This window comes from Hyla sarda, chromosome 7 (genome assembly GCF_029499605.1).
Source record: "Hyla sarda isolate aHylSar1 chromosome 7, aHylSar1.hap1, whole genome shotgun sequence".
Classification (NCBI taxonomy): domain Eukaryota; kingdom Metazoa; phylum Chordata; class Amphibia; order Anura; family Hylidae; genus Hyla; species Hyla sarda.
The window spans coordinates 181,184,463-181,328,641 of record NC_079195.1 but is presented as its reverse complement, the minus strand read 5'-3'; the positions used below and the strand labels follow the sequence as shown (position 1 = coordinate 181,328,641).

Below are 144,179 nucleotides of genomic sequence, written 5' to 3'. Positions count from 1 at the left end.
CACATGGCATCCACGGATACATCGTCATCATCAACACCTTCACCGCTATCTGACACCTCAAGAAAGGAGGCAGCAGCGGGTACAACATCATCATCATGGACACACGTCCATGTGTGTAATGCTGCCTGACTGAGACATATCCCTGTTATCTACATCCTCTGGCAATAATGGTTGCGCATCACTCATGTCTTCAAATTGATGTGTAAATAACTCCTCTGATGGATCAAGTAAAGCTGCTGTGGTGCTAGTGTTGGTGGTGGCGGCAGGCGGGCAAGTGGTAGCATGAGAGGTGCCCGAAGCTAAGCTAGAGGAGGAGAAGGATGGTGCATCAAGGTTCCGAGCGGAAGCTTTAGTAGTTGATTGGGTGTCTTGTGATAGCCAGCCAACTAAGTCCTCAGAACTTTGGGGGTTCAGGGTACGTGGCTTCTGAACACTGGCCATTCTAGGGCCAAAGGGAGTCCCAGCACCACGACAGCCCCTGTGGGGTGGCCTTCCTCTGCCTGTCATTTTTTGGGTTAAATTTGCACAACTGTCACACCTAATGTGATTTGCACTAGGGTGACACAATTTGCCCTGCAGGCAAAAAAACTGGCAACTGTGACGTGAACTGACAGTGACGACTGATTTTATTTAACAGCCAACAACTGTCACACCAAATGTGATTTGCACTGGTGTGACAATGAGCAAAAAAGCTTGCCAGCAGAGTTTCCCTTTTAAGCAGTGGTCCCCAACCAGGGTGCCTCCAGCTGTTGCAAAATACACGGACTGATATATTTCATCCCTTTGAATACTGTAGTAGTTAGTTGCTTTAAAGAAAAAAAGCTTGCCAGCGGAGTTCCCCTTTTATGCAGTGGTCCCCAACCAGGGTGCCTCCTGCTGTTGCAAAACACACAGACTGATATATTTCAGCCCTTTGAATACTGTAGTAGTTAGATGCTTGAATGAACTTAAGTTTTATACTGGAGTACCCCTTTTAACCAGCGGTTCCCTCCCAACCAGGGTGCCTCCAGCTGTTGCTAGACATACGGACTGATATCTTTCAGCCCAAAAAAGGGCTTTTTTGGGTGCTGTCCTTAAAGCAGATGTTACAATAGTGCTTTAGAAGTAAACTGGTCCCTGAACACACCACCTAGCAGCAACCTAGCTATCGCTTTCCCTATACAGCAGGAGCAGCTTCTCTGACCCTCCACTTCCTAAGCCTGCAGCATGCTGAATGAGGGTAAAATGGTGTCCGTGAAAGAGGTAGGAGGGTCTGGAAGGGAGGGACTGCTGCTGATTAGCTGTCATGTGTCTGCTGACCAGCATGTTTTACACCAGCATGTTAGTGTAAAAATATATTTTTTTTTTACAAACTTGCTGGTGTAGACCCCAACTTTACCTTTTCATAGGGGGTAGAAGGAAAGAAAAGCCCCCCAAAATTTGTAACGCAATTTCTCCCGAGTACGGAAATACCCCATATGTGGCCCTGAACTGTTTCCTTGAAATACGACAGGGCTCCGAAGTGAGAGAGCACCATGCGCATTTGAGGACTAAATTGGGGATTTGAATCCGCCACAAAAATACCCTATGGCAGTGTTTCCCAAAAAGGGTGTGTGGTGTCCCTGTACAGTATTGCATACAGTACCTAGTGTAAAGGTCCCTAAAGTCAGAGTAACTACATTCAGGTAGGGTTCCTCAGGTTGGACAGCCCCTAGTCGCCTCTCCTAAAGTCTATCTCTAGTGTTAATGTGGTGTCCCGGCACCGTATTTCATACTGTTCCTTGGTAATTAGTCCCCAAAGTTAGAGTCCCTAGGACTGTCGGGGTTCGCTTTCCTCATTTAACCCCTGGTCACCCCTTAGTCACTTGATATTTGTAAATATTATCTATCTAAATAAATGTATATGGTAATACTCACTGTTTTAGCGTTGCAGGACCTGCGGGTCATGTGACCGGGTTGCAGAACTCTATGGTTTTTGCTAAAGGACCTTTGGTGGTTTTGGACATGTGATCACACACAATCCATTGTAACGGTGGGTGACAGCTGATTGGACCAATCCAAAACGGTCAGCCCCTGCCCATATAAGGGAGCTGCGCCATCTTGTCGCTCTCTTGGGTTGCCGACTCTGGACGAGGTAGGACCTCCGCAGCTTACAAGACAAATTACTAGGCCCAAAGCCTTGCGGCTTAGGCCTGCGCTAGTGACGGATAGTTCTTACAATTCCCCGCTATCTCCGCAAGATCTCCGGACCTAATCCAACCCCTAAAACCGGTGGATCTATGCAAATTCTGGCAGTGTGGCAAGGAAAGGGTGTATTTCCTTGGCTCACCCTGCAGAAGCTCTCACCTGCTTCTTAAGTAATGAGGCAGGAAGGAAGGGAAGTGTATATGAGATGGAGACTCAGTCTAGGGCTCTTCCTAGGAGACAGCATGTGGGCTGTAGGGAAGAGACAGAGGCTGCTGAGGAGTACACAGCCCGAGCTGAGTGGCTCAAAGAGAGTGACATTGTGAGTAGAAGGTTGCAGGGGGACATATGTTTAACCGGCTGAGGGAAGCTCAGCGGTTGTTAGTCAGGACAAACTGATCTGTTTAGTCAGTGACCAGACGGTCTAGGATTTTGTTTTGTTCCTGCTTTTTGTTTGTTTCTTTCCCTGCAACCTGTCTAATAAAACTGGCAAGGTGCCAGATTTGCATGATAAGCGTTTGTTTGCTGGTTTATTGAGAAGAAACGCATCCTGCGGCGTGGTCCAGGACGATCCCAGAGCTAATCCCCAAGACGGATCGTCACAAAATACAATCCTCAAAATCTAAAGGGAACTTTCCGGTCCTAAGCATCTGTCAATCACTGCTGTGCTGTTTGTAAAGACTCTGTTATCTGGACTGTTACCGTTACTGCATATACAGAAAATCTTCAGTAAAGATTCCTGTAAGTTTTAAGTTCAGCACTGCTGTGGACAATCTATTTCACACTCACCTATCGCTCTTGGGAAGGGTGGCAATAGGCCCAGCATCACTACAGAGTTTTAACCCTCACCCTGGCGTCACGAGTGACAAGGGTTAACAGCGCCCTTTATTATATAGAACCGCAACACCCCTACTGCCTTACAACCCCCAGGCGTACCACAAAGCCTTATTGGCGTCTGACGAACAGGATTCGGGTGTGTGCCTGCTGCTGTTGCCACTAGTGAAATTGTACTCCCCCAATATAACGGACTTTATTCATGTGCTGTAAACCGCATTATTGTGTACGAGAGCGGTGCGTGTGGAGAACAATACAAGGGGCCCACGTGAAAAGTAAGGGGGGGAAGCGAAAATTTATGCGCATCAAGAATGTGTAATCTGCGAAATGAATACATGCTACGATCCTCTGTTCTGGTCGGCATAGAAAGAGTTCAAAGAAGCGCGTGAAAAAGGCCTGCGCTGTATCGCAGCCGAAAGGGAACTTGGAAACAGAGGAGTCGTTTCTGGGAGGACAGGAAGTCGGGGCTGCACCGATGATGTCCTTCCTGCCAGCCGCCATTTTGGGGAAGCACCATATAAAAGACACCATGCACAGTGACCTCTTCAGTCTGCACAAGGAGCCGGAGAGTACAGGCATGGAGGAGAGCAGCGTTCCACGTGGTGAGAACAGCAAAATGGCACCGGAACAGCGGAAAGTTGTGGCAGTCGCAGCCCAACTATTGCAAGATATTGCCGACCATCTGCAGCGGTTGTCACTGGATGAAGAGGAGGCCTGCAATCTTCCCCCACTGCCCGATGACGACGATGACTGGCTGGACACACCTGCAGTGGAGAGCGCAGGGACACCTGGAGGTGCATCACCGGTGAGATTGTCCCCTCACCACAGAACTTGGGGCTCGTGGGCTGAGATCCCATCGGAGGAGTCTGCAGTGAGTACCCCGCCAGAGGTGGCCTTTTCTTCCTCCTCCAGCCCTGAAGCTGAAATACCAGCTCACCAGATTTTCCCCAGTGGATTTTTGGGGACGAGCCGGGACTCATGGAGTATATGCACGCGGTTCTACAACCTATACCTGGGAAGCCACTCCCACCAATTCCAACCGCACAAAGAGAGAGGGCCCGTCAAGAAGTCGAGCTGGCTGAGTTGATGGACAAATTAAAGGCCCGACACAGAGAACTGTACGCCCCAAAGCATGTGCATTTGCCTCCTGAGGAAAGAATTTGTCATCGTGAGAATATTAAGGAGATGGAGGCACTCTACATTCGCAAGTGGGATCACCCCCGAGAAGGGGAGGAGCCTTTAGAACGACAAAGAGCAACTGTGGCCAAGTTCGACAAGGTCAGAGGTTATGGGCCATACAGGGCAAATCATCCTCGTAAACCGGCGAGCAGTACAGAGGCCATATCTTCATAAAAAGTTCTAATCTCTGGAGGTGGGCGAGATAGTGGAGTACACCCCCGTCCAGTGCCTGCATGGAGAATGGGCTGCAGCGGTCACAAGACCAACGGCTCCAACACAGCTTCCCTTCAAATACTTTCCGTCTACAGATTGGGAATCGGATCCCTTCAACCTGAGGCCGAAATTGTCTGCTCCTGATGCCTCCACCACCGTACTCAAGTAGGAGGAGCCTCTACAGTCATCTTTTTTATACAGAAAAGACCTGCTCAAGACCAAGAAAGTTGGCCCAAATTGCGGGCACCAAAGACCGTACCTAGGCCCTCTCGGAGCAATGAGAGTTTGCCTCCTGCACAGGTACCAACATATGTACCAAGGTCCTCTTCTGACGTGGAGAGTTTGCCTGCTTCCAGGGTACCAAACGAAAGTGCTCTGACCCTCTCCTGGCATGGAGATGGGGCTAAAACCTTATGCACCAACCTTGATCCCGGCCAGTAAACCTCTGGTCAGGTCACTTTGAATCCTACTGTTACCCATTCTACTCTCACCAATGTGGTGTGGGAGAGTTACATTAACTCCTCGCCTGCTCCAGATGTTGGAAGGTATAGAGAAACTACAAAAGGCACAAGAAGAGTTCGGAGGAATATTTTCTGAAGGACTGTAAAGTAATGTCTATTGTTTGTCTGTGCTAACCACTTTTGTTTTTCAGTAACCAAGTTTAACCCCTTAAGGACCAGGCCATTTTACACCTTAGGACCAGAGCGTTTTTTGCACATCTGACCACTGTCACTTTAAACATTAATAACTCTGGAATGCTTTTAGTTATCATTCTGATTCCGAGATTGTTTTTTCGTGACATATTCTACTTTAACATAGTGGTAAAATTTTGTGGTAACTTGCATCCTTTCTTGGTGAAAAATCCCAAAATTTGATGAAAAATTTTAAAATTTTGCCTTTTTCTAACTTTGAAGCTCTCTGCTTGTAAGGAAAATGGATATTCCAAATATTTTTTTTTTATTCACATATACAATATGTCTACTTTATATTTGCATCATAAAATTGACGTGTTTTTACTTTTGGAAGACACCAGAGGGCTTCAAAGTTCAGCAGCAATTTTCCAATTTTTCACAAAATTTTGAACCTCGCTTTTTTTCAGGGACCAGTTCAGGTTTGAAGTGGATTTGAAGGGTCTTCATATTAGAAATACCCCATAAATGACCCCATTATAAAAACTACACCCCCCAAAGTATTCAAAATGACAATCAGTAAGTGTTTTAACCCTTTAGGTGTTTCACAGGAATAGCAGCAAAGTGAAGGAGAAAATTCACAATCTTCATTTTTTACACTCGCATGTTCTTGTAAACCCAATTTTTTTATTTTTACAAGGGGTAAAAGGAGAAAATGTATACTCAATTTCTCTCGAGTAAGGACATACCTCATATGTCTATGTAAATTGTTCGGCAGGCGCAGTAGAGGGCTCAGAAGCGAAGGAGCGACAAGGGGATTTTGGAGAGTACGTTTTTCGGAAATGGTTTTTGGGGGGCATGTTGCATTTAGGAAGCCCCTATGGTGCCAGAACAGCAAAAAAAAAAAACACATGGCATACCATTTTGGAAACTAGACCCCTTGGGGAACGTAACAAGGAATAAAGTGGGCCTTAATACCCCACAGGTGTTTCATGACTTTTGCATATGTAAAAAAAATATATATATTTTTTTCAATAAAATGTGTGTTTCCCCCAAATTTCACATTTTTTTGCAAGGGTTAATAGCAGAAAATACCCCCATCATTTGTAACCCCATCTCTTCTGAGTATGGAGGCACCCCATAAGTTGGCCTGAAGTGCACTACGGGCGAACTACAATGCTCAGAAGAGAAGGAGTGATATTTGGCTTTTTGAGAGCAAATTTTGCTCCGGGGGCATGTTGCATTTAGGAAGCCCCTATGGTGCCAGAACAGCAAAAAAAAAAAACATGGCATACCATTTTGGAAATTAGACCCCTTGAGGAATGTAACAAGGAATAAAGTGAGCCTTAATACCCAACACGGGTTTCACGACATTTGCATATGTTAAAAAAATATATATATATTTTTTTCACTAAAATGTGTGTTTCCCCCCAAATGTCAAATTTTTGCAAGGGTTAATAGCAGAAAATACCCCCCAAAATTTGTAACCCCATCTCTTATGAGTATGGATGTACCCCATAAGTGGACCTGAAGTGCACTACGGGCGAACTACAATGCTCAGAAGAGGAGGAGCACCATTGAGCTTTTGGAAAGAGAATTCGTTTGGAATGGTAGTCAGGGGCCATGTGCATTTACAAAGCCCCCCGTGGTGCCAGAACAGTGGACCCCCCCCCCCACATGTGACCCTATTTTGGAAACTACACCCCTCACAGAATTTAATAAGTGGTGCAGTGAGCATTTACACCCCACTGGCGTTTGACAGATCTTTGGAACAGTGGGCTGTGCAAATGGAAAATTAAAATTTTCATTTTCACGGATCACTGTGGGGCGTAAATGCCCACTGTACCCCTTATTACAATACATGAGGGTTGTAGTTTCCAAAATGGGGTCACATATGGGGGGGGGGGTCCATTGTTCTGGTACCATGGGGGCTTTGTAAACACAAGTGGCCTTCAATTCCGGATACATTTTCTCTTCAAAATCCCAATGGCGCTCCTTCTCTTCTGAGCATTGTAGTGCACCCATAGAGCACTTTACATCCACATATGGGGTATGCTCTTACTCAGAAGAAATTGGGTTACAAATTTTTTTTTTTTCCCTTGTGAAAATGAAAAATTTAGGGTGACACCAGCATTTTAGTGAAAACATTTTTTTTTTTTCATTTTCCCATCCAACTTTAATGAAAATTTGTCAAACACCTGTGGGGTGTTCAGGCTCACTATACCCCTTGTTACGTTCCATGAGGGGTGTCGTTTCCAAAATGAGGTCACATGTGGGTATTTATTTTTTTGGGTTTATGTCAGAACCGCTGTAAAATCAGCCACCCCTGTGCAAATCACCAATTTAGGCCTCAAATGTACATGGTGCGCTCTCCCTCCTGAGCCTTGTTGTGCGTCCGCGGAGCATTTTACGCCCACATATGGGGTATTTCTGTACTCTGGAGAAATTGCGTTACAAATTTTGGGGGTCTTTTTTTCCTTTTACCTCCCGTGAAAATAAAAAGTAAAGGACAACACCAGCATGTTAGTGTAAAAAAAATTTTTTTTTTACACTAACAGGCTTGTGTAGACCCCAACTTTTCTTTTTCATAAGGGGTAAAAGGAAAAAAAGCCCCCAAAATTAGTAGTGCAATTTCTCCCGAGTACGGAGATACCCCATATGTGGCCCTAAACTGTTTCCTTGAAATACGACAGGGCTCTGAAGTGAGAGAGCGTCATGCGCATTTGAGGACTAAATTAGAGATTGCATAGGGGTGGACATAGGGGTATTCTCTGCCAGTGATTCCCAAACAGGGTGCCTCCAGCTGTTGCTAAACTCCCAGCATGCCTGGACAGTCAGTGGCTGTCCAGAAATGCTGTGAGTTGTTGTTTTGCAACAGCTGGAGGCTCTGTTTTGGAAACACTGCCGTATAATACATATTTTATTTTTATTGGGGGGACAGTGTAAGGGGGTGTAAATGTAGTGTTTTACCCTTCATTATGTGCAAGTTTAGTGTAGTGTAGTGTTTTTAGGGTACGTTCACACTGGCGGAGGTTTACAGTGAATTTACCGCTAGGAGTTTGTGCTGCGGCGAAAAATTTGCCGCAGCTCATACTTGAAGCAGAAAAACTTACTGTAAACCCGCCAGTGTGAATGTACCCTGTACGTTCACATGGGGGGGCAAACCTCCAGCTGTTTCAAAACTACAACTCCCAGCATGTACTGACAGACCGTGCATGCTGGGAGTTGTACTTTTGCAACAGCTGGAGGCACACTGGTTGGAAAACCTTCAGTTAGGTTCTGTTACCTAACTCAGTATTTTCCAACCAGTGTGCCTACAGCTGTTGCAAAACTTCAACTCCCAGCATGTACTGATCTCCGAAAGGCATGCTGGGAGATGTAGTTATGCAACAGCTGGAGGGATCGCAACTACAACTCCCAGCATGCAGAGACAGCTGTTTGCTGTTTAGGCATGCTGGGAGTTGCAGTTTTACAACATCTGGAGAGCTATAGTTTAGAGACCACTGCACAGATGTTGCAAAACTACAACTCCGAGAATGCCCAAACAGCAAACTGCTGTGTGGGCATGTTGGGAGTTGTAGTTTTGCAAGATCTGGAAATGCACAGTATAGAGATCACTTTGCAGTGGTCTCAGACTGTAGACCTCCAGCTGTTGCAAAACTGCAACTCCCAGCAAGCCTAAACAGCTCTCTGGGCATTCTGGGAGTTGTAGTTTTGAAACATCTGGAGGGTTACAGTTTAGAGACCACTATAGTGGTCTCAGACTGTAGCCCTCCAGATGTTGCTAAATAACTCACCGGCTTCCGTTGGATCCAGGAAGCTGCGTCGCGGTCCTCTTCTTCCGCCGATCGTCACCCGCTGCCGCCGCTGATCGTCGCCCGCTGCCGTCGCCGATGGGTAAGTGGATCTTCGGCGCCGGTCCCTGTCGGTTTCCCCGTCCTGCCCCACCTATTGTGGGTGGGCAGAACGGGGAAACCGAAAGTAAACCCCTCCGCCCCCGATCTGCTATTGGTGGTCGCGTCTAGACCACCAATAGCAGAGATAGGAGGGGTGGCACCTCTGCCACCTCACTCCTATCGCTACAGGGGGATCGTGGGTGTCTAGGATACCCGCGATCCACAATCACTGATATATAGATCAATATTAGCTAACTTTAAACTACCAAATCAGGAATACCAATAGCTAAATTTTAAACCCTTCATTACAAAAATTTCTTATTACAGAATAACGTACACAAATCCCCATAAAAAACAGTAGATATCAATTATTTCACAAAGTGCAATAGTAATAGGGACAATCCCCCGTAATACATGCCTCACCCACCCGACGCGTTTCCCCGTAATTCAATGAAAGAACATACGGTTCATCAGGGGTATACAAGCAATTAAAGTAGTCGCTTTAGGACAAAAATGTACATACACATAATAAGTACATATAGAACATATACATATTAATACACAGAAAGAGCTTGGCTCTGCTTATTGTCGATGAAAACTGCCGTGATGTGTTTTCAGACCTAAAAAAGGAAACAAAGAAACAAACAGCAAAAAGCAAGCAACAAACAAAGCACATAAATATAGCTACATACAAAACGCATAGCAAATATACATGACATACAAAGCATAAGGGCAGAGGAAATATAGATCAAAGATTCAGAGAATACAGTGTGTATAATAGATAATGAAAAATGTGAACCCATAATCACAACATCCCATGTACATACTCTAGATACCTTCATTATTGTTCCAAAATATTCATGAACAAGTATGTCCCTTTAGATAGCCGACCTCACAGATATATGGAGGGTAAACTATACAACATAAAAAAGTAGGAAGGGGAGAAAACTTAGTGATAGATGAAATCATCATAAATCACTGTATCAAATTGTATAGATGTACAAGTATATATAAGAAGTTGCCTTCCAGTTAGAAGCATACCTCAAAACAATATGTTCTCCAGAGATGTCGCTGTTGTAGTATGATTATACATAGATATGGGTAGAGCTATCCAGTTAAGAGCCAAAACTAGGGAGCAGGACTATCACTGTGAAGTAATGATAAAGATACCATATAATACCCCACAACCAAACAGCCAGTGAAATGATGTTATAATGGATTGGCTCTTACTTAGTTGTACAAAAATGCCCAAGAAGCAAAAGACAATTCAAATACTCTATCACTCCTCCTTGATTAAAAGTTCCACCATCTAGGCCTTATATCCAGAAGTCAAAGATAATCCTCTACGCAAGAAAATATATATATATATGATATAAGGGACAATAGATATTGTGTCATATACAGGCAGATAGTGAAACTTACTTAGCGTAAACAGATAGCCGCAAACAGATAGCCGCAAACAGTCCCAACCAACTGCACTCTAAGGACACTCTCCTCCACAACAGGTCCCACTGTTGGTCATCACATAAACAAAAAATCAAAAAACCAAATAAGAAAACCCCCCCTCTCCCCTCTAACAAAATCACATAGATTACAATCTAAAACAATAAAGCTCACCTTGTCCTAGCGACCACCAATGCACATGACCACCGCTCCTGATGATGAGGGATGTGGTGCTCGTACGGTGGCTAACCATGATATAAATAATGTCCTCCATTAGGTGCAAATTGGCACCTGCCGAGTCGGACGCCAAATGCGTCACTTCCGGCCATGTATTCCGGGAAGCTAAACAATTCTACGCCAGTGATTTCCAAACAGGGTGCCTCCAGCTGTTGCAAAACTCCCAGCCTGCCAGGATAGTCAATGGCTGTCCGGCAATACTGGGAGTTGTTGTTTTGCAACAGCTGGAGGCTCCGTTTTGGAGACAGTGCCAAACCTGATGTTTTTCATTTTTATTGGGGGGGGGGGGACTGGGGGGGGGGGGAGGGGGGACTGTGTAGGGGTATGTGTATTTGTAGTGTTTTACTTTTTATTTTGTGTACTGTAGTGTTTTTAGGGCACATTCACATGGGCAGGATCACAGCGAGTGAAAATTTTAGGGAAAATTTGCTGCATCTCAAACTTGCAGCGTGAGACTCGCTGTAAACCCGCCCATGTGAATGTACCCTGTGCAAACCTGTTGCAAAACTACAACTCCCAGCATACCCTTTGGCTGTCCGTGCATGCTGGGAGTTGTAGTTTTGCAACATCTGGAGGGCCGCAGTTTGGGGACCACTGTGCAGTGGTCTTCAATCTGTGCTATTCCAGATGTTGCAAAACTACAACACCCAGCATGCCCAGACAGTCGTGGAATGCTGGGAGTTGTAGTTTTGTAACATCTGGCCCTTAAGATGTTGCTGAACTACAACTTCCAGCATGCCTGGGCAGTCTGAGCATGCTTGGAGTTGAAGTTTTGCAACATCTGGAGGGCTACAGTTTGGACACCACTACTTAGCAGTCTCCCAACTGTTCTCCTCCAGTTGTTGCAAAACTACAACTCCCAGCATGCCCTTCAGCTGTCTGGGCATGCTGGAGTTGTAGTTTTGCAACAACTGGAAGCACACTGGTTGGGAAACATTGTTTCCTAACTCAGTGTTACCCAACCCATGTGCCTCCAGCTGTTGCAAAACTTCAACTCCAAGCATGCCCAGACTGCCCAGGCATGCTGGGAGTTGTAGTTCGGCAACATCTGAAGGGCCAGATGTTACAGAACTACAAATCTCAGCATGCCTGGACTATCTGGGCATGCTGAGAGTTGTAGTTTTGCAACATCTGGAAGAGCACAGATTGGAGACCACTGCACAGTGGTCTCCAAACTGTGGCCCTCCAGATGTTGCAAAACTACAACTCCCAGCATGCCCAGACAGCCAAACTCCCAGAAGCAGCAGTGAATATTACTTTACGGTGATCTTCACTACTGCTTCCACGTGTGCCTGCCGCCGGTCCCCGATCCTTACTGCCGCGCCGTCCCAACGGTCCCTCTGCAGGTATATGCCGCTGCCCCCCACTGCTCCGGGATCCTCTTCCTCCGCTCTGCCTAAATTCTAAGGGTGGGCAGAGAAGGGGGTTCTGAACTTTAACACCCCCAGTCAGCGATCACTGTGATCACAGTGATCGCTGACCAGGACCATCCACAGATGGTCCTGGGGGGGGCTTGCAGAAGTTGTCCCCCACTGGTGACAGCAGGACTTCTGCCAGTTAATCCGTGCGATGCTGCGCATCACCGGGTTATCTGCATGACATATATAAATGTCATGATGCGCGAACTACCTGCACATCATGACATTTATATATGTCATTCTGCGGGAACGGGCTAATTAGACAAATTAGGCGGCCGCGAGGCCCTTTTTAGCGCGAGGCCTTAGGTGGCCGCCTAAATCGCCTAATTAGAGAGCCGCCCCAGGGGAAGTGCTTTTATGCTGTCTTGTGGCAGGACTCATGTCTCATCAGAATACACCTGTAATTTTTACATATTTTCCTGAGACATAACTGCATGCCAGGTTTTGCAGCAATCTGACATTTTGGTCCTTCTGGCTCTAGGTGAGGTAGGCGCTGGCCTAAAGTGTCCATCTGATAAGGGCTACACTCACTCTACACCCCCATATCACCCTCCATCTGTCTACCCATCCATATTACCCTGCATCTGTCTGCACCCCATATAATCCTCTGCCATCTATTTGTACCCTCATATCTCCCTCCCCTGTCTGAACATCCATATCACCCTCCATTTGTCTGCACCCCCATATCACCCCCCAGTCTGCACCCTCATATCACCTTCCCCTGTCTGCACCCTCATATCACCTTCCCCTGTCTGCACCCTCATATCACCTTCCCCTGTCTGCACCCTCATATCACCTTCCCCTGTCTGCACCCTCATATCACCCCCCAGTCTGCACCCTCATATCACCCTCCCCTGTCTGCACCCTCATGTCACCCTCCCCTGTCTGCACCCTCAAATCACCCTATAATTGTCTGCACCCTCATATCACCCTCCATTTGTCTGCACCCCCATATCACCCCCTGTCTGCACCCTCATATCACCTTCCCCTGTCTGCACCCTCGAATCACCCTATAATTGTCTACACCCCCATATCACCCCCCAGTCTGCACCCTCATATCACCCTCCCCTGTCTGCACCCTTGAATCACCCTATAATTGTCTGCACCCCCATATAACCCTCCATCTGTCTGCACCTCCAAATCACCCTCCATTTGTCTGAGCCCCCATATAACCTGTTAGTAAGGTTTGCTGTGTGTCAGTAAGATCCTTCACCTGTCAGTAAGCCCACCTGTGAGTCAGTGTGATCCTCTGCCTGTCAGTAAGGCCCTTTCTATGTCAGTAAGATCCTCTGCCTGTCAGTATGTCCCTCTGTGTGTCAGTAAAATCCTCCACCTGTCAGTAAGACTTTCTTTGTGTCAGTAAGATCCTCTCCCTGACAGAAGCCTTCTCTGTGTCAGTAAGATCCTTCACCTGTCAGTAGTGTTGCTCACGAATATTCGCAATTCGAATATTATTCGCGAATATCGCGAATTCGCGAATTTCGCGAATATAGCGCTATATATTCGTAATTACGAATATTCGTTTTTTTTTTTTTCCACAGTACACATCACAGTGATCATCCCTCTCTGCTTCCAGCTTGTGTGGTGTAAAGAAGGCTCTAATACTACTGTGTGAGACTGGCGTGCGAAAATTCGCATATGCGAACATTAGCATATGCGAAAATTAGCACATGCGAATTTTCGCATATACGAACTTTCGCGTATGTTAATTTTGTATATGCTAATGTGCACATATGATAGTTTTCGCATACGCGTATTTTCGCATATGCGAAAATAAAACGGGAATATAACGAATATGCGAATATTCGCGAATATATGACGAATATTCGTCCATATATTCGCGAATATTCGCGAATTCGAATATGGCCTATGCCGCTCAACACTACCTGTCAGTAAGACTTTCTCTGTGTCAGTAAGATCCTCCACCTGTCAGTAAGACTTTCTCTGTGTCAGTAAGATCCTCCACCTGTCAGTAAGACTTTCTCTGTGTCAGTAAGATCCTCTCCCTGTCAGAAAAGCCTTCTCTGTGTCAGTAAGATCCTTCACCTGTCAGTAAGACTTTCTCTGTGTCAGTAAGATCCTTCACCTGTCAGTAAGACTTTCTCTGTGTCAGTAAGATCCTTCACCTGTCAGTAAGACTTTCTCTGTGTCAGTAAGATCCTCTCCCTGTCAGAAAAGCCTTCTCTGTGTCAGTAAGATCCTTCACCTGTCAGTAACACTTTCTCTGTGTCAGTAAGATCCTCTCCCTGTCAGTAAGACTTTCTCTGTGTCAGTAAGATCCTCCGCTGACAGTAAGATTCTCCTGTGTAAACCACATAGTAAACCTTAGATAATGTTGGAGGAACACTTTCCAAACACTAACGATTTCTCGGGGAAACATTGGTGAACCTGGGTGGTGGAGGACCTTAGAAAGGACCCATTTTTGCCCTCGCTATAATCTCTCTCTGGTTGGAATTCTGCATTCATTATATGAGACCTAGTGAAGATGATTGTTCAGCAAAGTCAATTGTAAATCTGTCTACATCTTATATAGAACATCTCATTCTCCCATAACTAAGACTGGACACCCACAAATTTCTATGATAAAAAATATTTATGGTGCTCGGCTTAAAAATAAGGTCCCAGTGGTGGTGAAGTCGTATGATGTCCTATATACTGCTTTTTGGATTTAGCAAAACCTGTGCAGAGGAAAAGTTGACCAGTTGCCCATAGCAACCAATCAGATGGCTTCTTTTACTTTTCATAGGCCATTTAAAAAAATGTAAGAAGCAATGTGATTGGTTGCTATGGGCAACTGGTCAACTTTTCCTCTGGACAGGTTTTGATAAATGCCCATAAATCTAATGTATCTGAGTGATGACACTTATTGAATGTAGCAGAACATTACAGGCCATTACAAGGCTTTATTATTTCTGCCATTAGCAGCAAGTACATGGTATGGTTTATTCCAGCCTCCTTATTCTAACCTTCCAGCAGAGTTTATGGGCACCACTGCCAACCTATACAACACATAAAAGTCACATCACCTGCCCCATCTACTAATAATAAAGCACTACAAGAAACAGCCATGAATATCTCCATTCTTCTGGACCCTAGGCTATCACCCATGATGCCTATATCACAATGTATATGGATCCACAGGTCCCTGGACCACTGGTAGCAGGTGCCACCTGATGTTTTGATGACATCACGTCACCTGGACAACGGCTGTTGTTGTTGTTTACCCACAACTGTCAGTTGGACCGAGCGGACGGACGTCTACAGGATCCCAAAGATGGCGGCTACTGGAAGAAGAGGAGATGTCGAGAAGGAGAGAGGAGAGAAGAGGGAAGAGGAGAGCGGAGGAAAGAGGAAGAGGGAAGAGGAAAGCGAGGAGGTGAAGGAGAGCGGAAAGAAGAGGAAGGAGGAAGAGGTGAGCGAGGAGGTGAAGAAGAGGAAGAGAGAAGAGGAAAGCGAGGAGGTGAAGGAGAGCAGAGAGAAGAGGAAGGAGGAAGATGTGAGCGAGGAGGTGAAGAAGAGGAAGAGAGAAGAGGAAAGTGAGGAGGTGGAGAAGACAGGAGTGAAGAGGAAGGAGGAAGATGTGAGCGAGGAGGTGAAGAAGAGGAAGAGAGAAGAGGAAAGCGAGGAGGTGGAGAAGACAGGAGAGAAGAGGAAGGAGGAAGAGGTGAGCGAGGAGGTGAAGAAGAGGAAGAGAGAAGAGGAAAGCGAGGATGTGGAGAAGAGGAGAGGAGAAGATGCCAGATTATTGGAGGATGAGGAGCCAAGACCAGGCACCAGCCAGGACCCCGGAACATCAAGCTCCTACCCCAAATTTAACATCTATCACCTCACTATCCATCAGGTATTGGGTAGGGGCAGCTTTGGAGTGGTAAGTTTATTTAATTTTTTATTTTTTTTTGTTAAATGGACAGTCAATGTGGTTTTTCCCATTGATATTCTGCAGCTAATTGTAAGTCTAGAAAATAACTAGCCCCATCTTCACTAATATATATCACATATCTGCAGCACTAGAGACCTCCAGTAATATTTATGTCCCTATTTATATCCCATTTCAGTAGATTTAGGCAGTTGTTATACACAGCTGTTTGATCCTACCCATCATGCTGCAGCTTAGTGTCAGAGTCTTGGCAATCTTCTTATAGCGTAGGCCATCTTAATGTAGAGCAACGATGTGGGGCCATGTTGAACTTCCAGTGACCAGTATTAGAGAGTGTGAGAGAAATTTAGGACATTGCTCCCCATTCACACCTGAGACATTTAACATGTAACCAGGGCTGCCATCAGAAATTTTGGGGCCCCTTATGCAGCTTAATTCCAGGCCCCCCCCCCCCCCCCAGTGTCATGCCCGCGAGTCCGCCCCAGGGCCAACCCCCAACCCATTTTTTTTCCTAATGATATATTTCCAATTACTTTATAGAAGATTGTAGTGCAGTAATACACTGTGCTGCAAAGTAATTTTACTGCGCCACACTCTGCTGTAATCTAATATACCCTATTCTGAATACTGTGAAACTTTCTGTGTACTTTCTCCAGCACAATGTCCACCTCTATATAGTTGTAGACCCCCTCTCTGCCCCCACACATATATATATATATATATATATATATATATATATATATAGTTGTACACCTCCTCTGTGCCCCCATATATAGTTGTACACCCATCTTTGCCCCATATATAGTTATAGGCCAATTTTGTGCCCCATATATAGTTGTAGGCCCCTGTGCCCCATATATAATTGTAGGTCCAACGTGCCTCCAATATACATGATAGTAGACCCCCTTTGTGCCCCTGTGTGTAATGATGGCCCACCCTTTGAGCTCCCACAGTTATAGGCCCCACCTTTCAGCTCCCACAGTTAGTTATAGGCCCCCCCTTTCAGCCCCCACAGTTAGAGGTAGTCCCCCCTTTCAGCCCCCAATGTTAGTTATAGCCCCCCCTTTCAGCCCCCACAGTTAAATATAGCCCCCCCTTTCAGCCCTCTCAATTAAATATAGCCCCCCCTTTCAGCCCCCACAGTTAAATATAGCCCCCCCTTTCAGCCCCCACAGTTAAATATAGCCCCCCTTTCAGCCCCCACAATTAAATATAGACTCCCCCCCTTTCAGCCCCCACAGTTAAATATAGACTCCCCCCCTTTCAGCCCCCACAGTTAAATATAGCCCCCCCTTTTAGCCCCCAGTTAAATATAGCCCCCCTTTTCAGCCCCCACAGTTAAATATAGGCCCCCCTTTCAGCCCCACAGTTAAATATAGGCCCCCCCTTTCATCCCCCAGTTAAATATAGCCCCCTCTTTCAGCCCCACAGCCAAATATAGGCCCCCCTTTTCAGCCCCCAGTTATAGGCCCCCCTTTCAGCCCCCAGTTAAATATAGGCCCCCCTTTCAGCCCCCACAGTTAAATATAGGCCCCCCCTTTCAGCCCCCACAGTTAAATATAGGCCCCTTCTTTCAGCCCCCACAGTTAAATATAGGCCCCCCCCCCTTCAGCCCCGAGTTAAATATAGGCCCCCACTTCAGCCCCCACAGTTAAATATAGGCCCCCCCTTTCAGCCCCCTCAGTTAAATATAGCCCCCCCCCCTTTCAGCCCCCTCAGTTAAATGTAGGCCCCCCCCTTTCAGCGCCCTCAGTTAAATATAGGCCCCCCCTTTTAGCCCCCAGTTAAATATAGACCCCCTTTTCAGCCCCCACAGTTAAATATAGGCCCCCCCTTTCAGCCCCCACAGTTAAATATAGGCCCCTTCTTTCAGCCCCCACAGTTAAATGTAGGCCCCCCCTTTCAGCCCCGAGTTAAATATAGGCCCCCACTTCAGCCCCCACAGTTAAATATAGGCCCCCCCTTTCAGCCCCCTCAGTTAAATATAGCCCCCCCCTTTCAGCCCCCTCAGTTAAATGTAGGCCCCCCCTTTCAGCCACCACAGTTAAATATAGACTCCCCCCCTTTCAGCCCCCACAGTTAAATATAGCCCCCCCCTTTTAGCCCCCAGTTAAATATAGCCCCCCTTTTCAGCCCCCACAGTTAAATATAGGCCCCCCTTTCAGCCCCACAGTTAAATATAGGCCCCCCTTTCATCCCCCAGTTAAATATAGCCCCCTCTTTCAGCCCCACAGCCAAATATAGGCCCCCCTTTTCAGCCCCCAGTTATAGGCCCCCCTTTCAGCCCCCAGTTAAATATAGGCCCCCCTTTCAGCCCCCACAGTTAAATATAGGCCCCCCCTTTCAGCCCCCACAGTTAAATATAGGCCCCTTCTTTCAGCCCCCACAGTTAAATATAGGCCCCCCCCTTTCAGCCCCGAGTTAAATATAGGCCCCCACTTCAGCCCCCACAGTTAAATATAGGCCCCCCCTTTCAGCCCCCTCAGTTAAATATAGCCCCCCCCCCTTTCAGCCCCCTCAGTTAAATGTAGGCCCCCCCTTTCAGCGCCCTCAGTTAAATATAGGCCCCCCCCTTTTAGCCCCCAGTTAAATATAGACCCCCTTTTCAGCCCCCACAGTTAAATATAGGCCCCCCCTTTCAGCCCCCACAGTTAAATATAGGCCCCTTCTTTCAGCCCCCACAGTTAAATGTAGGCCCCCCCTTTCAGCCCCGAGTTAAATATAGGCCCCCACTTCAGCCCCCACAGTTAAATATAGGCCCCCCCTTTCAGCCCCCTCAGTTAAATATAGCCCCCCCTTTCAGCCCCCTCAGTTAAATGTAGACCCCCCCTTTCAGCGCCCTCAGTTAAATATAGGCCCCCCCTTTTAGCCCCCAGTTAAATATAGACCCCCTTTTCAGCCCCCACAGTTAAATATAGGCACCCCTTTCAGCCCCACAGTTAAATATAGGCCCCCTTTCAGCCCCCAGTTAAATATAGGCACCCCTTTCAGCCCCCACAGTTATATATAGGCCCCCCCTTTCAGCCCCCTCAGTTAAATATAGGCCCCCCTTTCAGCCCCCAGTTAAATATAGGCCCCCCTTTTTAGCCCCCACAGTTAAATATAGGCCCCCCCTTTCAGCCCCCTCAGTTAAATATAGGCCCCCCCTTTCAGCGCCCTCAGTTAAATATAAGCCCCCCTTTCAGCCCTCACAGTTAAATATAGGCCCCCCTTTCAGCCCCCACAGTTGATATAGGCCCCCCTTTGTGCCCCAACAAGTAGTTATAGGCCCCATGTACCCCCACAGACATACTGCCTCCAGACATACATGGTATATGGCTGGAGGCAGTATGTCTGTGCTCTGACCACTGCTCCTCCGGTTCGGGGCCTACGGATCAGAGCAGTGGGCCCCCAGACTGGAGGAGTAGTGGTCGGAGCATTGAAGGCAGCCTGCTGTGGTTACCTTCCTGACCCGATGTCAGCCACGCGTCTTCCAGGCAGCTCCTCCGCTCCAGTTCTTCTTTGGGGCGCCGCTTTCCTCTGACTTCTGGGCTGGCTTGCCGCGTCATAGCGCACCGAACTTGCCTACGCGTGGCACGTTCGTTGCGCTAGTACCTCCCGACGGTCACTGCAGTTTTTTTTTTTTTTTAAAGTGGCAGCGGCCTACGAGGTATGTGCGGCAGGGCCGGGGCCCGGGAAAGAGGGTAACTGACTGACTGATTGTACATTGTACAGAGTACGGTCAGTCAGTCAGTGGAAAATGGCAGGCCCCCAGCGGTCAGTGAGTGACAGTCACTCACTGACTGACTAGGAGTAAAAAAAAATATATATTTTGGGCCCGGCCCCCCTCGGGACCTGGCCCCTTACGGGAGTACCGGCTGTACCCAGCTGTTGGCGGCCCTGCATCTAACACTAATGAGTCACAATTACTTATTGGGCCCAATTTGAACATTTCTACTTAGGGTTGTACTCACTTTTTTTTTTGCCAAGGTCAAGATATTAATGGCTTTATGATGAGTTATTTGGGTGGGGGGGGGGGGGGGGGACACAATATTAAACACTGTTACACTTTACATTATAGAAGAGTTTCATTTCTTCTGTGTTGTCACATGAAAAGATAAAATAAAATATTTAAAAACATGTGAAGGTTGTACTCACTTATGTCAGATACTGTAAATGTTATAACTGTAGTAATCTTTTTTAAGCCATTTATCTATTTTTTGCACTGACACTTGACTGAACATATATGTATTTCTCATGTGTTGAACATACAATGTCACCATGATGAATTGTCTTTATACATTTATGATGAATATGCACGTTATACTTGTTATACTTGATATTACTTTATTTGGTAATTACGTGTCTGGGTAAATATAGACCCTTAGTGATGTGTGTGAACATGCTTGAAAAAAGCTTCAACAAGAAGCAGAAATGTGGCAGTGATTTAACTATTATATGGAGAGCTGCAATATTTTTTTTTATATACTATATACCCATAAATACAGACACTGTGATCTGTAGTTTTTGCCGGTACCACTTGTGCATTGTATTGATTGTTTGATTACTTTTTATGTGTTGATGTGACAAAAATTGGCAATTTTTTTTTTGCATTCACATCATTGACAATGCAATATCAGGAATGTGAACCAAAGGGAAATAATTGCAGATTTTTGGTCACATCATATCTGAGAAACAATGGAATAAAAGTGATGAAAAAGTCAAATATACGCAAAAGTTATGTTACAGTGGTACTCCGTGAAAACTTTTTTTTTTTTAAATAAACTAGTGCCAGAAAGTTAAACAGATTTGTAAATTACTTCTATTAAAAAATCTTAATCCTTCAGGTACTTTTTAGGGGCTGTATACTACAGAGGAAATGGTTTTCTTTTTGGATTTCTCTGATGTCATGACTACAGTGCTCTCTGCTGACCTCTGCTGTCCATTTTAGGAACTGTCCAGAGCAGCATATGTTTGCAATGGGGATTTGTTCTCTGGACAGATCCAAAAATGGACAGCAGAGGTCAGCAGAGAGCACTTTGGTTATGACAGAAGAGAAATCCAAAAAGAAAACCATTTCCTCTGTAGTATACAGCCCCTAAAAATTACTGGAAGGATTAAGATTTTTTAATAGAAGTAATTTACAAATCTGTTTAACTTTCTGGAACCAGTGTATGGATTTAAAAAAAAAAAGTTTTCCATGGGAGTACCCCTTTATTAAAAACTACAGATAATGGTGCAAAAAATTCTCATACAGCACTGTATGCAGAAAAATAAGAAAGTAATAGGAGGTCAGAATAGGGAAATTTTAAACATACTTTGCCTTTTTTAAAAGAAGTGCAGTAATAGAAAAGAATGCAAACATGAGTATCATTTTAATTGTATTCATCCACATAATTAAAGGGGTACTCCTGTGCAAAACTTTTTTTTTTAATCAACTGGTGCCAGAAAGTTAAACAGATTTGTAAATTACTTCTATTAAAAAATCTTAATCTTTCCAGTACTTTTTAGGGTCTGTAAACTACAGAGGAAATTGTTTTCTTTTTGGAAAACAGAGCTCTCTGCTGACCTCATGACCACAGTGCTCTCTGCTGACATCTCTGTCCATTTTAGGAACTGTCCAGAGCAACACGTTTGCTATGGGGATTTTCTCCTACTCTGGACAGTTCTTAAAATGGACTGATATGTCAGTCCAGTGTTGTCATGATGTCAGCAGAGAGCTCTGTGTTCCAAAAAGGAAACCATTTCCTCTGTAGTATTCAGCAGCTAATAAGTACTGAAAGGATTAAGATTTTTTAATAGAAGTAATTTACAAATCTGTTTAACTTTCTGGCACCAGTTGATTTAAAAAAAAAAAAAAAAAAAGTTTTCCATGGGAGTACCCCTTTAAGAAAACATGTCAATTCCACTGTAAAATGCATTGCTTAAAACCAAAACCCCCAAAAATTAGCAAAATTGTGATTTTCTTTAATTTATTTTCTTTTCAATTTTAAATTCAAATTTAAGGTGTCTTTATAAAGTACATTTTGTTGTGAAAAAACAAACATATGGGTCTGTGGATGGAAAAATAAAAGAATTATGGCTCTTGAAAGGCGTAAACTAAAAAATGTGTAAACTAAAATTTGTTGTGTCCTCAAGGCCAAAATTTGCTGTGTCTCTAAAGGGGTATTCCAGAAATTATTTTTTATTTGACATTTGACTATGCTACAGAGGCTGTAAAGTTAGTGTAGTTAATAATGTAGTGTCTGTACCCGTATGTGACGGATTTCTCACAATTCTTATGTGATTTTCACCCCAATATTTGCTTTTAACATCATACAAAATTACTGTTGTCTCAGATTTTTCCCAGGTTGCAATGCGGCCGAGACCTGACTCACTAGTCAGCTGATGACAGGGAGCCTGTCTGCTTCAATGGGTGGAGCGATCGCTTGGTGGGAGAGAGATCAATCTGCAACTATTGCAACAACTGTAGGCACCCTGATTGAAAACCACAGGTCTTTTGAATGAATGCTGCTCATTTATGGGAGTGTGACTGATGTGTGGGAGGGAGGAAAATGGAATTATGGGCTTTGTAGGCAAAGAAGTAAACTCAAAAAGGAAATACTAGTTCACAAAAAGCTAGCCACAGCGTTATGGTAATCTCACACCATTTAGCCCCAAGACAAGCGCAGATCCTTCCTAAGCATGTCCATTAATGTCTGCCAGGTATGTACTAAAATCACCTTATGGTGGATAACCCTTTAAAGGGGTTAAATGACCAGCATCAAAGTGATCTCCATTGTCGGTCATTACTGGCTGGTGTTTCTGTAGGTTGAGTCAGCACCGCCAGGTATTTGGCACTAGAGAGGCAGGATTCCTCTAGTGCCTGAAGTTCGGCTATGCTGACCCTCCCAGTAAGTTAAAAAGTATGAATTGAGAGATGGCACAACCCTCCCCCCCCCTCTAGCATGGGGTGGACCACTCCCCCGCCGCCCCCCCTGCCTGAGAGTGATAGGAGTGTGATTACAGCTACCACACTCCTATCACCCTCAGCCAATGCAGATCTGGAGGTGTCTGCAGTATAAGACATATTCTAACAGCAGAAAAGTAACTGCAGCTCTGGAAGTGACAGGAGGATAAGACATGTTGTGACAGCAGAATAGTGACAGCAGCTCTTAAGGTGACTGGAGGATAAGTCAAAATGTAACAGCAGAATACTGACTGCAACTCTGGAGATGACTGGAGTATAACACATGATGTGAGAGCAGAATAGTGGCTGCAGCTCTAGAGGTGAAAGGAGCTTAAGACATGATGTAACAGCAGAATAGTGGTTGCAGCACTGGAGGCAACTTGAGGATGCGACAAGATGTAATAGTAGAAAAGTAAGTACAGCTTTGGCAGTAACAGGAGGACGAGATATGGTGTAACAGCAAAATAGTGTCTACCATGCTGTGCCTGTATTTATCTGAATAAAGCTTGAAGTTTTTTTTACCTGCTACCGTGGTGCCGGATACTTCTATTGCTGTCCATGTCTGTGGAGGGGAACGCTACCCGACAGTCCAGGCACAGGAGCGGAGGAAAGGATCAGAGCAGTCAAGCACATTTTATTAACAGCAAAAAAGTGAGTACACACACCTTGTCTCTGTCTTCTTCCTCTGTGAACGTGAATCAGGTACCTGTCATAGTGCCAAAAGAAAAAAAAGTGATATGTTGCTCAGTACCTAATCCTGATCCTGTACATATAAAATGTTATGTGTCTAGGACCTATATATCCCTAACAGATAGCATTTATATCTTGGTCACTTGCTTTGTCTTCTTGCCTTGTGGAGGGGGCATGTCCATCTCTTTCCCTCACTGAGTCTGGGAGCAGCCTGGCAGTCTGCAGATCTTTCTAAATTAGTGCAAGGATTTTAGTGATAAAAACACAGTAGTTTTTATGCATACATTTTATATCTGTTCCTAGTAAAGATGGATGCTATTCCAGCTTTACTAGGAACAGATAGAAAATGTGTGTCATTCAGCTTTAACAGACTCCTGAATGTCTGTTCAGCTTCTTTGTCATTCAGGAGTCAGAGAAAGCTTTGGCTGTTCAAGCATGCTGGGAGTTGTAGTTTTGCAATAACTTGAGCTGCAGTGTTTGTAAAGCACTGTGTTAGAACAGTGTTGCCTTTAGCTGTTGCAAAACTACAACTCCCAGCATGCCCACACATCCTTTGTCTGTAGTTGTGCAAGAGATGGAGACACACAGCTGGAGAAAACCCAGCTCTAACACAGAGTTTTACAAAGATTGTAACTCCAGCTGTTGCAAAACTACAACTCCCATCATGGTAGTTGTAGTTTAGAAATAGCTGAAGGCTGCAGTGGTGATCTCCTATACTGGATACCAACACACTTTATGGCCTGTATCCAGTATGCTGCAAAATTCAGAGTAGTCTGTCTGCATAAAGACTGATGACCCCTAGTGGTGGTTATTTTCATTTTTCCTTTTTTAGTAATTTTTTTTTTTTATAAATGTGCATTTAAAAAAGTCATCTTATCAGTAGTACTACAAAATATAAAAAGTTTTTCAACATGACAGTGTCTCTTTAAGCATGCTCCTATCGGTGAAGGGGAGGAGTTCCTGCACGGAATAAAGATATGTGGTGGCACCCTGCCTCCGTCCTACATGCCCCTAGGCCATATGTCCCCCCTTGCTATCCTCCTGCACTGGCTCTTAGAAGATCAGGGAGAATGCAAGCTGGAGCTCTCTATATAATACATACAGACCTTCAGCTTGCATGCTCCCCGAGAAGCAGCAAGACCTACGGTGGCCGGGCCCTCCGTGCCTGACCTGTCACACGCCCCTGCTACAGAGAAGCTGTCATCTGGCCAATTGTATTGCATCATAGCTGTAGTCACTTGTAAGTTCTGCAGTGATCATGGGTGAAACAACAACTCCCAGCATAACCTTATTACTGCTAAGATTTTACTGGGAGCTATAGTATCACATGGTACAAACTTATTGAGCAATTGCCCCTTACTTGGCATCACAACAGGCTAAAAAATTACTTAGGGGGGCATTATAGGGTGACACCATTTTCTACCACAACGGGTGACATTAACCTTAGCAACACCACTGGTGCTCTGTAATAGCTAGAGGCAAAGAGCTCGCTGTTACTGCGCTCCTCTGTGTGTGCCGCTGTGTCAGTCATTGGGAGGTCAGCAGAGAAAGGTGTTGGCGGCCCTCTGATACTCGGGCACATTATAAAGAATTTATTCTCTTTTGGCTATAAAACAATGAAATATACACAGAAACATATGAGTGGAATAAGCTTTTTAACCCCCATTACAAGGATGTGATAGATGCCCATTACAAGGATATGATAGATGCCCATTACAAGGATGTGATAGATGCCCATTACAAGAATGTGATAGATGCCCATTACAAGGATGTGATAGATGCCCATTACAAGGATGTGATAGATGCCCATTACAAGGATGTGATAGATGCCCATTACAAGGATGTGATAGATGCCCATTAAAAGGATGTGATAGATGCCCATTACAAGGATGTGATAGATGCCAATTACAAGGATGTGGTAGATGCCCATTACAAGGATGTGATAGATGCCCATTACAAGGATGTGATAGATGCCAATTACAAGGATGTGATAGATGCCCATTACAAGGATGTGGTAGATGCCCATTACAAGGATGTGATAGATGCCCATTACAAGGATGTGGTAGATGCCCATTACAAGGATGTGATAGATGCCCATTACAAGGATGTGATAGATGCCCATTACAAGGATGTGATAGATTCCCATTACAAGGATGTGATAGATGCCCATTACAAGGATGTGATAGATGCCCATTACAAGGATGTGATAGATGCCCTTTTTCATCCATTATGCCTGGGCTGCCAAAAAAAACAAAACTGTAACTCACATTCCGCTACTCCCCCCGTGTGCCAATATCGGTCGTCTATCTTCTGGGCCCGGTCTTTTTCCGCATCTTGGAGCTTATCGCTGGCCGCAGTGATGTCTCGCCTTACATGACACTGTGCTCAGTCTATCACCAGTCAAGGCAGGAGGGACATTGCTCTGGCCGGCTATAAGCTGAGCGCAGTGCCCCACTGAGAGACGTGATTGGCCGGCACCGCCTCTGTTCCATGCTTGGAGTACTGGTAGTACCACAATAATGACAGATATATAGTTGATATTGGATTTTGCACAGTATTTAGTAAAATTCTAATTATAAAAATACATAATGAATAAAAAGTTTTAAAAAATTAAGAAAAAAATATATTATTTTTACAATTACATGGACCCCTTATCCATTTGTAATACTGCCGGCTACATTTTCAGGTCCCTGCCCGTTCACATAAATCATTCCCTGATTGAAAAAAAATAAATAAATGTATATATATATTAAAATATCTAAAATTTGTTCCCTACAAATTTTCCCATCCATACTGCATCATTTTATCTATCTATCTATCTATCTATCTATCTATCTATCTATCCATATATATATATATATATATATATATATATATATATATATATATATTTATATATATAAAACTCAATGAAAACTCAATGTGTGTATGTGTGTATGTATGTGTTTAAGTTCCAGCATCACGTCCAAACGGCTAAAGATATTAACATGAAACTTGGCACACATGTTACTAATAGGTCAACAACAAACATAGGATTTGCCAAGGGCGGGGTTTTTGTTTAAAGTCCCATACAAGTCTATGGGAATTACTGTATATGCTACTGCATAACTTCCAAACGGCTGGAGATATTTTGATAATACTTGGTCACATGTTACTTATATGTCCACTTAAAATATAGGATAGCTAATTTAACCCTTAACTACCCCCATTTGTGAGGGTCAGGGTTTTTGTTTAAAGTCCCATGCAAATCAATGGGAAATGTATGTTCCCACATAACTTCCGTACGGCTGGACATATTTCAATAACGGGTACACATATTACGGGTCAGGATAGGAGGTCGGGATGGGAGTTCGAGATAGGAGGTCAAGATAGGAGAACAGGATATGAGGACTGGATAGGAGGATGGGATAGGAGGTCGAGATATGAGGACTGGATAGGAGGTCGGGATATGAGGAAGGGATAGGAGGACGGGATATGAGGAAGGGATAGGAGGTCGGATAGGTGGTCGAGATAGGAAGACGGGATATGAGGACAGGATAGGAGGAAGGGATAGGAGGTCGAGATAGGAGGACTGGATAGGAGGATGGGATATGAGGACGGGATAGGAGGTCGGGATAGGAGGAAGGGATAGGAGGTCAGAATAGGAGGTAAGGATAAGAGGACAGGATAGGAGGTCAGGATAGGAGGTCGGCATAGGATGTCGGGATATGAGGACGGGATAGGAGGTCGGGATAGGAGGAAGGGATAGGAGGTCGGGATAGGAGGTCGGGATAGGAGGTCAGGATAAGAGGACAGGATAGGAGGACAGGATAGGAGGTTGGGATAGGAGGTCGGCATAGGAAGTCGGGATAGGAGGTCGGCATAGGAGGTCGGGATATGAGGACGGGATAGGAGGACGGGATAGGAGGTCGGGATATGGCATCAATATATGAGGACAGGATATGAAGTCAAAAGCTTCCTCCTTTGTTTATTTTCCTCCCCAACAAGGATTAGGAAGGAAAAACCGGGCAATGCCGGGTACTCAGCTAGTATATATATATTTATTTATTTTAATAGTAAAATGGAATAACTAAAGTAACAAATAAAAATAAAACACGCCTGCAAAAACAATGTTAAAACTCACATGGCTTTTTTTGTGTTTTTTCACTCCCACACTATGGAGAAAAACACAGCGATTTTCCCAAAAAAACGCCATAGTCTCATAAGGTCGCGTCTAGGAATCACCCAATGAGCCCAAAAAAGCTGAAAAAAAATGCCAAAAGGATGAAAAAGAAACACCAATTAGAAAAACGAAAAAAGTGGATATGGCATTTTGTAGTTCCTTATTGACTTGCAGCTAACATTTGCCCACGCTGTGCAGTAGAATGGGTGTTTTTTTGGGCCTTTTTTTTTTTTTTTCAACTACATCCCTATTACATCTCATATGTACCATGGCATGGAAATAACAATGACCATCACCCCACAGTCCCTAACTGGTTGGCTCTAGCTATACCTCTAGTTATACCTAGTTATAACAAGTTGGCTCTAGTTATACCTATGGGATATTGTCAAAAGGAAATATTTCCCATAGTCTTCCACTATTTACTATTGCTCTCTTTGCTTTCTTTCAGGTGGGCCTGGCATCAGTCCCCGACCGAAACAACTACGTGGCCATCAAGGGAATCACCAAGACAGGGGACAATGCAGCGACCCTGCAGAGAGAGAGACGGATCCTCATGCTGGCCCGAGACTGCCCGTTCCTGTGTCACCTGTATGCTGCACAGCAGTCTCAGGACCATGCATTCTTCATCACCGAGTACCTGTCCGGCGGCAGCCTGGAGGCTTTACTCAGAATGTGCAGCTGTCTGAACACCGACAACGTAAGATTCTACACAGCAGAGATTGCATGCGGCCTCCAGTTCCTTCACGGACATAACATCGTCCACCGGTAAGTCTAACTTCCCCACACCTGTCTCCTTGTCATGTTGTAAATAATGCATCCAACTTTCCCAGAATCCTGAATTTTGTTAGGGTTTGTGGTGGTACAGTTCATGACCCCTTCACCATTTTCGATCTTTAAAGATTTCCTGTGATGTCCCAGCACCAAAAGCTGTCCTGTGGGCTGCGGATCTCCTTGGGCATGCATTTTTCACTGTGTATTATATAATGTATGTACTGTATCTTTAACCCCTTCCCGCATAATCACGTCTATAGACGTCATTCAGTTAACCCCGCGATGCGCAGCATCGCACGGGTTAACTGGCAGAAGTCCCGCTGTTTCAAGCAGGGGACAACTTCTGCAACACCCCCCAGGACCATCTGTGGATGGTCCTGGTCAGCGATCACTGTGATTGGTCCCTGTGGACTAATCACAGTGAATGAGCTGACTGGGGGTAAAGTTCATTTCCCCTGCTCTGCCCGCCACTAGAAGTCCGGGCAGAGCAGGGGAAGATGATGCCGAGAGCTGCGGTGCGGACCGCAGCACTTATCAAGTACCGGCGTGACAGTGGGGACCGGCGGCCTGCTCTCAACAGCTGGAGGCACACGGGTTGGCGGCGGGTAAGTGGAGGAGGCGGCGGCGGCATCTGCATCAGAGGCAGCAGTGAAGCTCTTCACTGCTGCTTCTGGTTGTTTGAAAACTACAACACCCAGCATGCCTTTTGGCTGTCTGGGCATGCTGGGTGTTGTAGTTTTGCAACATCTGGAGGGCCGCAGTTTGGATCAATCTGTGCTCTTCCAGATGTTGCAAAACTACAACTCCCAGCATGCCCAGACAGTCCAGGCATGCTGGGAGGTGTAGTTCTGTAACATCTGGCCCTTCAGATGTTGCCGAACTACAACTCCCAGCATGCCTGGGCAGTCTGGGCATGCTGAGAGTTGTAATTTTGCAACATGTGGAGGGCTACAGTTTGGACACCACTACACAGTGGTCTCCAAACTGTTCTCCTCCAGATGTTGCAAAACTACAACACCCAGCATGCCCTTTGGCTGTCCGTGCATGCTGGGAGTTGTAGTTTTGCAACAACTGGAGGCACACTGGTTGGGAAACATTGTCTGTTTCCTAACTCAGTGTTTCTCAACCTGTGTGCCTCCAGCTGTTGCAAAACTATAACTCCCAGAATGCACTGAAAAAACATACATGCTGGGAGTTGTAGTTTTGCAACAGCTGGAGGCGCATGGGTTGGGAAACACTGAGTTAAGTAACAAACTCTTAGTGTTTTGCAACCAGTGTACCTCCAGCTGTTGCATAACTACAACCCCCATGCACGGACAGCCAAAGGGTATGCTGGGAGTTGTAGTTTTGCCTTCCCCACAGGGGGATTTACAGTGAGTTTCTCGCTGCAAGTTTGAAATGCAGCTAATTTTCCACTGTAGCTCAAAACTCGCTGTAAACCCGCCCGTGCGAATGTACCCTAAAAACACTACACTACACTAACACAAAATAACACTGTCCCCCCCCCCCCTCGCCCCTCCCCAATAGAAATGAAAAACATCAGGTATGGCACTGTTTTCAAAACGGAGCCTCCAGCTGTTGCAAAGCAACAACTCCCAGTATTGCGGGACAGCCATTGACTGTCCAGGCATGCTGGGAGTTTTGCAACAGCTGTAGACACCCTGTTTGGGAAACACTGCCTTAGAATACCCCTATGTCCACCCCTATGCAAATCCTTAATTTAGGCATCACTGTCGTATTTCAAGGAAACCGTTTAGGGCCACATATGGGGTATTTCCGTAATCGGGAGAAATTGTCTAACAATTTTTCAGGGGGCTTTTTCTCCTTTTACCCCCTATGAAAAGGTAAAGTTGGGGTCTACTCCAGCGTGTTATTGTAAAAAAAAAAAAAAAAATTTACACTAACATGCTGGTGTTTCCCCATACTTTTTTATTTTCAAAAAAGGTAAAAGGAAAAAAAGACCCCAAAGTTTTTAATGCAATTTTTCCTGAGTACGGAAATACCCCATATGTGGGAGTAAAATGCTCTGCGTGCGCACAACAGGGCTCAGGAGTGAGAGCACCATGTACATTTGAGGTGATTTGCACAGGGGTGGCTGATCGTTACAGCGCTTCTGACATAAAAAAAAAAACACCTACATGTGACCCCATAGTGAGCCTTAACACCCCACACCTGTTTGAAGAATTTTCATTGAAAATGAAAAATCTGTGTTTTTTCACTAAAATGCTGGTGTTATCCCAAATTTTTCATTTTCTCAAGGTGTAATAGGAAAAAAGCCTCCCAAAATCTGTATATAAATGCCCTATAAGTGGACGTTAAGTTCTCTGCGGGCGAACTACAATGCTCAGAAGACAAGGAGCGCCATTGGGATTTTGTAGAAAGAATTTGGCTGGAATTGAAGGCCATGTGCGTTTACAAAGCCCCCATGGTGCCAGAACAGTGGACCCCCCCCCCACATGTGACCCCATTTTGAAAATTACACCCCTCACGTAATGTAATAAGGGGTGCAGTGAACATTTAAACTCCACAGGCGTTTGACCTATTTTGTGTACAGTCATCCATGAAAATGAAAAATTTGATTTTTCATTTGCACAGCCCACTGTTCCAAAAGTCTGTCAAACACCAGTGGGGTGTAAATGCTCACTGCACCCCTTATTACATTTGGTTAGGGGTTTAGTTTCCAAAATGAGGTCACATGTGGGGGGGGGGGGGTTTCTGCTGTTCTGGCACCATGGGAGCTTTGTAAACGCACATGGCACCCGACTTCCATTCCAAACAAATTCTCTCTCCAAAAGCTTTTTTTTCTGAGCATTGTAGTTCGCCTGCAGAGCACTTTACGTCCACATATGGGGTATTTCCACACGAGGTTACAAATTTTGGGGGGCATTTTTTCCTATAACCTCTTGTAAAAATATTGAATTTGGGGGGAAAAAACAGCATTTTAGTGAAAAAAATAGTTTTTTCATTTACACATCCGACTTTAACGAAAAGTCGTCAAACACCTGTGGGGTGTTAAGGCTCATTGTACCCCTTGTTACGTTCCTTGAGGGGTGTAGTTTCCAAAATGGTATGCCATGTGTTTTTTTTTTTGCTGTCCTTGCACCAAAGGGGCTTCCTAAATGGGACATGTCCCCCAAAAACCATTTCATCAAAATTTGCTTTCCGAAAGCTAAATCTGACTCCTTCTCTTCTGAGCATTGTAGTTCGCACACAGAGCGTTTGACGTCCACACATGGGGTATTACCATACTCAGAAGAGATGGGGTTACAAAATTTGAGTGTCATTTTTCCTATTACCCCTTGTAAAAATGTAAAATATGGGGGGGAAACCAGCAAATTAGTGGGAAAAAAAAATTCATTTACACATGCAACTTTAACAGAAAGTCGTCAAACACCTGTGGGGTGTTAAAGCTCACTGTACCACTTGAGGGGTGTAGATTCCAAAATAATAAGCTATGTGTTTTTTTTTTTTTTTTTTTTTTGCTGTTATGGAACCATAGGGGCTTCCTAAATGCGACACGCCCCCTAAAAACCGTTTCGGCAAAATTCACTCTCCAAAATCCCATTGTCGCTCCTTCCCTTCTGAGCCCTCTAGTGCACCTACAGAACACTTGACATACACATATGAGGTATTTCCTTACTTGAGAGAAATTGGGTTACACTTTTTGGGTGGCATTTTCTCCTTCTAGCCTTTATAAAAATGCAAATACTGGGTCTACAGGAACATGTTAGTGTAAAAAATAGAGATTTAGAATGTTCTCCTTCACTTTGCTGCTATTCCCTTGAGAAAGTCCAGGCTGACGAAACGTACGTTGGGGCGGTGGTGACAGGTCTCCATTATGGGTAAGTGAGTACCAGCTTTGTTAGTGCTTTTACTTTCATGCACTGTTAGTGTCCATTCCAGCTATCCTGAGTGGGTAGCTGGACATTATATTAGTAAAGGTTATATACCCCTTTTCTTGTCCTATTGGACATTATTATTGGACACCCATTACTGCTGCTGTAGATCTCACTGTTTATATACTTCATATGAGCTTGATTATACTAATCATACCTGTCTTACCACCTTCTTTTCGGATTGGTTATCTGTTTACAATCATTGACCTTGTATAATGTTAATATTTAGTAGTCATATTTGTGATTTTAAAGAGTATTAATAAAATTATTTTAGTTTTATCAGTAGTCATGGCTCTAATGTTTCTCTATAAGTATATAAAATTTATTTTCAGAGCTATACTGTAGCATTGGTTTATAGACCAGCAGCGAGTTTTACATATGGTTTATACACCAGTAGTTTCAATGTACATTATACTACAACGCTGCTATTTCTTGTTGCTAATTATTCCTGTGAAATACCTAAAGAGTTAACAAACCTTTTGAATGTCATTTTGAATACTTTGAGGGGTGCAGTTTTTATAATGGGGTCATTTATGGGATATTTCTAATACGAAGACCCCTCAAATACACTTCAAAACAGAACTGTTCCCTGAAAAATTCAGATTTTTAAAATTTTGTGAAAAATAGGAAAATTGCTGCTGAACTTTGAAGCCCTCTGATGTCCTCCAAAAGTAAAAACCTGTCAACTTTATGATGCAAACATAAAGTAGGCATTTTGTAAATGTGAATCAATATATAATGTATTTGGTGTGTCTATTTTCCTCACAAGCAGAGAGCTTCAAAGTTAGAAAAATGCGAAATTTGTTAATTTTTCATAAAATTTTGCAGTTTTTAACCAAGAAATGATGCAAGCATTGACAAAAATTTACAACTAAGATAAAGTAGAATATGTCATGAAAAAATAAACTCGGAATCAAATTCATAAGTAAAAGAATCCCAGAGTTATTAATGCTTAAAGTGACAGTGGCCAGATTTGCAAAAAATGCTCTGGTCCTTAAGGCCAATATGACCTCGGTCCTTAAAAGAGAGAGGAGCAGTGATAATCAGGTGACCTGCCTGCCCAGTGGGAACCCCTAAATTTTCTTGTATATGGTTTTGGGGGGGAGGAGTCGCCCCAGTCTAGCTGCAGAGCTCAAGCTGAGAACTGTGTGGAAAGGAGGAGGAAGTCGTGTGTGGAGAAATCCTGAGGGAAGCCTAAGAAAATATCTTCTAAAGTCAGCCCCACCATTCTGCAAGTGTTCCCCCATACAGCGGAAGCCCGCCATTCTGCAAGTGTTCCCCCGTACAGCGGAGTCAGCCCCGCCATTCTGCAAGGGTTCCCCTGTACAGCGGAGTCAGCCCCACCATTCTGCAAGTGTTCCCCCATACAGCGGAGTGAGCCCCGCCAATCTGCAAGGGTTCCCCGTACAGCGGAGTCAGCCCCACCATTCTGCAAGTGTTCCCCCGTACAGTGGTGAGTCAAGCTCTGGCGGTGATAGTACTTGGACCTTGTGAGAACCCTAGCCAGAGTGGGAAACCTTTCAGTCTCTAATCTCTAGTCAGTATTATTCAAGTGGATGAAAAGCACCATAAGTCCTAGCAAGGCAACAGGGCTCCCAAGGGTTACACTGCATCTCTTGTACTCTTCATACTGTGTGTTGTACCATCTACACCTGCTCAGTAAAAGACAGTTATCCGTAACCCGACGTCGGTGTGTTTCTTACTCCCATTGTCTGGCCCCGGAGAAGCTGATAAGAATTCCTTGCACCCCTGTGGCACCACATTACCATTGTCTTTTAATTATAACTCTTTTTTCTTCTTTCATTGCAGAGATATCAAGCCAGATAATATCATGCTGGATAGAGATGGACACATCCGCATCATAGACCTCGGACTTGCCCAAGATGGCGTCACCTCCTCCAACAAGATCCAAGGAGTGACGGGCACGTTACCATACATGGCCCCAGAGGTGCTCCAGAGGAAGATGTACTATGCAGCAGTTGACTGGTGGAGCCTGGGGATTGTTTTATCCCGGATGTCAGCAGGACGTTCCCCATTTTACTTTGGCTGCAACAGACAAATGGCTCACGATTCCATCACCAGAGAGAAGCCTAATATTCCATCTTGGCTCCCTGCTGACCTGAAACATCTGATCAAGAAACTGCTGCGTAAGAATCCTGAGAAGCGGCTGGGTGTGAACAGGAACATCAGAGACCATCCATTCTTCACCACCATCAACTGGGAGGAACTGGAGCAGAAGAGAGCACAGCCGCCATTTACACCATTCAAACCAGCTCTGAAGAAGGGAGACCTGCCGTGGCCAGAGGAAGAGACAGCCCTTCACCCCTTGGAAGGATTCTCTTTCATTGCTCCAAGCTGGGCCTGTTAACATCAGCCCATGGCCACGGCCCAGAGCTCTGTGCCCCCTGACCCATGCCTCTGCTGCTGTATTAGACCTCGGCTTGTCTATAACATCCTCTCTATACCATCTGAATGCTGCAGATTTCCATCAAGTTGTTACCCTGGATCTTAGCTCCACATCCTCCACAGCCTCTGAAGACCCTCTGTACCCCAGGAGCGGCCTGTGCTTGTAACACCTCAGCACAGACCTGGTAAGTATCACACATCATCACACATACATTAGGATCACACACACATACAGGTAGATAGAAATATACACACAGGTACATACATAGATAGTATAGACACATACACACAGACACACACAACAGATAGCGGTAGATATCGGCTTTGATCCTGGGACTTGTTCCGATCGCCATATTTGGGGTCAGGAAGGAATTTTTCTCCTTTGAGGACAATTGGCTCATTCTTTAAGGGGGTTTTTGCCTTCCTTGGGATCATTCCAGCCATAAATAGGTAACTTAACACAATGTACAAAAAATAAATGAATAATAATAATAATAATAATAATAATAAAAAAAAGTATTATATATGAATATATATAAAAAAAAAATACATAATAGTTTACCATACTAGATAGGTCATGTACTGGCTTTTGATCCTGGGACTTGTTCCGATTGCCATATTTGGGGTCAGGAAGGAATTTTCCCCCCTTACATAAGGATAATTGGCTCTTTCCTCAAGGGGGTTTTCGCCTTCCTTTGGATCAACACAGTATATAAAAAAGCTTTGCTTTTACATTTATACATTACACATAGCAAAATAAAACATAACACACATTTCTAAAATTTGCAGAATCCCAGTATCCCCTTCCTGTAACTATATAAACGAAATAAAATGTCCTTTTTCCCCTTTACATCATTGTGTCTGTGTCTTTATTTCCATTGTTTGATCATGTATTGTTCTAATAAATACAGTGAAACCTCTTTGAGAAGACCACCCAAATTTCTTCTGGTCTTCTATTGCAGTGGTGTCCTAAAAACAAGACCACTATGGGGGTGGTCTTTTCAAAGAGGTGGTACAAAGCTTCATTTGCACTTAATGTATTATATTGTTGCAGAATGTTCGATACATTTGCACATATTTAATGGAATTGGGTAGTGCAAACATTTGACAACTTTTTGTTGAATAGAATAAAAGTGTTTAAAAAACCATGGCACTTAAACCATGTCTCCTTTTGTTAGGCCAAACATGTATAACTGATGGTGTAAATTAGCAAAAAGAAAAAAATGGCACAATATGCTGGATAAATATGTCTACAAAGTCAAAGACAGAAAAAAATTGTGCAAAATGTGCCTAAGAACTGACACATGGTGCTTGATAAATTCTCCCCAAGGCGCCCAAAATTAAAAAAAAATTATCTTCCCCTATAAACGGGTACAGATGGAGGCAGGGGCGTACCTAGAGCATTTGGCACCCGGGACGGACCCTTTGTTTGCCCCCCTCCCCCCCACACACACACGCACCCCCCTTAATTACACCCCCTCCCTCCCCTCCCCTAGGGGCGGACTGACAACACTCGGGGCCCCTGGACCAAAAAAAAAGGCAAGGGCCCCTGCTAGGCTCTGCAGTTCGTCAATCTTCTGCCACGCTACTATTCCACCCAAAATAAATTAAAATTTATATATGTAAGAAACACTTTAACGTAGGTAAATTTCCATGACCAATAATACTGGTATACAAGGAGCAAATATATACCACCACACAATAACTGGATAATACCGCCATACTGTACTGAATAAAACCACCATATACAGACCAGTATACTATACAGGATCTGTATACAATATAAGTGATTATATACAGGACCATATGGCGGTAGATATCATCTGTACACAGAATGTGTATACCGTATAAGTGATTACAGTTACATTTTGGGACTCACAATTACGTCTTTTCTGATCAGCGGCGTCCTCTTTCCTCTTCTTCTCCGTCCGGATAAGACCGCCATGTGAATCTCTTAACATCTGCAGGAAAAACATGTCAGACTCATTTTTTCAGTGCCCTCCCCTCCTCTACACAATCTTCCCATCTATAGGCCCACAAACTGTTATAATGCCCTCCTTGGTGTCCTGCACAGTAAATGGGCAGGTAGGTAGGTAGCCAGGTAACCCCTCTTTCCCATAGGTATATGCAGAGTTACACCCCCCCATCTTTCCCATAGGTATATGCAGAGTTACACCCCCTCTCTTTCCCATAGGTATATGCAGAGCTACACTACACCCCCCTCTTTCCCATAGGTATATGCAGAGTTACACCCCCCCTCTTTCCCATAGGTATATGCAGAGATACACCCCCACCCCCTCTTTCCCATAGGTATGTGCAGAGCTACCCCCCCTCTTTCCCATAGGTATATGCAGAGTTACACCCCCCTCTTTCCCATAGGTATATGCAGGGTTACCCCCCCTCTTTCCCATAGGTATATGAAGAGCTACCCCCCCTCTTTCCCATATGTATATGTGGAGCTACACCCCCCTTCCCCATAGGTATGTGCCGAGCTACATCCCCTCTTTCCCATAGGTAAATGCAGAGCTACACCCCACCCTCTTTCCCATAGGTATATGCAGAGCTACACCCCACCCTCTTTTCCATAGGTATATGCAGAGCTACACCCCACCCTTCCCCATAGGTATATGCAGAGCTACACCCACCCCTCTCCCTCCCTTTCCCATAGGTATATGCAGAGCTGCCCCCCTCTCCCTCCCTTCCCTATAAGTATATGCAGAGAACCCCCCCTCTCCCCCATTCCCTATAAGTATATGCAGAGCACCCCCCTCTCCCCCTTCCCTATAAGTATATGCAGAGCACCCCCCTCTCCCCCCTTCCCTATAAGTATGTGCAGAGCACCCCCCCTCCCCCCTTCCCTATAAGTATATGCAGAGCACCCCCCCTCTCCCCCCCTTCCCTATAAGTAAATGCAGAGCACCCCCTCCCCCTTCCCTATAAGTATATGCAGAGCACCCCCCCTTCCCTATAAGTATATGCAGAGCACCCCCCGTTCCCTATAGGTATAGGCAGGGTTAAAAAAATAAAATAAAATAAAAGATGCTCACCTGATATACCACACAGCGATCTCCTCAGCTGCAGGGCCTGCGTCTTCTCCCCTCCACAGTACAGGCGCCGATGAGTACTCAGGCAAAAATTAACTTATCCTCTATTCACAGGATAGGGGATAAGTAGCTGATCGCAGGGTCTGACCACTGGGGCCCCACACGTTTTCCAGGACGGGACCCCGTCACTCTCAGTGAGGAGGATGTGTCGTCTACGGGTAGATGGCATGCGCTCCATTTATTTCTATGGGAGCGCCGATGATGTCTTTTTGTCGCTCCCATAAAAATGAATAGAGCGAGTGCCGGCTGCATCACGCACTCCTCACTGAGTGCCGGGTCCTGTCCTGGTGGTCGTGGGTGGGGGGCTGGACCCAGCAGTTGAACCGCCTGCGATTAGCTAATTATCCCATATCCTGTGAATAGAGGATAAGTTAAAGGGGTACTACCGTGGAAAACTTTTTTTTTTTAAATCAACTGGTGCCAGAAAGTTAAACATATTTGTAAATTACTTCTATTAAAAAATCTTAATCCTTCCAATACATTTTATTGGCTATATACTACAGAGGAAATGCTTTTCTTTTTGGATTTCTCTGATGTCACGACCACAGTGCTCTCTGCTGACATCTGCTGTCCATTTTAGGAACTGTCCAGAGCAGCATATGTTTGCTATGTGGATTTTCTCCTGCTCTGGACAGTTCCAAAAATGGACATCAGAGAAATGCACATCAGAGAAATGCAAAAAGAAAAGCATTTCCTCTGTAGTATATAGCCCCTAAAAAGTACTGGAAGAATTAAGATTTTTAAATAGAAGTAATCTATCACGGGAGTACCCCTTCAACTTTCGCCAGAAATCTCTTTTAATAGTAAAACGCTTTGTGTATGGTCATTTTTTGGCACTACGCACTGTCCCGGTGTTTAAAATGGTGCATCATCGGTCCCGGCTGCTAACCATAGCCGGGTCCCTGGGATAATGCATGCGGCACCGATCGGTGTGCCACGCGCTATTAACCCTTCAGACGCGGCGATCAAAGTTGATTGCCGCATCTGAAAACGAAAGTAAACGCTTCCCGGCAGCTCAGTCGGGCTGATCGGGACATAGCGATAAAATCACGATGTCCCGATCAGCTAGGACGCGAGCGGAGACCCCCTTACCTTGCTGGGTCACGTCCGATTGGCATTTGATTGCTCCAAGCCTGAGCTACAGGCTTGAGCAATCGAGACCCTATCTCGCTGATCCATGCAAAGCTATGGCTTTGCAGGGATCAGGGTAAGAGATCAGTGTGTGCAGTGTTATAGCTCCCTATGCGGAAATGTCCCCATGCGGAAATGTCCGAACTATAAAAATATATCATTAATTAAACCACACGGTCAAAGTCCAACATAGCGTATTTTGGGTCACTTTTTACATCATGAAAAAATTAATATAAAGCGATCAAAAAGTCTGATCAATACAAAAATGGTACCGATAAAAACTTCATACTGGCCCATACACGGAAAATGTAAAAAGTTATAGGGGTTAGAAGATGAGAATTTTTAACATATAAATTTCGTGCATGTAGTTATGATTTTTTTCCGAATTACAACAAAATCGAACCTATATAAGTAGGGTATCATTTTAACCGTATGGACCTAAAGAATAGAGATAAGGTGTTATTGTTACCAAAAAATGCACTGCGTAGAAACGGAAGCCCCCAAAATCTACAAAATTAAATTTTTTCTTCAATTTTGTCGCACAATTAATTTTTTTCCCATTTTGCCGTGGATTGTTTGGTAAATGATGAATGTCACTGCAAAGTTGAATTGGTGGCACAAAAAAAAGCCATCATATTGAATTTTATGTGCAAAATTGAAAGCGTTATGATTTTTAGAAGGTGATGAGGAAAAAATGAGAATGCAAAAACTGAAAAAACCTGCACCCTTAAAGGGGTACTCCGCCCCTAGACATCTTATCCCCTATCCAAAGGATAGGGGATAAGATGTCAGATCATCGCGGGCCCGCTGCTGGGGACCCCCGGGATCACCGCTGCGGCACCCGCTGTGATTACTGCACAGAGCAAGTTCGCTCTGTGCGTAATGACGGACGATACAGGGGACGGAGCAGTGTGACATCATGGCTCTGCCCCTCGTGACATCACGGCCCGCCCCTTAATACAAGTCTATGGCAGGGGCGTGACAACCGCCACACCCCCTCCCATAGACTCGTATTGAGGGGGGCGGGCCGTGACGTCACGAGGGGCGGGGCCATGACGTAAAGATACTCTGGCCCCTGTACTGCCCATCATCACGTACAGAGCAAACTTGCTCTGTGCAGTAATGACAGCGGTGTGCCGCAGCGTTGATCCCGGGGGTCCCCAGCAGCGGGACCACGGCGATCTGACATCTTATCCCCTATCCTTTAAATAGGGGATAAGATGTCTAGGGGCGGAGTACCCCTTTAAGGGGTTAAAACAGGTATTTTTCAAGCAAAAACTGCTGGAAAAAAGTTTTCAAAAATTTCAGCCATGTTTGCGGTAATATATGACTGGAAATAAGGCCACAAATATGGCCACAAAACAGATGTAAACATGGCCATGCTTTAGTCACTACTCTTCCAGCTTATATGTTAACCATACAGTAAGAAAATAAGCGTGAAAAATAGAAAAAAACTTATCAGTGACAGGTCTACAATACCACTATACAAGCAGCATTATAACAAATAATAGCATTATACAGTGACCATATAGATGACACCACACAGGACCTACAGAGAAGAATCACCCTGGGAGCATACAGAACTATAATAGAGGATTTATCTACTGCCCTGTCATGTCTGTTTTCCTAAATACCTGCATCCACCATGAAATAATTCAGCATATTAAATGTGAAACTATTTTACCTTGTAAACAATAAAATACGATCTCCGGCGACAGCTGCCCCCCAAGCTTTTTTACATTTTTTTTTACATTTTTTACCTTGAAGTTATGCTGAGGAAATAATTCTCGATCTTTCCTTAGAACTCTGTATTGTGCTGCCCCCTGTTATTCCTCCTGGAAATCTATGGGGGATTTAATTCCGACTGGGTACCATTCACCTCACCCCCACAAAATGGCAGAAAAAAACCACCATAATGTTCTTAGCTGTTCTTTTGAGCATAGTCTTAGACCAGTGTTTTCCGAACAGTGTGTCTCTAGATGTTGCAAAACTATAACTCCCAGTATGCAAGGCATGCTGGAATTTGTAGTTTTGCAACAGTTAGAGACACACTGTTCGGAAAACACTGGTCTAAGACTATGCTCAAAAGAACAGCTAAGAAAAGTATGGCGGTTTTTGTCTGCCATTTTGTGGGGGTGAGGTGAATGGAAAAAACAGAGTTCCAAGATACACCAGAATTCTTATCTCATGGGTAAAACAATAATTTACTATAATAGACATATCAGGAGAGCGGACAGCGAATCAATAATCTCGGGACTCACAAGTGGCATCTGATCTGATTGGAGTCATTCTCCTTCCCTTCATCTGGTCTAGATCACCATGATAATATCTCTTGAGGACTGTAGAGTTCACTGCTGAGACATCTATGGTCCCTCACTTCTGATGTCATACACTTTATAGCAAAAAAACTAAATTTGGACCCTATCCCCTGAAAAAAATCTCAGACCCCAGGCCCCTAAATAAATACATAACCAGACCCCTAGGGGCTGATTGGGACCTCCATTGGGTCCCGATCAGCTAAAATGATGGCCTTACCTGCAGGGGCGGACTGACCGGCCAGTCCATTCGGCCATTGTCCGAAGGCCCAGCTGGGAAAAGGGCCCTGCTTGTCCTCAGTGTACAGAGCCCTACTTGTCCTCTGTGTACAGAGCCCTGCTTGTTCTCAGTGTACAGAGCCCTGCTTGTGCTCAGTGTACAGAGCCCTGCTTGTCCTCAGAGTACAGAGCCCTGTTGGTCCTCAGTGTACAGAGCCCTGCTTGTCCTCAGAGTACAGAGCCCTGTTTGTCCTCAATGCGCAGAGCCCTGCTTGTCCTCAGTGTACAGAGCCCTGCTTGTGCTCAGTGTACAGAACCCTGCTTGTCTTCAGTGTGCAGAGCCCTGCTTGTCCTCATGTACAGAACCCTGCTTGCCCTCAGTGTACAGAGCCCTGCTTGTCCTCAGTGTGCAGAGCCCTGCTTGTCCTCAGAGTACAGAGCCCTGTTTGTCCTCAGTGCGCAGAGCACTGCTTGACCTCATGTACAGAACCCTGCTTGTCCTCAGTGTACAGAGCGCTGCTTGTCCTCAGTGTACAGAGCCCTGCTAGTCCTCAGGTACAGAACCCTGCTTCAGAGGCGGCTCTAGACTTTTTGAGGCCTTAGGCGAAAAAAAATCTGAGGCCCCCCCAAGCGTGATAAAAAGAAGAAAATAAAAAGTAAGCAGGCGATGTTAAAATTAACTGTATAAATTGCATATTTTAAGGCAAACTTGAATATATATCATAACCTCGCTATTCACAGCTCTTGAAATCTTATTTTTCTAATTAAATGATTCTACAAAATATCTATACACAAACATTGGGTATAGAAAAATAAATAAAATGTGTCTGACTACTCAGTTATTCTTGTTGGTGTCTCCTAAAACTGAAATAAAGTTGTCAACAGAGTATTGAAAGAACACTATAGAATCAGGAACACAAATGTGTATTCCTGACCCTATAGTGGTAAACTATTTAGCACCCCATATCCCCTTAACCCCTTAAGGACTGAGCCCTTTTTCACCTTAAGGAATGAGCCCTTTTTCTCAATTCTGACCACTGTCACTTTATGCATTAATGACTCTGGGATGCTTTTACCAATTATTCTGATTCCGTGCTGGTATTTTAGTGACATATTCTACTTTATGTTAATGGTAAATTTCCGTTGTTACTTGCATCCTTTCTTTGTGAAAAATCCCCAACTTTCATGAAAATTGTGAAAATTTAGCATTTTTCTAAATTTGAAACTCTCTGCTTGTAAGGAAAATGGATATTCCAAATAAATTATATATTGATTCACATATACAATATCTCTACTTTATATTTGCATCATAAAGTTGGCATGTTTTTACTATTGGAAGACATCAGAGGGCTTCAAAGTTCAGCATCAATTTTCCAATTTTTCACAAATTTTTCAAAATCGGAATTTTTCTGGGACGAGTTCAGTTTTGGAGTGGATTTGAGGGGTCTTCATATTAGAAATACCCCATAAATTACCCCATTAAAAAAACTGTACCCCCCCCAAGTATTCAAAATGACATTCAGAAAGTGTGTTAACCCTTTAGGTGTTTCACAGGAATAGCAGTAAGGTAAAGGAGAAAATTCATTACACTCGCATGTTCTTGTTGACCCAGTTTTTGAAATTTTACAAGGGGTAAAAATAGAAATAGCCCCCCAAAGTTTACAACCCAATTTCTCTTGAGTAAGTAAATACCACATATGTGTATGTCAAGTGCTCTGTGGGTGCACTAGAGGCCTCAGAAGGGAAGGAGCGACAATGGGATTTTGGAGAGTGAGTTTTTCTGAAATGGCTTTTTGGGGGGCATGTCCCATTTAGGAAGCCCCTATGGTGCCAGAAGAGCAAAAAAAACAACAACATGGCAGACCATTTTGGAAACTAAACCCCTCAAGGAACGTAACAAGGGGTCCGCTGAGCCTTAACACCCCACAGGTGTTTGACGACTTTTCGTTAAAGTTGGATTTGTAAGTGGATTTTTTTTTCACTAAAATGCTGGTTTTCCCCGAAATTTTACATTTTTACAAGGGGTTATAGGAGAAAATGCCCCCAAAAATTTGTAACCCCATCTCTTCTGGGTATGGAAATACCCCATGTGTGGACGACAAGTGCACTGCGGGCGCACTACAATGCTCAGAAGAGAAGAAGTCACATTTGGCTTTTGGAAAGCAAATTTTGCTGAAATGGTTTTTGGGGGGCATGTCGCATTTAGGAAGCCCCTATGGTGCCAGAACAGCAAAAAAAAACAAAAAAAAAAAACACATGGCATACTATTTTGGAAACTACAACCCTCAAGGAATGTAACAAGGGGTACAGTTAGCCTTAACACCCCACAGGTGCTTGACAAATTTACGCTAAAGTTGGACGTGAAAATGAAAAATTTGATTTTTTTCACTAAAATGCTGGTGTTACCCCAAATTTTTTATTTTCACAAGGGGTAATTGGAGAAAAATGGAGTATGGAAATACCCCATATATGGATGTAAAGTGCTCTGCTGGCGCACTACAATGCTCAGAAGAGAAGGAGCGCCATTGAGCTTCTGGTGAGAGAATTTGGTTGGAATAGAAGTGGGAGGCCATGTGCGTTTACAAAGCCCCCTGTGGTGCCAGAACAGTGGACCCCCCCTCTAGTGATGTTGCAAATATAAAATTTTTGGTTTGCGAACCACGAACGCGAACTTCCGCAAAACTTCAATGGGCAGGCGAATTTTAAAACCCACAGGGACTCTTTCTGGCCACAATAGTGATTTAAAAGTTGTTTCAAGGGGACTAACACCTGGACTGTGGCGTGCCGGAGGGGGATGCCAGAGGGCAAAACTCCCATGAAAAATTACATAGTTGATGCAGAGTCTGGTATTAATCCATAAAGGGCATAAATCACTATTATTCCTAAATGGTTTGGAATAACGTGCTTTAGCCCCCTTTAGGCATCACATAGTTAGATTCCCCCCTTTAGACAGCACATAGATTCCCCCCATATTAAGCAGCACATAGTTAGAGCCTCCCTTTAGGCAGCACATAGAGCCCCCTTTAGGCAGCACATAGTTAGATCCCCCCTTTAGGCATCACATAGATTCCCCCATATTAAGCAGCACATAGAGCCCCCTTTAGGCATCACATAGTTAGATCCCCCTTTAGGCAACACATAGATTCCCCCATGTTAGGCAGCACATAGTTAGAGCTCCCCTTTAGGCAGCACATAAGATTCCCCCATATTAGGCAGCACATAGTTAGAGCCCCCCTTTAGGCAGAACATAGTGGGATTTTAAACCAAGGCCCCAGCGCTGCAAGGCAGCAGTGCTAACCTCTGAGCCACCATGCTACCCTTAGCATACATCTAATATCCACGGTTGCTAAAATGGACAGAGATTACCAGAAAATGGACAGAGAGTACCAGAAAAATTAGGCATTGGTATTGTTGCAGCCGCTTCTGTAGCAGCAGCCAGAAAAATTGCAGCACCAGTAAAAGTGCAGCAGCAGCAGAGGCCAGAAAAATTAGGCATGTACACCTGGCTGGAAAATTTGGTATTGTCGCATCTGTAGCAGCGGCCATAAAAATTGCAGCACCATAACAAGTGCAGCAGCAGAGGCCAGAAAAATTAGGCATGTACAGATGGATGAAAAATTGGGTATTGTCGCAGCCGCAGCTGTAGCAGCAGCCAGAAAAATTGCAGCACCAGAAAAAGTGCAGCAGCAGAGGCCAGAAAAATTAGGCATGTACACCTGGCTGGAAAATTTGGTATTGTCGCAGCCGCTGCTGTAGCAGCGGCCAGAAAAATTTCAGTTTGTTTCGCCAGGGAGAAAGTGCCCTAAAACATGTAGACCCCAACTTTACCTTTTCATAGGGGGTAGAAGGAAAGAAAAGCCCCCCAAAATTTGTAACGCAATTTCTCCCGAGTACGTAGATACCCCATATGTGGCCCTGAACTGTTTCCTTGAAATACGACAGGGCTCCGAAGTGAGAGAGCACCATGCGCATTTGAGGACTAAATTGGGGATTTGAATCCGCCACAAAAAGAGTCCCTAGGACTGTCGGGGTTCGCTTTCCTCATTTAACCCCTGGTCACCCCTTAGTCACTTGATATTTGTAAATATTATCTATCTAAATAAATGTATATGGTAATACTCACTGTTTTAGCGTTGCAGGACCTGCAGGTCATGTGACCGGGTTGCAGAACTCTATGGTTTTTGCTAAAGGACCTTTGTTGGTTTTGGACATGTGATCACCCACAATCCATTGTAACGGTGAGTGACAGCTGATTGGACCAATCCAAAACGGTCAGCCCATGCCCATATAAGGGAGCTGCGCCATCTTGTCGCTCTCTTGGGTTGCCGACTCTGGACGATGTAGGACCTCCGCAGCTTACAAGACAAATTACTAGGCCCAAAGCCTTGCGGCTTAGGCCTGCGCTAGTGACGGATAGTTCTTACAATTCCCCGCTATCTCCGCAAGATCTCCGGACCTAATCCAACCCCTAAAACCGGTGGATCTATGCAAATACAATCCTCAAAATCTAAAGAGAACTTTCCGGTCCTAAGCATCTGTCAATAACTGCTGTGCTGTTTGTAAAGACTCTGTTATCTGGACTGTTACTGTTACTGCATATACAGAAAATCTTCAGTAAAGATTCCTGCAAGTTTTAAGTTCAGCACTGCTGTGGACAATCTATTTCACACTCACCTATCGCTCTTGGGAAGGGTGGCGATAGGCCCAGCATCACTACAGAGTTTTAACCCTCACCCTGTCGTCACGAGTGACAAGGGTTAACAGCGCCCTTTATTATATAGAACCGCAACACCCCTACTGCCTTACAACCCCCAGGCGTACCACAAAGCCTTATTGGCGTCTGACGAACAGGATTCGGGTGTGTGCCTGCTGCTGTTGCCACTAGTGAAATTGTACTCCCCCAATATAACAGATTTTATTCATGTGCTGTAAACCGCATTATTGTGTACGAGAGCGGTGCGTGTGGAGAACGTTACAAGGGGGCCACCTGAAAAGTAAGGGGGGAGGCGAAAATGTATGCGCATCAAGAATGTGTAAACTGCGAAATGAATACATGCTACGTTCCTCTGTTCTGGTCGGCATAGAAAGAGTTCAAAGAAGCGTGTGAAAAAGGCCTGCGCTGTATCGCAGCCGAAAGGGAACTTGGAAACAGAGGAGTCGTTTCTGGGAGGACAGGAAGTCGGGGCTGCACCGATGATGTCCTTCCTGCCATCTGCCATTTTGGGGAAGCACCATATAAAAGACACCATGCACAGTGACCACTTCAGTCTGCACAAGGAGCCGGAGAGTACAGGCATGGAGAAGAGCAGTGTTCCACGTGGTGAGAACAGCAAAATGGCGCCGGAACAGCGGAAAGTTGTGGCAGTCGCAGCCCAACTATTGCAAGATATTGCCGACCATCTGCAGCGGTTGTCACTGGATGAAGAGGGGGCCTGCAATCTTCCCCCACTGCCCGATGACGACGATGACTGGCTGGACACACCTCCAGTGGAGAGCGCAGGGACACCTGGAGGTGCATCACTGGTGAGATTGTCCCCTCACCACAGAACTTGGGGCTCGTGGGCCGAGATCCCATCGGAGGAGTCTGCAGTGAGTACCCCGCCAGAGGCGGCCTTTTCTTCCTCCTCCAGCCCTGAAGCTGAAATACCCCTATCCAGCTTGCCACGTGCACGGCCGTGCTCACCAGATTTGCCCCAGTGGATTTTTGGGGATGAGCCAGGAATCATGGAGTATATGCACGCGGTTCTACAACCTATACCTGGGAAGCCACTCCCACCAATTCCAACCGCACAAAGAGAAAGGGCCCGTCAAGAAGCCGAGCTGGCTGAGTTGATGGACAAATTAAAGGCCCGACACAGAGAACTGTACGCCCCAAAGCATGGGCATTTGCCTCCTGAGGAAAGAATTCGTCATCGGGAGAATACTAAAGAGATGGAGGCACTCTACATTCGCAAGTGGGATCACCCCCGAGAAGGGGAGGAGCCTTTAGAATGACGAAGAGCAACTGTGGCCAAGTTCGACAAGGTCAGAGGTTATGGGCCATACAGGGCAAACCATCCTCGGAAACCGGCGAGCAGTACAGAGGCCATATCTTCATAAAAAGTTCTAATCTCTGGAGGTGGGCGAGATAGTGGAGTACACCCCCGTCCAGAGCCTGCATGGAGAATGGGCTGCAGCGGTCACAAGACCAACGGCTCCAACACAGTTTCCCTTCAAATACTTTCCGTCTACAGATTGGGAATCGGATCCCTTCAACCTGAGGCCGAAATTGTCTGCTCCTGATGCCTCCACCACCGTACTCAAGTAGGAGGAGCCTCTACAGTCATCTTTTTCATACAGAAAAGTTCCAAGACCTGCTCAAGACCAAGAAAGTTGGCCCAAATTGCGGGCACCAAAGACCGTACCTAGGCCCTCTCGGAGCAATGAGAGTTTGCCTCCTGCACAGGTACCAACATATGTACCAAGGTCCTCTTCTGACGTGGAGAGTTTGCCTGCTTCCAGGGTACCAAACGAAAGTGCTCTGACCCTCTCCTGGCATGGAGATGGGGCTAAAACCTTATGCACCAACCTTGATCCCGGCCAGTAAACCTCTGCTCAGGTCACTTTGAATCCTACTGTTACCCATTCTACTCTCACCAATGTGGTGTGGGAGAGTTACATTAACTCCTCGCCTGCTCCAGATGTTGGAAGGTATAGAGAAACTACAAAAGGCACAAGAAGAGTTCGGAGGAATATTTTCTGAAGGACTGTAAAGTAATGTCTATTGTTTGTCTGTGCTAACCACTTTTGTTTTTCAGTAACCAAGTTTAACCCCTTAAGGACCAGGCCATTTTACACCTTAGGACCAGAGCGTTTTTTGCACATCTGACCACTGTCACTTTAAACATTAATAACTCTGGAATGCTTTTAGTTATCATTCTGATTCTGAGACTGTTTTTTCGTAACATATTCTACTTTAACATCGTGGTAAAATTTTGTGGTAACTTGCATCCTTTCTTGGTGAAAAATCCCAAAATTTGATGAAAAATTTGAAAATTTTGCATTTTTCTAACTTTGAAGCTCTCTGCTTGTAAGGAAAATGGATATTCCAAATATTTTTTTTAATTCACATATACAATATGTCTACTTTATATTTGCATCATAAAATTTACATGTTTTTACTTTTGGAAGACACCAGAGGGCTTCAAAGTTCAGCAGCAATTTTCCAATTTTTCACAAAATTTTGAACCTCGCTTTTTTTCAGGGACCAGTTCAGGTTTGAAGTGGATTTGAAGGGTCTTCATATTAGAAATACCCCATAAATGACCCCATTATAAAAACTACACCCCCCAAAGTATTCAAAATGACAATCAGTAAGTGTTTTAACCCTTTAGGTGTTTCACAGGAATAGCAGCAAAGGGAAGGAGAAAATTCACAATCTTCATTTTTTACACTCGCATGTTCTTGTAAACCCAATTTTTTTATTTTTACAAGGGGTAAAAGGAGAAAATGTATACCCAATTTCTCTCGAGTAAGGACATACCTCATATGTCTATGTAAATTGTTCGGCGGGCGCAGTAGAGGCCTCAGAAGCGAAGGAGCGACAAGGGGATTTTGGAGAGTACGTTTTTCAGAAATGGTTTTTGGGGGGCATGTTGCATTTAGGAAGCCCCTATGGTGACAGAACAGCAAAAAAAAAAAAAAAAAAAACACATGGCATACCATTTTGGAAACATGACCCCTTGGGGAACGTAACAAGGAATAGAGTGGGCCTTAATACCTCACAGGTGTTTCACGACTTTTGCATATGTAAAAAATGTGTGTTTCCCCCAAATTTCACATTTTTGCAAGGGTTAATAGCAGAAAATACCCCCATCATTTGTAACCCCATCTCTTCTGAGTATGGAGGCACCCCATAAGTTGGCCTGAAGTGCACTACAGGCGAACTACAATGCTCAGATGAGAAGGAGTGATATTTGGCTTTTTGAGAGCAAATTTTGCTCGGGGGGCATGTTGCATTTAGGAAGCCCCTATGGTGCCAGAACAGCAAAAAAAAAACATGGCATACCATTTTGGAAATTAGACCCCTTGAGGAATGTAACAAGGAATAAAGTGAGCCTTAATACCCCACACGGGTTTCACGTCTTTTGCATATGTAAAAAAAATATATATATTTTTTTCACTAAAATGTGTGTTTCCCCCCAAATGTCAAATTTTTGTAAGGGTTAATAGCAGAAAATACCCCCCCAAAATTTGTAACCCCATCTCTTATGAGTATGGAGGTACCCCATAAGTGGACCTGAAGTGCACTACGGGCGAACTACAATGCTCAGAAGAGGAGGAGCACCATTGAGCTTTTGGAAAGAGAATTCGTTTGGAATGGTAGTCAGGGGCCATGTGCATTTACAAAGCCCCCCGTGGTGCCAGAACAGTGGACCCCCCCCCCCACATGTGACCCTATTTTGGAAACTACACCCCTCACAGAATTTAATAAGTGGTGCAGTGAGCATTTACACCCCACTGGCGTTTGACAGATCTTTGGAACAGTGGACTGTGCAAATGGAAAATTAAAATTTTCATTTTCACGGATCACTGTGGGGCGTAAATGCTCACTGTACCCCTTATTACAATACATGAGGGTTGTAGTTTCCAAAATGGGGTCACATATGGGGGGGGGGGGGTCAATTGTTCTGGTACCATGGTGGCTTTGTAAACACAAGTGGCCTTCAATTCCGGATACATTTTCTCTTCAAAATCCCAATGGCACTCCTTCTCTTCTGAGCATTGTAGTGCACCCATAGAGCACTTTACATCCACATATGGGGTATGCTCTTACTCAGAAGAAATTGGGTTACAAATTTTGGGGGGCTTTTTTTTATTTTCCCTTGTGAAAATGAAAAATTTAGGGTGACACCAGCATTTTAGTGAAAAAAATTTTTTTTTTCATTTTCCCATCCAACTTTAATGAAAATTTGTCAAACACCTGTGGGGTGTTCAGGCTCACTATTTCCCTTGTTACGTTCCATGAGGGGTTTCGTTTCCAAAATGGGGTCACATGTGGGTATTTATTTTTTTGGGTTTATGTCGGAACCGCTGGAAAATCAGCCACCCCTGTGCAAATCACCAATTTAGGCCTCAAATGTACATGGTGCGCTCTCCCTCCTGAGCCTTGTTGTGCGTCCGCAGAGCATTTTACGCCCACATATGGGGTATTTCTGTACTCTGGAGAAATTGCGTTACAAATTTTGGGGGTCTTTTTTTCCTTTTACCTCCCGTGAAAATAAAAAGTAAAGGACAACACCAGCATGTTAGTGTAAAAAAATGTTTTTTTTTTTACACAAACAGGCTGGTGTAGACCCCAACTTTTCTTTTTCATAAGGGGTAAAAGGAAAAAAAGCCCCCAAAATTAGTAGTGCAATTTCTCCCGAGTACGGAGATACCCCATATGTGGCCCTAAACTGTTTCCTTGAAATACGACAGGGCTCTGAAGTGAGAGAGCATCATGCGCATTTGAGGACTAAATTAGAGATTGCATAGGGGTGGACATAGGGGTATTCTCCGCCAGTGATTCCCAAACAGGGTGCCTCCAGCTCTTGCTAAACTCCCAGCATGCCTGGACAGTCAGTGGCTGTCCAGAAATGCTGTGAGTTGTTGTTTTGCAACAGCTGGAGGCTCTGTTTTGGAAACACTGCCGTACAATACATATTTTATTTTTATTGGGGGGACAGTGTAAGGGGGTGTAAATGTAGTGTTTTACCCTTTATTATGTGCAAGTGTAGTGTAGTGTAGTGTTTTTAGGGTACGTTCACACTGGCGGAGGTTTACAGTGAATTTACCGCTAGGAGTTTGTGCTGCAGCGGAAAATTTGCCGCAGCTCATACTTGAAGCAGAAAAACTTACTGTAAACCCGCCAGTGTGAATGTACCCTGTACGTTCACATGGGGGGGCAAACCTCCAGCTGTTTCAAAACTACAACTCCCAGCATGTACTGACAGACTGTGCATGCTGGGAGTTGTACTTTTGCAACAGCTGGAGGCACACTGGTTGGAAAACCTTCAGTTAGGTTCTGTTACCTAACTCAGTATTTTCCAACCAGTGTGCCTCCAGCTGTTGCAAAACTTCAACTCCCAGCATGTACTGATCTCCGAAAGGCATGCTGGGAGATGTAGTTATGCAACAGCTGGAGGGATCGCAACTACAACTCCCAGCATGCAGAGACAGCTGTTTGCTGTTTAGGCATGCTGGGAGTTGCAGTTTTACAACATCTGGAGAGCTATAGTTTAGAGACCACTGCACAGATGTTGCAAAACTACAACTCCCAGAATGCCCAGACAGCAAACTGCTGTGTGGGAATGCTGGGAGTTGTAGTTTTGCAAGATCTGGAGATGCACAGTATAGAGATCACTTTGCAGTGGTCTCAGACTGTAGACCTCCAGCTGTTGCGAAACTGCAACTCCCAGCAAGCCTAAACAGCTCTCTGGGCATGCTGGGAGTTGTAGTTTTGAAACATCTGGAGGGTTACAGTTTAGAGACCACTATAGTGGTCTCAGACTGTAGCCCTCCAGATGTTGCTAAATAACTCACCGGCTTCCGTTGGATCCAGGAAGCTGCGTCGCTGTCCTCTTCTTCCGCCGATCGTCACCCGCTGCCGTCGCCGATGGGTAAGTGGATCTTCGGCGCCGATCCCTGTCGGTTTCCCCGTCCTGCCCCGCCTATTGTGGGTGGGCAGAACGGGGAAACCGAAAGTAAACCCCTCCGCCCCCGATCTGCTATTGGTGGTCGCGTCTAGACCACCAATAGCAGAGATAGGAGGGGTGGCACCTCTGTCACCTCACTCCTATCGCTACAGGGGGATCGTGGGTGTCTAGGACACCCGCGATCCCTCTTCTTTTCCGGGTCACCGGGTCACCGGGTCACCATAGACCCGTAATGACCCGGAATCGGCGCAAATCGCAAGTGTCAATTCACTTACGATTTGCGCCGATCGCCAACATGGGGGGGGTCAAATGACCCCCTGGGCATTTGCGCGGGGTGTCTGCGCACGGCGGGGACCGAAATTCCAACGGGCGTACAGGTACGCCCTTGGTCCTTAAGTACCAGGGAGCAAAGGCGTACCTGTACGCCCTTGGTCCTTAAGGGGTTAAAGGGGTACTCCGGTGAACAACTTTTTTTTTTTTTTTTTAAATCAACTGGTGCCAGAAAGTTAAACAAATTTGTAAATTACTTCTTTAAAAAAATCTTAATCCTTCCTGTACCTATTAGCTGCTGAATACTACAGCGGAAATTCTTTTATTTTTGAAACACAGAACTGTCTGCTGACATCATGAGCACAGTGCTCTCTGCTGACATCTCTGTCCATTTTATGAACTGTCCAGAACAGCATATGTTTGCTATGGGGATTTCTTTTTACCCTGGACAGTTCCTAAAAATGGACAGAGATGTCAGCAGAGAGCACTGTGCTAGTGATTCAGCAGACAGCTCTGTGTTTCAAACGGAAAAGAATTTCCACTGTAGTATTCAGCAGCTAATAAGTACAGGAAGGATTAAGATTTTTTAATAGAAGTAATTTACAAATCTGTTTAACTTCCTGGCACCAGTTGATTAAAAAAAAAAAAAAAAAAAAGTTTTTCACCGGAGTACCCCTTTAAGAAATTGTGCCTAGCAGGACTATGCTAAGACTGTTCCAGTTCCAAGTTCAGCAACGTAACCATTAAGCTTTGTGCCTGACCATCAGGTCAAGAGACTCCTAGCCAGTAGGAGATTCGTAAGTTTTGGGCCCGGCTGATTGTGGCAGTCGTGAAACATAGTGTGGTGTTCCGGTACCGTATTTCATACTGTACCTTTGTAGAGGTCCCCATAGTCAGAGTCCCTAGGAACGTCGGGGTCTCTCTTCTATAGTTATCCCATCGTCACCCCTTAGTTAGTTCATATGTATATATTCAAATGCCTACCTGTTCAGCGTAGCAGGACCTGCGGGTCATGTGATTAGGGTCAGAACTCTATGGTTTTGCTAAAGGACCTTTGGTGGTTCTCATGACGTGTTCACCCACAATGCAATGTAATGGTGAGTGACAGTTGTTATGGACCAATCCAAAACGGCCAGCCCCTGCCCATATAAGGGAGCTGCACCATCTTGATCGCTCTCTTGGGTTGCTGATTCTGGATGAGGTAGGACCTCCACAGCTTACAAGACAATTTACTAGGCCAAAGCCTTGCGGCCTCGGCCTCTAACATAGCGGATATACTAAGCAATTCCCCGCTACTCCCCGCAAGATCACTGGACCTAAACGCTCCCTTAAATCCAGCGGATCTATGCTACCAAATCTCTGAGAAGCTAAATTGAGCTTATCTGATCCCAACCAACTGTCAATCGCAACTCAGCTATATCTATAGAGACTCTGTTATCTGGACTGTTACTATTGCTGCATGTACAGAAATTCTTCAGTAAAAGTTCCTGCAAGTTTTCAGTTAACAGTGGTTGTGGACAATCCTTTATTCTACATTCACCTATTGCTTTTGGGAAGGGTGGCAATAGGCCTATCAAGATTACAGAATTTAACCGTCAACCTGGCGTCATGAGTGACAAGGGTTAACAGCGCCCTTTATTATTCTGAACAGCAACACCCTAACTACCCTACACCCCACAAGGCTTTATCCCCCAAGGTTACCACAATAGACTCCTAGTGTAGGTGGACTGCAGATCCTTACATGCCAGTTTTGTGTACATATCCCTATATTCATGAGACTTTCTAGCTAAAAATTGCACTTATCAGGTGTATGCGCCTGAACCTTGTTGGAGTGTTAATAAATATGTAAGCTTGTATAATAAAAATGTATATGGTCCTTGTACACAGAAAAGATAGCTTTGTGTCTGTGTACATAAAAAGTAGGTAAAGGTTGTACACGAAAAAAATGTCCGCTAGATGCACGTGTACACTAAAAAACAAAAAACTTAAATAATTCTTGTATACATGTACATACAAATGTATAAAAATACTAAAAAGGTGTTTTAGTAGTTACTAAATAGGTGACTCTCCCGGACCCTCCGAGAGTAGCATTCCAGTCGCCAATCGCTAGCACCTGTCTCAACAAAAATAACAGGGTAAACTACCCTTAAGATATCAAGACTAACTTTTTAGCAGTACTTGCACACATAGTACCTAAATAGCTCACTTAAATGTACTACCTCAGTCTTCTTAAGTACATACACAAAAACAAAAATATGTCTCACACTCAAGAAACGCTTAGGAATTGTAGCCTATTGATATTCAATTCCTGCCACTGTTAGGTACACTCATATTTCTCTTCTCTTTATTACGTAAGTGAGATGATCTACTTGGCCAGTAGATGCTCTTGCGAGCACGTATTTCTAAAGGTAACCTAGGTAAGGTTATACTGTTGTGTTCTAAGGGTAAGTAGCGTGTAGCTGATAGACCTTAGTAGCTAACCTTATTGGTAGAGAGCCTCAGGCAAGCCAATATACCCTTTTTGTGTACTAACAGGTGACTCATCGTGGCAAAACAAAGTAAATGTGGTGAGATTTCAAAAATGTTTTAGTCGGCTTGAAAGTAGAGGTATAGAGAGCTGTACTAATGTCTAGTTAGCCTCATAAATGTATAGAGAGCTATAAAAATGTCTAAGGAGCTAGAAACTAATGTCTAGATAGCTTCATAATGTCTAGATAGCTTCATAATGCTTAGATAGCTTCCTAATGTCTAGTAAGCTTCATAATTGCCTAGTAAAGATACTAGTCAGACTAAAAGAAAATGTCTTCAGAGTGCATATATAATTCTGTCTTTGTCCTAGTCCCTCTACCTTAGGGGACAGGCGTCAGGGTCGACTTGTTATAAGTAAGGGGGTTTGTGGTGTCCCAGCACCGTATTTCATTATGTGCCTTGTTAATTAGTCCCCAAAGTTAGAGTCCCTAGGACTGTCTGGGTTCGCTTTCCTCATTTAACCCTTAGTCACCCCTTAGTCACTTAATATTTGTAAATATTATCTATCTAAATAAATGTATATGGTAATACTCACTGTTTTAGCGTCGCAGGACCTGTGGGTCATGTGACCGGGTTGCAGAACTCTATGGATTTTGCTAAAGGACCTTTGGTGGTTTTGGACATGTGATCACCCACAATCCATTGTAACGGTGAGTGACAGCTGATTGAACAAAAAATTGGGATGTATGGTCTACCAACAATTTTATGATCTGAAAATTTAGACTAAAACTTAACATTTAATAGGTACAACTAAAACTGTCCTCAAAAACCTGGACAGAAAAACACCACATGTGCAATAATACAAATTAATGGAGATTCTGCTCCAAATACAAATATAAAGATTCAGCACATTAGCTGCACTCAGATATTTAGATATTCTTTAACCATATAGTACCAGCCTAGCTGATTCTGTCCCTTTCCCCATGATTCAGGAGGGGTCTCAGGGTGGGACAACAGGAGGGGGTTGGTAGGGAGCCTGTTATATACTATGCTACCCCTAGATAGCCTACCCCTAGGCGGGGTGGGCGTCCTAATAAGGACGGTCCCGCACAGGAACCTATTCCCTGTTGTACTATCACCACCCTACAATAAACTCACTTGCTAGCTACTCAATATAACTGACTACCTGCGGGGCCAATACCCTAATGCTGATCTATATATAATAATAATATTTATGATCAGTCAGAGCAGGGGAGTCAGGGCTGCAAGGAGATGGTCAACCTTAGTATAGTCAGAGTCAATGACAGTATCTATCCCTTTCCCCTTTAAGGCTGATATGACACAAATTTCCTACTAATATAAGGATATCATTCGTACATGTGCATAGCAGCAAGAGGATACAGCACTATCACCATTCCATATTAAACATAAGGTATACATCAGACCATTTAGCTGGAATACTTATGGTTTGTAGTCAAGAAGATGCATGGTTAATGTCTCGACGCGTTTCTTACTGTCCCGTTCATCAGGAGACCGATAGGGATATAGATAGAGGATAAGGAGCACGCCATCTATGTGCACCCTGCAGCGATGTCAGAGGGTTCTGTGCAGCTACCGATCTGGCACGCGATGTGCCCTTAAGTATCAGGTGAACCGCACGCCAGCACACCCATTGCGATTCACGGTGGAACGCACACTCGCGTCATTTCCGGTCGAGACTGGAAATGACATATGGTATTGTATGCGAGCTTACACTGGTAAGTATATTAAATATAATTTAAAACTGGTCCTAAGTTACCGGACTATTCCAATATAGGTGAGAGATATACCTCATATTAATTTTGGTGCATTATGTGAAGTAACTACGGTCGTTTAGATAGATGATGGTCCTTTAGGGGCATCATTCTGTTATCCTGCCGACCAATCAGGTTAGCTTTAGTATAGATATTAGCTATAGGTAACTAGGACCAAACCCCAGGTTTTAGTACTTTTACTCTGGGTCCTAGGTGTCTGGTATATTTTCCCTCAATAGTACCTATATATATGAAAAAAGGTGTGTCAGCACTTTTGCTGGCATCCAAATGCAAAAAGATAAATTAAAACTGGCACTATCTCGTGCCAAATGGGCAGGTTTTCTACATAGTTGGGGTAAATCTGAGATTTAGTATTCGTAGGGTATGCCTTTCGGAGATATAAACAGTAATTAGCTAGACAGTGGATTTATATAAAACATCCGAAGGATAGTGCCTCATTTAGGCACTAGCTCCTAGCTAGTATCGATGTGGAATCGTTGTACAGCTCGATTCCACACAATAAGGGTATACTAGCTGTACGGCATTTTTTAAGAACACGTGGTAATCAATTCACGGCACACAATGAATTTGTCATTTCGTTGTTACAATTTGTCCTCACCCATAATGCATTTACATTTGATCGCCGGATATATCATCAAACTAAGGGGACGGCGATGGGGAGCCCCTGCGCCCCTACATATGCAAATTTGATGTTGGGGTGGTGGGAGGATACTGCCGTATTTCCACCCGAAGATGAAATAATATGGCCATCAAAAATACATCTTTGGCTTAGATACATTGACGATTTATTCATCTTATGGGGAGGTACAAAAGCGGAATTTGAGGACTTCATAAAATTTCTAAACAATAACACATTTGGCCTATTTTTCACCTCTGAAATTAATGAAAAAAGTCTCCCCTTTTTGGATGTACTGGTCGTTAAAGATCAGGTGGGGAATCTCTCTACCACACTATACAGAAAGGCCACAGCAACGAACTCATTGTTGCATTGGTCCAGTTACCATCCGGCATCCTAAAAAAAAGGTATCCCCAAAGGGCAGTATATTAGAGTGAGACGCAATTGCTCCTCGAATGAAGAATTTTTCAAACAAGCCCACATCCTAAAGGACAGATTTAAAATGAGGGGGTACCCGGAGGACTGCCTACAGAAGGCATTTGGTCATGCTAGGAGCCTTCATCGAGAAGGTTTATTGACCCCAAATGGGCCTAGACAGGAGGATAAAAAGACACAAATCATTGCAACATATGTTGATAGATCATCTACTGTGTATGACATTCTATCTAAACACTGGGACATCCTTCGGGCTGACCCTCACATTAGTGAATTTGTTGCTGACCGTCCCCTTATCACATTTCAGAAAGGAAGGAGTTTAAAAGATAGGCTGGTTCACAGCCACTACTCCAGACCCAAATCACGAGGGACTTGGCTTCAACATACAACTGTTGGGAACTTTCCCTGTGGTACATGTTCTTTCTGTCCCCAAATGAAACGCACAAACACATGGAAAAGTTCATCTACAGGTGAAACCTTCTATTCCAGAGAGTTAACCAATTGTAAAACGAAGGGCCTGATATATCTCTGTCAATGCCCCTGCCCCCTCGATTATGTGGGGAAAACCATAAGGGAGGCAAGAAGGAGAATTGGTGAACATATGGGTGATATAAGACATAATCGGAACACCCCTATTGCGCGGCACATACATGAAAAACATGCAGGGGATGAGAAGGTGATATGTTTCACCATAATTGAGGTTGTACGTCCACCAATGAGGGTAGGAGACTTTGATAAATTACTTCTGCAGAGGGAACTCAGATGGATTTATAGGATAAGATCATTTTCTCCCCACGGCCTAAATGAGGCACTATCCTTCGGATGTTTTATATAAATCCACTGTCTAGCTAATTACTGTTTATACCTCCGAAAGGCATACCCTACAAATACTAAATCTCAGATTTACCCCAACTATGTAGAAAACCTGCCCATTTGGCACGAGATAGTGCCGGTTTTAATTTATCTTTTTGCATTTGGATGCCAGCAAAAGTGCTGACACACCTTTTTTCATATATATAGGTACTATTGAGGGAAAATATACCAGACACCTAGGACCCAGAGTAAAAGTACTAAAACCTGGGGTTTGGTCCTAGTTACCTATAGCTAATATCTATACTAAAGCTAACCTGATTGGTCGGCAGGATAACAGAATGATGCCCCTAAAGGACCATCATCTATCTCAACGACCGTAGTTACTTCACATAATGCACCAAAATTAATATGAGGTATATCTCTCACCTATATTGGAATAGTCCGGTAACTTAGGACCAGTTTTAAATTATATTTAATATACTTACCAATGTAAGCTCGCATACAATACGATATGTCATTTCCAGTCTCGACCGGAAATGACGCGAGTGTGCGTTCCACCGTGAATCGCAATGGGTGTGCTGGCGTGTGGTTCACCTGATACTTAAGGGCGCATCGCGCGCCAGATTGGTAGCCGCACAGAACCCTCTGACATCACTGCAGGGTGCACATAGATGGCGTGCTCCTTATCCTCTATCTATATCCGTATCGGTCTCCTGATGAACGGGACAGTAAGAAACGCGTCGAGACATTAACCATGCATCTTCTTGACTACAAACCATAAGTATTCCAGCTAAATGGTCTGATGTATACCTTATGTTTAATATGGAATGGTGACAGTGCTGTATCCTCTTGCTGCTATGCACATGTACGAATGATATCCTTATATTAGTAGGAAATTTGTGTCATATCAGCCTTAAAGGGGAAAGGGATAGATACTGTCATTGACTCTGACTATACTAAGGTTGACCATCTCCTTGCAGCCCTGACTCCCCTGCTCTGACTGATCATAAATATTATTATTATATATAGATCAGCATTAGGGTATTGGCCCCGCAGGTAGTCAGTTATATTGAGTAGCTAGCAAGTGAGTTTATTGTAGGGTGGTGATAGTACAACAGGGAATAGGTTCCTGTGCGGGACCGTCCTTATTAGGACGCCCACCCCGCCTAGGGGTAGGCTATCTAGGGGTAGCATCTTATATAACAGGCTCCCTACCAACCCCCTCCTGTTGTCCCACCCTGAGACCCCTCCTGAATCATGGGGAAAGGGACAGAATCAGCTAGGCTGGTACTATATGGTTAAAGAATATCTAAATATCTGAGTGCAGCTAATGTGCTGAATCTTTATATTTGTATTTGGAGCAGAATCTCCATTAATTTGTATTATTGCACATGTGGTGTTTTTCTGTCCAGGTTTTTGAGGACAGTTTTAGTTGTACCTATTAAATGTTAAGTTTTAGTCTACATTTTCAGATCATGACAGCTGATTGGATCAATCCAAAACGGCCAGCCCCTGCCCATACAAGGGAGCTGCGCCATCTTGTCGCTCTCTTGGGTTGCTGACTCTGGAAGAGGTAGGACCTTCGCAGCTTCCAAGACAAATTACTAGGCCCAAAGCCTTGTGGCTTAGGCCTGCGCTAGTGACGGATAGCTCTTACAATTCCCCGCTATCTCCGCAAGATCTCCGGACCTAATCCAACCCCTAAATCCGGCGGATCTATGCAAATACAATCCTCAAAATCTAAAGGGAGCTTTCCGGTCCTAAGCATCTGTCAATCACTGCTGTGCTGTTTGTAAAGACTCTGTTATTTGGACTGTTACCGTTACTGCATATACAGAAAATCTTGGGAAGGGTGGCGATAGGCCCAGCATCACTACAGAATTTTAACCATCACCCTGGCATCACGAGTGACAAGGGTTAACAGCGCCCATTATGTATAGAAGCGCAACACCCCTAGTGCCCTACAACCCCCAGGCGTACCACATTAATATATATGTATATATTTAATAATTATATATATCCTATAGTTATGTATAGTGCTTACCTTGTTCAGCGTCGCAGGACCTTCGGTCATGTGACCATGCTAGTAACCTCTATGGTATGTGGTAGGACCTAAGGAGGTCCTTGGGTCACGTGTTACCAAACAAATCTCTGTAATGGTGATTGACATCAGTATGGACCAATTAGCGTTAGTTCAGCCCGTGCCCATATAAGGGAGCTGCATCCAATTATCGCTCTCTTGGGTTGCTGCTCTTGTGGATGCCGGACTAACAGGACGGTGCTACGCAACTTTCAAAGACACGCTAGGCCTCAAAACCTGCAGGCCTCAGTGGAATCAAAACCGTGAGTTCAAATCTAAATCCCGCAAATGCTAGCGTGACTACTGGACCGCAATTAACTCCTAAATCCAGTGGAGCAACGCAACATACTAAAAAGACCCTTAATGCTAAAGTCCCAACCTTTGTCAATCTCCAAGAAAAGCTGTTGTTATGCTCAGAGACTGTTGTATTATTGAAGCTTGCAGAAAACCTTCAGTAAAAGTTAATACTGTTTCAGAAACTCTCCGGTTGTGGACAATCTATTCTTCTTATCTACCTCTCTAATGCTCTTGAGAAGGGTGGCGGTAGGAAAAGCGTAATTTAGGAACCCACACCCTGGCGTTACGAATAGCAAGGGTTAACAGGCACCCTTTAATTACCGCACAGCTACACTCCTCATACAATACACCTCCCAGGCTATCACCGGTGTCTCCAGCTGTTGGAAAACTCCCGGCATGCCTTGACAGTCAGTGGCTGTCCGGCAATACTGGGAGTAGTTGTTTTTCAACAGTTGGAGGCTCCGTTTTGGAAACACTGCCGTACAATGTTTTTTTTTATTGGTGGGGGGGGGATGGGGACTGTGTAGGGGTACTGTATGTGTATATGTAGTGTTTTACCCTTTACTATGTGTTAGTTTAGTGTGGTGTAGTGTTTTTAGGATACATTCACACGGGCGGAGGTTTACAATGAGTTTCTCGCTGGGAGTTTGAGCTGCGGCAGAAAATTTGCCGCATCTTAAACTTGCAGAAGAACTCGTTGTAAACCCGCCCATGGGAATGTCCCCCACACATGGGGGGGGGGGGCAAACCTCCAGCTGTTGCAAAACTACAACTCCCAGCATGCACTGACAGACCATACATGCTGGGAGTTGTATTTGTGCAAAAGCTGGAGGCACATTGGTTGTGAAATACAGAGTTTGTTACTTAACTCAGTGTTTCGCAACCAGTGTGCCTCCAGCTGTTGCAAAACTAGAACTCCCAGCACGTACAGTCTCTCAGTGCATGCTGGGAGTTGTATTTTTGCAACAGCTGGAGGCACACTGGTTGCAAAACACTGAGTTAGGTAACAAACTCGGTTTCACAACCAATGTGTCTCCAGCTGTTGCAAAACTGCAACAATCAGCATGCATTAACAGTCGAAGGGCATGCTGGAAGTTGTAGTTTTGCAACAGCCGGAGGCACACTGCTACAACTCCCAGCATGCCCTTTGGTAGTCTGTGCATGCTGGGAGTTGTAGTTGTGCAACAGCTGGCTGCACACTTTTTGATAGAAAAAAATGTGCCTCCAGCTGTTGCATAACTACAACCCCCAGCATGCACAGACTACCAAAGGGCATGTTGGGAGTTGTAGTTGGAACTCCAGCTGTTGCAAAACTACAACTCCCAGCATGCCCTTTGGCTGTGCATGCTGCGAGTTGTTGCTAAGCAACAGCAGGAGGTGAACAGGCCTCACCTCCTGCTGTATCCTGCCACCGGGACCACCGCCGCTGCTGCTGCCGATCCTACTGCTCCTGTCGCCGCCACCGATCCCGAGGGGACCCCCGCCAGACCAGGGCAAGGTAGGAGACCCCCGCTGGCACCGATCTCCGCCATCTTCGCCATACCGATCGCCACCTAGCAGGGTTGTGATTGGTCGATCGTTCCGACCACTCAATCACGTGATCGTGAGGCGGCAACCATGCCACCTCACTCCTGCTGGGTAAGGGTGAATGGGGCTGTCTTGGACAGCTCCATTCACCCATTTTTTCCGGGTCACCAGAAAAGCAGCAAATTGTTGGTCTGAATTTACCGACTATTTGGTCTCGGACCCCCCCCCAGGGGTTTGCACGGGGTGGCTGCTGATAGATATCAGCAGTCACCCCGGTCCAGTCCCCGCCCGGCGAGCGGCGGGGACCAGAATTCCCACGGGCGTATCCATATACCCTCAGTCCTAAAGGAGTTTAAAACGGGGGCGTATGGATACGCCCGGCCTCCTTAAGGGGTTAATTTTAGAAAAAAGGTACCTTACCAGCCACCCCTGTGCAAATCAGCTCAAATGTACATAGTGCACTCACTCCTGAGCCATGTTGTGCTCCCGCAGAGCATTTTACATCCACATATGGGGTATTTCCGTACTCAGGAGAAATTATGTTACAAATTTTGGGGGTCTTTTTTTTCCCTTTTACTATTTGTGAAAATAAAAAGTATGGGGCAACACCAGCACGCTACTGTAAAAAATTAATTTTATTTACAATAACATGCTGGAGTAGACCCCAACTTTACCTTTTCATAAAGAGCAAAAGGAGAAAAATCTCCCCAAAATTTGTTAGGCAATTTCTCCCGATTACGGAAATACCCCATATGTGGTCCTAAAATGTTGCCTTGAAATATGACAGGGCTCCGAAGTGAGAGAGCGCCATGCCTATCTGAGGCCTAAATTCAGGATTTGCATAGGGATGGACATAGGGGTATTCTACGCCAGTGATTTCCAAACAGGGTGCCTCCAGCTGTTGCAAAACTCCCAGCCTGCCAGGATAGTCAATGGCTGTCCGGCAATACTGGGAGTTGTTGTTTTGCAACACCTGGAGGCTCCGTTTTGGAGACAGTGCCGTACCTGATGTTTTTCATTTTTATTGGGGGGGGGGGACGGGGGACTGGGGGGGGGGGAGGGGGGACTGTGTAGGGGTATGTGTATATGTAGTGTTTTACTTTTTATTTTGTGTACTGTAGTGTTTTTAGGGCACATTCACATGGACAGGTTCACAGCGAGTGAAAATTTTTGGGAAAATTTGCTGCATCTCAAACTTGCAGCGTGAGACTCGCTGTAAACCCGCCCATGTGAATGTACCCTGTGCAAACCTGTTGCAAAACTACAACTCCCAGCATACCCTTTGGCTGTCCGTGCATGCTGGGAGTTGTAGTTTTGCAACATCTGGAGGGCCGCAGTTTGGGGACCACTGTGCAGTGGTCTTCAATCTGTGCTATTCCAGATGTTGCAAAACTACAACACCCAGCATGCCCAGACAGTCGTGGAATGCTGGGAGTTGTAGTTTTGTAACATCTGGCCCTTAAGATGTTGCTGAACTACAACTTCCAGCATGCCTGGGCAGTCTGGGCATGCTTGGAGTTGAAGTTTTGCAACATCTGGAGGGCTACAGTTTGGACACCACTACTTAGCGGTCTCCCAACTGTTCTGCTCCAGTTGTTGCAAAACTACAACTCCCAGCATGCCCTTCGGCTGTCTGGGCATGCTGGAGTTGTAGTTTTGCAACAACTGGAGGCACACTGGTTGGGAAACATTGTTTCCTAACTCAGTGTTACCCAACCCATGTGCCTCCAGCTGTTGCAAAACTTCAACTCCAAGCATGCCCAGACTGCCCAGGCATGCTGGTAGTTGTAGTTCGGCAACATCTGAAGGGCCAGATGTTACAGAACTACAAATCCCAGCATGCCTGGACTATCTGGGCATGCTGAGAGTTGTAGTTTTGCAACATCTGGAAGAGCACAGATTGGAGACCACTGCACAGTGGTCTCCAAACTGTGGCCCTCCAGATGTTGCAAAACTACAACGCCCAGCATGCCCAGACAGCCAAACTCCTAGAAGCAGCAGTGAATATTACTTTACGGTGATCTTCACTACTGCTTCCACTTGCCTGCCGTCGCTGTCTTCTAGACTTGCCTGCTGCCGCAGCCTCCACATGTGCCTGCCGCCGGTCCCCGATCCTTACTGCCGCGCCGTCCCGACGGTTCCTCTGCAGGTATATGCCGCTGCCCCCCACTGCTCCGGGATCCTCTTCCTCCGCTCTGCCTGAATTCTAAGGGTGGGCAGAGAAGGGGGTTCTGAACTTTAACACCCCCAGTCAGCAATCACTGTGATCACAGTGATCGCTGACCAGGACCATCCACAGATGGTCCTGGGGGGGGCTTGCAGAAGTTGTCCCCCACTGGTGACAGCAGGACTTCTGCCAGTTAATCCGTGCGATGCTGCGCATCACCGGGTTATCTGCATGACATATATAAATGTCATGATGCGCGAACTACCTGCACATCATGACATTTATATATGTCATTCTGCGGGAACGGGCTAATTAGACAAATTAGGCGGCCGCGAGGCCCCTTTTAGCGCGAGGCCTCAGGTGGCCGCCTAAATCGCCTAATTAGAGAGCCGTCCCGGGGGAAGTGCTTTTATGCTGTCTTGTGGCAGGACTCATGTCTCATCAGAATACACCTGTAATTTTTACATATTTTCCTGAGACATAACTGCATGCCAGGTTTTGCAGCAATCTGACATTTTGGTCCTTCTGGCTCTAGGTGAGGTGGGCGCTGGCCTAAAGTGTCCATCTGATAAGGGCTACACTCACTCTGCACCCCCATATCACCCTCCATCTGTCTACCCATCCATATTAGCCTGCATCTGTCTGCACCCCATATAATCCTCTGCCATCTATTTGTACCCTCATATCTCCCTCCCCTGTCTGAACATCCATATCACCCTCCATTTGTCTGCACCCCCATATCACCCCCCAGTCTGCACCCTCATATCACCTTCCCCTGTCTGCACCCTCGAATCACCCTATAATTGTCTGCACCCTCATATCACCCTCCCCTGTCTGCAGCCTCATATCACCTTCCCCTGTCTGCACCCTCATATCACCCCCCAGTCTGCACCCTCATATCACCTTCCCCTGTCTGCCCCCTCATATCACCCCCCAGTCTGCACCCTCATATCACCCTCCCCTGTCTGCACCCTCATGTCACCCTCCCCTGTCTGCACCCTCGAATCACCCTATAATTGTCTGCACCCTCATATCACCCTCCATTTGTCTGCACCCCCATATCACCCCCTGTCTGCACCCTCATATCACCTTCCCCTGTCTGCACCCTCGAATCACCCTATAATTGTCTGCACCCTCATATAACCCTCCATCTGTCTGCACCTCCAAATCACCCTCCATTTGTCTGAGCCCCCATATAACCTGTTAGTAAGGTTTGCTGTGTGTCAGTAAGATCCTTCACCTGTCAGTAAGCCCACCTGTGAGTCAGTGTGATCCTCTGCCTGTCAGTAAGGCCCTTTCTATGTCAGTAAGATCCTCTGCCTGTCAGTATGTCCCTCTCTGTGTCAGTAAAATCCTCCACCTGTCAGTAAGACTTTCTTTGTGTCAGTAAGATCCTCTCCCTGACAGAAGCCTTCTCTGTGTCAGTAAGATCCTTCACCTGTCAGTAAGACTTTCTCTATGTCAGTAAGATCCTTCACCTGTCAGTAAGACTTTCTCTGTGTCAGTAAGATCCTCCACCTGTCAGTAAGACTTTCTCTGTGTCAGTAACATCCTCTCCCTGTCAGAAAAGCCTTCTCTGTGTCAGTAAGATCCTCCGCTGACAGTAAGATTCTCCTGTGTAAACCACATAGTAAACCTTAGATTATGTTGGAGGAACACTTTCCAAACACTAACGCTTTCTCGGGGAAACATTGGTGAACCTGGGTGGTGGAGGACCTTAGAAAGGACCCATTTTTGCCCTCGCTATAATCTCTCTCTGGTTGGAATTCTGCATTCATTATATGAGACCTAGTGAAGATGATTGTTCAGCAAAGTCAATTGTAAATCTGTCTACATCTTATATAGAACATCTCATTCTCCCATAACTAAGACTGGACACCCACAAATTTCTATGATAAAAAATATTTATGGTGCTCGGCTTAAAAATAAAGGTCCCAGTGGTGGTGAAGCCGTATGATGTCCTATATACTGCTTTTTGGATTTAGCAAAACCTGTGCAGAGGAAAAGTTGACCAGTTGCCCATAGCAACCAATCAGATGGCTTCTTTTCCTTTTCATAGGCCATTTAAAAAAAAATGTAAGAAGCAATGTGATTGGTTGCTATGGGCAACTGGTCAACTTTTCCTCTGGACAGGTTTTGATAAATCTCCTCCTATGGACATAATCTAATGTATCTGAGTGATGACACTTATTGAATGTAGCAGAACATTACAGGCCATTACAAGGCTTTATTATTTCTGCCATTGGCAGCAAGTACATGGTCTGGTTTATTCCAGCCTCCTTATTCTAACCTTCCAGCAGAGTTTATGGGCACCACTGCCAACCTATACAACACATAAAAGTCACATCACCTGCCCCATCTACTAATAATAAAGCACTACAAGAAACAGCCATGAATATCTCCATTCTTCTGGACCCTAGGCTATCACCCATGATGCCTATATCACAATGTATATGGATCCACAGGTCCCTGGACCACTGGTAGCAGGTGCCACCTGATGTTTTGATGACATCACGTCACCTGGACAACGGCTGTTGTTGTTGTTTACCCACAACTGTCAGTTGGACCGAGCGGACGGACGTCTACAGGATCCCAAAGATGGCGGCTACTGGAAGAAGAGGAGATGTCGAGAAGGAGAGAGGAGAGAAGAGGGAAGAGGAGAGCGGAGGAAAGAGGAAGAGGGAAGAGGAAAGCGAGGAGGTGAAGGAGAGCGGAAAGAAGAGGAAGGAGGAAGAGGTGAGCGAGGAGGTGAAGAAGAGGAAGAGAGAAGAGGAAAGCGAGGAGGTGAAGGAGATCAGAGAGAAGAGGAAGGAGGAAGATGTGAGCGAGGAGGTGAAGAAGAGGAAGAGAGAAGAGGAAAGTGAGGAGGTGGAGAAGACAGGAGTGAAGAGGAAGGAGGAAGATGTGAGCGAGGAGGTGAAGAAGAGGAAGAGAGAAGAGGAAAGCGAGGAGGTGGAGAAGACAGGAGAGAAGAGGAAGGAGGAAGAGGTGAGCGAGGAGGTGAAGAAGAGGAAGAGAGAACAGGAAAGCGAGGATGTGGAGAAGAAAAGAGGAGAAGATGCCAGATTATTGGAGGATGAGGAGCCAAGACCAGGCACCAGCCAGGACCCCGGAACATCAAGCTCCTACCCCAAATTTAACATCTATCACCTCACTATCCATCAGGTATTGGGTAGGGGCAGCTTTGGAGTGGTAAGTTTATTTAATTTTTTATTTTTTGTTGTTAAATGGATAGTCAATGTGGTTTTTCCCATTGATATTCTGCAGCTAATTGTAAGTCTAGAAAATAACTAGCCCCATCTTCACTAATATATATCACATATCTGCAGCACTAGAGACCTCCAGTAATATTTATGTCCCTATTTATATCCCATTTCAGTAGATTTAGGCAGTGGTTATACACAGCTGTTTGATCCTACCCACCATGCTGCAGCTTAGTGTCAGAGTCTTGGCAATCTTCTTATAGCGTAGGCCATCTTAATGTAGAGCAACGATGTGGGGCCATGTTGAACTTCCAGTGACCAGTATTAGAGAGTGTGAGAGCGATTTAGGACATTGCTCCCCATTCACACCTGAGACATGTAACCAGGGCTGCCATCAGAAATTTTGGGGCGCCTTATGCAGCTTAATTCCAGGCCCCCCCCCCCCAGTGTCATGCCCGCGAGTCCGCCCCAGGGCCAACCCCCAACCCATTTTTTTTCCTAATGATATATTTCCAATTACTTTATAGAAGATTGTAGTGCAGTAATACACTGTGCTGCAAAGTAATTTTACTGCGCCACACTCTGCTGTAATCTAATATACCCTATTCTGAATACTGTGAAACTTTCTGTGTACTTTCTCCAGCACAATGCCCACCTCTATATAGTTGTAGACCCCCTCTCTGCCCCCACATATATATATATATATATATATATATATATATATATATGTATAGTTGTACACCTCCTCTGTGCCCCCATATATAGTTGTACACCCATCTTTGCCCCATATATAGTTATAGGCCAATTTTGTGCCCCATATATAGTTGTAGGCCCCTGTGCCCCATATATAATTGTAGGTCCAACGTGCCTCCAATATACATGATTGTAGACCCCCTTTGTGCCCCTGTGTGTAATGATGGCCCACCCTTTGAGCTCCGACAGTTATAGGCCCCACCTTTCAGCTCCCACAGTTAGTTATAGGCCCCCCCTTTCAGCCCCCACAGTTAGAGGTAGTCCCCCCTTTCAGCCCCCAATGTTAGTTATAGCCCCCCTTTCAGCCCCCACAGTTAAATATAGCCCCCCCTTTCAGCCCCCTCAATTAAATATAGCCCCCCCTTTCAGCCCCCACAGTTAAATATAGCCCCCCCTTTCAGCCCCCACAGTTAAATATAGCCCCCCTTTCAGCCCCCACAGTTAAATATAGACTCCCCCCCTTTCAGCCCCCACAGTTAAATATAGCCCCCCCTTTTAGCCCCCAGTTAAATATAGCCCCCCTTTTCAGCCCCCACAGTTAAATATAGGCCCCCCTTTCAGCCCCACAGTTAAATATAGGCCCCCCCTTTCATCCCCCAGTTAAATATAGCCCCCCCCTTTCAGCCCCACAGCCAAATATAGGCCCCCCTTTTCAGCCCCCAGTTATAGGCCCCCCTTTCAGCCCCCAGTTAAATATAGGCCCCCCTTTCAGCCCCCACAGTTAAATATAGGCCCCCCCTTTCAGCCCCCACAGTTAAATATAGGCCCCTTCTTTCAGCCCCCACAGTTAAATATAGGCCCCCCCTTTCAGCCCCGAGTTAAATATAGGCCCCCCCCTTCAGCCCCCACAGTTAAATATAGGCCCCCCCTTTCAGCCCCCTCAGTTAAATATAGCCCCCCCTTTCAGCCCCCTCAGTTAAATGTAGGTCCCCCCTTTCAGCGCCCTCAGTTAAATATAGACCCCCCTTTTAGCCCCCAGTTAAATATAGACCCCCTTTTCAGCCCCCACAGTTAAATATAGGCCCCCCTTTCAGCCCCACAGTTAAATATAGGCCCCCTTTCAGCCCCCAGTTAAATATAGGCCCCCCTTTCAGCCCCCACAGTTATATATAGGCCCCCCCTTTCAGCCCGCTCAGTTAAATATAGGCCCCCCTTTCAGCCCCCAGTTAAATATAGGCCCCCCTTTTTAGCCCCCACAGTTAAATATAGGCCCCCCCTTTCAGCCCCCTCAGTTAAATATAGGCCCCCCCTTTCAGTGCCCTCAGTTAAATATAAGCCCCCCCTTTCAGCCCTCACAGTTAAATATAGGCCCCCCTTTCAGCCCCCACAGTTGATATAGGCCCCCCTTTGTGCCCCAACAAGTAGTTATAGGCCCCATGTACCCCCACAGACATACTGCCTCCAGACATACACGGCATATGGCTGGAGGCAGTATGTCTGTGCTCTGACCACTGCTCCTCCGGTTCGGGGCCTACGGATCAGAGCAGTGGGCCCCCAGACTGGAGGAGTAGTGGTCGGAGCATTGAAGGCAGCCTGCTGTGGTTACCTTCCTGACCTGATGTCAGCCACGCGTCTTCCAGGCAGCTCCTCCGCTCCAGTTCTTCTTTGGGGCGCCGCTTTCCTCTGACTTCTGGGCTGGCTTGCCGCGTCATAGCGCACCGAACTTGCCTACGCGTGGCACGTTCGTTGCGCTAGTACCTCCCGACGGTCACTGCAGTTTTTTTTTTTTTTTAAAGTGGCAGCGGCCTACGAGGTATGTGCGGCAGGGCCGGGGCCCGGGAAAGAGGGTAACTGACTGACTGATTGTACATTGTACAGAGTACGGTCAGTCAGTCAGTGGAAAATGGCAGGCCCTCAGCGGTCAGTGAGTGACAGTCACTCACTGACTGACTAGGAGTAAAAAAAAAAAAAAAAAAATTTCGGCCCGGCCCCCCTCGGGACCTGGCCCCTTACGGGAGTACCGGCTGTACCCAGCTGTTGGCGGCCCTGCATCTAACACTAATGAGTCACAATTACTTATTGGGCCCAATTTGAACATTTCTACTTAGGGTTGTACTCACTTTTTTTTTTGCCAAGGTCAAGATATTAATGGCTTTATGATGAGTTATTTGGGTGGGGGTGGGGGTGGGGGACACACACAATATTAAACACTGTTACACTTTACATTATAGAAGAGTTTCATTTCTTCTGTGTTGTCACATGAAAAGATAAAATAAAATATGTTAAAACATGTGAAGGTTGTACTCACTTATGTCAGATACTGTAAATGTTATAACTGTAGTAATCTTTTTTTAAGCCATTTATCTATTTTTTGCACTGACACTTGACTGAACATATATGTATTTCTCATGTGTTGAACATACAATGTCACTATGATGAATTGTCTTTATACATTTATGATGAATATGCACGTTATACTTGTTATACTTGATATTACTTTATTTGGTAATTACGTGTCTGGGTAAATATAGACCCTTAGTGATGTGTGTGAACATGCTTGAAAAAAGCTTCAACAAGAAGCAGAAATGTGGCAGTGATTTAACTATTATATGGAGAGCTGCAATATTTTTTTTATATACTATATACCCATACATACAGACACTGTGATCTGTAGTTTTTGCCGGACCACTTGTGCATTGTATTGATTGTTTGATTACTTTTTATGTGTTGATGTGACAAAAATTGGCAATTTTTTTTTGCATTCACATCATTGACAATGCAATATCAGGAATGTGAACCAAAGTGAAATAATTGCAGATTTTTGGTCACATCATATCTGAGAAACAATGGAATAAAAGTGATGAAAAAGTCAAATATACGCAAAAGTTATGTTACAGTGGTACTACGTGGAAAACTTTTTTTTTTTTTAAAATAAACTAGTGCCAGAAAGTTAAACAGATTTGTAAATTACTTCTATTAAAAAATCTTAATCCTTCAGGTACTTTTTAGGGGCTGTATACTACAGAGGAAATGGTTTTCTTTTTGGATTTCTCTGATGTCATGACTACAGTGCTCTCTGCTGACCTCTGCTGTCCATTTTAGGAACTGTCCAGAGCAGCATATGTTTGCAATGGGGATTTGTTCTCTGGACAGATCCAAAAATGGACAGCAGTGGTCAGCAGAGAGCACTTTGGTTATGACAGAAGAGAAATCCAAAAAGAAAACCATTTCCTCTGTAGTATACAGCCCCTAAAAATTACTGGAAGGATTAAGATTTTTTAATAGAAGTAATTTACAAATCTGTTTAACTTTCTGGAACCAGTGTATGGATTTTAAAAAAAAAAGTTTTCCATGGGAGTACCCCTTTATTAAAAACTACAGATAATGGTGCAAAAAATTCTCATACAGCACTGTATGCAGAAAAATAAGAAAGTAATAGGAGGTCAGAATAGGGAAATTTTAAACATACTTTGCCTTTTTTTAAAGAAGTGCAGTAATAGAAAAAAATGCAAACATGAGTATCATTTTAATTGTATTCATCCACATAATTAAAGGGGTACTCCTGTGCAAAACTTTTTTTTTATCAACTGGTGCCAGAAAGTTAAACAGATTTGTAAATTACTTCTATTAAAAAATCTTAATCTTTCCAGTACTTTTTAGGGTCTGTAAACTACAGAGGAAATTGTTTTCTTTTTTGAACACAGAGCTCTCTGCTAACCTCATGACCACAGTGCTCTCTGCTGACATCTCTGTCCATTTTAGGAACTGTCCAGAGCAACACATGTTTGCTATGGGGATTTTCTCCTACTCTGGACAGTTGTCATGATGTCAGCAGAGAGCTCTGTGTTCCAAAAAGGAAACCATTTCCTCTGTAGTATTCAGCAGCTAATAAGTACTGAAAGGATTAAGATTTTTTAATAGAAGTAATTTACAAATCTGTTTAACTTTCTGGCACCAGTTGATTAAAAAAAAAGTTTTCCATGGGAAAACATGTCAATTTCACTGTAAAATGCATTGCTTAAAACCAAAACCCCCAAAAATTAGCAAAATTGTGATTTTCTTTAATCTATTTTCTTTTCAATTTTAAATTCAAATTTAAGGTGTCTTTATAAAGTACATTTTGTTGTGAAAAAACAAACATATGGGTCTGTGGATGGAAAAATAAAAGAATTATGGCTCTTGAAAGGCGTAAACTAAAAAATGTGTAAACTAAAATTTGTTGTGTCCTCAAGGCCAAAATTTGCTGTGTCTCTAAAGGGGTATTCCAGAAATTATTTTTTATTTGACATTTGACTATGCTACAGAGGCTGTAAAGTTAGTGTAGTTAATAATGTAGTGTCTGTACCCGTATGTGACAGATTTCTCACAATTCTTATGTGATTTTCACCCCAATATTTACTTTTAACATCATACAAAATTACTGTTGTCTCAGATTTTTCCCAGGTTGCAATGCGGCCGAGACCTGACTCACTAGTCAGCTGATGACAGGGAGCCTGTCTGCTTCAATGGGTGGAGCGATCGCTTGGTGGGAGAGAGATCAATCTGCAACTATTGCAACAACTGTAGGCACCCTGATTGAAAACCACAGGTCTTTTGAATGAATGCTGCTCATTTATGGGAGTGTGACTGATGTATGGGAGGGAGGAAAATGGAATTATGGGCTTTGTAGGCAAAGAAGTAAACTCAAAAAGGAAATACTAGTTCACAAAAAGCTAGCCACAGCGTTATGGTAATCTCACGCCATTTAGCCCCAAGACAAGCGCAGATCCTTCCTAAGCATGTCCATTAATGTCTGCCAGGTATGTACTAAAATCACCTTATGGTGGATAACCCTTTAAAGGGGTTAAATGACCAGCATCAAAGTGATCTCCATTGTCGGTCATTACTGGCTGGTGTTTCTGTAGGTTGAGTCAGCACCGCCAGGTATTTGGCACTAGAGAGGCAGGATTCCTCTAGTGCCTGAAGTTCGGCTATGCTGACCCCCCCAGTAAGTTAAAAAGTATGAATTGAGAGATGGCACAACCCTCCCCCCCCCCCCCTCTAACATGGGGTGGACCACTCCCCCGCTGCCCCCCTGCCTGAGAGGAGTGTGATTACAGCTACCACACTCCTATCACCCTCAGCCAATGCAGATCTGGAGGTGTCTGCAGTATAAGACATATTCTAACAGCAGAAAAGTAACTGCAGCTCTGGAAGTGACAGGAGGATAAGACATGTTGTGACAGCAGAATAGTGACAGCAGCTCTTAAGGTGACTGGAGGATAAGTCAAAATGTAACAGCAGAATACTGACTGCAACTCTGGAGATGACTGGAGTATAACACATGGTGTGAGAGCAGAATAGTGGCTGCAGCTCTAGAGGTGAAAGGAGCTTAAGACATGATGTAACAGCAGAATAGTGGTTGCAGCACTGGAGGCAACTTGAGGATGCGACAAGATGTAATAGTAGAAAAGTAAGTACAGCTTTGGCAGTAACAGGAGGACGAGATATGGTGTAACAGCAAAATAGTGTCTACCATGCTGTGCCTGTATTTATCTGAATAAAGCTTGAAGTTTTTTTTACCTGCTACCGTGGTGCCGGATACTTCTATTGCTGTCCATGTCTGTGGAGGGGAACGCTACCCGACAGTCCAGGCACAGGAGCGGAGGAAAGGATCAGAGCAGTGAAGCACATTTTATTAACAGCAAAAAAGTGAGTACACACACTTTGTCTCTGTCTTCTTCCTCTGTGAACGTGAATCAGGTACCTGTCATAGTGCCAAAAGAAAAAAAAGTGATATGTTGCTCAGTACCTAATCCTGATCCTGTACATATAAAATGTTATGTGTCTAGGACCTATATATCCCTAACAGATAGCATTTATATCTTGGTCACTTGCTTTGTCTTCTTGCCTTGTGGAGGGGGCGTGTCCATCTCTTTCCCTCACTGAGTCTGGGAGCAGCCTGGCAGTCTGCAGATCTTTCTAAATTAGTGCAAGGATTTTAGTGATAAAAACACAGTAGTTTTTATGCATACATTTTATATCTGTTCCTAGTAAAGATGGATGCTATTCCAGCTTTACTAGGAACAGATAGAAAATGTGTGTCATTCAGCTTTAACAGACTCCTGAATGTCTGTTCAGCTTCTTTGTCATTCAGTAGTCAGAGAAAGCTTTGGCTGTTCAAGCATGCTGGGAGTTGTAGTTTTGCAATAGCTTGAGCTGCAGTGTTTGTAAAGCACTGTGTTAGAACAGTGTTGCCTTTAGCTGTTGCAAAACTACAACTCCCAGCATGCCCACACATCCTTTGTCTGTAGTTTTGCCAGAGATGGAGACACACAGCTGGAGAATACCCAGCTCTAACACAGAGTTTTACAAAGATTGTAACTCCAGCTGTTGCAAAACTACAACTCCCATCATGGTAGTTGTAGTTTAGAAATAGCTGAAGGCTGCAGTGGTGATCTCCTATACTGGATACCAACACACTTTATGGCCTGTATCCAGTATGCTGCAAAATTCAGAGTAGTCTGTCTGCATAAAGACTGATGACCCCTAGTGGTGGTTATTTTCATTTTTCCTTTTTTAGTAATTTTTTTTTTTATAAATGTGTATTTAAAAAAGTCATCTTATCAGTAGTACTACAAAATATAAAAAGTTTTTCAACATGACAGTGTCTCTTTCAGCATGCTCCTATCGGTGAAGGGGAGGAGTTCCTGCACGGAATAAAGATATGTGGTGGCACCCTGCCTCCGTCCTACATGCCCCTAGGCCTTATGTCCCCCCTTGTTATCCTCCTGCACTGGCTCTTAGAAGATCAGGGAGAATGCAAGCTGGAGCTCTCTATATAATACATACAGACCTTCAGCTTGCATGCTCCCGAGAAGCAGCAAGACCTACGGTGGCCGGGCCCTCCGTGCCTGACCTGTCACACGCCCCTGCTACAGAGAAGCTGTCATCTGGCCAATTGTATTGCATCATAGCTGTAGTCACTTGTAAGTTCTGCAGTGATCATGGGTGAAACAACAACTCCCAGCATAACCTTATTACTGCTAAGATTTTACTGGGAGCTATAGTATCACATGGTACAAACTTATTGAGCAATTGCCCCTTACTTGGCATCACAACAGGCTAAATAATTACTTATGGGGGCATTATAGGGTGACACCATTTTCTACCACAACGGGTGACATTAACCTTAGCAACACCACTGGTGCTCTGTAATAGCTAGAGGCAAAGAGCTCGCTGTTACTGCGCTCCTCTGTGTGTGCCGCTGTGTCAGTCAATGGGAGGTCAGCAGAGAAAGGTGTTGGCGGCCCTCTGATACTCGGGCACATTATAAAGAATTTATTCTCTTTTGGCTATAAAACAATGAAATATACACAGAAACATTTGAGTGGAATAAGCTTTTTAACCCCCATTACAAGGATGTGATAGATGCCCATTACAAGGATATGATAGATGCCCATTACAAGGATGTGATAGATGCCCATTACAAGGATGTGATAGATGCCCATTACAAGGATGTGATAGATGCCCATTACAAGGATGTGATAGATGCCAATTACAAGGATGTGGTAGATGCCCATTACAAGGATGTGGTAGATGCCCATTACAAGGATGTGATAGATGCCCATTACAAGGATGTGATAGATGCCCATTACAAGGATGTGATAGATGCCCATTACAAGGATGTGATAGATGCCCATTACAAGGATGTGATAGATGTCCATTACAAGGATGTGATAGATGCCCATTACAAGGATGTGATAGATGCCCATTACAAGGATGTGATAGATGCCCATTACAAGGATGTGATAGATGCCCATTACAAGGATGTGATAGATGCCCATTACAAGGATGTGATAGATGCCCATTACAAGGATGTGATAGATGCCCATTACAAGGATGTGATAGATGCCCATTACAAGGATGTGATAGATGCCCTTTTTCATCCATTATGCCTGGGCTGCCAAAAAAAAACAAAACTGTAACTCACATTCCGCTACTCCCCCCGTGTGCCAATATCGGTCTTCTATCTTCTGGGCCCGGTCTTTTTCTGCATCTTGGAGCTTATCGCTGGCCGCAGTGATGTCTCGCCTTACATGACACTGTGCTCAGTCTATCACCAGCCAAGGCAGGAGGGACATTGCTGTGGCCGGCTATAAGCTGAGCGCAGTGCCCCACTGAGAGACGTGATTGGCCGGCACCGCCTCTGTTATATGCTTGGAGTACTGGTAGTACCACAATAATGACAGACATATAGTTGATATTGGATTTTGCACAGTATTTAGTAAAATTCTAATTATAAAAATACATAATGAATAAAAAGTTTTAAAAAATTAAGAAAAAAATATATTATTTTTACAATTACATGGACCCCTTATCCATTTGTAATACTGCCGGCTACATTTTCAGGTCCCTGCCCGTTCACATAAATCATTCCCTGATTGAAAAAATAAAATAAAAATGTGTGTGTATATATATATATATATATATATATATATATAAATATATATATATATACGGTATATATATATTTTAAAATATCTAAAATTTGTTCCCTACAAATTTTCCCATCCATACTGCATCATTTTATCTATCTATCTATCTATATATATATATATATATATATATATATATATATATATATATGTATATATATATAAAACTCAATGTGTGTATGTGTGTATGTATGTGTGTAAGTTCCAGCATCACAGGGTTTTTGTTTAAAGTCCCATACAAGTCTATGGGAATTACTGTATATGTTACTGCATAACTTCCAAACGGCTGGAGATATAATACTTGGTCACATGTTACTTATATGTCCACTTAAAATATAGGATAGCTAATTTAACCCTTAACTACCCCCATTTGTGAGGGTCAGGGTTTTTGTTTAAAGTCCCATGCAAATCAATGGGAAATGTATGTTCCCACATAGGAGGTCGAGATATGAGGACTGGATAGGAGGTCGAGATATGAGGACTGGATAGGAGGTCGGGATAGGAGGTCGGGATAGGAGGATGGGATAGGAGGACGGGATAGGAGGATGGGATAGGAGGTTGGGAAATGGCATCAATATATGAGGAGGGGATATGAAGTCAAAAGCTTCCTCCTTTGTTTATTTTCCTCCCCAACAAGGATTAGGAAGGAAAAACTGGGCAATGCTGGGTACTCAGCTAGTATATATATATTTATTTATTTTAATAGTAAAATGGAATAGCTAAAGTAAAAAATAAAAATAAAAACACGCCTGCAAAAACAATGTTAAAACCCACATCGCTTTTTTTTTGTGTTTTTTCACTCCCACACTATGGAGAAAAATACAGCGATTTTCCCAAAAAAACGCCATAGTCTCATAAGGCCGCTTATAGGAATCACAAAAGGATAAAAAAAAACACCAATTAGAAAAACGAAAAAAGTGGATATGGCATTTTGTAGTTCCTTATTGACTTGCAGCTAACATTTGCCCACGCTGTGCAGTAGAATGGGTGTTTTTTTTGGGCCTTTTTTTTTTTTTTTTCAACTACATCCCTATTACATCTCATATGTACCACGGCATGGAAATAACAATGACCATCACCCCACAGTCCCTAACTGGTTGGCTCTAGCTATACCTCTAGTTATACCTAGTTATAACAAGTTGGCTCTAGTTATACCAATGGGATATTGTCAAAAGGAAATATTTCCCATAGTCTTCCACTATTTACTATTACTCCCTTTGCTTTCTTTCAGGTGGGCCTGGCATCAGTCCCCGGCCGAAACAACTACGTGGCCATCAAGGGAATCACCAAGACAGGGGACAATGCAGCGACCCTGCAGAGAGAGAGACGGATCCTCATGCTGGCCCGAGACTGCCCGTTCCTGTGTCACCTGTATGCTGCACAGCAGTCTCAGGACCATGCATTCTTCATCACCGAGTACCTGTCCGGCGGCAGCCTGGAGGCTTTACTCAGAATGTGCAGCTGTCTGAACACCGACAACGTAAGATTCTACACAGCAGAGATTGCATGCGGCCTCCAGTTCCTTCACGGACATAACATCGTCCACCGGTAAGTCTAACTTCCCCACACCTGTCTCCTTGTCATGTTGTAAATAATGCATCCAACTTTCCCAGAATCCTGAATTTTGTTAGGCTTTGTGGTGGTACAGTTCATGACCCCTTCACCATTGTCGATCTTTAAAGATTTCCTGTGATGTCCCAGCACCAAAAGCTGTCCTGTGGGCTGCGGATCTCCTTGGGCATGCATTTTTCACTGTGTATTATATAATGTATGTACTGTATCTTTAACCCCTTCCCGCAGAATCACGTCATTCAGTTAACCCCGCGATGCACAGCATCACACGGGTTAACTGGCAGAAGTCCCGCTGTTTCAAGCAGGGGACAACTTCTGCAACACCTTCCAGGACCATCTGTCGATGGTCCTGGTCAGCGATCACTGTGATTGGTCCCTGTGGACTAATCACAGTGAATGAGCTGACTGGGGGTAAAGTTCATTTCCCCTGCTCTGCCCGCCACTAGAAGTCTGAGCAGAGCAGGGGAAGAAGATGCCGAGAGCTGCTGTGGAGACAGCAGCACTTATCAAGTACCGGCACGGCAGTGGGGACCGGCGGCAGGCTCTCAGCAGCTGGAGGCACACGGGTTGGCGGCGGGTAAGTGGAGGAGGCGGCGGGCGGCATCTGCATCAGAGGCAGCAGTGAAGCTCTTCACTGCTGCTTCTGGTAGTTTCAAAACTACAACACCCAGCATGCCTTTTGGCTGTCTGGGCATGCTGGGTGTTGTAGTTTTGCAACATCTGGAGGGCCGCCGTTTGGATCAATCTGTGCTCTTCCAGATGTTGCAAAACTACAACTCCCAGCATGCCCAGACAGTCCAGGCATGCTGGGAGTTGTAGTTCTGTAACATCTGGCCCTTCAGATGTTGCCGAACTACAACTCCCAGTATGCCTGGGCATGCTGAGAGTTGTCATTTTGCAAAATCTGGAGGGCTACAGTTTGGACACCACTACACAGTGGTCTCCAAACAGTTCTCCTCCAGATGTTGCAAAACTACAACACCCAGCATGCCCTTTGGCTGTCCGTGCATGCTGGGAGTTGTAGTTTTGCAACAACTGGAGGCACACTGGTTGGGAAACATTGTCTGTTTCCTAACTCAGTGTTTCCCAACCTTTGTGCCTCCAGCTGTTGCAAAACTATAACTCCCAGAATGCACTGAAAAACCATACATGCTGGGAGTTGTAGTTTTGCAACAGCTGGAGGCGCACGGGTTGGGAAACACTGAGTTAAGTAACAAACTCTTAGTGTTTTGCAACCAGTGTACCTCCAGCTGTTGCATAACTACAACCCCCATGCACGGACAGCCAAAGGGTATGCTGGGAGTTGTAGTTTTGCCTTCCCCACAGGGGGATTTACTGTGAGTTTCTCGCTGCAAGTTTGAAATGCAGCTATTTTCCGCTGTAGCTCAAAACTCGCTGTAAACCCGCCCGTGGGAATGTACCCTAAAAACACTACACTACACTGACACAAAATAAAGAGTAAAACACTACATATACACCCCCTTACACTGCCCCCCCCTCGCCCCTCCCCAATAGAAATGAAAAATATCAGGTATGGCACTGTTTTCAAAAGGGAGCCTCCAGCTGTTGCAAAACAACAACTCCCAGTATTGCGGGACAGCCATTGACTGTCCAGGCATGCTGGGAGTTTTGCAACAGCTGGAGACACCCTGTTTGGGAAACACTGCCTTAGAATACCCCTATGTCCACCCCTATGCAAATCCTTAATTTAGGCCTCAGATAGGCATGTCACTCTCTCACTTCGGAGCACTGTCGTATTTCAAGGAAACCGTTTATGGCCACATATGGGGTATTTCCGTAATCGGGAGAAATTGTCTAACAATTTTTTGGTGGGCTTTTTCTCCTTTTACCCCCTATGAAAAGGTAAAGTTGGGGTCTACTCCAGCATGTTATTGTAAAAAATAAAAAAAAATGTTACACTAACATGCTGGTGTTTCCCCATACTTTTTTATTTTCACAAAAGGTAAAAGGAAAAAAAGACCCCAAAATTTTTAATGCAATTTTTCCTGAGTACGGAAATACCCCATATGTGGGAGTAAAATGCTCTGCGTGCGCACAACAGGGCTCAGGAGTGAGAGCACCATGTACATTTCAGGTGATTTGCACAGGGGTGGCTGATCGTTACAGCGGTTTTGACATAAAAAAAAAAAACACCTACATGTGACCCCATAGTGGGCCATAACACCCCACACCTGTTTGAAGAATTTTCATTGAAAATTAAAAATTTGTGTTTTTTCACTAAAATGCTGGTGTTATCCCAAATTTTTCATTTTCTCAAGGTGTAATAGTAAAAAAGCCCCCCAAAATCTGTATATAAATGCCCTATAAGTGGACGTAAAGTGCTCTGCAGGCGAACTACAATGCTCAGAAGAGAAGGAGCGCCATTGGGATTTTGTCGGAAGAATTTGGTTGGAATTGAAGGCCATGTGCGTTTACAAAGCCCCCATGGTGCCAGAACAGTGGACCCCCCCCACACATGTGACCCCATATTGAAAATTACACACCTCACGTAATGTAATAAGGGGTGCAGTGAACATTTACACCCCACAGGCATTTGACCTATTTTGTGTACAGTCATCCATGAAAATGAAAAATTAGATTTTTCATTTGCACAGCCCACTGTTCCAAAAGTCTGTCAAACACCAGTGGGGTATAAATGCTCACTGCACCCCTTATTACATTTGGTTAGGGGTGCAGTGAGGTCACATGTGGGGGGGTTTCTGCTGTTCTGGCACCATGGGAGCTTTGTAAACGCACATGGCACCCGACTTCCATTCCAAACAAATTCTCTCTCCAAAAGGTTTTTTTTTCCTGAGCATTGTAGTTCGCCTGCAGAGCACTTTACGTCCACATATGGGGTATTTCCACACGAGGTTACAAATTTTGGGGGGCATTTTTTCCTATAACCTCTTGTAAAAATATTGAATTTGGGGGGAAAAAAACTGCATTTTAGTGAAAAAAAATGTTTTTTCATTTACACATCCGACTTTAACGAAAAGTCGTCAAACACCTGTGGGGTGTTAAGGCTCACTGTACCCCCACGTTCCTTGAGGGGTGTAGTTTCCAAAATGGCATGCCATGTGTTTTTTTTTTTTTTTGCTGTCCTTGCACCAAAGGGGCTTCCTAAATGGGACATGCTCCCCAAAAACCATTTCATCAAAATTTGCTTTCCGAAAGCCAAATGTGACTCCTTCTCATCTGAGCATTGTAGTTCGCACACAGAGCGTTTGACGTCCACACATGGGGTATTACCATACTCAGAAGAGATGGGGTTACAAATTGTGAGTGTCATTTTTCCTATTACCCCTTGTAAAAATGTAAAATATGGGGGGAAAACCAGCATTTTAGTGGGAAAAAAAATTCATTTACACATACAACTTTAACAGAAAGTCGTCAAACACCTGTGGGGTGTTAAAGCTCACTGTACCACTTGAGGGGTGTTGATTCCAAAATAATAAGCTCTGTGTGTTTTTTTTTTTTTTTTGCTGTTATGGAACCATAGGGGCTTCCTAAATGAGACACGCCCCCTAAAAACCGTTTCAGCAAAATTCACTCTCCAAAATCCCATTGTCGCTCCTTCCCTTCTGAGCCCTCTAGTGCACCTACAGAACACTTGACATACACATATGAGGTATTTCCTTACTTGATAGAAATTGGGTTACACATTTTGGGTGGCATTTTCTCCTTCTAGCCTTTATAAAAATGCAAATACTGGGTCTACAGGAACATGTTAGTGTAAAAAATAGAGATTTAGAATGTTCTCCTTCACTTTGCTGCTATTCCCTTGAGAAAGTCTAGGCTGATGAAACGTACGTTGGTGGTGGTGGTGACAGGTCTCCATTATGGGTAAGTGAGTACCAGCTTTGTTAGTGCTTTTACTTTCATGCACTGTTAGTGTCCATTCCAGCTATCCTGAGTGGGTAGCTGGACATTATATTGGTAAAGGTTATATACCCCTTTTCTTGTCCTATTGGACATTATTATTGGACACCCATTACTGCTGCTGTAGATCTCACTGTTTATATACTTCATACCTGTCTTACCACCTTCTTTTCAGATTGGTTATCTGTTTACAATCATTGACCTTGTATAATGTTAATATTTAGTAGTCATATTTGTGATTTTAAAGAGTATTAATAAAATTATTTTAGTTTTATCAGTAGTCATGGCTCTAGTGTTTCTCTATAAGTATATAAAATTTATTTTCAGAGCTATACTGTAGCATTGGTTTATAGACCCGCAGCGAGTTTTAGATATGGTTTATACACCAGTAGTTTCAATGTACATTATACTACAACGCTGCTATTTCTTGTTGCTAATTATTCCTGTGAAATACCTAAAGAGTTAACAAACCTTTTGAATGTCATTTTGAATACTTTGAGGGGTGCAGTTTTTATAATGGGGTCATTTATGGGATATTTCTAATATGAAGACCCCTCAAATACACTTCAAAACAGAACTGTTCTCTGAAAAATTCTGATTTTGAAAATTTTGTGAAAAATAGGAAAATTGCTGCTGAACTTTGAAGCCCTCTGATGTCTTCCAAAAGTAAAAACCTGTCAACTTTATGATGCAAACATAAAGTAGGCATTCTGTAAATGTGAATCAATATATAATGTATTTGGTGTGTCTATTTTCCTCACAAGCAGAGAGCTTCAAAGTTAGAAAAATGCGAAATTTGTTAATTTTTCATAAAATTTTGCAGTTTTTAACCAAGAAATGATGCAAGCATTGACAAAAATTTACAACTAAGATAAAGTAGAATATGTCATGAAAAAATAAACTCGGAATCAAATTCATAAGTAAAAGAATCCCAGAGTTATTAATGCTTAAAGTGACAGTGGCCAGATTTGCAAAAAATGCTCTGGTCCTTAAGGCCAATATGACCTCGGTCCTTAAGAGAGAGAGGAGCAGTGATAATCAGGTGACCCTGCCTGCCCAGTGGGAACCCCTAAATTCTCTTGTATATGGTGTTGGGGGGGAGGAGTCGCCCCAGTCTAGCTGCAGAGCTCAAGCTGAGAACTGTGTGGAAAGGAGGAGGAAGTCGTGTGTGGAGAAATCCTGAGGGAAGCCTAAGAAAATATCTTCTAAAGTCAGCCCCACCATTCTGCAAGTGTTCCCCCATACAGCGGAAGCCCCGCCATTCTGCAAGTGTTCCCCCGTACAGCGGAGTCAGCCCCGCCATTCTGCAAGGGTTCCCCTGTACAGCGGAGTCAGCCCCACCATTCTGCAAGTGTTCCCCCGTACAGCGGAGTCAGCCCCGCCATTCTGCAAGGGTTCCCCCGTACAGCGGAGTCAGCCCCGCCATTCTGCAAGGGTTCCCCCGTACAGCGGAGTCAGCCCCACCCTTCTGCAAGTGTTCCCCCATACAGCGGAATCAGCCCTGCCAATCTGCAAGGGTTCCCCGTACAGCGGAGTCAGCCCCACCATTCTGCAAGTGTTCCCCCGTACAGCGGTGAGTCAAGCTCTGGCGGTGATAGTACTTGGACCTTGTGAGAACCCTAGCCAGAGTGGGAAACCTTTCAGTCTCTAATCTCTAGTCAGTATTATTCAAGTGGATGAAAAGCACCATAAGTCCTATCAAGGCAACAGGGCTCCCAAGGGTTACACTGCATCCCTTCTACTCTTCATACTGTGTGTTGTACCATCTACACCTGCTCAGTAAAAGACAGTTATCCGTAACCCGACGTCGGTGTGTTTCTTACTCCCATTGTCTGGCCCCGGAGAAGCTGATAAGAATTCCTTGCACCCCTGTGGCACCACATTACCATTGTCTTTTATTTATAACTCTTTTTTCTTCTTTCATTGCAGAGATATCAAGCCAGATAATATCATGCTGGATAGAGATGGACACATCCGCATTATAGACCTCGGACTTGCCCAAGATGGCGTCACCTCTTCCAACAAGATCCAAGGAGTGACGGGCACGTTACCATACATGGCCCCAGAGGTGCTCCAGAGGAAGATGTACTATGCAGCAGTTGACTGGTGGAGCCTGGGGATTGTTGTATCCCGGATGTCAGCAGGACGTTCCCCATTTTACTTTGGCTGCAACAGAGAAATGGCTCACGATTCCATCACCAGAGAGAAGCCTAATATTCCATCTTGGCTCCCTGCTGACCTGAAACATCTGATCAAGAAACTGCTGCGTAAGAATCCTGAGAAGCGGCTTGGTGTGAACAGGAACATCAGAGACCATCCATTCTTCACCACCATCAACTGGGAGGAACTGGAGCAGAAGAGAGCACAGCCGCCATTTACACCATTCAAGCCAGCTCTGAAGAAGGGAGACCTGCCGTGGCCAGAGGAAGAGACAGCCCTTCACCCCTTGGAAGGATTCTCTTTCATTGCTCCAAGCTGGGCCTGTTAACATCAGCCCATGGCCACGGCCCAGAGCTCTGTGCCCCCTGACCCATGCCTCTGCTGCTGTATTAGACCTCGGCTTGTCTATAACATCCTCTCTATACCATCTGAATGCTGCAGATTTCCATCAAGTTGTTACCCTGGATCTTAGCTCCACATCCTCCACAGCCTCTGAAGACCCTCTGTACCCCAGGAGCGGCCTGTGCTTGTAACACCTCAGCACAGACCTGGTAAGTATCACACATCATCATATATACATAAGGATCACACACACATACAGGTAGATAGAAATATACACACAGGTACATACATAGATAGTATAGACACATACACACAGACACACACAACAGATAGCGGTAGATATCGGCTTTGATCCTGGGACTTGTTCCGATCGCCATATTTGGGGTCAGGAAGGAATTTTTCTCCTTTGAGGACAATTGGCTCATTCTTTAAGGGGGTTTTTGCCTTCCTTGGGATCATTCCAGCCATAAATAGGTAACATAACATAATGTACAAAAAATAAATGAATAATAATAATAATAAAAAAAATATTATATATGAATATATATAAAAAAAAAATACATAATAGTTTACCATACTAGATAGGTCATGTACTGGCTTTTGATCCTGGGACTTGTTCCGATTGCCATATTTGGGGTCAGGAAGGAATTTTCCCCCCTTACATAAGGATAATTGGCTCTTTCCTCAAGGGGGTTTTCGCCTTCCTTTGGATCAACACAGTATATAAAAAAGCTTTGCTTTTACATTTATACATTACACATAGCAAAATAAAACATAACACACATTTCTAAAATTTGCAGAATCCCAGTATCCCCTTCATGTAACTATATAAACTAAATAAAATGTCCTTTTTCCCCTTTTCATCATTTTGTCTGTGTCTTTATTTCCATTGTTTGATCATGTATTGTTCTAATAAATACAGTGAAACCTCTTTGAGAAGACCACCCAAATTTCTTCTGGTCTTCTATTGCAGTGGTGTCCTAAAAACAAGACCACTATGGGGGTGGTCTTTTCAAAGAGGTGGTACAAAGCTTCATTTGCACTTAATGTATTATATTGTTGCATAATGTTTGATACATTTGCACATATTTAATGGAATTGGGTAGTGCAAACATTTGACAACTTTTTGTTGAATAGAATAAAAGTGTTTAAAAAACCATGGCACTTAAACCATGTCTCCTTTTGTTAGGCCAAACATGTATAACTGATGGTGTAAATTAGCAAAAAGAAAAAAATGGCACAATATGCTGGATAAATATGTCTACAAAGTCAAAGACAGAAAAAAATTGTGCAAAATGTGCCTAAGAACTGACACATGGTGCTTGATAAATTCTCCCCAAGGCGCCTAAAATAAAAAAAAAATTATCTTCCCCTATAAACGGGTATAGATGGAGGCAGGGGCGTACCTAGAGCATTTGGCACCCGGGGCGGACCCTTTGTTTGCCCCCCTCCCCCCCCCACACACACACGCACCCCCCTTAATTACACCCCCTCCCCTCCCCCAGGGGCGGACTGACAACACTCGGGGCCCCTGGACCAAAAAAAAGGCAAGGGCCCCTGCTAGGCTTTGCAGTTCGTCAATCTTCTGCCACGCTACTATTCCACCCAAATCCCACACACAATAAATTAAAATTTATATATGTAAGAAACACTTTAACGTAGGTAAATTTCCATGACCAATAATACTGGTATACAATGAGCAAATATATAGCACCACACAATAACTGGATAATACCGCCATACTGTACTGAATAAAACCACTATATACAGACCAGTATACTATACAGGATCTGTATACAATATAAGTGATTATATACAGGACCATATGGCGGTAGATATCATCTGTACACAGGATGTGTATACCGTATAAGTGATTACAGTTACATTTTGGGACTCACAATTACGTCTTTTCTGATCAGCGGCGTCCTCTTTCCTCTTCTTCTCCGTCCGGATAAGACCACCATGTGAATCTCTTAACATCTGCAGGAAAAACATGTCAGACTAATTTTTTCAGTGCCCTCCCCTCCTCTACACAATCTTCCCATCTATAGGCCCACAAACTGTAATAATGCCCTCCTTGGTGTCCTGCACAGTAAATGGGCAGGTAGGTAGGTAGCCAGGTAACCCCTCTTTCCCATAGGTATATGCAGAGTTACACCCCCCCCATCTTTCCCATAGGTATATGCAGAGTTACACCCCTTCTCTTTCCCATAGGTATATGCAGAGCTACGCTACACCCCCCTCTTTCCCATAGGTATATGCAGAGTTACACCCCCCCTCTTTCCCATAGGTATATGCAGAGATACACCCCCACCCCCTCTTTCCCATAGGTATATGCAGAGCTACCCCCCCTCTTTCCCATAGGTATATGCAGAGTTACACCCCCCCTCTTTCCCATAGGTATATGTAGGGTTACCCCCCCTCTTTCCCATAGGTATATTAAGAGCTACCCCCCCTCTTTCCCATATGTATATGTGGAGCTACACCCCCCTTCTCCATAGGTATATGCCGAGCTATACCCCCCCCTCTTTCCCATAGGTAAATGCAGAGCTACACCCCACCCTCTTTCCCATAGGTATATGCAGAGCTACACCCCACCCTTTTTTCCATAGGTATATGCAGAGCTACACCCCACCCTTCCCCATAGGTAAATGCAGAGCTACACCCACCCCTCTCCCTCCCTTTCCCATAGGTATATACAGAGCTGCCCCCTCTCCCTCCCTTCCCTATAGGTATATGCAGAGCACCCCCCTCTCCCCCCTTCCCTATAGGTATATGCAGAGTATCACCCACCCTCTCCCTCCCTTCCCTATAAGTATATGCAGAGAACCCCCCCTCTCTCCCCTTCCCTATAAGTATTTGCATAGCACCCCCTCTCCCCCCTTCCCTATAAGTATATGCAGAGCACCCCCCCTCTCCCCCCTTCCCTATAAGTATATGCAGAGCACCCCCCTCCCCCCTTCCCTATAAGTATATGCAGAGCACCCCCCCTCTCCCCCCTTCCCTATAAGTAAATGCAGAGAACCCCCCTCCCCCTTCCCTATAAGTGTATGCAGAGCACCCCCCCTTCCCTATAAGTATATGCAGAGCACCCCCCGTTCCCTATAGGTATAGGCAGGGTTAAAAAAATAAAATAAAAAAAAAGATGCTCACCTGATATACCACACAGCGATCTCCTCAGCTGCAGGGCCTGCGTCTTCTCCCCTCCACAGTACAGGCGCCGATGAGTACTCAGGCAAAAATTAACTTATCCTCTATTCACAGGATAGGGGATAAGTAGCTGATCGCAGGGTCTGACCACTGGGGCCCCACACATTTTCCAGGACGGGACCCCGTCACTCTCAGTGAGGAGGATGTGTCGTCTACGGGTAGATGGCATGCGCTCCATTTATTTCTATGGGAGCGCCGATGATGTCTTTTTGTCGCTCCCATAAAAATGAATAGAGCGAGTGCCGGCTGCATCACGCACTCCTCACTGAGTGCCGGGTCCTGTCCCGGTGGTCGTGGGTGGGGGGCTGGACCCAGCAGTTGAACCCCCTGCGATCAGCTAATTATCCCATATCCTGTGAATAGACGATAAGTTAAAGGGGTACTCCCGTGGAAAACTTTTTTTTTTAAATCAACTGGTGCCAGAAAGTTAAACAGATTTGTAAATTACTTCTATTAAAAAATCTTAACCCTTCCAATACATTTTATGGGCTATATACTACAGAGGAAATGCTTTTCTTTTTGGATTTCTCTGATGTCACGACCACAGTGCTCTCTGCTGACATCTGCTGTCTGTTTTAGGAACTGTCTAGAGCAGCATATGTTTGCTATGTGGATTTTCTCCTGCTCTGGACAGTTCCAAAAATGGACATCAGAGAAATGCACATCAGAGAAATGCAAAAAGAAAAGCATTTCCTCTGTAGTATATAGCCCCTAAAAAGTACTGGAAGAATTAAGATTTTTAAATAGAAGTAATCTACAAATCTGTTTAACTTTCTGGCACCAGTTGATTTAAAAAAATAAAAAAAAAAAGTTTTCCAAGGGAGTACCCCTTCTACTTTCGCCAGAAATCTCTTTTAATAGTAAAACGCTTTGTGTATGGCCATTTTTTGGCACTTTGTTCAGGTCAGTATCAGTCAGTTTAACTCACTCAGTACGAAGGGCGTACCTGTAGGCCCTACGCACGGTCCTGGTGTTTAAAATGGTGCATCATCGGTCCCGGCTGCTAACCATAGCCGGGTCCCTGGGATAATGTATGCGGCACCGATCGGTGTGCCACGCGCTATTAACCCTTCAGACGCGGCGATCATAGTTGATTGCCGCATCTGAAAACAAAAGTAAACGCTTCCCGGCAGCTCAGTCGGGCTGATCGGGACATAGCGATAAAATCACGATGTCCCGATCAGCTAGGACGCGAGCGGAGACCCCCTTACCTTGCTCCGTCATGTCCGATTGGCATTTGATTGCTCCAAGCCTGAGCTACAGGCTTGAGCAATCTAGACCCTATCTCGCTGATCCATGCAAAGCTGTGGATTTGCAGGGATCAGGGTAAGAGATCAGTGTGTGCAGTGTTATAGCTCCCTATGCGGAAATGTCCCCATGCGGAAATGTCCGAACTATAAAAAAATATCATTAATTAAACCACACGGTCAATGGCGTACGCGCAAAAAAATTTCAAAGTCCAACATAGCGTATTTTGGGTCACTTTTTACATCATGAAAAAATGAATATAAAGCGATCAAAAAGTCTGATCAATACAAAAATGGTACCGATAAAAACTTCATACTGGCCCATACACGGAAAATGTAAAAAGTTATAGGGGTTAGAAGATGAGAATTTTTAACATATAAATTTCGTGCATGTAGTTATGATTTTTTTCCGAAGTACAACAAAATCGAACCTATATAAGTAGGGTATCATTTTAACCGTATGGACCTACAGAATAGAGATAAGGTGTTATTGTTACCAAAAAATGCACTGCATAGAAACGGAAGCCCCCAAAATCTACAAAATTAAATTTTTTCTTCAATTTTGTCGCACAATGAATTTTTTTCCCATTTTGCCGTGGATTGTTTGGTAAATGATCAATGTCACTGCAAAGTAGAATTGGTGGCGCATAAAATAAGCCATCATATGGAATTTTATGTGCAAAATTTAAAGCGTTATGATTTTTTGAAGGTGATGAGGAAAAAATGAGAATGTAAAAACGGAAAAAACCTGCACCCTTAAAGGGGTACTCCGCCCCTAGACATCTTATCCCCTATCCAAAGGATAGGGGATAAGATGTCAGATTGTCGCGGGCCCGCTGCTGGGGACCCCCGGGATCACCGCTGCGGCACCCCGCTGTCATTACTGCACAGAGTGAGTGCGCTCTGTGCGTAATGACGGGCGATACAGGGGACGGAGCAGTGTGACATCATGGCTCTGCCCCTCGTGACATCACGGCCCGCCCCTTAATACAAGTCTATGGCAGGGGCGTGACAACCGCCACACCCCCCTCCCATAGACTCGTATTGAGGGGGGCGGGCCGTGATGTTACGGGGGGCGGGGCCATGACGTAAAGATACTCTGGCCCCTGTACTGCCCATCATCACGTACAGAGCAAACTTGCTCTGTGCAGTAATGACAGCGGTGTGCCGCAGCAGTGATCCCGGGGGTCCCCAGCAGCGGGACCACGGCGATCTGACATCTTATCCCCTATCCTTTAGATAGGGGATATGATGTCTAGGGGCGGAGTACCCCTTTAAGGGGTTAAAACAGGTATTTTTCAAGCAAAAACTGCTGGAAAAAAAGTTGTCAAAAATTTCAGCCATGTTTGCGGTAATATATGACTGGAAATAAGGCCACAAATATGGCCACAAAACAGATGTAAACATGGCAACGCTTTAGTCACTACTCTTCCAGCTTATATGTTAACCATACAATAAGAAAATAAGCGTGAAAAATAGAAAAAACTTATCAGTGACAGGTCTACAATACCACTATACAAGCAGCATTATAACAAATAATAGCATTATACAGTGACCATATAGATGACACCACACAGGACCTACAGAGAAGAATCACCCTGGGAGCATACAGAACTATAATAGAGGATTTATCTACTGCCCTGTCATGTCTGTTTTCCTAAATACCTGCATCCACCATGAAATAATTCAGCATATTAAATGTGAAACTATTTTACCTTGTAAACAATAAAATACGATCTCTGGCGACAGCTGCCCCCCAAGCTTTTTTACATTTTTTACATTTTTTACCTTGAAGTTATGCTGAGGAAATAATTCTCGATCTTTCCTTAGAACTCTGTATTGTGCTGCCCCCTGTTATTCCTCCTGGAAATCTATGGGGGATTTAATTCCGACTGGGTACAATTCACCTCACCCCCACAAAATGGCAGACAAAAGCCACCATAATGTTCTTAGCTGTTCTTTTGAGCATAGTCTTAGACCAGTGTTTTCCGAACAGTGTGTCTCTAGATGTTGCAAAACTACAACTCCCAGTATGCAAGGCATGCTGGACATTGTAGTTTTGCAACAGTTAGAGACACACTGTTCAGAAAACACTGGTCTAAGGCTATGCTCAAAAGAACAGCTAAGAAAAGTATGGCGGTTTTTGTCTGCCATTTTGTGGGGGTGAGGTGAATGGAAAAAACAGAGTTCCAAGATACACCAGAATTCTTATCTCATGGGTAAAACAATAATTTACTATAATAGACATATCAGGAGAGCGGACAGCGAATCAATAATCTTGGGACTCACAAGTGGCATCTGATCTGATTGGAGTCGTTCTCCTTCCCTTCATCTGGTCTAGATCACCATGATAATATCTCTTGAGGACTGTAGAGTTCACTGCTGAGACATCTATGGTCCCTCACTTCTGATGTCATACACTTTATAGCAACAAAACTAAATTTGGACCCCATCCCCTGAAAAAATCTCAGACCCCAGGCCCCTAAATAAATACATAACCAGACCCCTAGGGGCTGATTGGGACCTCCATTGGGTCCCGATCAGCTAAAATGATGGCCTTACCTGCAGGGGCGGACTGACCGGCCAGTCCATTCGGCCATTGTCCGAAGGCCCAGCCGGGAAAAGGGCCCTGCTTGTCCTCAGTGTACAGAGCCCTACTTGTCCTCTGTGTACAGAGCCCTGCTTGTTCTCAGTGTACAGAGCCCTGCTTGTGCTCAGTAAACAGAGCCCTGCTTGTCCTCAGAGTACAAAGCCCTGTTGGTCCTCAGTGTACAGAGCCCTGCTTGTCCTCAGAGTACAGAGCCCTGTTTGTCCTCAATTCGCAGAGCCCTGCTTGTCCTCAGTGTACAGAGCCCTGCTTGTGCTCAGTGTACAGAACCCTGCTTGTCCTCAGTGTGCAGAGCCCTGCTTGTCCTCATGTACAGAACTCTGCTTGCCCTCAGTGTACAGAGCCCTGCTTGTCCTCAGTGTACAGAGCCCTGCTTGTCCTTAGAGTACAGAGCCCTGTTTGTCCTCAGTGCGCAGAGCCCTGCTTGTCCTCATGTACAGAACCCTGCTTGTCCTCAGTGTACAGAGCCCTGCTTGTCCTCAGTGTACAGAGCCCTGCTAGTCCTCAGGTACAGAACCCTGCTTCAGAGGCGGCTCTAGACTTTTTGAGGCCTTAGGCGAAAAAAAATCTGAGGCCCCCCAAGCGTGATAAAAAGAAGAAAATAAAAAGTAAGCAGGCGATGTTAAAATTAACTGTATAAATTGCATATTTTAAGGCAAACTTTAATATATATCATAACCTCGCTATTCACAGCTCTTGAAATCTTATTTTTCTAATTAAATTATTCTACAAAATATCTATACACAAACATTGGGTATAGAAAAATAAATAAAATGTGTCTGACTACTCAGTTATTCTTGTTGGTGTCTCCTAAAACTGAAATAAAGTTGTCAACAGAGTATTGAAAGAACACTATAGAATCAGGAACACAAATGTGTATTCCTGACCCTATATTGGTAAACTATTTAGCACCCCATATCCCATTAACCCCTTAAGGACTGAGCCCTTTTTCACCTTAAGGAATGAGCCCTTTTTCTCAATTCTGACCACTGTCACTTTATGCATTAATGACTCTGGGATGCTTTTACCAATTATTCTGATTCCGTGCTGGTATTTTAGTGACATATTCTACTTTATGTTAATGGTAAATTTCCGTTGTTACTTGCATCCTTTCTTTGTGAAAAATCCCCAAATTTCATGAAAATTTTGAAAATTTAGCATTTTTCTAAATTTGAAACTCTCTACTTCTAAGGAAAATGGATATTCCAAATAAATTATATATTGATTCACATGTTTTTACTATTGGAAGACATCAGAGGGCTTCAAAGTTCAGCATCAATTTTCCAATTTTTCACAAATTTTTCAAAATCGGAATTTTTCTGGGACCAGTTCAGTTTTGGAGTGGATTTGAGGGGTCTTCATATTAGAAATACCCCATAAATTACCCCATTAAAAAAACTGTACCCTCCCCCCCAAGTATTCAAAATGACATTCAGAAAGTGTGTTAACCCTTTAGGTGTTTCACCGGAATCGCAGTAAGGTAAAGGAGAAAATTCATTACACTCGCATGTTCTTGTAGACCCAGTTTTTGAAATTTTACAAGGGGTAAAAATAGAAATAGCCCCCCAAAGTTTGCAACCCAATTTCTCTTGAGTAAGTAAATACCACATATGTGTATGTCAAGTGCTCTGTGGGTGCACTAGAGGCCTCAGAAGGGAAGGAGCGACAAAGGGATTTTGGAGAGTGAGTTTTTCTGAAATGGCTTTTTGGGGGGCATGTCCCATTTAGGAAGCCCCTATGGTGCCAGAAGAGCAAAAAAAAAAACAACATGGCAGACAATTTTGGAAACTAAACACCTCAAGGAACGTAACAAGGGGTACAGTTAGCCTTAACACCCCACAGGTGCTTGACAAATTTCCGCTAAAGTTGGACGTGAAAATGAAAAATTAGATTTTTTTCACTAAAATGCTGGTGTTACCCCAAATTTTTTATTTTCACAAGGGGTAATTGGAGAAAAATGGAGTATGGAAATACCCCATATATGGATGTAAAGTGCTCTGCTGGCGCACTACAATGCTCAGAAGAGAAGGAGCGCCATTGAGCTTCTGGTGAGAGAATTTGGTTGGAATAGAAGTGGGAGGCCATGTGCGTTTACAAAGCCCCCTGTGGTGCCAGAACAGTGGACCCCCCCTCTAGTGATGTTGCAAACATAACATTTTTGGTTCGCGAACCACGAACGCGAACTTCCGCAAAACTTCAATGGGCAGGCGAATTTTTATACCCACAGGGACTCTTTCTGGCCACAATAGTGATTTAAAAGTTGTTTCAAGGGGACTAACACCTGGACTGTGGCCGGAGGGGGATGCCAGAGGGCAAAACTCCCATGAAAAATTACATAGTTGATGCAGAGTCTGGTATTAATCCATAAAAGGCATAAATCACTATTATTCCTAAATGGTTTGGAATAACATGCTTTAGCCCCCTTTAGGCATCACATAGTTAGATCCCCCCCTTTAGACAGCACATAGATTCCCCCATATTAAGCAGCACATAGTTAGAGCCTCCCTTTAGGCAGCACATAGAGCCCCCTTTAGGCAGCACATAGTTAGATCCCCCCTTTAGGCATCACATAGATTCCCCCATATTAAACAGCACATAGAGCCCCCTTTAGGCATCACATAGTTAGATCCCCCTTTAGGCAGCACATAGATTCCCCCATGTTAGGCAGCACATAGTTAGAGCTCCCCTTTAGGCAGCACATAAGATTCCCCCATATTAGGCAGCACATAGTTAGAGCCCCCCTTGAGGCAGAACATAGTGGGATTTTAACCCAAGGCCCCAGCGCTGCAAGGCAGCAGTGCTAACCTCTGAGCCACCATGCTACCCTTAGCATACATCTAATATCCACGGTTGCTAAAATGGACAGAGATTACCAGAAAATGGACAGAGAGTACCAGAAAAATTAGGCATTGGTATTGTTGCAGCAACATAACAAGTGCAGCAGCAGAGGCCAGAAAAATGTAGGTATGTACACATGGATGAAAAATTTGGTATTGTCGCAGCCGCATCTGTAGCAGCAGCCAGAAAAATTGCAGCACCAGTAAAAGTGCAGCAGCAGAGGCCAGAAAAATTAGGCATGTACACCTGGCTTGAAAATTTGGTATTGTCGCAGCCACTGCTGTAGCAGCAGCCAGAAAAATTGCAGCACCAGAAAAAGTGCAGCAGCAGAGGCCAGAAAAATTAGGCATGTACACCTGGCTTGAAAATTTGGTATTGTCGCAGCCGCTGCTGTAGCAGCGGCCCGAAAAATTTCTGTTTGTTTCGCCAGGGAGAAAGGGCCCTAAAACATTTCTGCTTGAACCCTAGTTGGTAGCTGATAAGTCACGCAAGTCATCCGGCATTCAGAGTTCAAATACAGCAGCGTGTGGACCATTTTTAGCCCAAGGCAGCTCACCTGATCAGGCCTTGTTCAGTCAAATGTATCGCCCAGTGTCAGTCCCTTCGGGATCCATCCACATCCCTCCGTCCCTTCATCTTAAGAAAGGTGAGGTAATCCAGACTTTTTTGACCAAGGCGACTCCTCTTCTCAGTGACAATACCTCCTGCTGCACTGAAGGTCCTTTCTGACAGGACACTTGAAGCAGGACAGGCCCGAAGTTTGAGCGCAAATTGGGATTGCTCAGGCCACAGGTCAAGCCGGCAAACCCAGTAGTCAAGGGGTTCATCGCTCCTCAGAGTGTCGATATCTGTGGTTAAGGCCAGGTAGTCTGCTACCTGTCGGTCAAGTCATTCTCTGACGGTGGACCCCGAAGGGCTGTGGCGATGCGTAGGACTTAAAAAGCTCTGCATGTCCTCCATCAACAGCATGTCTGTACAGCTTCCTGTCCTTGTCGGCGTGTTCGTGGGAGGAGGAGGAGGATTACTTTCACCTCTTCCCCTGTTATATCCCTGTTGTGCTGTGACATGACCCTTATATGCTGTGTAAATACTTCTTATTTTATTTTGGACCTGCTGAATCCTTTCCGCCTTGCTGTAATGCGGTAACATGTCAGGCACTTTACGTTCATACCGGGGGGTCTAGTAGTGTGGACACCCAGTACAGATCGTTCTCCTTCATCCTTTTTATACGAGGGTCCCTCAACAGGCACAACAGCATGAAAGACCCCATTTACACAAGGACGGATGCTGAGCTACTCATATCCCGTTCCTCGTCCTCAGTGATGTCAGGGAAGGTATAATCTTCTTCCCCCCAGCCATGTACATCACCGGGGAACCAGATAGGTGACAAGGAGCACCCTGGGATGCCTGCTGTGGTTGGTCTTCCTCCTCCTCTTCAAGGCCGCATTCCTCCTCTGACTCCTCTTCCTCACAATCCTCTTCCAGCGTTGCCGCAGGTCCAGCAAGCGATGCTGATAAGGCTGTTTCTGGTGGTGATGGTGTCCCCAACTCTTCCTCTTCACACTCATCTACTGCCAGATCCAGCACTCTTCGCAGGGCACGCTCCAGGAAGAAAACAAACGGTATGATGTCGCTGATGGTGCCTTCGGTGCGACTGACCAGGTTTGTCACCTCCTCAAAAGGACGCATGAGCCTACAGGTGGCAAAAATAATCCCAGCTCCGCAGATGATGTCCTAGCACCCCGGTCATACAAATATTCGTTGACGGCTTTTTCTTGTTGGAGCAGGCGGTCGAACATTAGGAGTGTTGAATTCCAACGTGTTGGGCTGTCGCAAATCAAGCGCCTCACTGGCATGTTGTTTCACCGCTGGATATCTGACAAGTGCGCCATGGCTGTGTAGGAATGCCTGAAATGGCCACACACCTTCCTGGACTGCTTCAGGACATCCTGTAAGCCTGGGTACTTGAGCACAAAGCGTTGTACATTCAGAGTACACACATGTGCCATGCACGGCACATGTGTCAACTTGCCCAACCTCAATGACGCCAACAAATTTGTTCCATTGTCACAAACCACCTTGCCGATCTGCAGTTAATGCGGAGTCAGCCACTGGTCCACCTGTGCGTTCAGGGCCGACAGGAGGGCTGGTGCGGTGTGACTCTCCGCTTTGAGGCAAGTCAACCCCAAGATGGCGTAACATTGCCGTATCCAGGATGTGGAATAGCATCTGGGGAGCTAGGGGGGGGAGGGTGCCGGTGATGTGGAGCAAGACGCAGCAGTGGAAGAGGACTCGGCCGAGGATGTTATGGAAGAGGATGGAGTAGGAGGAGTAGAGGAGGTGGCAGCAGGCCTGCCTGCAAGTCGTGGCGGTGTCACCAACTCCTCTGCAGAGCCACGCATTCCATGCTTGGCAGCCGTCACCAGGTTTACCCAATGCGCAGTGTAGGTGACATACCTGCCCTGACCATGCTTTGCAGACCAGGTATCAGTGGTCAGATGGACCCTTGCCCCTACACTGTGTGCCAGACATGCCATAATTTCCTTTTGCACAATGGAGTAAAGGTTGGGGATTGCCTTTTGTGCAAAAAAAGTTCGGCCGCGTACCTTCCACTGCGGTGTCCCAATGGCTACAAATTTTTTAAAGGCCTCAGACTCCACCAGCTTGTATGGTAAAAGCTGGCGGGCTAGCAGTTCCGACAAGCCAGCTGTCAGACGCCAGAATAGGAGGTGACTTTGAGACATTGTCTTCTTGTGCTCAAACATCTCCTTGACAGACACCTGACTGTGGGCAGATGAGCAGGAACTGCTCAAGGCGAGAGACGGAGAGGCGGATGGTTGAGAGGGGCAAGGAGGGCAGCAGTGGTTGACCTGGCTGAAGATGCTGGACCAGGAGGAGGATGGCGGCTTTGACTTTGTGCGCTGCTTGTACTGACGTGTTGATCCCATAGGCGTTTGTGATGTGACATCATGTGCCTTCGCAAAGCAGTTGTGCCTAGGGGGGTGATGGACTTCCCACGACTCAGTTTCTTCTGGCACAGGTTGCAAATGGCCTCGCTGTTGTCAGAGGCAGACACACACAAAAAATGCCACACTGCTGAGCTCTGCGATGACGGCATTCTGGTGGTGGCAACAGCATGCGTTGATTGGCGTCCCGTCTGGCTGACCCCAGGTGCCGATGCATGCTGTCTGACTGTGCCACTAGCTCCTTACGACGACCTCCCCCTGCTTCCAACTCGTCTCCTCCTCCTCTCTGTCTCCCCATCTGAACTTTTCCCCTCTTCTTCTCTTCTAGCGGGCACCCACATGGCATCCACGGATACATCGTCATCATCAACACCTTCACCGCTATCTGACACCTCAAGAAAGGAGGCAGCAGCGGGTACAACATCATCATCATGGACACACGTCCATGTGTGTAATGCTGCCTGACTGAGACATATCCCTGTTATCTACATCCTCTGGCAATAATGGTTGCGCATCACTCATGTCTTCAAACTGATGTGTAAATAACTCCTCTGATGGATCAAGTAAAGTTGCTGTGGTGCTAGTGTTGGTGGTGGCAGCAGGCGGGCAAGTGGTAGCATGAGAGGTGCCCGAAGCTAAGCTAGAGGAGGAGAAGGATGGTGTGTCAAGGTTCCGAGCGGAAGCTTTAGTAGTTGATTGGGTGTCTTGTGATAGCCAGCTAACTAAGTCCTCAGAACTTTGGGGGTTCAGGGTACGTGGCCTCTGAACACTGGCCATTCTAGGGCCAAAGGGAGTCCCAGCACCACGACTGTCACGATTCGGCTAACAGGTAGTGGATCCTCTGTGTCAGCGAGGGATTGGCGTGGACCGTGCTGGTGGACCGGTTCTAAGAGGCTACTGGTGTTCACCAGAGCCCGCCGCAAAGCGGGATGGTCTTGCTGCGGCAGTAGCAACCAGGTCGTATCCACTAGCAACGGCTCAACCTCGCTGACTGCTGAGAAGGCGTGGGACAGAAGGACTAGGCAGAGGCAAGGTCAGACGTAGCAGAAGGTCGGGGCAGGCGGCAAGGTTCGTAGTCAAGGTGGATAGCAGGAGTTCAGGTAACACAGGCTTTGGACAACACTAAACGCTTTCACTGGCACAAGGCAACAAGATCCGGCAAGGGAGTGCAGGGGCAGTGAGCAGATATAGCCAGGGAGCAGGTGGAAGCCAATTAAGCTAATTGGGCCAGGCACCAATCATTGGTGCACTGGCCCTTTAAGTCTCAGAGAGCTGGCGCGCGCGCGCCCTAGAGAGCGGAGCCGCGCGCGCCGGCACATGACAGCAGGGGACCGGGACGGGTAAGTGACTTGGGATGCGATTCGCGAGCGGGCGCGTCCCGCTGTGCGAATCGCATCCCCGACGGCCATATCAGTGCAGCGCTCCCGGTCAGCGGGACCGACCGGGGCGCTGCAGGGAGAGAGACGCCGTGAGCGCTCCGGGGAGGAGCAGGGACCCGGAGCGCTCGGCGTAACAGTACCCCCCCCTTAGGTCTCCCCCCTTTTTTGTCCGACAACTGCTTTACCTGGGACGAGGACACCGGGAAAGAATGGAGGGTTTCCTCAACGGCAGGCAGTACAGCAGGAGTGGGAATGGGGAGGGAGGGCAGAGGGTGAAGCTTGGCACGGGGCAGGGTGACACCAGGACGGGGGCCATGAGGAGGCACTGAGGCTTGCCTGACGGGACTGGGAGGGGGGGAGAGGCATTTCTTGTGGCAAGCAGAGTCCCAGTTCTTGATCTCCCCGGTGGTCCAGTCAAGGGTGGGAGAATGAAGCTGGAGCCATGGCAGACCGAGGAGGACCTCAGAAGTGCAGTTGGGGAGGACGAAAAATTCAATCCTTTCGTGGTGGGGTCCAATGCACATTAAGAGGGGTTTTGTGCGGTAACGCACGGTGCAATCCAATCTAACTCCGTTGACCGCGGAAATGCAGAGCGGCTTGACGAGACGAGTCACCGGGATGCAGAACTTATTCACCAAAGACTCCAAAATGAAATTCCCAGAGGCACCAGAGTCCAAGCAGGCCACGGCTGAGAGGGAGGAATTGGCTGAAGGAGAAATCCGCACGGGCACCGTGAGACGTGGAGAAGCAGACTTTGAACCAAGAGATGCCACACCCACGTGAGCTGGGTGCGTGCGTGCGTTTCCCAGACGTGGAGGACGAATAGGGCAATCCACCAAGAAATGCTCGGTACTGGAACAGTACAGATAAAGATTTTCTTCCCTACGGCGATTCCTCTCTTCCTGGGTCAGGCGAGACCGATCCACTTGCATGGCCTCCTCGGCGGGAGGCCCAGGCGTAGATTGCAAAGGATGCTGTGGGAGAGGTGCCCAGAGATCTAAGTCTTTTTCCTGGCGGAGCTCCTGATGTCTCTCAGAAAAACGCATGTCAATGCGGGTGGCCAAATGGATAAGCATCCTTGATGCTACTGGATAGGCCTTTTTTAAAGGTCGCGCAGAGAGCCTCGTTATTCCATGATAATTCGGAAGCAAGAGTACGAAATTGGATGGCGTACTCGCCCACTGAAGAATTACCCTGGACCAGGTTCAGCAGGGCAGTCTCGGCAGAAGAAGCTCGGGCTGGTTCCTCGAAGACACTACGGACTTCAGCGAAGAAGGACTGGACTGTGGCTGTGGCAGGATCATTGCGGTCCCAGAGCGGTGTGGCCCAAGACAAGGCCTTTCCTGAAAGAAGGCTCACTACGAACGCCACCTTAGACCGTTCTGTAGGAAACAAGTCCGACAACATCTCCATATGCAGGGAACATTGAGACAGAAATCCACGGCAGAGTCTAGAGTCCCCATCAAATTTGTCCGGCAGGGACAAGCGGAGGCTAGGAGCGGCCACTCGCTGCGGAGGAGGTGCAGGAGCTGGCGGAGGAGATGGTTGCTGCTGTAGCAGAGGCAGAAGTTGCTGTAACGTGGCGGTCAACTGCGACAGCTGCTGTCCTTGTTGGGCAATTTGCTGCGATTGCTGAGCGACCACCGTGGTAAGGTCAGCGAGACTTGGCAACGGCACCTCAGCGGGATCCATGGCCGGATCTACTGTCACGATTCGGCTAACAGGTAGTGGATCCTCTGTGTCAGCGAGGGATTGGTGTGGACCGTGCTGGTGGACCGGTTCTAAGAGGCTACTGGTGTTCACCAGAGCCCGCCGCAAAGCGGGATGGTCTTGCTGCGGCAGTAGCAACCAGGTCGTATCCACTAGCAACGGCTCAACCTCGCTGACTGCTGAGAAGGCGTGGGACAGAAGGACTAGGCAGAGGCAAGGTCAGACGTAGCAGAAGGTCGGGGCAGGCGGCAAGGTTCGTAGTCAAGGTAGATAGCAGGAGTTCAGGTAACACAGGCTTTGGACAACACTAAACGCTTTCACTGGCACAAGGCAACAAGATCCGGCAAGGGAGTGCAGGGGCAGTGAGCAGATATAGCCAGGGAGCAGGTGGAAGCCAATTAAGCTAATTGGGCCAGGCACCAATCATTGGTGCACTGGCCCTTTAAGTCTCAGAGAGCTGGCGCGCGCGCGCCCTAGAGAGCTGAGCCGCGCGCGCCAGCACATGACAGCAGGGGACCGGGACGGGTAAGTGACTTGGGATGCGATTCGCGAGCGGGCGCGTCCCGCTGTGCGAATCGCATCCCCGACGGCCATATCAGTGCAGCGCTCCCGGTCAGCGGGACCGACCGGGGCGCTGCAGGGAGAGAGACGCCGTGAGCGTTCCGGGGAGGAGCAGGGACCCGGAGCGCTCGGCGTAACAACGACGGCCCCTGTAGGGTGGCCTTCCTCTGCCTGTCATTTTTTGGGTTAAATTTGCACAACTGTCACACCTAATGTGATTTGCACTAGGGTGACACAATTTGCCCTGCAGGCAAAAAAACTGGCAACTGTGACGTGAACTGACAGTGACGACTGATTTTATTTAACAGCCAACAACTGTCACACCTAATGTGATTTGCACTGGTGTGACAATGAGCAAAAAAGCTTGCCAGCAGAGTTTCCCTTTTAAGCAGTGGTCCCCAACCAGGGTGCCTCCAGCTGTTGCAAAATACACGGACTGATATATTTCATCCCTTTGAATACTGTAGTAGTTAGTTGCTTTAAAGAAAAAAAGCTTGCCAGCGGAGTTCCCCTTTTATGCAGTGGTCCCCAACCAGGGTGCCTCCTGCTGTTGCAAAACACACAGACTGATATATTTCAGCCCTTTGAATACTGTAGAAGTTAGTTGCTTTAAAAAAAAAAAAAAGCTTGCCAGCGGAGTTCCCCTTTTAAGCAGTGGTCCCCAACCAGGGTGCCTCCAGCTGTTGCAAAACACACGGACTGATATCTTTCAGCCCTTTGAATACTGTAGTAGTTAGATGCTTGAAGGAACTTAAGTTTTATACTGGAGTACCCCTTTTAACCAGCGGTTCCCTCCCAACCAGGGTGCCTCCAGCTGTTGCTAGACATACGGACTGATATCTTTCAGCCCAAAAAAGGGCTTTTTTAGGTGCTGTCCTTAAAGCAGATGTTACAATAGTGCTTTAGAAGTAAATCGGACCCTGAATACACCACCTAGCAGCAACCTAGCTATTGCTTTCCCTATACAACAGGAGCAGCTTCTCTGACCCTCCACTTCCTAAGCCTGCAGCATGCTGAATGAGGGTAAAATGGTGTCCGTGAAAGAGGTAGGAGGGTCTGGAAGGGAGGGACTGCTGCTGATTAGCTGTAATGTGTCTGCTGACCAGCATGTTTTACACCAGCATGTTAGTGTAAAAATATATATTTTTTTTTACAAACTTGCTGGTGTAGACCCCAACTTTACCTTTTCATAGGGGGTAGAAGGAAAGAAAAGCCCCCCAAAATTTGTAACGCAATTTCTCCCGAGTACGGAGATACCCCATATGTGGCCCTGAACAGGGCTCCGAAGTGAGAGAGCACCATGCGCATTTGAGGACTAAATTGGGGATTTGAATTCGCCACAAAAATACCCTACGGCAGTGTTTCCCAAAAAGGGTGTGTGGTGTCCCTGTACAGTATTGCATACAGTACCTAGTGTAAAGGTCCCTAAAGTCAGAGTAACTACATTCAGGTAGGGTTCCTCAGGTTGGACAGCCCCTAGTCGCCTCTCCTAAAGTCTATCTCTAGTGTTAATGTGGTGTCCCGGCACCGTATTTCATACTGTTCCTTGGTAATTAGTCCCCAAAGTTAGAGTCCCTAGGACTGTCGGGGTTCGCTTTCCTCATTTAACCCCTGGTCACCCCTTAGTCACTTGATATTTGTAAATATTATCTATCTAAATAAATGTATATGGTAATACTCACTGTTTTAGCGTTGCAGGACCTGCGGGTCATGTGACCGGGTTGCAGAACTCTATGGTTTTTGCTAAAGGACCTTTGGTGGTTTTGGACATGTGATCACCCACAATCCATTGTAACGGTGAGTGACAGCTGATTGGACCAATCCAAAACGGTCAGCCCCTGCCCATATAAGGGAGCTGCGCCATCTTGTCGCTCTCTTGGGTTGCCGACTCTGGACGAGGTAGGACCTCCGCAGCTTACAAGACAAATTACTAGGCCCAAAGCCTTGCGGCTTAGGCCTGCGCTAGTGACGGATAGTTCTTACAATTCCCCGCTATCTCTGCAAGATCTCCGGACCTAATCTAACCCCTAAAACCGGTGGATCTATGCAAATACAATTCTCAAAATCTAAAGGGAACTTTCCGGTCCTAAGCATCTGTCAATCACTGCTGTGCTGTTTGTAAAGACTCTGTTATCTGGACTGTTACCGTTACTGCATATACAGAAAATCTTCAGTAAAGATTCCTGCAAGTTTTAAGTTCAGCACTGCTGTGGACAATCTATTTCACACTCACCTATCGCTCTTGGGAAGGGTGGCGATAGGCCCAGCATCACTACAGAGTTTTAACCCTCACCCTGGCGTCACGAGTGACAAGGGTTAACAGCGCCCTTTATTATATAGAACCGCAACACCCCTACTGCCTTACAACCCCCAGGCGTACCACAAAGCCTTATTGGCGTCTGACGAACAGGATTCGGATGTGTGCCTGCTGCTGTTGCCACTAGTGAAATTGTACTCCCCCAATATAACGGACTTTATTCATGTGCTGTAAACCGCATTATTGTGTACGAGAGCGGTGCGTGTGGAGAACGTTACAAGGGGGCCACGTGAAATGTAAGGGGGAGGTGAAAATTTATGCGCATCAAGAATGTGTAAACTGCGAAATAAATACATGCTACGATCCTCTGTTCTGGTCGGCATAGAAAGAGTTCAAAGAAGCACGTGAAAAGGCCTGCGGTGTATCGCAGCCGAAAGGGAACTTGGAAACAGAGGAGTCGTTTCTGGGAGGACAGGAAGTCGGGGCTGCACCGATGATGTCCTTCCTGCCAGCCGCCATTTTGGGGAAGCACCATATAAAAGACACCATGCACAGTGACCTCTTCAGTCTGCACAAGGAGCCGGAGAGTACAGGCATGGAGGAGAGCAGCGTTCCACGTGGTGAGAACAGCAAAATGGCGCCGGAACAGCGGAAAGTTGTGGCAGTCGCAGCCCAACTATTGCAAGATATTGCCGACCATCTGCAGCGGTTGTCACTGGATGAAGAGGGGGAGTGCAATCTTCCCCCACTGCCCAATGACGACGATGACTGGCTGGACACACCTCCAGTGGAGAGCGCAGGGACACCTGGAGGTGCATCACCGGTGAGATTGTCCCCTCACCACAGAACTTGGGGCTCGTGGGCCGAGATCCCATCGGAGGAGTCTGCAGTGAGTACCCCGCCAGAGGCGGCCTTTTCTTCCTCCTCCAGCCCTGAAGCTGAAATACCCCTATCCAGCTTGCCACGTGCACGACCGTGCTCACCAGATTTGCCACAGTGGATTTTTGGGGATGAGCCGGGACTCATGGAGTATATGCACGCGGTTCTACAACCTATACCTGGGAAGCCACTCCCACCAATTCCAACCGCACAAAGAGAAAGGGCCCGTCAAGAAGCCGAGCTGGCTGAGTTGATGGACAAATTAAAGGCCCGACACAGAGAACTGTACGCCCCAAAGCATGTGCATTTGCCTCCTGAGGAAAGAATTCGTCATCGGGAGAATACTAAAGAGATGGAGGCACTCTACATTCGCAAGTGGGATCACCCCCGAGAAGGGGAGGAGCCTTTAGAACGACGAAGAGCAACTGTGGCCAAGTTCGACAAGGTCAGAGGTTATGGGCCATGCAGGGCAAACCATCCTCGGAAACCGGCGAGCAGTACAGAGGCCATATCTTCATAAAAAGTTCTAATCTCTGGAGGTGGGCAAGATAGTGGAGCACACCCCCGTCCAGAGCCTGCATGGAGAATGGGCTGCAGCGGTCACAAGACCAACGGCTCCAACACAGATTCCCTTCAAATACTTTCCGTCTACAGATTGGGAATCGGATCCCTTCAACCCGAGGCCGAAATTGTCTGCTCCTGATGCCTCCACCACCGTACTCAAGTAGGAGGAGCCTCTACAGTCATCTTTTTCATACAGAAAAGTTCCAAGACCTGCTCAAGACCAAGAAAGTTGGCCCAAATTGCGGGCACCAAAGACCGTACCTAGGCCCTCTCGGAGCAATGAGAGTTTGCCTCCTGCACAGGTACCAACATATGTACCAAGGTCCTCTTCTGACGTGGAGAGTTTGCCTGCTTCCAGGGTACCAAACGAAAGTGCTCTGACCCTCTCCTGGCATGGAGATGGGGCTAAAACCTTATGCACCAACCTTGATCCCGGCCAGTAAACCTCTGGTCAGGTCACTTTGAATCCTACTGTTACCCATTCTACTCTCACTAATGTGGTGTGGGAGAGTTACATTAACTCCTCGCCTGCTCCAGATGTTGGAAGGTATAGAGAAACTACAAAAGGCACAAGAAGAGTTCGGAGGAATATTTTCTGAAGGACTGTAAAGTAATGTCTATTGTTTGTCTGTGCTAACCACCTTTGTTTTTCAGTAACCAAGTTTAACCCCTTAAGGACCAGGCCATTTTACACCTTAGGACCAGAGCGTTTTTTGCACATCTGACCACTGTCACTTTAAACATTAATAACTCTGGAATGCTTTTAGTTATCATTCTGATTCCGAGATTGTTTTTCCGTGACATATTCTACTTTAACATAGTGGTAAAATTTTGTGGTAACTTGCATCCTTTCTTGGTGAAAAATCCCAAAATTTGATGAAAAATTTGAAAATTTTGCATTTTTCTAACTTTGAAGCTCTCTGCTTGTAAGGAAAATGGATATTCCAAATATTTTTTTTATTCACATATACAATATGTCTACTTTATATTTGCATCATAAAATTGACGTGTTTTTACTTTTGGAAGACACCAGAGGGCTTCAAAGTTCAGCAGCAATTTTCCAATTTTTCACAAAATTTTGAACCTCGCTTTTTTTCAGGGACCAGTTCAGGTTTGAAGTGGATTTGAAGGGTCTTCATATTAGAAATACCCCATAAATGACCCCATTATAAAAACTACACCCCCAAAGTATTCAAAATGACAATCAGTAAGTGTTTTGACCTTTTAGGTGTTTCACAGGAATAGCAGCAAAGTGAAGGAGAAAATTCACAATCTTCATTTTTTACACTCGCATGTTCTTGTAAACCCAATTTTTTTATTTTTACAAGGGGTAAAAGGAGAAAATGTATACTCAATTTCTCTCGAGTAAGGACATACCTCATATGTCTATGTAAATTGTTCGGCAGGCGCAGTAGAGGGCTCAGAAGCGAAGGAGCGACAAGGGGATTTTGGAGAGTACGTTTTTCAGAAATGGTTTTTGGGGGGCATGTTGCATTTAGGAAGCCCCTATGGTGCCAGAACAGCAAAAAAAAAAAAAAAAAAACACATGGCATACCATTTTGGAAACTAGACCCCTTGGGGAACGTAACAAGGAATAAAGTGGGCCTTAATACCCCACAGGTGTTTCACGACTTTTGCATATGTAAAAAAAAATATTTTTTTTTCAATAAAATGTGTGTTTCCCCCAAATTTCACATTTTTGCAAGGGTTAATAATAGCAGAAAATACCCCCATCATTTGTAACCCCATCTCTTCTGAGTATGGAGGCACCCCATAAGTTGGCCTGAAGTGCACTACGGGCGAACTACAATGCTCAGAAGAGAAGGAGTGATATTTGGCATTTTGAGAGCAAATTTTGCTCGGGGGGCATGTTGCATTTAGGAAGCCCCTATGGTGCCAGAACAGCAAAAAAAAAAAAAACATGGCATACCATTTTGGAAATTAGACCCCTTGAGGAATGTAACAAGGAATAAAGTGAGCCTTAATACCCCACACGGGTTTCACGACTTTTGCATATGTAAAAAAAATATATATTTTTTTTCACTAAAATGTGTGTTTCCCCCCCAAATGTCAAATTTTTGCAAGGGTTAATAGCAGAAAATACCCCCCAAAATTTGTAACCCCATCTCTTATGAGTATGGAGGTACCCCATAAGTGGACCTGAACTGCACTACGGGCGAACTACAATGCTCAGAAGAGGAGGAGCACCATTGAGCTTTTGGAAAGAGAATTCGTTTGGAATGGTAGTCAGGGGCCATGTGCATTTACAAAGCCCCCCGTGGTGCCAGAACAGTGGACCCCCCCCCCCCACATGTGACCCTATTTTGGAAACTACACCCCTCACAGAATTTAATAAGTGGTGCAGTGAGCATTTACACCCCACTGGCGTTTGACAGATCTTTGGAACAGTGGGCTGTGCAAATGGAAAATTAAATTTTTCATTTTCACGGATCACTGTGGGGTGTAAATGCTCACTGACCCCATATTACAATACATGAGGGTTGTAGTTTCCAAAATGGGGTCACATATGGGGGGGTCCATTGTTCTGGTACCATGGGGGCTTTGTAAACACAAGTGGCCTTCAATTCCGGATACATTTTCTCTTCAAAATCCCAATGGCGCTCCTTCTCTTCTGAGCATTGTAGTGCACCCATAGAGCACTTTACATCCACATATGGGGTATGCTCTTACTCAGAAGAAATTGGGTTACAAATTTTGTTTTAGTTTTTTTTGTTTTTTTTCCCTTGTGAAAATGAAAAATTTAGGGTGACACCAGCATTTTCCCATCCAACTTTAATGAAAATTTGTCAAACACCTGTGGGGTGTTCAGGCTCACTATACCCCTTGTTACGTTCCATGAGGGCTGTCGTTTCCAAAATGGGGTCACATGTGGGTATTTATTTTTTTGGGTTTATGTCAGAACCGCTGTAAAATCAGCCACCCCTGTGCAAATCACCAATTTAGGCCTCAAATGTACATGGTGCGCTCTCCCTCCTGAGCCTTGTTGTGCGTCCGCAGAGCATTTTACGCCCACATATGGGGTATTTCTGTACTCTGTAGAAATTGCGTTACAAATTTTGGGGGTCTTTTTTTCCTTTTACCTCCCGTGAAAATAAAAAGTAAAGGACAACACCAGCATGTTAGTGTAAAAAAAATTTTTTTTTTACACTAACAGGCTGGTGTAGACCCTAACTTTTCTTTTTCATAAGCGGTAAAAGGAAAAAAAGCCCCCAAAATTAGTAGTGCAATTTCTCCCGAGTACGGAGATACCCCATATGTGGCCCTAAACTGTTTCCTTGAAATACGACAGGGCTCTGAAGTGAGAGAGCGTCATGCGCATTTGAGGACTAAATTAGAGATTGCATAGGGGTGGACATAGGAGTATTCTCTGCCAGTGATTCCCAAACAGGGTGCCTCCAGCTGTTGCTAAACTCCCAGCATGCCTGGACAGTCAGTGGCTGTCCAGAAATGCTGTGAGTTGTTGTTTTGCCACAGCTGGAGGCTCTGTTTTGGAAACACTGCCGTACAATACATATTTTATTTTTATTGGGGGGACAGTGTAAGGGGGTGTAAATGTAGTGTTTTACCCTTTATTATGTGCAAGTGTAGTGTAGTGTAGTGTTTTTAGGGTACGTTCACACTGGCGGAGGTTTACAGTGAATTTACCGCTAGGAGTTTGTGCTGCGGCGAAAAATTTGCCGCAGCTCATACTTGAAGCAGAAAAACTTACTGTAAACCCGCCAGTGTGAATGTACCCTGTACGTTCACATGGGGGGGGCAAACCTCCAGCTGTTTCAAAACTACAACTCCCAGCATGTACTGACAGACCGTGCATGCTGGGAGTTGTACTTTTGCAACAGCTGGAGGCACACTGGTTGGAAAACCTTCAGTTAGGTTCTGTTACCTAACTCAGTATTTTCCAACCAGTGTGCCTCCAGCTGTTGCAAAACTTCAACTCCCAGCATGTACTGATCTCCGAAAGGCATGCTGGGAGATGTAGTTATGCAACAGCTGGAGGGATCGCAACTACAACTCCCAGCATGCAGAGACAGCTGTTTGCTGTTTAGGCATGCTGGGAGTTGCAGTTTTACAACATCTGGAGAGCTATAGTTTAGAGACCACTGCACAGATGTTGCAAAACTACAACTCCCAGAATGCCCAGACAGCAAACTGCTGTGTGGGCATGCTGGGAGTTGTAGTTTTGCAAGATCTGGAGATGCACAGTATAGAGATCACTTTGCAGTGGTCTCAGACTGTAGACCTCCAGCTGTTGCAAAACTGCAACTCCCAGCAAGCCTAAACAGCTCTCTGGGCATGCTGGGAGTTGTAGTTTTGAAACATCTGGAGGGTTACAGTTTAGAGACCACTATACTGGTCTCAGACTGTAGCCCTCCAGATGTTGCTAAATAACTCACCGGCTTCCGTTGGATCCAGGAAGCTGCGTCGCTGTCCTCTTCTTCCGCCGATCGTCACCCGCTGCCGCCGCTGATCGTCGCCGATAGGTAAGTGGATCTTCGGCGCCGGTCCCTGTTGGTTTCCCCGTCCTGCCCCGCCTATTGTGGGTGGGCAGAACGGGGAAACCGAAAGTAAACCCCTCCGCCCCCGATCTGCTATTGGTGGTCGCGTCTAGACCACCAATAGCAGAGATAGGAGGGGTGGCACCTCTGCCACCTCACTCCTATCGCTACAGGGGGATCGTGGGTGTCTAGGATACCCGCGATCCACAATCACTGATATATAGATCAATATTAGCTAACTTTAAACTACCAAATCAGGAATACCAATAGCTAAATTTTAAACCCTTTATTACAAAAATTTCTTATTACAGAATAACGTACACAAATCCCCATAAAAAACAGTAGATATCAATTATTTCACAAAGTGCAATAGTAATAGGGACAATCCCCCGTAATACATGCCTCACCCACCCGACGCGTTTCCCCGTAATTCAATGAAAGAACATACGGTTCATCAGGGGTATACAAGCAATTAAAGTAGTCGCTTTAGGACAAAAATGTACATACACATAATAAGTACATATAGAACATATACATATTAATACACAGAAAAAGCTTGGCTCTGCTTATTGTCGATGAAAACTGCCGTGATGTGTTTTCAGACCTAAAAAAGGAAACAAAGAAACAAACAGCAAAAAGCAAGCAACAAACAAAGCACATAAATATAGCTACATACAAAACACATATCAAATATACATGACATACAAAGCATAGGGGCAGAGGAAATATAGATCAAAGATTCAGAGAATACAGTGTGTATAATAGATAATGAAAAATGTGAACCCATAATCACAACATCCCATGTACATACTCTAGATACCTTCATTATTGTTCCAAAATATTCATGAACAAGTATGTCCCTTTAGATAGCCGACCTCACAGATATATGGAGGGTAAACTATACAACATAAAAAAGTAGGAAGGGGAGAAAACTTAGTGATAGATGAAATCATCATAAATCACTGTATCAAATTGTATAGATGTACAAGTATATATAAGAAGTTGCCTTCCAGTTAGAAGCATACCTCAAAACAATATGTTCTCCAGAGATGTCGCTGTTGTAGTATGATTATACATAGATATGGGTAGAGCTATCCAGTTAAGAGCCAAAACTAGGGAGCAGGACTATCACTGTGAAGGAATGATAAAGATACCATATAATACCCCACAACCAAACAGCCAGTGAAATGATGTTATAATGGATTGGCACTTACTTAGTTGTACAAAAATGCCCAAGAAGCAAAAGACAATTCAAATACTCTATCACTCCTCCTTGGTTAAAAGTTCCACCATCTAGGCCTTATATCCAGAAGTCAAAGATAATCCTCTATGCAAGAAAATATATATATATATATGATATAAGGGACAATAGATATTGTGTCATATACAGGCAGATAGTGAAACTTACTTAGCGTAAACAGATAGCCGCAAACAGATAGCCGCAAACAGTCCCATCCAGCTGCACTCTAAGGACACTCTCCTCCACAACAGGTCCCACTGTTGGTCATCACATAAACAAAAAATCAAAAAACCAAATAAGAAAACCCCTCTCCCCTCTAACAAAATCACATAGATTACAATCTAAAACAATAAAGCTCACCTTGTCCTAGCGACCACCAATGCACATGACCACCGCTCCTGATGATGAGGGATGTGGTGCTAGTACGGTGGCTAACCATGATATAAATAATGTCCTCCATTAGGTGCAAATTGGCACCTGCCGAGTCGGACGCCAAATGCGTCACTTCCGGCCATGTATTCCGGGAAGCTAAACAATTCTACGCCAGTGATTTCCAAACAGGGTGCCTCCAGCTGTTGCAAAACCCCCAGCCTGCCAGGATAGTCAATGGCTGTCCGGCAATACTGGGAGTTGTTGTTTTGCAACAGCTGGAGGCTCCGTTTTGGAGACAGTGCCGTACCTGATGTTTTTCATTTTAATTGGGGGGGGGGGGGGACTGGGGGGGGGAGGGGGGACTGTGTAGGGGTATGTGTATTTGTAGTGTTTTACTTTTTATTTTGTGTACTGTAGTGTTTTTAGGGCACATTCACATGGGCAGGTTCACAGCGAGTGAAAATTTTAGGGAAATTTTGCTGCATCTCAAACTTGCAGCGTGAGACTCGCTGTAAACCCGCCCATGTGAATGTACCCTGTGCAAACCTGTTGCAAAACTACAACTCCCAGCATACCCTTTGGCTGTCCGTGCATGCTGGGAGTTGTAGTTTTGCAACATCTGGAGGGCCGCAGTTTGGGGACCACTGTGCAGTGGTCTTCAATCTGTGCTATTCCAGATGTTGCAAAACTACAACACCCAGCATGCCCAGACAGTCGTGGAATGCTGGGAGTTGTAGTTTTGTAACATCTGGCCCTTAAGATGTTGCTGAACTACAACTTCCAGCATGCCTGGGCAGTCTGGGCATGCTTGGAGTTGAAGTTTTGCAACATCTGGAGGGCTACAGTTTGGACACCACTACTTAGCAGTCTCCCAACTGTTCTCCTCCAGTTGTTGCAAAACTACAACTCCCAGCATGCCCTTCGGCTGTCTGGGCATGCTGGAGTTGTAGTTTTGCAACAACTGGAGGCACACTGGTTGGGAAACATTGTTTCCTAACTCAGTGTTACCCAACCCATGTGCCTCCAGCTGTTGCAAAACTTCAACTCCAAGCATGCCCAGACTGCCCAGGCATGCTGGGAGTTGTAGTTCGGCAACATCTGAAGGGCCAGATGTTACAGAACTACAAATCTCAGCATGCCTGGACTATCTGGGCATGCTGAGAGTTGTAGTTTTGCAACATCTGGAAGAGCACAGATTGGAGACCACTGCACAGTGGTCTCCAAACTGTGGCCCTCCAGATGTTGCAAAACTACAACTCCCAGCATGCCCAGACAGCCAAACTCCCAGAAGCAGCAGTGAATATTACTTTACGGTGATCTTCACTACTGCTTCCACGTGTGCCTGCCGCCGGTCCCCGATCCTTACTGCCGCGCCGTCCCGACGGTCCCTCTGCAGGTATATGCCGCTGCCCCCCACTGCTCCGGGATCCTCTTCCTCCGCTATGCCTAAATTCTAAGGGTGGGCAGAGAAGGGGGTTCTGAACTTTAACACCCCCAGTCAGCGATCACTGTGATCACAGTGATCGCTGACCAGGACCATCCACAGATGGTCCTGGGGGGGGCTTGCAGAAGTTGTCCCCCACTGGTGACAGCAGGACTTCTGCCAGTTAATCCGTGCGATGCTGCGCATCACCGGGTTATCTGCATGACATATATAAATGTCATGATGCGCGAACTACCTGCACATCATGACATTTATATATGTCATTCTGCGGGAACGGGCTAATTAGACAAATTAGGCGGCCGCGAGGCCCTTTTTAGCGCGAGGCCTTAGGTGGCCGCCTAAATCGCCTAATTAGAGAGCCGCCCCAGGGGAAGTGATTTTATGCTGTCTTGTGGCAGGACTCATGTCTCATCAGAATACACCTGTAATTTTTACATATTTTCCTGAGACATAACTGCATGCCAGGTTTTGCAGCAATCTGACATTTTGGTCCTTCTGGCTCTAGGTGAGGTGGGCGCTGGCCTAAAGTGTCCATCTGATAAGGGCTACACTCACTCTGCACCCCCATATCACCCTCCATCTGTCTACCCATCCATATTACCCTGCATCTGTCTGCACCCCATATAATCCTCTGCCATCTATTTGTACCCTCATATCTCCCTCCCCTGTCTGAACATCCATATCACCCTCCATTTGTCTGCACCCCCATATCACCCCCCAGTCTGCACCCTCATATCACCTTCCCCTGTCTGCACCCTCATATCACCTTCCCCTGTCTGCACCCTCATATCACCCCCCAGTCTGCACCCTCATATCACCCTCCCCTGTCTGCACCCTCATGTCACCCTCCCCTGTCTGCACCCTCGAATCACCCTATAATTGTCTGCACCCTCATATCACCCTCCATTTGTCTGCACCCCCATATCACCCCCTGTCTGCACCCTCATATCACCTTCCCCTGTCTGCACCCTCGAATCACCCTATAATTGTCTGCACTCCCATATCACCCCCTGTCTGCACCCTCATATCACCCTCCCCTGTCTGCACCCTTGAATTACCCTATAATTGTCTGCACCCCCATATAACCCTCCATCTGTCTGCACCTCCAAATCACCCTCCATTTGTCTGAGCCCCCATATAACTTGTTAGTAAGGTTTGCTGTGTGTCAGTAAGATCCTTCACCTGTCAGTAAGCCCACCTGTGAGTCAGTGTGATCCTCTGCCTGTCAGTAAGGCCCTTTCTATGTCAGTAAGATCCTCTGCCTGTCAGTATGTCCCTCTGTGTGTCAGTAAAATCCTCCACCTGTCAGTAAGACTTTCTTTGTGTCAGTAAGATCCTCTCCCTGACAGAAGCCTTCTCTGTGTCAGTAAGATCCTTCACCTTTCAGTATGACTTTCTCTGTCAGTAAGATCCTCTGCCTGTCAGTATGTCCCTCTCTGTGTCAGTAAAATCCTCCACCTGTCAGTAAGACTTTCTTTGTGTCAGTAAGATCCTCTCCCTGACAGAAGCCTTCTCTGTGTCAGTAAGATCCTTCACCTGTCAGTAAGACTTTCTCTGTGTCAGTAAGATCCTCCACCTGTCAGTAAGACTTTCTCTGTGTCAGTAAGATCCTCCACCTGTCAGTAAGACTTTCTCTGTGTCAGTAAGATCCTCTCCCTGTCAGAAAAGCCTTCTCTGTGTCAGTAAGATCCTTCACCTGTCAGTAAGACTTTCTCTGTGTCAGTAAGATCCTTCACCTGTCAGTAAGACTTTCTCTGTGTCAGTAAGATCCTCTCCCTGTCAGAAAAGCCTTCTCTGTGTCAGTAAGATCCTCCGCTGACAGTAAGATTCTCCTGTGTAAACCACATAGTAAACCTTAGATAATGTTGGAGGAACACTTTCCAAACACTAACGATTTCTCGGGGAAACATTGGTGAACCTGGGTGGTGGAGGACCTTAGAAAGGACCCATTTTTGCCCTCGCTATAATCTCTCTCTGGTTGGAATTCTGCATTCATTATATGAGACCTAGTGAAGATGATTGTTCAGCAAAGTCAATTGTAAATCTGTCTACATCTTATATAGAACATCTCCTTCTCCCATTACTAAGACTGGACACCCACAAATTTCTATGATAAAAAATATTTATGGTGCTCGGCTTAAAAATAAGGTCCCAGTGGTGGTGAAGTCGTATGATGTCCTATATACTGCTTTTTGGATTTAGCAAAACCTGTGCAGAGGAAAAGTTGACCAGTTGACCATAGCAACCAATCAGATCGCTTCTTTTACTTTTCATAGGCCATTTAAAAAAAAAATGTAAGAAGCAATGTGATTGGTTGCTATGGGCAACTGGTCAACTTTTCCTCTGGACAGGTTTTGATAAATCTCCTCCTATGGACATAATCTAATGTATCTGAGTGATGACACTTATTGAATGTAGCAGAACATTACAGGCCATTACAAGGCTTTATTATTTCTGCCATTAGCAGCAAGTACATGGTATGGTTTATTCCAGCCTCCTTATTCTAACCTTCCAGCAGAGTTTATGGGCACCACTGCCAACCTATACAACACATAAAAGTCACATCACCTGCCCCATCTACTAATAATAAAGCACTACAAGAACCAGCCATGAATATCTCCATTCTTCTGGACCCTAGGCTATCACCCATGATGCCTATATCACAATGTATATGGATCCACAAGTCCCTGGACCACTGGTAGCAGGTGCCATCTGATGTTTTGATGACATCACGTCACCTGGACAACGGCTGTTGTTGTTGTTTACCCACAACTGTCAGTTGGACCGAGCGGACGGACGTCTACAGGATCCCAAAGATGGCGGCTACTGGAAGAAGAGGAGATGTCGAGAAGGAGAGAGGAGAGAAGAGGGAAGAGGAGAGCGGAGGAAAGAGGAAGAGGGAAGAGGAAAGCGAGGAGGTGAAGGAGAGCGGAAAGAAGAGGAAGGAGGAAGAGGTGAGCGAGGAGGTGAAGAAGAGAAAGAGAGAAGAGGAAAGCGAGGAGGTGAAGGAGAGCAGAGAGAAGAGGAAGGAGGAAGATGTGAGCGAGGAGGTGAAGAAGAGGAAGAGAGAAGAGGAAAGTGAGGAGGTGGAGAAGACAGGAGTGAAGAGGAAGGAGGAAGATGTGAGCGAGGAGGTGAAGAAGAGGAAGAGAGAAGAGGAAAGCGAGGAGGTGGAGAAGACAGGAGAGAAGAGGAAGGAGGAAGAGGTGAGCGAGGAGGTGAAGAAGAGGAAGAGAGAAGAGGAAAGCGAGGATGTGGAGAAGAGGAGAGGAGAAGATGCCAGATTATTGGAGGATGAGGAGCCAAGACCAGGCACCAGCCAGGACCCCGGAACATCAAGCTCCTACCCCAAATTTAACATCTATCACCTCACTATCCATCAGGTATTGGGTAGGGGCAGCTTTGGAGTGGTAAGTTTATTTAATTTTTTATTTTTTTTTGTTAAATCGACAGTCAATGTGGTTTTTCCCATTGATATTCTGCAGCTAATTGTAAGTCTAGAAAATAACTAGCCCCATCTTCACTAATATATATCACATATCTGCAGCACTAGAGACCTCCAGTAATATTTATGTCCCTATTTATATCCCATTTCAGTAGATTTAGGCAGTTGTTATACACAGCTGTTTGATCCTACCCATCATGCTGCAGCTTAGTGTCAGAGTCTTGGCAATCTTCTTATAGCGTAGGCCATCTTAATGTAGAGCAACGATGTGGGGCCATGTTGAACTTCCAGTGACCAGTATTAGAGAGTGTGAGAGCGATTTAGGACATTGCTCCCCATTCACACCTGAGACATGTAACCAGGGCTGCCATCAGAAATTTTGGGGCCCCTTATGCAGCTTAATTCCAGGTCCCCCCTCCCCCCCAGTGTCATGCCCGCGAGTCCGCCCCAGGGCCAACCCCCAACCCATTTTTTTTCCTAATGATATATTTCCAATTACTTTATAGAAGATTGTAGTGCAGTAATACACTGTGCTGCAAAGTAATTTTACTGCGCCACACTCTGCTGTAATCTAATATACCCTATTCTGAATACTGTGAAACTTTCTGTGTACTTTCTCCAGCACAATGTCCACCTCTATATTGTTGTAGACCCCCTCTCTGCCCCCACACATATATATATATATATATATATATATATATAGTTGTACACCTCCTCTGTGCCCCCATATATAGTTGTACACCCATCTTTGCCCCATATATAGTTATAGGCCAATTTTGTGCCCCATATATAGTTGTAGGCCCCTGTGCCCCATATATAATTGTAGGTCCAACGTGCCTCCAATATACATGATAGTAGACCCCCTTTGTGCCCCTGTGTGTAATGATGGCCCACCCTTTGAGCTCCCACAGTTATAGGCCCCACCTTTCAGCTCCCACAGTTAGTTATAGGCCCCCCCTTTCAGCCCCCACAGTTAGAGGTAGTCCCCCCTTTCAGCCCCCAATGTTAGTTATAGCCCCCCCCTTTCAGCCCCAACAGTTAAATATAGCCCCCCCTTTCAGCCCTCTCAATTAAATATAGCCCCCCCTTTCAGCCCCCACAGTTAAATATAGCCCCCCCTTTCAGCCCCCACAGTTAAATATAGCCCCCACAGTTAAATATAGACTCCCCCCCCTTTCAGCCCCCACAGTTAAATATAGACTCCCCCCCTTTCAGCCCCCACAGTTAAATATAGCCCCCCCTTTTAGCCCCCAGTTAAATATAGCCCCCCTTTTCAGCCCCCACAGTTAAATATAGGCCCCCCTTTCAGCCCCACAGTTAAATATAGGCCCCCCTTTCATCCCCCAGTTAAATATAGCCCCCTCTTTCAGCCCCACAGCCAAATATAGGCCCCCCTTTTCAGCCCCCAGTTATAGGCCCCCCTTTCAGCCCCCAGTTAAATATAGGCCCCCCTTTCCGCCCCCACAGTTAAATATAGGCCCCCCCTTTCAGCCCCCACAGTTAAATATAGGCCCCTTCTTTCAGCCCCCACAGTTAAATATAGGCCCCCCCCCTTTCAGCCCCGAGTTAAATATAGGCCCCCACTTCAGCCCCCACAGTTAAATATAGGCCCCCCCTTTCAGCCCCCTCAGTTAAATATAGCCCCCCCCCTTTCAGCCCCCTCAGTTAAATGTAGGCCCCCCCCTTTCAGCGCCCTCAGTTAAATATAGGCCCCCCCTTTTAGCCCCCAGTTAAATATAGACCCCCTTTTCAGCCCCCACAGTTAAATATAGGCCCCCCCTTTCAGCCCCCACAGTTAAATATAGGCCCCTTCTTTCAGCCCCCACAGTTAAATGTAGGCCCCCCCCCTTTCAGCCCCGAGTTAAATATAGGCCCCCACTTCAGCCCCCACAGTTAAATATAGGCCCCCCCTTTCAGCCCCCTCAGTTAAATATAGCCCCCCTTTCAGCCCCCTCAGTTAAATGTAGGCCCCCCCTTTCAGCGCCCTCAGTTAAATATAGGCCCCCCCTTTTAGCCCCCAGTTAAATATAGACCCCCTTTTCAGCCCCCACAGTTAAATATAGGGCACCCCTTTCAGCCCCACAGTTAAATATAGGCCCCCTTTCAGCCCCCAGTTAAATATAGGCACCCCTTTCAGCCCCCACAGTTATATATAGGCCCCCCTTTCAGCCCCCTCAGTTAAATATAGGCCCCCCTTTCAGCCCCCAGTTAAATATAGGCCCCCCTTTTTAGCCCCCACAGTTAAATATAGGCCCCCCCTTTCAGCCCCCTCAGTTAAATATAGGCCCCCCTTTCAGCGCCCTCAGTTAAATATAAGCCCCCCTTTCAGCCCTCACAGTTAAATATAGGCCCCCCTTTCAGCCCCCACAGTTGATATAGGCCCCCCTTTGTGCCCCAACAAGTAGTTATAGGCCCCATGTACCCCCACAGACATACTGCCTCCAGACATACATGGTATATGGCTGGAGGCAGTATGTCTGTGCTCTGACCACTGCTCCTCCGGTTCGGGGCCTACGGATCAGAGCAGTGGGCCCCCAGACTGGAGGAGTAGTGGTCGGAGCATTGAAGGCAGCCTGCTGTGGTTATCTTCCTGACCCGATGTCAGCCACGCGTCTTCCAGGCAGCTCCTCCGCTCCAGTTCTTCTTTGGGGCGCCGCTTTCCTCTGACTTCTGGGCTGGCTTGCCGCGTCATAGCGCACCGAACTTGCCTAAGCGTGGCACGTTCGTTGCGCTAGTACCTCCCGACGGTCACTGCAGTTTTTTTTTTTTTTTTAAAGTGGCAGCGGCCTACGAGGTATGTGCGGCAGGGCCGGGGCCCGGGAAAGAGGGTAACTGACTGACTGATTGTACTTTGTACAGAGTACGGTCAGTCAGTCAGTGGAAAATGGCAGGCCCCCAGCGGTCAGTGAGTGACAGTCACTCACTGACTGACTAGGAGTAAAAAAAAATATATATTTTGGGCCCGGCCCCCCTCGGGACCTGGCCCCTTACGGGAGTACCGGCTGTACCCAGCTGTTGGCGGCCCTGCATGTAACACTAATGAGTCCCAATTACTTATTGGGCCCAATTTGAACATTTCTACTTAGGGTTGTACTCACTTTTTTTTTGCCAAGGTCAAGATATTAATGGCTTTATGATGAGTTATTTGGGTGGGGGGGGGGGGGGACACAATATTAAACACTGTTACACTTTACATTATAGAAGAGTTTCATTTCTTCTGTGTTGTCACATGAAAAGATAAAATAAAATATTTAAAAACATGTGAAGGTTGTACTCACTTATGTCAGATACTGTAAATGTTATAACTGTAATAATCTTTTTTTAAGCCATTTATCTATTTTTTGCACTGACACTTGACTGAACATATATGTATTTCTCATGTGTTGAACATACAATGTCACTATGATGAATTGTCTTTATATATTTATGATGAATATGCACGTTATACGTGTTATACTTGATATTACTTTATTTGGTAATTACGTGTCTGGGTAAATATAGACCCTTAGTGATGTGTGTGAACATGCTTGAAAAAAGCTTCAACAAGAAGCAGAAATGTGGCAGTGATTTAACTATTATATGGAGAGCTGCAATATTTTTTTTTCATACTATATACCCATACATACAGACACTGTGATCTGTAGTTTTTGCCGGTACCACTTGTGTATTGTATTGATTGTTTGATTACTTTTTCTGTGTTGATGTGACAAAAATTGGCAATTTTTTTTTGCATTCACATCATTGACAATGCAATATCAGGAATGTGAACCAAAGTGAAATAATTGCAGATTTTTGGTCACATCATATCTGAGAAACAATGGAATAAAAGTGATGAAAAAGTCAAATATACACAAAAGTTATGTTACAGTGGTACTCCCGTGGAAAACTTTTTTTTTTTAAATAAACTAGTGCCAGAAAGTTAAACAGATTTGTAAATTACTTCTATTAAAAAATCTTAATCCTTCAGGTACTTTTTAGGGGCTGTATACTACAGAGGAAATGGTTTTCTTTTTGGATTTCTCTGATGTCATGACTACAGTGCTCTCTGCTGACCTCTGCTGTCCATTTTAGGAACTGTCCAGAGCAGCATATGTTTGCAATGGGGATTTGTTCTCTGGACAGATCCAAAAATGGACAGCAGAGGTCAGCAGAGAGCACTTTGGTTATGACAGAAGAGAAATCCAAAAAGAAAACCATTTCCTCTGTAGTATACAGCCCCTAAAAATTACTGGAAGGATTAAGATTTTTTAATAGAAGTAATTTACAAATCTGTTTAACTTTCTGGAACCAGTGTATGGATTAAAAAAAAAAGAGTTTTCCATGGGAGTACCCCTTTATTAAAAACTACAGATAATGGTGCAAAAATTCTCATACAGCACTGTATGCAGAAAAATAAGAAAGTAATAGGAGGTCAGAATAGGGAAATTTTAAACATACTTTGCCTTTTTTAAAAGAAGTGCAGTAATAGAAAAGAATGCAAACATGAGTATCATTTTAATTGTATTCATCCACATAATTAAAGGGGTACTCCTGTGCAAAACTTTTTTTTTTAATCAACTGGTGCCAGAAAGTTAAACAGATTTGTAAATTACTTCTATTAAAAAATCTTAATCTTTCCAGTACTTTTTAGGGTCTGTAAACTACAGAGGAAATTGTTTTCTTTTTGGAAAACAGAGCTCTCTGCTGACCTCATGACCACAGTGCTCTCTGCTGACATCTCTGTCCATTTTAGGAACTGTCCAGAGCAACACGTTTGCTATGGGGATTTTCTCCTACTCTGGACAGTTCTTAAAATGGACTGATATGTCAGTCCAGTGTTGTCATGATGTCAGCAGAGAGCTCTGTGTTCCAAAAAGGAAACCATTTCCTCTGTAGTATTCAGCAGCTAATAAGTACTGAAAGGATTAAGATTTTTTAATAGAAGTAATTTACAAATCTGTTTAACTTTCTGGCACCAGTTGATTTAAAAAAAAAAAAAAAAAAAAAAAGTTTTCCATCGGAAAACATGTCAATTTCACTTTAAAATGCATTGCTTAAAACCAAAACCCCCAAAAATTAGCAAAATTGTGATTTTCTTTAATTTATTTTCTTTTCAATTTTAAATTCAAATTTAAGGTGTCTTTATAAAGTACATTTTGTTGTGAAAAAACAAACATATGGGTCTGTGGATGGAAAAATAAAAGAATTATGGCTCTTGAAAGGCGTAAACTAAAAAATGTGTAAACTAAAATTTGTTGTGTCCTCAAGGCCAAAATTTGCTGTGTCTCTAAAGGGGTATTCCAGAAATAATTTTTTATTTGACATTTGACTATGCTACAGAGGCTGTAAAGTTAGTGTAGTTAATAATGTAGTGTCTGTACCCGTATGTGACGGATTTCTCACAATTCTTATGTGATTTTCACCCCAATATTTACTTTTAACATCATACAAAATTACTGTTGTCTCAGATTTTTCCCAGGTTGCAATGCGGCCGAGACCTGACTCACTAGTCAGCTGATGACAGGGAGCCTGTCTGCTTCAATGGGTGGAGCGATCGCTTGGTGGGAGAGAGATCAATCTGCAACTATTGCAACAACTGTAGGCACCCTGATTGAAAACCACAGGTCTTTTGAATGAATGCTGCTCATTTATGGGAGTGTGACTGATGTGTGGGAGGGAGGAAAATGGAATTATGGGCTTTGTAGGCAAAGAAGTAAACTCAAAAAGGAAATACTAGTTCACAAAAAGCTAGCCACAGCGTTATGGTAATCTCACGCCATTTAGCCCCAAGACAAGCGCAGATCCTTCCTAAGCATGTCCATTAATGTCTGCCAGGTATGTACTAAAATCACCTTATGGTGGATAACCCTTTAAAGGGGTTAAATGACCAGCATCAAAGTGATCTCCATTGTCGGTCATTACTGGCTGGTGTTTCTGTAGGTTGAGTCAGCACCGCCAGGTATTTGGCACTAGAGAGGCAGGATTCCTCTAGTGCCTGAAGTTCGGCTATACTGACCCCCCCAGTAAGTTAAAGAGTATGAATTGAGAGATGGCACAACCCTCCCCCCCCCCCCCTCTAACATGAGATGGACCACTCCCCCGCCGCCCCCCCCCCCCCCTGCCTGAGAGTGATAGGAGTGTGATTACAGCTACCACACTCCTATCACCCTCAGCCAATGCAGATCTGGAGGTGTCTGCAGTATAAGACATATTCTAACAGCAGAAAAGTAACTGCAGCTCTGGAAGTGACAGGAGGATAAGACATGTTGTGACAGCAGAATAGTGACAGCAGCTCTTAAGGTGACTGGAGGATAAGTCAAAATGTAACAGCAGAATACTGACTGCAACTCTGGAAATGACTGGAGTATAACACATGATGTGAGAGCAGAATAGTGGCTGCAGCTCTAGAGGTGAAAGGAGCTTAAGACATGATGTAACAGCAGAATAGTGGTTGCAGCACTGGAGGCAACTTGAGGATGCGACAAGATGTAATAGTAGAAAAGTAAGTACAGCTTTGGCAGTAACAGGAGGATGAGATATGGTGTAACAGCAAAATAGTGTCTACCATGCTGTGCCTGTATTTATCTGAATAAAGCTTGAAGTTTTTTTTACCTGCTACCGTGGTGCCGGATACTTCTATTGCTGTCCATGTCTGTGGAGGGGAACGCTACCCGACAGTCCAGGCACAGGAGCGGAGGAAAGGATCAGAGCAGTCAAGCACATTTTATTAACAGCAAAAAAGTGAGTACACACACCTTGTCTCTGTCTTCTTCCTCTGTGAACGTGAATCAGGTACCTGTCATAGTGGCAAAAGAAAAAAAAGTGATATGTTGCTCAGTACCTAATCCTGATCCTGTACATATAAAATGTTATGTGTCTAGGACCTATATATCCCTAACAGATAGCATTTATATCTTGGTCACTTGCTTTGTCTTCTTGCCTTGTGGAGGGGGCGTGTCCATCTCTTTCCCTCACTGAGTCTGGGAGCAGCCTGGCAGTCTGCAGATCTTTCTAAATTAGTGCAATGATTTTAGTGATAAAAACACAGTAGTTTTTATGCATACATTTTATATCTGTTCCTAGTAAAGATGGATGCTATTCCAGCTTTACTAGGAACAGATAGAAAATGTGTGTCATTCAGCTTTAACAGACTCCTGAATGTCTGTTCAGCTTCTTTGTCATTCAGGAGTCAGAGAAAGCTTTGGCTGCTCAAGCATGCTGGGAGTTGTAGTTTTGCAATAGCTTGAGCTGCAGTGTTTGTAAAGCACTGTGTTAGAACAGTGTTGCCTTTAGCTGTTGCAAAACTACAACTCCCAGCATGCCCACACATCCTTTGTCTGTAGTTTTGCAAGAGATGGAGACACACAGCTGGAGAATACCCAGCTCTAACACAAAGTTTTACAAAGATTGTAACTCCAGCTGTTGCAAAACTACAACTCCCATCATGGTAGTTGTAGTTTAGAAATAGCTGAAGGCTGCAGTGGTGATCTCCTATACTGGATACCAACACACTTTATGGCCTGTATCCAGTATGCTGCAAAATTCAGAGTAGTCTGTCTGCATAAAGACTGATGACCCCTAGTGGTGGTTATTTTCATTTTTCCTTTTTTAGTAATTTTTTTTTATTATAAATGTGTATTTAAAAAAGTCATCTTATCAGTAGTACTACAAAATATAAAAAGTTTTTCAACATGACAGTGTCTCTTAAAGCATGCTCCTATCGGTGAAGGGGAGGAGTTCCTGTACAGAAGAAAGATATGTGGTGGCACTCTGCCTCCGTCCTACATGCCCCTAGGCCTTATGTCCCCCCTTGCTATGCTCCTGCACTGGCTCTTAGAAGATCAGGGAGAATGCAAGCTGGAGCTCTCTATATAATACATACAGACCTTCAGCTTGCATGCTCCCCGAGAAGCAGCAAGACCTACGGTGGCCGGGCCCTCCGTGCCTGACCTGTCACACGCCCCTGCTACAGAGAAGCTGTCATCTGGCCAATTGTATTGCATCATAGCTGTAGTCACTTGTAAGTTCTGCAAAGATCATGGGTGAAACAACAACTCCCAGCATAACCTTATTACTGCTAAGATTTTACTGGGAGCTATAGTATCACATGGTACAAACTTATTGAGCAATTGCCCCTTACTTGGCATCACAACTGGCAAAAAAATTACTTAGGGGGGCATTATAGGGTGACATCATTTTCTACCACAACGGGTGACATTAACCTTAGCAACACCACTGGTGCTCTGTAATAGCTAGAGGCAAAGAGCTCGCTGTTACTGCGCTCCTCTGTGTGTGCCGCTGTGTCAGTCAATGGGAGGTCAGCAGAGAAAGGTGTTGGCGGCCCTCTGATACTCGGGCACATTATAAAGAATTTATTCTCTTTTGGCTATAAAACAATGAAATATACACAGAAACATATGAGTGGAATAAGCTTTTTAACCCCCATTACAAGGATGTGATAGATGCCAATTACAAGGATGTGGTAGATGCCCATTACAAGGATGTGGTAGATGCCCATTACAAGGATGTGATAGATGCCCATTACAAGGATGTGATAGATGCCCATTACAAGGATGTGATAGATGCCCATTACAAGGATGTGATAGATGCCCATTACAAGGATGTGATAGATGCCCATTACAAGGATGTGATAGATGCCCATTACAAGGATGTGATAGATGCCCTTTTTCATCCATTATACCTGGGCTGCCAAAAAAAAAAAAACTGTAACTCACATTCCGCTACTCCCCCCGTGTGCCAATATCGGTCTTCTATCTTCTGGGCCCGGTCTTTTTCCGCATCTTGGAGCTTATCGCTGGCCGCAGTGATGTCTCGCCTTACATGACACTGTGCTCAGTCTATCACCAGCCAAGGCAGGAGGGACATTGCTGTGGCCGGCTATAAGCTGAGCGCAGTGCCCCACTGAGAGACGTGATTGGCCGGCACCGCCTCTGTTCCATGCTTGGAGTACTGGTAGTACCACAATAATGACAGATATATAGTTGGTATTGGATTTTGCACAGTATTTAGTAAAATTCTAATTATAAAAATACATAATGAATAAAAAGTTTTAAAAAATTAAGAAAAAAATATATTATTTTTACAATTACATGGACCCCTTATCCATTTGTAATACTGCCGGCTACATTTTCAGGTCCCTGCCCGTTCACATAAATCATTCCCTGATTGAAAAAAAAAAAAAAATGTATATATATATTAAAATATCTAAAATTTGTTCCCTACAAATTTTCCCATCCATACTGCATCATTTTATCTATCTATCTATCTATCTATCTATCTATCTATCTATCTATCTATCTATATATATATATATATATATATATATAAATATATATATATATATATATATATATATATTTATATATATAAAACTCAATGTGTGTATGTGTGTATGTATGTGTGTAAGTTTCAGCATCACGTCCAAACGGCTAAAGATATTAATATGAAACTTGGCACACATGTTACTAATAGGTCAACAACAAACATAGGATTTGCCAGGGGCGGGGTTTTTGTTTAAAGTCCCATACAAGTCTATGGGAATTACTGTATATGCTACTGCATAACTTCCAAACGGCTGGAGATATTTTGATAATACTTGGTCACATGTTACTTATATGTCCACTTAAAATATAGGATAGCTAATTTAACCCTTAACTACCCACATTTGTGAGGGTCAGGGTTTTTGTTTAAAGTCCCATGCAAATCAATGGGAAATGTATGTTCCCACATAACTTCCGTACGGCTGGACATATTTCAATAACGGGTACACATATTACGGGTCAGGATAGGAGGTCGGGATGGGAGTTCGAGATAGGAGGTCAAGATAGAAGAACAGGATATGAGGACTGGATAGGAGGATGGGATAGGAGGTCGAGATATGAGGACTGGATAGGAGGTCGGGATATGAGGAAGGGATAGGAGGACGGGATATGAGGAAGGGATAGGAGGTCGGATAGGTGGTCGAGATAGGAAGACGGGATATGAGGACAGGATAGAAGGAAGGGATAGGAGGTCGAGATAGGAGGACTAGATAGGAGGATGGGATATGAGGACGGGATAGGAGGTCGGGATAGGAGGAAGGGATAGGAGGTCAGAATAGGAGGTAAGGATAAGAGGACAGGATAGGAGGTCAGGATAGGAGGTTGGCATAGGATTTCTGGATATGAGGACGGGATAGGAGGTCGGGATAGGAGGAAGGGATAGAAGGTCGGGATAGGAGGTCGGGATAGGAGGTCGGGATAGGAGGTTGGGATAGGAGGTCGGCATAGGAGGGCGGGATAGGAGGTCGGCATAGGAGGTCGGGATATGAGGACGGGATAGGAGGACGGGATAGGAGGTCGGGATATGGCATCAATATATGAGGACGGGATATGAAGTCAAAAGCTTCCTCCTTTGTTTATTTTCCTCCCCAACAAGGATTAGGAAGGAAAAACCGGGCAATGCTGGGTACTCAGCTAGTATATATATATTTATTTATTTTAATAGTAAAATGGAATAACTAAAGTAAAAAATAAAAATAAAAATAAAACACGCCTGCAAAAACAATGTTAAAACTCACATGGCTTTTTTTTTTGTTTTTTCACTCCCACACTATGGAGAAAAACACAGCGATTTTCCCAAAAAAACGCCATAGTCTCATAAGGTCGCGTCTAGGAATCACCCAATGAGCCCAAAAAAGCTGAAAAAAAATGCCAAAAGGATGAAAAAGAAACACAAAAAACAAAGAAAAACAAAAAAAGTGGATATGGCATTTTGTAGTTCCTCATTGACTTGCAGCTAACATTTGCCCACGCTGTGCAGTAGAATGGGTGTTTTTTTGGGCCTTTTTTTTTTTTTTTTTCAACTACATCCCTATTACATCTCATATGTACCACGGCATGGAAATAACAATGACCATCACCCCACAGTCCCTAACTGGTTGGCTCTAGCTATACCTCTAGTTATACCTAGTTATAACAAGTTGGCTCTAGTTATACCTATGGGATATTGTCAAAAGGAAATATTTCCCATAGTCTTCCACTATTTACTATTGCTCTCTTTGCTTTCTTTCAGGTGGGCCTGGCATCAGTCCCCGGCCGAAACAACTACGTGGCCATCAAGGGAATCACCAAGACAGGGGACAATGCAGCGACCCTGCAGAGAGAGAGACGGATCCTCATGCTGGCCCGAGACTGCCCGTTCCTGTGTCACCTGTATGCTGCACAGCAGTCTCAGGACCATGCATTCTTCATCACCGAGTACCTGTCCGGCGGCAGCCTGGAGGCTTTACTCAGAATGTGCAGCTGTCTGAACACCGACAACGTAAGATTCTACACAGCAGAGATTGCATGCGGCCTCCAGTTCCTTCACGGACATAACATCGTCCACCGGTAAGTCTAACTTCCCCACACCTGTCTCCTTGTCATGTTGTAAATAATGCACCCAACTTTCCCAGAATCCTGAATTTTGTTAGGCTTTGTGGTGGTACAGTTCATGACCCCTTCACCATTTTCGATCTTTAAAGATTTCCTGTGATGTCCCATCACCAAAAGCTGTCCTGTGGGCTGCGGATCTCCTTGGGCATGCATTTTTCACTGTGTATTATATAATGTATGTACTGTATCTTTAACCCCTTCCCGCATAATCACGTCTATAGACGTCATTCAGTTAACCCCGCGATGCGCAGCATCACACGGGTTAACTGGCAGAAGTCCCGCTGTTTCAAGCAGGGGACAACTTCTGCAACACCCCCCAGGACCATCTGTGGATGGTCCTGGTCAGCGATCACTGTGATTGGTCCCTGTGGACTAATCACAGTGAATGAGCTAACTGGGGGTAAAGTTCATTTCCCCTGCTCTGCCCGCCACTAGAAGTCCGGGCAGAGCAGGGGAAGATGATGCCGAGAGCTGCGGTGCGGACCGCAGCACTTATCAAGTACCGGCGTGACAGTGGGGACCGGCGGCAGGCTCTCAACAGCTGGAGGCACACGGGTTGGCGGCGGGTAAGTGGAGGAGGCGGCGGCGGCATCTGCATCAGAGGCAGCAGTGAAGCTCTTCACTGCTGCTTCTGGTTGTTTGAAAACTACAACACCCAGCATGCCTTTTGGCTGTCTGGGCATGCTGGGTGTTGTAGTTTTGCAACATCTGGAGGGCCGCAGTTTGGATCAATCTGTGCTCTTCCAGATGTTGCAAAACTACAACTCCCAGCATGCCCAGACAGTCCAGGCATGCTGGGAGTTGTAGTTCTGTAACATCTGGCCCTTCAGATGTTGCCGAACTACAACTCCCAGCATGCCTGGGCAGTCTGGGCATGCTGAGAGTTGTAATTTTGTAACATGTGGAGGGCTACAGTTTGGACACCACTACACAGTGGTCTCCAAACTGTTCTCCTCCAGATGTTGCAAAACTACAACACCCAGCATGCCCTTTGGCTGTCCGTGCATGCTGGGAGTTGTAGTTTTGCAACAACTGGAGGCACACTGGTTGGGAAACATTGTCTGTTTCCTAACTCAGTGTTTCTCAACCTGTGTGCCTCCAGCTGTTGCAAAACTATAACTCCCAGAATGCACTGAAAAAACATACATGCTGGGAGTTGTAGTTTTGCAACAGCTGGAGGCGCATGGGTTGGGAAACACTGAGTTAAGTAACAAACTCTTAGTGTTTTGCAACCAGTGTACCTCCAGCTGTTGCATAACTACAACCCCCATGCACGGACAGCCAAAGGGTATGCTGGGAGTTGTAGTTTTGCCTTCCCCACAGGGGGATTTACAGTGAGTTTCTCACTGCAAGTTTGAAATGCAGCTAATTTTCCACTGTAGCTCAAAACTCGCTGTAAACCCGCCCATGCGAATGTACCCTAAAAACACTACACTAACACAAAATAACACTGTCCCCCCCCCCCCCCCCCCTCGCCCCTCCCCAATAGAAATGAAAAACATCAGGTATGGCACTGTTTTCAAAACGGAGCCTCCAGCTGTTGCAAAGCAACAACTCCCAGTATTGCGGGACAGCCATTGACTGTCCAGGCATGCTGGGAGTTTTGCAACAGCTGGAGACACCCTGTTTGGGAAACACTGCCTTAGAATACCCCTATGTCCACCCCTATGCAAATCCTTAATTTAGGCATCAGATAGGCATGGCACTCTCTCACTTCGGAGCACTGTCGTATTTCAAGGAAACCGTTTAGGGCCACATATGGGGTATTTCCGTAATCGGGAGAAATTGTCTAACAATTTTTCGGGGGGCTTTTTCTCCTTTTACCCCCTATGAAAAGGTAAAGTTGGGGTCTACTCCAGCGTGTTATTGTAAAAAAAAAAAAAAAAAAAAAATTTTACACTAACATGCTGGTGTTGCCCCATACTTTTTTATTTTCACAAAAGGTAAAAGGAAAAAAAGACCCCAAAGTTTTTAATGCAATTTTTCCTGAGTACGGAAATACCCCATATGTGGGAGTAAAATGCTCTGCGTGCGCACAACAGGGCTCAGGAGTGAGAGCACCATGTACATTTGAGGTGATTTGCACAGGGGTGGCTGATCGTTACAGCGGTTCTGACATTAAAAAAAAAACACCTACATGTGACCCCATAGTGAGCCTTAACACCCCACACCTGTTTGAAGAATTTTCATTGAAAATGAAAATCTGTGTTTTTTCACTAAAATGCTGGTGTTATCCCAAATTTTTCATTTTCTCAAGGTGTAATAGGAAAAAAGCCTCCCAAAATTTGTATATAAATGCCCTATAAGTGGACGTAAAGTTCTCTGCGGGCGAACTACAATGCTCAGAAGACAAGGAGCGCCATTGGGATTTTGTAGAAAGAATTTGGCTGGAATTGAAGGCCATGTGCGTTTACAAAGCCCCCATGGTGCCAGAACAGTGGACCCCCCCCCCCACATGTGACCCCATTTTGAAAATTACACCCCTCACGTAATGTAATAAGGGGTGCAGTGAACATTTAAACTCCACAGGCGTTTGACCTATTTTGGGTACAGTCATCCATGAAAATGAAAAATTAGATTTTTCATTTGCACAGCCCACTGTTCCAAAAGTCTGTCAAACACCAGTGGGGTGTAAATGCTCACTGCACCCCTTATTACATTTGGTTAGGGGTTTAGTTTCCAAAATGAGGTCACATGTGGGGGGGGTTTCTGCTGTTCTGGCACCATGGGAGCTTTGTAAACGCACATGGCACCCGACTTCCATTCCAAACAAATTCTCTCTCCAAAAGCTTTTTTTTCTGAGCATTGTAGTTCGCCTGCAGAGCACTTTACGTCCACATATGGGGTATTTCCACACGAGATTACAAATTTTGGGGGGCATTTTTTCCTATAACCTCTTGTAAAAAATGTTTTTTCATTTACACATCCGACTTTAACGAAAAGTCGTCAAACACCTGTGGGGTGTTAAGGCTCATTGTACCCCTTGTTACGTTCCTTGAGGGGTGTAGTTTCCAAAATGGTATGCCATGTGTTTTTTTTTTTTTGCTGTCCTTGCACCAAAGGGGCTTCCTAAATGGGACATGTCCCCCAAAAACCATTTCATCAAAATTTGCTTTCCGAAAGCTAAATGTGACTCCTTCTCTTCTGAGCATTGTAGTTCGCACACAGAGCGTTTGACGTCCACACATGGGGTATTACCATACTCAGAAGAGATGGGGTTACAAAATTTGGGTGTCATTTTTCCTATTACCCCTTGTAAAAATGTAAAATATGGGGGGGAAACCAGCAATTTAGTGGGAAAAAAAATTCATTTACACATACAACTTTAACAGAAAGTCGTCAAACACCTGTGGGGTGTTAAAGCTCACTGTACCACTTGAGGGGTGTAGATTCCAAAATAATAAGCTATGTGTTTTTTTTTTGTTTTTTTTTTTGCTGTTATGGAACCATAGGGGCTTCCTAAATGCGACACGCCCCCTAAAAACAGTTTCAGCAAAATTCACTCTCCAAAATCCCATTGTCGCTCCTTCCCTTCTGAGCCCTCTAGTGCACCTACAGAACACTTGACATACACATATGAGGTATTTCCTTACTTGAGAGAAATTGGGTTACACATTTTGGGTGGCATTTTCTCCTTCTAGCCTTTATAAAAATGCAAATACTGGGTCTACAGGAACATGTTAGTGTAAAAAATAGAGATTTAGAATGTTCTCCTTCACTTTGCTGCTATTCCCTTGAGAAAGTCCAGGCTGACGAAACGTACGTTGGGGCGGTGGTGACAGGTCTCCATTATGGGTAAGTGAGTACCAGCTTTGTTAGTGCTTTTACTTTCATGCACTGTTAGTGTCCATTCCAGCTATCCTGAGTGGGTAGCTGGACATTATATTAGTAAAGTTTATATACCCCTTTTCTTGTCCTATTGGACATTATTATTGGACACCCATTACTGCTGCTGTAGATCTCACTATTTATATACTTCATATGAGCTTGATTATACTAATCATACCTGTCTTACCACCTTCTTTTCGGATTGGTTATCTGTTTACAATCATTGACCTTGTATAATGTTAATATTTAGTAGTCATATTTGTGATTTTAAAGAGTATTAATAAAATTATTTTAGTTTTATCAGTAGTCATGGCTTTAGTGTTTCTCTATAAGTATATAAAATTTATTTTCAGAGCTATACTGTAGCATTGGTTTATAGACCCGCAGCGAGTTTTAGATATGGTTTATACACCAGTAGTTTCAATGTACATTATACTACAACGCTGCTATTTCTTGTTGCTAATTATTCCTGTGAAATACCTAAAGAGTTAACAAACCTTTTGAATGTCATTTTGAATACTTTGAGGGGTGCAGTTTTTATAATGGGGTCATTTATGGGATATTTCTAATATGAAGACCCCTCAAATACACTTCAAAACAGAACTGTTCCCTGAAAAATTCTGATTTTGAAAATTTTGTGAAAAATAGGAAAATTGCTGCTGAACTTTGAAGCCCTCTGATGTCTTCCAAAAGTAAAAACCTGTCAACTTTATGATGCAAACATAAAGTAGGCATTTTGTAAATGTGAATCAATATATAATGTATTTGGTGTGTCTATTTTCCTCACAAGCAGAGAGCTTCAAAGTTAGAAAAATGCGAAATTTGTAAATTTTTCATAAAATTTTGCAGTTTTTAACCAAGAAAGGATGCAAGCATTGACAAAAATTTACAACTAAGATAAAGTAGAATATGTCATGAAAAAATTAACTCGGAATCAAATTCATAAGTAAAAGAATCCCAGAGTTATTAATGCTTAAAGTGACAGTGGCCAGATTTGCAAAAAATGCTCTGGTCCTTAAGGCCAATATGACCTCGGTCCTTAAGAGAGAGAGGAGCAGTGATAATCAGGTGACCCTGCCTGCCCAGTGGGAACCCCTAAATTCTCTTGTATATGGTGTTGGGGGGGAGGAGTCGCCCCAGTCTAGCTACAGAGCTCAAGCTGAGAACTGTGTGGAAAGGAGGAGGAAGTCGTGTGTGGAGAAATCCTGAGGGAAGCCTAAGAAAATATCTTCTAAAGTCAGCCCCACCATTCTGCAAGTGTTCCCCCATACAGCGGAAGCCCCGCCATTCTGCAAGTGTTCCCCCGTACAGCGGAGTCAGCCCCGCCATTCTGCAAGGGTTCCCCTGTACAGCGGAGTCAGCCCCACCATTCTGCAAGTGTTCCCCCGTACAGCGGAGTCAGCCCTGCCAATCTGCAAGGGTTCCCCGTACAGCGGAGTCAGCCCCACCATTCTGCAAGTGTTCCCCCGTACAGCGGTGAGTCAAGCTCTGGCGGTGATAGTACTTGGACCTTGTGAGAACCCTAGCCAGCGTGGGAAACCTTTCAGTCTCTAATCTCTAGTCAGTATTATTCAAGTGGATGAAAAGCACCATAAGTCCTAGCAAGGCAACAGGGCTCCCAAGGGTTACACTGCATCCCTTGTACTCTTCATACTGTGTGTTGTACCATCTACACCTGCTCAGTAAAAGACAGTTATCCGTAACCCGACGTCGGTGTGTTTCTTACTCCAATTGTCTGGCCCCGGAGAAGCTGATAAAAATTCCTTGCACCCCTGTGGCACCACATTACCATTGTCTTTTATATATAACTCTTTTTTCTTCTTTCATTGCAGAGATATCAAGCCAGATAATATCATGCTGGATAGAGATGGACACATCCGCATCATAGACCTCGGACTTGCCCAAGATGGCGTCACCTCCTCCAACAAGATACAAGGAGTGACGGGCACGTTACCATACATGGCCCCAGAGGTGCTCCAGAGGAAGATGTACTATGCAGCAGTTGACTGGTGGAGCCTGGGGATTGTTGTATCCCGAATGTCAGCAGGACGTTCCCCATTTTACTTTGGCTGCGACAGAGAAATGGCTCGCGATTCCATCACCAGAGAGAAGCCTAATATTCCATCTTGGCTCCCTGCTGACCTGAAACATCTGATCAAGAAACTGCTGCGTAAGAATCCTGAGAAGCGGCTTGGTGTGAACAGGAACATCAGAGACCATCCATTCTTCACCACCATCAACTGGGAGGAACTGGAGCAGAAGAGAGCACAGCCGCCATTTACACCATTCAAGCCAGCTCTGAAGAAGGGAGACCTGCCGTGGCCAGAGGAAGAGACAGCTCTTCACCCCTTGGAAGGATTCTCTTTCATTGCTCCAAGCTGGGCCTGTTAACATCAGCCCATGGTCACGGCCCAGAGCTCTGTGCCCCCTGACCCATGCCTCTGCTGCTGTATTAGACCTCGGCTTGTCTATAACATCCTCTCTATACCATCTGAACGCTGCAGATTTCCATCAAGTTGTTACCCTGGATCTTAGCTCCACATCCTCCACAGCCTCTGAAGACCCTCTGTACCCCAGGAGCGGCCTGTGCTTGTAACACCTCAGCACAGACCTGGTAAGTATCACACATCATCACATATACATTAGGATCACACACACATACAGGTAGATAGAAATATACACACAGGTACATACATAGATAGTATAGACACATACACACAGACACACACAACAGATAGCGGTAGATATCGGCTCTGATCCTAGGACTTGTTCCGATCGCCATATTTGGGGTCAGGAAGGAATTTTTCTCCTTTGAGGACAATTGGCTCATTCTTTAAGGGGGTTTTTGCCTTCCTTGGGATCATTCCAGCCATAAATAGGTAACATAACATAATGTATAAAAAATAAATTAATAATAATAAAAAAGTATTATATTTGAATAGATAAAAAAAAATACATGATAGTTTACCATACTAGATAGGTCATGTACTGGCTTTTGATCCTGGGACTTGTTCCGATTGCCATATTTGGGGTCAGGAAGGAATTTTCCCCCCTTACATAAGGATAATTGGCTCTTTCCTCAAGGGGGTTTTCGCCTTCCTTTGGATCAATACAGTATATAAAAAAAGCTATGCTTTTACATTTATACATTACACATAGCAAAATAAAACATAACACACATTTCTAAAATTTGCAGAATCCCAGTATCCCCTTCCTGTAACTATATAAACTAAATAAAATGTCCCTTTTCCCCTTTACATCATTGTGTCTGTGTCTTTATTTCCATTGTTTGATCATGTATTGTTCTAATAAATACAGTGAAACCTCTTTGAGAAGACCACCCAAATTTCTTCTGGTCTTTTATTTCTTCTGGTCTTTTAACCCCTTAAGGGCTCAGCCCATTTTGGCCTTAAGGACTCAGACAATTTAATTTTTATGTTTTCATTTTTTCCTCCTCGCCTTCTAAAAATCATAACTCTTTTATATTTTCATCCACAGACTAGTATGAGGGCTTGTTTTTTGCGCGACCAGTTGTCCTTTGTAATGACATCACTTATTATATCATAAAATGTATGGCGCAACCAAAAAACACTATTTTTGTGGGGAAATTAAAACGAAAAACGCAATTTTGCTAATTTTGGAAGGTTTCGTTTTCACGCCGTACAATTTATGGTAAAAATGACATGTGTTATCTATTCTGAGGGTCAATACGATTAAAATGATACCCATTATTACATACTTTTATATTATTGTTGCGCTTAAAAAAATCACAAACTTTTTAACCAAATTAGTACGTTTATAATCCCTTTATTTTGATCACCTATAACTTTTTAATTTTTCCGTATAAGCGGCGGTATGGGGGCTCATTTTTTGCGCCATGATCTTTACTTTTTTTTGACATCACATTTGCATATAAAAAACTTTTAATACATTTTTTATAATTTTTTTTTTAATAAAATGTATTAAAAAAGTAGGAATTTTGGACTTTTTTTTTTTTTTTTCGTTCACGCCGTTAACCGTACGGGATCATTAACATTTTATTTTAATAGTTCGGACATTTACGCACGCGGCGATACCAAATATGTCTATAAAAAAAATTTTTACGCTTTTTGGGGGTAAAATAGGAAAAAACGGACGTTTTACTTTTTTATTGGGGGAGGGGATTTTTCACTTTTTTTTTACTTTTACTTTTACATTTTTTTTATTTTTTTTTTACACTTGAATAGTCCCCATAGGGGACTATTCATAGCAATACCATGATTGCTAATACTGATCTGTTCTATGTATAGGACATAGAACAGATCAGTATTATCGATCATCTTCTGCTCTGGTCTGCTCGATCACAGACCAGAGCAGGAGACGCCGGGAGCCGCACGGAGGAAGGAGAGGGGACCTCCGTGCGGCGTTATTAATGATCGGATCCCCGCAGCAGCGCTGCGGGTGATCCGATCATTCATTCAAATCGCGCACTGCCGCAGATGCCGGGATCTGTATTGATCCCGGCACCTGAGGGGTTAATGGCGGATGCCCGCGAGATCGCGGGCGTCGGCCATTGCCGGCGGGTCCCTGGCTGCGATCAGCAGCCGGGATCAGCCGCGCATGACACGGGCATCGCTCCGATGCCCGTGGTTATTCTTAGGACGTAAATGTACGTCCTGGTGCGTTAAGTACCACCGCACCAGGACGTACATGTACGTCCTGCGTCCTTAAGGGGTTAAAAACAAGACCACTATGGGGGTGGTCTTTTCAAAGAGGTGGTACAAAGCTTCATTTGCACTTAATGTATTATATTGTTGCAGAATGTTGGATACATTTGCACATATTTTAATGGAATTGGGTAGTGCAAACATTTCACAAATTTTTGTTGCATATAATAAAAGTGTCTAAAAAACCATGGCACTTAAACCATATCTCCTTTTGTTAGGCCAAACAAATATAAATGATGGCGTAAATTTACAAAAAGAAAAAAAATGGCACAATATGCTGGATAAATATGTCTACAAAGTCAAAGACAGAAAAAAATTTGTGCAAAATGTGCCTAAGAACTGACACATGGTGCTTGAAAAATTCTCCTCATAGCGCCCAAAATAAAAAAATGTATCTTCCCCTATAAACGGGTATAGATGGAGGGGGTGCAGAGTGAAAAATATGTCCTGGTACCCATAGGAATCATATTATGCATCTGTTCCCTACTTTTACCCAAGTTATTACAATTTTTGCTACTTGTTCAATTTGAGTATTGAATTATTGCTACTTGTTCAATTTTCTATACTTTTAACATATTCTTCCTACTTTTTTTTCCGATAATTCAGAGTTTAGTTCAATACAGTGTAATGTATTACTCTAATGTATAGACTAATGTAGTCTAGTCTAGCGTAGCATGGTGGCTCAGTAGTTAGTCCGTTGCCTTGGGGCCCTGGGTTCAAATCCCACCATAGACATCATCTGCAAAGAGTTTGCATGTTCTCTCTGGGTACACTTAACAAATCATACTAATAGGTACATTTAGATTGTGATCCACATTGGGGACAGGGACCAATTTGAGTGTACAGCGCTGTAGAATCTGTGTGTGCTATATCAAATAAATACATTTTATACTGTAGTGTTGCACACAGAGTCGGACTGGAACTAAAAAACAGCCCTGGCATACAAACTGCACCAGCCCATATTAATAAATATTGATGACTTCTTCAGAAATTGGTGAAAATTTACTTATCCCCTATTCACAGGATAGGGGATAAGTAGCTGATCGCAGGGGTCTGACCGCTGGGGCCCCCCCGCTATTTCCAGGACGGGACCCTGTCACTCTCAGTGAGGAGGATGTGTCATCTACCGGTAGATGGCATGCACTCAATTCATTTCAATGGGAGCGCCGATGATGGCTTTTCGTCGCTCCCATAGAAATTAATAGAGCGAGTGCCGGCTGCATAACACACTCCTCACTGAGTGCCGGGTCCCGTCCCGGTGATCGTGGGGTGGCCCCAGTAGGTTTGTGAATAGAGGATAAGTTAAAGGGGTATTCCAGGAAAAAAACTTTTTTATATATATCAACTGGCTCCAGAAAGTTAAACAGATTTGTAAATTACTTCTATTAAAAAATCTTAATCCTTTCAGTACTTATGAGCTTCTGAAGTTAAGGTTGTTCTTTTCTGTCTAAATCCTCTCTGATGACACCTGTCCAGTCCAAAACACCCAGTTTATAAGAGGTTTGCTATGGGGATTTGCTTCTAAACTTGGCGTTTCCCGAGATAGGTGTCATCAGAGAGGATTTAGACAGAAAAGAACAACCTTAACTTCAGAAGCTCATAAGTACTGAAAGGATTAAGATTTTTTAATAGAAGTAATTTACATATCTGTTAAACTTTCTGGAGCCAGTTGATATATAAAAAAAAAGTTTTTCCTGGAATACCCCTTTAACTTTCGCCAGAAATCTCTTTTAATAGTGAAACGCTTGTCTGCGCATACAAAGATGTGCATGGTGATTTTTTGGCACTTTGTTCAGATCAGTATCAGTCAGTTTTAGGGTACGTACACACGAGTGGATCCCCAGCATATTTTACGCTGCAAATCCGCCGCTGAAGGACAGCATTATGGTGCCCTTAAAAGTGCCTGCTCGGAGCGGCAATACACTGCTACAAGACAAGCAGACACACTGAAGCGATGTGCAAGTCGCTGCGCATGCACGGTATACTCGCACATCGCGGCTGCTCCCCCTGCTCTATGAGCTAGGCCGAGAGCTACCACGATGAGCGAGTATATTGCGGATGCGCGCTGCGACTCGCAGGTCGCAGTGTGTCTGCTCCAAGCTATGTATTGCCGCTCCAAGCAGGCACTTGTAAAGGCAGCATACAGCGGTCCTTCAGCGGTGGATCTGCAGCGCAAAATACACTGGGGATCTGCATGAAATAATTCAGCATATTAAATGTGAAATTATTTTACCTTGTAAAAAATAAAATACGATCTCCGGCGACAGCTGCCCCCCAAGCTTTTTTTAAAAAATTTAAAATTTTTTACCTTGAAGTTATGCTGAGGAAATAATTCTCAATCTTTCCTTAGAACTCTTTATTGTGCTGCCCCCTGTTATTCCTCCTGGAAATCTATGAAAAAAAGAAATACCATTCACCTCGCCCCTACAAAATAGCAGACAAAACCCACCATACTGTTCTTAGCTGTTCTTTTGAGCATAGCCTTAGACCAGGGTTTTCGGAACAGTGTGTCTCTAGATGTTGCAAAACTACAACTCCCAGTATGCCCGGACAGCCAAAGGCTGTCCGGGTATACTGGGATTTGTAGTTTTGCAACAGTTAGAGACACACTGTATGGAAAATACTGTCTTAGACTATGTAGGAACGCATTATTTTGACCAGAGGATCACAAACGATCTCCAAGTAGCCAAGGCCTTATTCTTACATGTCCAGGAGGGATAACAGAAGAATGGAAAAAACAGAGTTCCAAGATACACCAGAATTCTTATCTCATGGGCAAAACAATAATTTACTATAATAGACATATCAGGAGAGCGGACAGCAAATCAATAATCTCGGGACTCACAAGTGGCATCTGATCTGATTGGAGTCGTTCTCCTTCCCTTCATCTGGTCTAGATCACCATGATAATATCTCTTGAGGACTGTAGAGTTCACTGCTGAGACATCTATGGTCCCTCACTTCTGATGTCATACACTTTATAGCAACAAAACTAAATTTGGACCCCATCCCCTGAAAAAATCTCAGACCCCAGGCCCCTAAATAAATACAGAACCAGACCCCTAGGGGCTGATTGGGACCTCCATTGGGTCCCGATCAGCTAAAATGATGGCCAGAGGGTCCTTACCTGTCTTCTTGCCCTCTACGTTGCGCTCTTGGCATTCAGACAGTCTGTATAAGTACAGAGTTAATAACAGTGATCAATGCTATGCTATGGCATAGCATTAAACAGTGTTACCAATCAAAAGAGAGGGATTCGGCACACGCTTGAAGGGGGAAAGGGATGATACAGCACCTCCCAAGATACAGCACCTCCCACTAGGTGCCCTCTGGGTATAATGTGCCTGTATCAGCATCCATTTAAAGGTTGAAACTGTTACGCCGAGCGCTCCGGGTTCCCGCTCCTCCCCGGAGCGCTCGCAACATCCTCGCATTTGCAGCGCCCCGGTCAGACCTGCTGACCGGGTGCGCTGCAATACCTCTCTCAGCCGGGATGCGATTCGCGATGCGGGAGGCGCCCGCTCGCGATGCGCATCCCGGCCCCCGTACCTGACTCGCTCTCCGTCAGTCTTGTCCCGGCGCGCGCGGCCCCGCTCCTTAGGGCGCGCGTGCGCCGGGTCTCTGCTATTTAAAGGGCCACTGCGCCACTGATTGGCGCAGCAGGCTTAATTAGTGTGTTCACCTGTGCGCTCCCTATTTATACCTCACTTCCCCTGCACTTCCTCGCCGGATCTTGTTGCCATTGTGCCAGTGAAAGCGTTTCCTTGTGTGTTCCTAGCCTGTGTTCCAGACCTCCTGCCGTTGCCCCTGACTACGATCCTTGCTGCCTGCCCTGACCTTCTGCTACGTCCGACCTTGCTCTTGTCTACTCCCTTGTACCGCGCCTATCTTCAGCAGTCAGAGAGGTTGAGCCGTTGCTGGTGGATACGACCTGGTTGCTACCGCCGCTGCAAGACCATCCCGCTTTGCGGCGGGCTCTGGTGAATACCAGTAGCAACTTAGAACCGGTCCACCAGCACGGTCCATGCCAATCCCTCTCTGGCACAGAGGATCCACCTCCAGCCAGCCGAATCGTGACAGTAGATCCGGCCATGGATCCCGCTGAAGTCCCACTGCCAGTTGTCGCCGACCTCACCACGGTGGTCGCCCAGCAGTCGCAACAGATAGCGCAACAAGGCCACCAGCTGTCTCAACTGACCGTGATGCTACAGCAGCTACTACCACAACTCCAGCAACAATCTCCTCCGCCAGCTCCTGCACCTCCTCCGCAGCGAGTGGCCGCTTCCGGCCTACGATTATCCTTGCCGGATAAATTTGATGGGGACTCTAAGTTTTGCCGTGGCTTTCTTTCGCAATGTTCCCTGCACTTGGAGATGATGTCGGACCAGTTTCCTACTGAAAGGTCTAAGGTGGCTTTCGTAGTCAGCCTTCTGTCTGGGAAAGCTCTGTCATGGGCCACACCGCTCTGGGACCGCAATGACCCCGTCACTGCCTCTGTACACTCCTTCTTCACGGAGATTCGAAGTGTCTTTGAGGAACCTGCCCGAGCCTCTTCTGCTGAGACTGCCCTGCTGAACCTGGTCCAGGGTAATTCTTCTGTTGGCGAGTACGCCATCCAATTCCGTACTCTTGCCTCCGAATTATCCTGGAATAATGAGGCCCTCTGCGCGACCTTTAAAAAAGGCCTATCCAGCAACATTAAAGATGTGCTGGCCGCACGAGAAATTCCTGCTAACCTGCATGAACTTATTCATCTGGCCACCCGCATTGACATGCGTTTTTCCGAAAGGCGTCAGGAGCTCCGCCAGGATATGGACTTTGTTCGCACGAGGCGTTTTTTCTCCCCGGCTCCTCTCTCCTCTGGTCCTCTGCAATCCGTTCCTGTGCCTCCCGCCGTGGAGGCTATGCAAGTTGACCGGTCTCGCTTGACACCTCAAGAGAGGACACGACGCCGCATGGAGAATCTGTGCCTGTACTGTGCCGGTACCGAACACTTCTTGAAGGATTGTCCTATCCGTCCTCCCCGCCTGGAAAGACGTACGCTGACTCCGCACAAGGGTGAGACAGTTCTTGATGTCAACTCGGCTTCTCCACGCCTTACTGTGGCTGTGCGGATATCTTCCTCTACCTTCTCCTTCTCTACTATGGCCTTCTTGGATTCCGGATCTGCAGGAAATTTTATTTTGGCCTCTCTCATCAACAGGTTCAACATCCCGGTGACCAGTCTCGCCAGACCCCTCTACATCAATTCTGTTAACAATGAAAGATTGGACTGTACCGTGCGTTACCGCACGGAACCTCTCCTAATGTGCATCGGACCTCATCACGAAAAAATTGAATTTTTGGTCCTCTCCAACTGCACTTCCGAAATTCTTCTTGGATTACCGTGGCTTCAACGCCATTCCCCAACCCTTGATTGGTCCACAGGAGAAATCAAGAACTGGGGTACTTCTTGTCTCAAGGACTGTCTTAAACCGGTTCCCAGTACTCCCTGCCATGACCCTGTGGTTCCCCCTGTAACCGGTCTTCCTAAGGCTTATATGGACTATGCTGACGTGTTTTGCAAAAAGCAAGCTGAGACTTTACCTCCTCACAGGCCTTATGACTGTCCTATTGACCTCCTCCCGGGTACTACTCCACCCCGGGGCAGAATCTATCCTCTGTCTGCTCCAGAGACTCTTGCCATGTCAGAGTACATCCAGGAAAATTTAAAAAAGGGGTTTATCCGCACATCCTCCTCTCCTGCCGGAGCTGGATTTTTTTTTGTGTCCAAAAAAGATGGCTCCCTACGTCCTTGCATTGATTACCGCGGACTTAATAAAATCACGGTAAAGAACCGCTACCCCCTACCTCTTATCTCGGAACTCTTTGATCGCCTACAAGGTGCCCACATCTTTACCAAACTGGACTTAAGAGGTGCTTATAATCTCATCCGCATCAGGGAGGGGGACGAATGGAAGGCTGCATTTAACACCAGAGATGGACACTTTGAGTATCTGGTCATGCCCTTTGGCCTGTGCAACGCCCCTGCCGTCTTCCAAGACTTTGTTAATGAAATTTTTCGTGATCTCTTATATTCCTGTGTTGTGGTTTATCTGGACGATATTCTGATCTTTTCTGCCAACTTAGAAGAACACCGCCAGCATGTCCGCATGGTTCTTCAGAGACTTCGAGACAATCAACTTTATGCCAAAATGGAGAAATGTCTCTTTGAATGTCAATCTCTTCCTTTCCTAGGATACTTGGTTTCTGGCCAGGGACTACAAATGGACCCAGATAAGCTAGCTGCTGTATTAGATTGGCCACGCCCCTCCGGACTCCGTGCTATCCAACGTTTTTTGGGGTTCGCCAATTATTACAGACAATTTATTCCACACTTTTCCACTATTGTGGCTCCTATCGTGGCTTTAACCAAGAAAAATGCCTATCCCAAGTCCTGGTCTCCCCAAGCGGAAGACGCATTTAAACATCTCAAGTCTGCCTTTTCTTCTGCTCCCATGCTCTCCAGACCTGACCCATCTAAACCCTTCCTATTGGAGGTAGATGCCTCCTCAGTGGGAGCTGGAGCTGTCCTTCTACAAAAAAATTCTTCCGGGCATGCTGTTACTTGTGTTTTTTTTTCTAGGACCTTCTCTCCGGCGGAGAGAAACTACTCCATCGGGGATCGAGAACTACTGGCCATTAAATTGGCGCTTGAGGAATGGAGGCATCTGCTGGAGGGATCAAAATTTCCAGTTATCATATACACTGATCACAAGAATCTCTCCTATCTCCAGTCTGCCCAACGGCTGAACCCTCGCCAGGCCAGGTGGTCGTTGTTCTTTGCCCGTTTTAACTTTGAAATTCATTTTCGCCCTGCCGACAAGAACATTAAGGCCGATGCCCTCTCTCGTTCCTCGGATGCCTCGGAAGTAGAGCTCTCTCCGCAACACATCATTCCTCCTGACTGTCTGATCTCCACTTCTCCAGCCTCCATCAGGCAAACTCCTCCAGGGAAGACCTTCGTTTCTCCACGCCAGCGTCTCGGGATTCTCAAATGAGGACACTCCTCCCACCTCGCAGGCCATGCGGGCATCAAAAAATCCTTGCAACTCATCTCTCGTTTTTATTGGTGGCCGACTCTGGAGACGGATGTTGTTGATTTTGTGCGGGCCTGTACTGTCTGTGCCCGGGATAAGTCTCCTCGCCAGAAGCCTGCTGGTCTCCTTCATCCTCTGCCTGTCCCCGAACAGCCTTGGTCACTGATTGGTATGGACTTTATTACTGACTTACCCCCATCCCGTGGCAACACAGTTGTTTGGGTGGTCGTTGATCGATTTTCCAAGATGGCACATTTTATTCCTCTTCCTGGTCTTCCTTCAGCGCCTCAGTTGGCAAAACAATTTTTTGTACACATTTTTCGTCTTCACGGTTTGCCCACGCAGATCGTCTCGGATAGAGGCGTCCAATTCGTGTCTAAATTCTGGAGGGCCCTCTGTAAACAGCTCAAGATTAAATTAAACTTCTCTTCTTCTTATCATCCCCAATCCAATGGGCAAGTAGAAAGAATTAATCAGGTCCTGGGTGACTATTTACGGCACTTTGTTTCCTCCCGCCAGGATGACTGGGCAGATCTTCTACCATGGGCCGAATTCTCATACAACTTCAGAATCTCCGAATCTTCTGCTAAGTCCCCATTTTTCGTGGTGTACGGCCGTCACCCTATTCCCCCCCTCCCTACCCCCTTGCCCTCTGGTTTGCCCGCTGTGGATGAAGTGACTTGTGATCTTTCCACCATATGGAAAGAGACCCAAAATTCTCTTTTACAGGCTTCATCCCGGATGAAAAGATTTGCAGATAAGAAAAGAAGAACTCCCCCCATTTTTGCTCCCGGAGACAAGGTATGGCTCTCCGCTAAATATGTCCGCTTTCGTGTCCCCAGTTACAAACTGGGACCACGCTATCTTGGTCCTTTCAAAGTCTTGTGCCAGATTAACCCTGTCTCTTACAA

The 144,179-nt window shown here is 45.0% G+C and overlaps 3 protein-coding genes across 7 annotated transcripts; all 3 read left to right on the top strand.

The window, feature by feature from the left end:
* Positions 1–15,074: 15,074 nt before the first annotated feature.
* LOC130282816 (protein kinase C delta type-like) lies at positions 15,075–35,585 on the top strand. 2 transcript variants are annotated; one of them, XM_056531620.1, is made up of 4 exons: positions 15,075–15,520; positions 15,605–15,880; positions 28,118–28,434; positions 34,146–35,585. In XM_056531620.1, exons 1-4 carry the CDS (start codon positions 15,194–15,196, stop codon positions 34,702–34,704), a joined length of 1,479 nt encoding a protein of 492 aa, XP_056387595.1. In that variant the 5' UTR covers positions 15,075–15,193; the 3' UTR covers positions 34,705–35,585. The 2 variants fall into 2 exon arrangements, with proteins under 2 accessions (XP_056387595.1, XP_056387594.1); XM_056531619.1 differs by having other exon boundaries at positions 15,076–15,880.
* A 31,478-nt stretch (positions 35,586–67,063) lies between these two features.
* LOC130282808 (protein kinase C delta type-like) lies at positions 67,064–134,740 on the top strand. Of its 3 annotated transcripts, none has more exons than XM_056531593.1 (4): positions 67,064–67,591; positions 115,847–116,206; positions 127,294–127,610; positions 133,316–134,740. In XM_056531593.1, exons 1-4 carry the CDS (start codon positions 67,181–67,183, stop codon positions 133,872–133,874), a joined length of 1,647 nt encoding a protein of 548 aa, XP_056387568.1. In that variant the 5' UTR covers positions 67,064–67,180; the 3' UTR covers positions 133,875–134,740. The 3 variants fall into 3 exon arrangements, with proteins under 3 accessions (XP_056387568.1, XP_056387570.1, XP_056387569.1); XM_056531595.1 differs by lacking the exon at positions 67,064–67,591 and adding an exon at positions 115,584–115,846 and having other exon boundaries at positions 115,931–116,206; XM_056531594.1 differs by lacking the exon at positions 67,064–67,591 and having other exon boundaries at positions 115,584–116,206.
* LOC130282842 (protein kinase C delta type-like) lies at positions 72,535–85,853 on the top strand. 2 transcript variants are annotated; one of them, XM_056531686.1, is made up of 4 exons: positions 72,535–73,370; positions 73,695–74,262; positions 78,280–78,596; positions 84,432–85,853. In XM_056531686.1, exons 2-4 carry the CDS (start codon positions 74,170–74,172, stop codon positions 84,988–84,990), a joined length of 969 nt encoding a protein of 322 aa, XP_056387661.1. In that variant the 5' UTR covers positions 72,535–73,370; positions 73,695–74,169; the 3' UTR covers positions 84,991–85,853. The 2 variants fall into 2 exon arrangements, with proteins under 2 accessions (XP_056387661.1, XP_056387662.1); XM_056531687.1 differs by lacking the exon at positions 73,695–74,262.
* Positions 134,741–144,179: the final 9,439 nt, after the last annotated feature.

Excerpts from the sequence above, each read along its gene's own strand:
- LOC130282842 (XM_056531686.1), top strand. The coding sequence starts at position 74,170 with ATGTCTGTGGAGGGGAACGCTACCCGACAGTCCAGGCACAGGAGCGGA. Across the intron at positions 74,263-78,279 it reads ATTTTATTAACAGCAAAAAA|GTGGGCCTGGCATCAGTCCC; the intron begins GTGAGTACACAC and ends GCTTTCTTTCAG. Across the intron at positions 78,597-84,431 it reads GGACATAACATCGTCCACCG|AGATATCAAGCCAGATAATA; the intron begins GTAAGTCTAACT and ends CTTTCATTGCAG.
- LOC130282816 (XM_056531619.1), top strand. The coding sequence starts at position 15,194 with ATGACATCACGTCACCTGGACAACGGCTGTTGTTGTTGTTTACCCACA. Across the intron at positions 15,881-28,117 it reads GTAGGGGCAGCTTTGGAGTG|GTGGGCCTGGCATCAGTCCC; the intron begins GTAAGTTTATTT and ends GCTTTCTTTCAG. Across the intron at positions 28,435-34,145 it reads GGACATAACATCGTCCACCG|AGATATCAAGCCAGATAATA; the intron begins GTAAGTCTAACT and ends CTTTCATTGCAG.
- LOC130282808 (XM_056531593.1), top strand. The coding sequence starts at position 67,181 with ATGACATCACGTCACCTGGACAACGGCTGTTGTTGTTGTTTACCCACA. Across the intron at positions 67,592-115,846 it reads AGGAAGATGTGAGCGAGGAG|GTGAAGAAGAGGAAGAGAGA; the intron begins GTGAAGAAGAGG and ends GTGAGCGAGGAG. Across the intron at positions 127,611-133,315 it reads GGACATAACATCGTCCACCG|AGATATCAAGCCAGATAATA; the intron begins GTAAGTCTAACT and ends CTTTCATTGCAG.